The sequence below is a fragment of the Ctenocephalides felis genome, unplaced genomic scaffold (genome assembly GCF_003426905.1).
Source record: "Ctenocephalides felis isolate EL2017-DRISC unplaced genomic scaffold, ASM342690v1 CF-g0.4_SCAFFOLD_00845, whole genome shotgun sequence".
In the NCBI taxonomy this organism is placed as follows: domain Eukaryota; kingdom Metazoa; phylum Arthropoda; class Insecta; order Siphonaptera; family Pulicidae; genus Ctenocephalides; species Ctenocephalides felis.
The window spans coordinates 39,153,436-39,297,614 of record NW_020536999.1 but is presented as its reverse complement, the minus strand read 5'-3'; the positions used below and the strand labels follow the sequence as shown (position 1 = coordinate 39,297,614).

At 28.0% G+C, this 144,179-nt stretch overlaps 9 protein-coding genes across 9 annotated transcripts; 4 read left to right on the top strand and 5 right to left on the bottom strand.

Annotated features, from left to right (window-relative positions):
* Positions 1–34,589: 34,589 nt before the first annotated feature.
* LOC113383125 (carbohydrate sulfotransferase 12-like) lies at positions 34,590–35,129 on the bottom strand. Its single transcript, XM_026621379.1, has one exon. It carries the CDS (start codon positions 35,127–35,129, stop codon positions 34,590–34,592), a length of 540 nt encoding a protein of 179 aa, XP_026477164.1.
* A 3,414-nt stretch (positions 35,130–38,543) lies between these two features.
* On the top strand, positions 38,544–40,287 carry LOC113363553 (the record flags this gene model as incomplete). Its single annotated transcript, XM_026606044.1, has 1 exon — positions 38,544–40,287. A coding segment is annotated over one exon (1,686 nt), but the record flags the coding sequence as incomplete, so codon positions are not given.
* A 1,128-nt stretch (positions 40,288–41,415) lies between these two features.
* On the bottom strand, positions 41,416–44,088 carry LOC113363374 (solute carrier family 2, facilitated glucose transporter member 10-like). Its single transcript, XM_026605868.1, has 9 exons — positions 43,722–44,088; positions 43,387–43,524; positions 43,108–43,263; positions 42,915–43,029; positions 42,678–42,843; positions 42,000–42,612; positions 41,830–41,941; positions 41,607–41,751; positions 41,416–41,515 (listed from the first exon to the last, which is right to left on the bottom strand). The coding sequence occupies exons 1-8, from the start codon at positions 44,005–44,007 to the stop codon at positions 41,652–41,654; spliced, it is 1,686 nt and encodes a 561-aa protein (XP_026461653.1). The 5' UTR covers positions 44,008–44,088; the 3' UTR covers positions 41,416–41,515; positions 41,607–41,651.
* Positions 44,089–44,667: 579 nt separating this feature from the next.
* LOC113373880 (ubiquitin-conjugating enzyme E2 R2) lies at positions 44,668–118,203 on the top strand. Its single transcript, XM_026614148.1, has 5 exons — positions 44,668–45,122; positions 65,239–65,325; positions 115,907–116,139; positions 117,654–117,768; positions 117,838–118,203. The coding sequence occupies exons 1-5, from the start codon at positions 44,946–44,948 to the stop codon at positions 117,949–117,951; spliced, it is 726 nt and encodes a 241-aa protein (XP_026469933.1). The 5' UTR covers positions 44,668–44,945; the 3' UTR covers positions 117,952–118,203.
* Positions 118,204–121,102: 2,899 nt separating this feature from the next.
* LOC113363350 (maspardin-like) lies at positions 121,103–124,490 on the top strand. The gene is made up of 5 exons (XM_026605842.1): positions 121,103–121,352; positions 123,274–123,514; positions 123,594–123,823; positions 123,969–124,217; positions 124,304–124,490. The coding sequence occupies exons 1-5, from the start codon at positions 121,245–121,247 to the stop codon at positions 124,391–124,393; spliced, it is 918 nt and encodes a 305-aa protein (XP_026461627.1). The 5' UTR covers positions 121,103–121,244; the 3' UTR covers positions 124,394–124,490.
* Positions 124,491–124,702: 212 nt separating this feature from the next.
* On the bottom strand, positions 124,703–126,523 carry LOC113383114 (stomatin-like protein 2, mitochondrial). Its single transcript, XM_026621369.1, has 8 exons — positions 126,389–126,523; positions 126,212–126,322; positions 125,930–126,137; positions 125,630–125,818; positions 125,379–125,534; positions 125,196–125,311; positions 124,994–125,122; positions 124,703–124,933 (listed from the first exon to the last, which is right to left on the bottom strand). Exons 1-8 carry the CDS (start codon positions 126,434–126,436, stop codon positions 124,703–124,705), a joined length of 1,188 nt encoding a protein of 395 aa, XP_026477154.1. The 5' UTR covers positions 126,437–126,523.
* A 73-nt stretch (positions 126,524–126,596) lies between these two features.
* On the top strand, positions 126,597–129,061 carry LOC113375673 (U6 snRNA-associated Sm-like protein LSm6). The gene is made up of 3 exons (XM_026615612.1): positions 126,597–126,728; positions 128,667–128,781; positions 128,861–129,061. The coding sequence occupies exons 2-3, from the start codon at positions 128,691–128,693 to the stop codon at positions 129,007–129,009; spliced, it is 240 nt and encodes a 79-aa protein (XP_026471397.1). The 5' UTR covers positions 126,597–126,728; positions 128,667–128,690; the 3' UTR covers positions 129,010–129,061.
* A 134-nt stretch (positions 129,062–129,195) lies between these two features.
* Positions 129,196–129,884, bottom strand: LOC113383103. The gene is made up of 2 exons (XM_026621359.1): positions 129,823–129,884; positions 129,196–129,377 (listed from the first exon to the last, which is right to left on the bottom strand). The coding sequence occupies exons 1-2, from the start codon at positions 129,882–129,884 to the stop codon at positions 129,260–129,262; spliced, it is 180 nt and encodes a 59-aa protein (XP_026477144.1). The 3' UTR covers positions 129,196–129,259.
* A 3,758-nt stretch (positions 129,885–133,642) lies between these two features.
* Positions 133,643–141,701, bottom strand: LOC113383092. The gene is given in 3 exon segments (XM_026621348.1): positions 133,643–133,742; positions 133,817–133,964; positions 141,572–141,701. Coding segments are annotated over 3 exon segments (300 nt in total). The 5' UTR covers positions 141,624–141,701.
* Positions 141,702–144,179: the final 2,478 nt, after the last annotated feature.

Below are 144,179 nucleotides of genomic sequence, written 5' to 3'. Positions count from 1 at the left end.
CAGATATCATGTTTTAATAAGCAAAATATCTTATATGTGGTTAAAAAAAATTATTTTCTGAAAAACTAGAGTTTCAAATAATGCAATTTTGAGTTAATTTAAATTGAATACATACAGCGTTCAATTTTTTTCCATCAATATTATATTGCTATTCTAATTATTATTTTTATATCAATATTATATTGCTATTTCTAATTATTCAGCATTTTATCAAAACTTTGCTGGATGATTGTGTCAACTCATACTTTAGTTCAACATCAAATTTATTTCACGGTTTTAAATGCAATATCAAATAAATTATCCATTCCATAAATGAAGGGCAATATAATATGCAATAATTTTGTTAAAATTCTAGTAGTAATGCAGTTCTTCTTTGGCGCGCCTTTTTGCATACTTTCTGTATTTTATAGAGTAGTAAAACAAAAGACAATGTATGTATTTCACAATAAACATTATCACATAAAACTTAATCATTTTTCAAAAACATCTTAATCATTTTCTTCTATATCGTAAGCATCTCAAAAGTATCTTTAACGTCTTTGAAGTTTCGTTCACAGATAATAGAAGTAAAACGCGTCCTTTGAACCTGAAAGCATTGGGATCGTATATTGGCGTACGTCTGGTCCGTGTTATGGCGACATTCAGGACGTTCGTAAATGAGAAACTATTTTTATCCTTATTTTCTCTCGCCTTATACATTACACTTAGGGTTATTGGAAATATTCTATCGCACTTCCCACGGGCATTGAAACACAAGAAAGGCGACAAAAAGCAGCTGTGGTTCAATGAAATGTTCGGAAAATTTTAAATCTTAGATATATTAGATATTTTCGTTTAATCAGTAGAACATTTTGATAATGATTAATTAACGTTTTTTAAAATGTTTCTTAACTCATTATTAGCAAAATTATTAGTCATGTAACAGCGCCAATATTTGAATGTAATATATATTGAGTATCTTTTGATAAATACTTTCTAATTTAAATTTCTTTATATACAATTTTTGTGATAAGTAAATATTATAACCATAGATACTTTTGCGTATAAAATAGAAAGTCATGATATCGAAAAATTTAATAAATTAATTTCTCAAATGCGGTTATTACCTATAAATTTTAAATTTAGTGAACTTTATCCGTTAGTTGCATATCATGATCGCAATAAATACATTTTATGGAATTACACATCTGCATACGTTTTATTACTTTTATACTGCAGAATATTTATCCATGTTACTGGTACTATTTTACGGCGTCAGCTGGAACAGGGGTAGTACACCCTTATGAAAGTGGAAAATTACGGTTTAATTTAATGTAAAAAAAATATTATCTGTTGATATTGATATATTTTTTTAAATAAATTTGGGAATCAGACAATATATTAAAAATTAAAATATTATAACATATGTGAAAAAACTCATGAAGTATATGAGTTGTTCATTGAAAACATACATTTTCAACACAAAGTAAAATAAATTAACCTAACGACAACTGTGCAGTATTTAACTCTTAGAATTTCAAATTATTTTAAACAATAAATTTTATTAATAAGATGAGCGTGTTTAAAAACAATAATTATCCTATTATTAACTGAATAAAATTTTATTAAAATTTGAATGTTTTATACATCTGATTCAAAAAACTGTTGGAGGAATAAATATTTTATGGTTGAGCATTACGGTGGAGACACCGCGTACGTTTTCGTCTACGATCGACAAAGTTTTTTTCCTCTATATGTTCCATAGGCACGCATGCAGACATTTCAATATAAGTTATCGAACAGAAAACGAAAAAACTTATTTTCTTCAATTCCAATCTAAATATCTCCAACAATGGAAACGCTTCCAAACTCAAATTATATAGACATTTCATGATTTGTTTTTTTCAATGCTCTGGAATGGAAATGTTTTAAAATTATACCATGAATAAGGATAAATCGAAGGGGGATAGTAAAAAATCTATTGCCTAAAAAATCATTTTATCACATTAAATAGATAAATATATTGAATCAAATCACTACGTCATTCTTTCACCGTTAATGAAATTGCCTAGTACTCTTTCTTGATACATTTCAAAAATATGTACAATAATCAAATAAACTGTTCGCAAAGTATAAACTAAATCAAAATATATACTAAAAGTATTTTTATTACCCCGAAAATAATTCATCATTTTATCTCAAACAATTTACATATAAGCACAGATATGAAAAAGCAGAATTCGAATAAATTATTAATACAAGAAGGGGTGATACGACATGCAGAGCAACCAGTTTCGAATAGATTTAACATCCATCAAAGTCGCTCCAATTTATCGATATACACGTTTAGGCTTTCAGGTAAACCGTAATGCTGCGCAAAACTTGATATGATTCCTTTTGACGACGAAATATGTGATAGATAGATGATTTATTCACATCCTTATACCACCCGGTAGTAATATGAACCACGTAGGATTATTTAATAATAGAAATGATTTATATTACTCATACATGAGAATATTAACATTGTTAGTAAAATAAAATCGTACTGGTTTTAATCATCTGTTAATAAATAATATGATTAAATGAAGTACATTTAATTTGAAAAGTAATAACGTATAAAATTATACAAATTTATATCACTAACTAGATTTTAAGTTTTGTTTTTCCTCATAACCCCTATAAGTATATTGTAATTAGTGTGTAAGCTTAGAAAACATTTATTTTGCCTAATTGTCTATATCATTAACATTTGACATGTAAAGTCAAGGGTGTTTTAACGTTAAGGGAAGTCGTAAACACGACTAAATTGTTTTTGTTATTCACACGGTCACCGATTTAGATTATATAGCAATTCAGTTTATTTAAGGGTATTAGTATTTCTAAGTAAATAGTATCTAGTGATACTATTGGTTTAGAATGTACTCAACTTAGAATTATATATTTATATTTTTATGTTTTGAATATGTAATTTAAAACTTATTTGGACATATAAAAATAATAAAATGATGAGTACGTTGATGTTTCTACTCGAAAATAATTTAGTGATTTAAATACTCAAGTTCTGGCTATGTCACAAACTTATTTATAGATTACAAAAAATTTTGAGTTAGATTTATTCCGTATTTACAATTGTTTTATATTTTTAACTTATAAAAGGAGAAATTATGCATTCAACCAGCTTTTTAAATTTTAAAGTTTTTCTCGTGATTTTTAGGTCCCTATTTATTGATATTCTTTCAACAATTTCAAATAAAATCTATAAGCTTATATCATTTTGATCAATTTTATTGCTTGGTAGAATTTTGATTAATTAACTTCTCGAAGAGTAAGTTATTGTAAACGTCCAAAAATCGAAATTGAAAATTTTTGCATATCTTCACGTTTTGAATGTTTCTGAACATTTTGGCATACCTTATTGTTAGAGAAAATGCATGTGTGTGTGATTCCTATTGATAGAGAGATGTGCTGATTAGTTTTTGAAAAAGGCAGGTCCAGCTGTTCCAGTGATATGGAAAATAGAAATCGTGTTTTTGAGAGAACGGAAATCCAATTTGAATAATCCAAAACTATTCAATTCATAATGATGGGGAGTAATAGTGATGAGATTTTGGCAAAGGCAGGTCTAGGAGATACGGAGCTAAATATGCAAAAAAGACAGTTTTTGAAAAAAATAAGCATCCTATTTGATTGATTCAAAAAACTTTCCGCTTGTGTTGACGAAACGATTGCTTTGGGAAAAAAATTTTTTTTAATTTTTTTTTAGTTCCCAAAAAAAATCATTTTTACTAAATTTTATTCTTCGAATATTTCATTATGGTTCGGGAAATTCTAGCAATTAGCTTTCAGGTACGATTCCATACCACTAGTTATTTAGTTTTGTTCTATTTCGGACAAAATGACATACTCATAAAATGGACAAAATAATGTAGTACTATTTCGCAACAGTTACAGGGCCAAGAAAAAAATAAAATCTATTGAACGTAATTTGCTTTTACATGTATTTAAAGTGTGTAAGAAGAAAAATTTCTAAAAATAGACCAGTAAAAAGAAAAGACTTGCTTTTGTTGCAAAACCTTTATTTTCTGTTCTGAGTATGTGCAAAATTTTATAATATCGTTTGTAGATGGAAAAGTTTATTATTATGCAATTTGACAAATAACAATTACTGCATAATGTGGTCTGGCTCTTCCATTATTTATATTATCTTGTTAAGTTCGGCACAGGAATCCACCTGTGGCCGCCGACTGCGACGATGGCGCTCGACTCGAGTGATATATGAACCGAAAACGAAGTCTTTGCCAAGTCGGAATGTTTTATGCGATCAGGAAGCACGGTGCGTTACGACAGGATGTACGGTCGTATCTAATCTAGACCGAACTGACCAATTCGTCTTTTGAAATTCATTCAATATTAAATGAAGTTAAAATTACATCCAGGAATGAAGTAATCTCAATCGTATAACGGAATTTTTTTATTAAGCTTAAAGTCGCTTGAGTTTTATAGTAGTGTTGTTTTTTTACTGGAATGTATCTAATTATCGTGAAATTCAAGTATCCGCATTAATAAAGTCATAAAAATTTTAAAAATATACAAATATAATTATACTCTCTTATAAGGGGGCTTCCATTAACCACGTGAGGTTTTTAGGGGAAGGGGGGGTTTGACAAAAAATTACAAAATATCACGTGGGGGAGAGAGGGGTATAGTAAGATATCACGTGTATTTAATTTTCAACTGATTTTAAAAAAAATCAAACATTTTCAAAAAAAATTCAAAATTTTACAGTTTTATCACGTAACTAAAAATACACGTGATGTTTGGTGAGGGAGGGGGGGTAATTTTGAATATTACCATGTATCACCAAGAGGAAGGGGGGTCCAAAAATCCTTAAAAACTCGCTCACGTGATTAATGGACGCCCCCTAAGTTATCAATGACTTTTTTTAGAACTAGCAATTATTAGGTGTACAGAGTTTTTCTCTTTATCAAGCTAATTTTTTATTCATACATATTTTACTATACATATTATACTAGATATTTATTTTCCTCTAGAACGTTTGGCAAACTAGGGGCTATCTGTAACAGGGGTAACTAGTAATAAGCGTTTTTTAATAGAATATTTATCAGTATTACAATATTGTTTTGTCTTGATTGGACATGAAAAATGCCCTACATAATATTGTCATAGCTACTGTCCTGCAGATCGACGCAATAAACAGAACTGTGCAGGCCGTCATTTACTGCAGGCAATATAAAGTCGATCTATCATAAAATTTCTGTTTGCGTTATTATTATCGACCAATTTAAAATGTTATATTTTTTATCTCCTTTCAAATTTATCAATCTTTGATGATATGCAACAATTTTGTGATGCAAGTAAAAAATTACTCCTGGGGTTAGTTGAAACAATATCTTGGGGATAATTGTTCAAATAAAGAAGATTGAATGTAATATATAGTTTGTAAGATGTGATCACATGTAAATTGTGTTACAGAAGATATTATTTCTTTTATTTGTATTATGATGTTAATTGTAGTTTACGTTGATTTATGATAAAAATTTATTACTGGAGGCATCATATTTTATTTGTAATAATTATAGTTTGCGTTGATATATGAAAAGAATTACTTAGAAGCAAGTCAGTTTTCTTAAAATTTAGTATGGAATGAATTATCAGTAGCATTAATGTAGATGTTACAACTAGTCTAAAACACAAAGTTGTAACGCTGCATTTTGTCTAGAAATTGATTAATTGTGAAATAATGAACAGCATTTGTGAATATATTTTTACTTGATTTGGTAGAGTAATAGTTAGAGCAACTATTCATTTTTATTTCGTAGAAGTATAATCAGTGAATTTTAAGATATATTAATTTAAAATAAAAATTGTTACAATAAGCCCTTAGCTCGACTATTATATGTATTTAACCAAAATATTTTTGATAACTTACCCAATACTTATATGGAAAGCAGTATAAAATAAATTTTTTATCACATATCGACTAGAAATAACGCCCATGAATACTAGGCAAATTTAAATACATGCAAATATTTTATAGCTCAATAAACATATATAAGAGGTCCAGTGTAAAAAATGGTGTGTAGGCGTACGAGTTTTTCGATTCTGAACGAATGGTTTCCCATGTATAATAAAAATCCACTTGATATAAGAACTACCTACATATGTTTTTGTATCGAGAAAGATGTATTGCAAAAATATTCACGAAACCCATTCAGCCGACGCATTTGAACCTACGGCTTAAATCTCACCTTTAACTCAAGGACAGTTATCACTTTGAAACATAACTATTTGAAATATAATAGATAATTAGGTCGTAATACTTGAATTTTTTTAGCGTTTGTTAATAAACATAATTTATACATTATATCGTTCATGTATAATAGATAGCGATTAATGCAATATATACGATATATTAAAAAGATAGAATTGTGTATAACATAATATAACAATTAGTTTATTTTATAGTTATAGTTAGTTATTATTTATATAATTTATGTATAATAGATAGTGATTAATGCGATATATACGATATATTAAAACGTTAGAATTGAGTATATAATAATATAACAATTCTAAGAATTTTATAAAAAAAATTCATAAACTTACTGATTAGATATTCGTATAAAAATTGATTATAGCATCTATTCTTTTATTTTAATACTTTGCTATATTGTGTGAACAAGAAATAAATTATTAACTAAGGTGACCATACGTTCCGGATTAGCCGGGACAGTCCCGGATTTTCACCTTGTGTCCCGGGTATTTCTGAAAGCACATTTTGTCCCGGATTTAGATGTTCTGTCCCATATTATAGTATAGGCATAATCCAAGTACTTGATAATAAAATTACAACAAACCATAAAAAATTTGATAATGATAAGTTATAAATGAGAAAATTGCCGAATGCAAAATTCCAAAAGCCGATTAAAATAGCCCTAATTTTGTACTTTCATTTGCAATTTTACAGAAATGATGAAAAAAAATTTTTTGGACGCCTTGCACAAGTGCTAGTTTTTACTAAAGTTAGTTATGAAGAAAAAGATATGATATAATATTGCATATAATAGAATAATGAAGTTCTACTAAAAGTCATTCGTAGGGTAAGTTATAGTAATCGCAAAAAAATCGAAAATGAAAATTTTTATATATCTTTACGTTTCAGAGGTTTCTGAACATTTTGGCATACCTTAGAAAAAATGGATGTATGTGTGTGTGTGTGTGTGTGTGTGTGTGTGTGTGTGGGTGTGTGTGTGTGCGTGTGTGTATGTATGTGCGGATACAAATTTTCGTCGACGATTTCGGGAACACGGATCAACCGATTTGAATAATTCAAAAAACATTCGATTCGTATTGATAAGGAGACGTGCTGATTAGTTTTTGGCGAAGGCAGGTCTAGCCGTTCCGGAGATACGGGGCAAAAAGTGCCGAAAACGGTAACTCAGTTTTTAAGAGAACGGAGCGTCCGATTTTAATAATTCAAAATACATTTTACTTGTATTGACAAGGTAAAGAATTGATCAAATTTTCATAAAGGCAGGTCTAGCGGTTTCGGAGATCTAACGAAAAAAGTAAAAAAAAATGCCATTTGGCGGTCAAAAATGATCATTAGACATATGCACATCAAATTTTCAGATATTTTATAGAGATTTTACCAATAAGTATAAATTTTGTTTATTTTCCTATGGGTTCCGTATCAATGTTTACCCGTTAGACAGCGACGCCGCGCTTACGCGCTTTATATTTTGTCTCTATGCAGTTAAAGCAGTACGATTGCTTTGAAAAACAAGTTCAGATTTTCCCAAATATGTCAAAATAAAGAAAACATTTTTTTTTTCAAAAAAAAAATTAAAAAAAAATTTTTTTTTTAAAAAAATTAAAAAATTTTTTTTTTTTTTAAAAAAAAATTTTTTTTCAAAAAAAAGTAATTTTTTGTCCAATTTATAGTTTTTCAAAAATCTTATTTTTTTCGAAGTAAATTTTTTTCGAAGTAAATTTTTTTCAAAAATGTTAATCGTTTTTAAAAAAAATAATTGTTGGTACGGGAAGTTCCAGCAATTTGCCTTAAGGCACGATGCCCTAATTGCCTTAAGACAGATGTCCACTTACAGCTAGTTCTGATTAAAATAAAACATGGTCAGTAAAAAACTGAAGCACAATGCGCCCTTTCCGGGTTAGCAAAACTTTGTTACCATACTGGTTTTGACTTAAAAAAATATGGTCACCTTATTGTTAACTGATTATGTAAGATTAAATAATACACAAATAAAGTCGCAAAATCTAAATACTATTATTGTATTCGATTTGAAATATAGAACCGTGTTAATTTATTCATTTATAAATTATATTCATTATGATTTTTTACTGATAAAGCACTCTTTTAAAGCGGTATTAATTAATTGTGTTAGACTTATAATTTATACAAAAAAAAGTTTCGAAATCTAAATATTATTATTAAATATAATATTTAAATATAATGAAAATTATATTTTTAGAATCTATAATCAAATCGATTAAGTGTGGCTAATTCAATCGTCTGATTTGAAGATCTATTGTACTTCTTTTGCTTTTAAAGTACTTAGTACCATACTAAGCAGTATTAAAAGTTGACCACAGACATGTCGAAAACAAAACTACTCTGATATGGTAATAAATCGCATTACTAACCTAACTTCGAAACATAAAACAAGTCTTGTTATCAAGATACATCTATATCCTATGTAATTTCAGTTGAAATTAATCTTGTAGTTCTTTTCTGTCTGGAAGTTTATAACAACAACAACAACAAGGGAACCTTTCCGACTTTTCGGCCTTCTACTTTTGTATATAAATGGGCCTAGTGCACACATTTTCGTATATTCTTACTGGCGGGGATTTGGCTATGCTGATATTTATTGCTTCGACTCCCCGCGAAGCGCGGCCGCCTGGGGGCCCTACGTAACGTTACGCTGTTGGCTTGTCTCCGTTTCGGGTTGGACGGACAACTCGGACGGCCGTAAAATAGAGAAGGAAAAATTAAAGTTGATCCTTTTAAAATGACTTTCATTGGTGTATTGCAGTGTGCCTATGTGTAAAATGTTGAAACTTCAAAATCAAATTTTTGCGAGTTTAATCCTTGAAATCCACATAAAATTTATACATATATCGATCGAGAGCAAATTAAGCATAAGAAATAAACAGAGGAGCTAGGGGCTATTTGTAACAAGGGTAACTAGTACATATGTTTTTCAATAGGATCTTAAACGGTATTAAAATTTTTTTTTCTTCATTCGACTTGTAACCCGTCCTACATAATAATGTCTTAGCTACTGTCTAATAAACAGAACTGTGCAGGTTCGTCATTTTTGAAAGGTAATATATAAATCTATCTATATAATTTCGGTTTGTGCTATTGCTATCGACGAATTTTAATTTCTATATGCCTTATTTTGTTTCAAATTTAACAATCTTTAATCATTTTTGTTAACTCAGTTTTATTTAGCAATCATAAATACATAAAGATTCCTATGAGCTAAATTGACACTATTTAAGAACGATGCCTAAGAAGAACTCCAATGAGATTTTCTCAGTTTAACAGTTAATATGATAATATTATATTAGACCTAATCTAAGGCTAAGTCTCAAGGCCATTGTCGTTTTAATCTCCTTATGCCAAAAGGTTGAGTAATGTCAAGTATTGATGGGTCAGAATGTGAGTCCAGTTTGCGTTTGTATTTTTCCTTGAATTCTTTGAACGTTAATTAATCTCGTGTAACAATTTTCGCTCAATTATTTAAATAGTTATCTTGCTTAATGTAAAAATATTACACCAGGTGTTAGTTGAAACATAACCCTGACGCTAGTTGTAACCTATAAAAATTATTTTGAGTGATATTATTGGATGAAATGTATAGTTTGCAAGATGCTAATTTGCGTCGATGTATGAGAAGAATTACACAGAAACAACTTAATTTTCTTAAAAATTAGTAAAAAAATAAATAATCAAAGGAGTAATTGTAGCTTATTATTCTTACACTAATAAGTGCTCCGGTAGTTGTTATAACATCCCACTTTTTATATAAATTGGTTAATTGTGAAATAATGAACAACAGATATAAATGTGACAGTAATATAATGAATAACAATTATTTTTACTTGAATCGGTAGAGAAGTAGTTACAGCAACTATACATCTTTATTTTGTAGAAATTTAATCAGTAGATCTAAACCTTTTGAAGTTTAAAGTAAGTCCTTTGGGCGCATAATTCATTAGGATTTACAGTATCCCCTTACAAAAATATTTTTGCAAAAAGTAATATCCAAGTACTGTTTGTAAAATATTTTAGATAAAAGAAATATTGTATTTGTAGAATTTTATTGTTAAAAGTCCCTGACAACTTTAAATAAATAATGAAAGAATATTTACAGTGCAGAATTTTTTATATAAATGAAATATATTTATATTTATTCATCAGTGCTTTATTTAATTCTGTAAATTATTGAAAACGGCTTAAAATCTTATTGTATTTGTGAAATTGTATAATCTAAAATATTTTCTATACAAAAAATGCAATTTAAACAAAAACCAGTTATATCGATAAAATATTTTCCAATTTCCACAGGTTTAAATCCGCTAACCGTATTCATTTCTATACGTATAGTATTTTTGCATCCCTGGTGCAAGCGTATCATTTAAAATATTTTTTTGAATTAATCCCTAAAACAAATAACATGTATAAATACTTTATTCAATACGAATCCAGCGAAGCACCAAATATTTAGTTTGCTAGAATATATGGTGCCATAAAAATTCATTGCACCCTTAATCAGGTAACGTACAAATTGTGTTTCAGGCGGAAAATACTATGGGCGCTATGTTCTTTGTTAGTAGACCGTTAGCAATAAGAGCTGACTTAAATCTGTATCATAATAAACGAGATTCATATCGTTCAAGCTTGTACATAGGGAGTAAAATCTGGACAACCCAGACTACATTTTTTGCTTGAATTCAGTATATCCAACAAACTTCACTAAAACACACAGTATAAATATATTTATTCAAACATTATTTTGATAGGTTATTTAATTTGATATTGATATTATATTTATTCATTTATTTCTATTAAATAGCATAAGAACGAATCCCTTTCAGAGCACACAAAATTTACAACAGTTTATATAAAGATATATGCGTAAATAATCGAATTAATCAAGAAGATATCAGTATTTGCGGGTTTTAGAATTGTGACTATATATAATTTGAAAATTGTAGTGTTTTTTTGTAGTGTTTTTTTTTCAAACTTCAAACTATTTTTATTGTTAACCCACTTTTTGTTAATCCATAATATATAAGGATGTTTGATAATTATTAATATAAGTTAATTATAAAATATAAGGATGTTTGATTTCATTATCAAATGAAGTTTCATCAAAATTATCATAAAACTTTTGTGAACAATTGATTAAGAAGAAACGACCTGACCAATCTTTACCAAAAAGATTCAGCACTATTTTAAAAAAATATCATTCGAATGGTTTTTAAAAACAGTCCAAGATTTTTTGCTAAAACAAGAATGATTTTTTTGCATTTATTTGCTAATTGTAAAGAAAGAGCTCCAATGATCATTTCAAAAAACTGGTCAACCCGGTCAAAATGCTGGCCTTTTCAAGTTATATCAAATGGCTTTTAAAAATTAAAATCAGTGAAGCCACTTTTGTAAAAACCTCAACGAGGGTCAAATTTGGCTCACATATACATACAGATGATACAGATACAGTCAGATGTTCTGGAGTGAAAGCTTTTCTTTCGGCAAGTTAATAAATCTAAATTATACAGTCATGCTTTATCATTATAAAATTTATAAATACTCTTTAATGAAAATAATTAAGACACTCAGACAAGTTAATAAATCTAAATTATACAATCATGCTTTATCATTATAAAATTTATAACTACTCTACAATGAAAATAATTAAGACACTCGTATATAGACATAATTCTAATACTTTGAAAACCTAAATCAAACTTAAATATCTATATTAAGATTTTGTAATTAATTAATTTAAAAATCTTAATATTATTGTGAATATTATTTAATCACTCATTCATTTACTCACCATTATTTCATAATTATAACTATATATTATTTTATATCATTACAATTTATTTTGTAAAAAAATATGAATTTATAGAACACTAATTCAAATTCTGAAAATAAAATTGAACATGATTCATTTATTTTCGCTGAATTTTATAAATCATACAATTTATCCCTATTAGTATGTATTTTCCATGAGGCATTGCATTAAGGTATGTATATATTTATACATATATATTTGTTCAACGGTCGTATTTCGGCGTTTAGTATTAACAAAGGCCAGTGCTGGTCCGTTCAAAGCGGCCTACGGTCATTACTTTGTGTTAATCCGACGCGGGTTCTTGTTGAATATTATCAATCTGTAGCTCTCGGGGAGGGTACTTCGGTCAGAGTGATCCTTTCGTGAATTAAGGGTCATTTCGTATTTCAAAGACGCCCTCGATGAGATCGTTTCGGCACTAGTGATGCATACATATCCAAATCAAAAGCTCACAACTTTACCAAATTACTTCATTAGTGAATGACTACTGCGAAACCTGAATGTTATGGGATCTATTCTATGTTCTATTTATAACCGCTAAAAGTTTGATCCTTTTGTAACAATATTATGTGGTAATGATATATATTATATAGTAAGATACTATTTTTATCATTTCAAGCTGATAATCTGGGTTCAACCTTTGATGATAGAATAGTTAAATTCTATAACTTATACGGTTTTTCTATACTAACAGGTTGACCAAAACAACATTGTACGGTTTTATTAATATTATTATATTAAAGCAATTCTTAACTTTTCATAGGAAAAGTTATAGTAATCGCAAACAAATACATGTTCACCAGTAAATATATTTTTTTTATTCGTTTATTAGAGACAATCAAAAATACAAATTTCTATAAGCTTATGTGATCCATTAAATATGCCATTCAGAGGTTTCTTCCACTGACGAGCTTCCCATGTAGATAGTAATCTATATTTGTAGAAAAAACAGTGCTGAAATTAGGTTAGTATAGGTCTATTGGCCATTGCAAAAAAATCGAAAATGAATTCTCTTGCATATCTACGTTTCAAAGGTTTCTGAAAATTTTAGCATAAGTTAGAAAAAATGAATGTATATGTGTGTTTGTATGTTTGAATACAATTTTTTGTCCATGATTTCGGGCGCACGGGTCAACTGATTTGAATTAAAACATTCTAATTTGAACCATTCGTTTTCTATTTTTGAGAAAACATGTTGATTAGTTTTTTGCGAAGGCAATTCCAGCTGCTTCGAAGATACAAGGCAAAAAGTGCAAAAAATGGCAATTTTGAGAGAATAGAACATCCGATTTGAATAATTTAAAAATCATATCACTTGTATTGTCAAAGTAAAATATTAAAAGCTAAATTTTGGGAGATGTACCTAAGTCTAGCGATTTCGAAAAAAAGAGAGAAAAATAAAAGAAATTACCATTTTGCTGGCATGTTATTGGACACATGCATATCAAATTATCAGATATTTCATAGAGATTTCAACTATGCAGCGCAATCGCTTGAAAAAAAATCAATGTTTTCAAAATTTTCAAAAAATTACAAAATTTTCAAAAAAAGTGTTTGTCAGAAAATTTTAAAGTTTTTAATAATTTTAAATTATGATACATAAAGTTGCTCTCAGGAGCTCAAATGGTTTCAAATTGATAAAAAAAACCTCTCTATAAGTTTTTGTTCTTAATATTGTCTTTTAGATAGTGCGCGATTCAATCAAAGCTTTGTATGGAAATATCATAGGGAAATTTTAAAAAATTTTACGAATGCTTTTTAGATATAACTTAGCAAACAAATGAACGAGTTTCATTCGAAATTCGGCGCTCTACAAAAAAACTGTTTTGCTGAGCGTCGAATTTTCAATACAAGATGACCCGAATTGTCACTTTTAATTTATTTGTCGCGAAATTATACCTAAAAACATTTTTAAAAGTTTCGAGTTTTTTTTATGCTATTTCCATACGAAGCTTTGATTGAATTGCGCACTATCTAAAAGTTAATATTAAGAACTAAAACTTTCAGAATTTTTTTTATCAATTTAGAAGCATTAAGCCCCTGGAAGCAAAATTCTAAAATGTCCATATTAAGGACCACCCTAATATATATATATATATATATATATATATATATATATATATATATATATGTACGATTATCTAGAATACTTGTACATAGTCCTTCATAACCCTGATACTACCACATTCTAAAACTAATCAAATTTTGTGACATTACAACCAAAGTCTTACACGAATTTCTCTAAGCAATCTAAAGATTTCGCCATGGGATCAACTCTAAGCCGCATCACAAAGCCTTTTGCCACATACCCACATTGAAGTGATGTCGGGTGCAGATAACCCGAAACGCAACGGAAAAAAGAGCCCCCGAACGGGGACAATAATCAGACACGAGAAAATTGCTATCACACAAAACGACTATTGGAGATAAATTCACACTTGGTAATAAAATAACATTTGCGAAACATTCAGCTGAAGTTCAAATTATAATTGTAGGATAAAAAAATTATAGAAATCATAGTTATTAAAATCATTAGGGATGACTAGCTACGGTTGTGCCAGGGTACGGTAGGGACAGTTGCCATAACAGCTAACCTAAAGTGTTTTAGACATAGGGTCCAAAGGGCGAAAAATGGAGTATGTTTGTTCGAACATGTTTCCATTATTCCAATCATTACTTTACATTAACATGATCTGCAGACCGCATTGCTTTTAAACAGTTTCTTATATACAGATTGATTACATTTTTGTTATTTTGCTGTAAGTTGACCATTAGTCGTTTATTATCAGCAATTAGTTTTTGTTATCACAATCAGTCAAAATGATAATTTGTTTTCAAAAGTGTGCGTTGGGTACGGTGGTAACACGTGGCTGTGGGTCTCATCCTTTTTGATTGAAGATTATATAAAATGGATTTGGATGAAGTTATATAAAATCTAACTTAACTAAGACAAAATACGAAATAGAAAGAAAAAACTAAATTCATTACTAAAAAAGATTTCATAAATATTTGTTGTAAACTTTCTTTAAAAAAATAGGTTTTGTTTTATATTGTTATATTATATTCATAAGCTTCATTTAAATGATAATGATGTGTTGTGTTACATATTTCGGCCAAGTCGTTATAAACCTACCTACCTACAATTAAACCTTTATATCTACAAAATTAATCACAATACCGAAAAATGGTATCAGCTTCACCAAAGCTCCATGCTGCACTTAAAAGCTCAATCTACATGAAATTAAAAACTATGATAATTACGATCAATACTATCACCCCGTTTCGGCTTGACGTTAAATTCTAGGATACCCTGTATATATATATATATATATATATATATATATATATATATATATATATATATATATATATATATTAGGGTGGTTCTTCATATGGGCATATTCGAATTTCCTTGCTCCGAAGGGCTCAAATGGTTCCAAATTGATAAAAAATTCTCTGAAAGTTTCAGCTTTTAATGTTCAAACTTCGTATGAAAATATCATGGAAAAAATTTTGAAAATTAAAAAAAAAATTTGGGTATAACTTAGCGACAAATGAATTAAAAGTGAAAATTTGTGTCATTTTTTATTGAAAATTCGACGCTCTGCAAAATTTTTGAAAATTTTTTCATGCTATTTCCATACAAAACTTTGATTGAATTGCGCTCTATCTAAAAGACAATATTAAGAGCTAAAACTTTCAGAGAATTGTTTAAATCAATTTGGAACCATTTGAGCCCTTGGGAGCAAGGAAATTCGAAAATGTCCATATTAAGGACCACCCTAATACATATATACCTAATAGTGTTTTTATTACTTTTTGTTGATTTTTTAAATAATTTAATAATGATAATAATTAATAGTGATAAAAACCCGTTAATGTATCTGTGATTATTCACGCTATTTTTAGGTCTGCTTCTTTAGGTCTGCGGTTAGCTTCTAAATGACACTAATTTATTCATAATATGTCTATATGGCGATGGCGCAATACCTATTAGCGGTTCATGATTGACGCTAGAATTATTTTGGCAATCAAAACAATTGTTGACGCAATTAAAACATAAATGCCACTATAATAGAAAACAAAAATATTCAAAATCATTAATAAATAGTTTATGACAATTAATTTATTGCAATGATCATCACGCTTATACATGTATTGTGCTTTTTTGTATTAGAAATTGGTTGCAATTGGTTGTTTGGATGCAAAGATATATGTGTTGTAGTTTGTTTTATTTACTCTCAAAAAAATACTACAATATATAATCACATTCTTAATTTCAATTAATAACCTGTAACAAAACTATTACAGGTGTTAATAGAAATATAGTTCATACGTGATTATAAAACTCATGCAATCTAAAGCGCTTTATCCATTTTCTATCATAAAATTGATGCGGAAATATTTCGATAATAAATATGATTGGATATTTTCGATCACGTAAGCATTTACAATGATTTTTACAACATAATTGTATCATAAAATTGTCCAATAAACTGAGAAATGAAATCACATCTCTCTCGCATCAAGTCAGAACGAATATGTCGTATTAAGAACGTTTCGTGCGTTTCGTAGGATCTTCTTCTTCTTAATGGTATCATTTGCTTTCAGAATAGACAGAAGCAGGGGTAACCAACCTAGAATATCGTAAACTTTATTGGATAAAGTTACTTATTGGAAATTTTTGTAGGAAAAATTAATTTATCTATAATGATTCATTTATCACAATATCAACTTTATTTGTTAGTAGTAATGAATCTAATAATCAAACCTTTGGTGTTGTCAACTGCATGATTTCTTTGAATAACTTCTAACAACTATCATAACAGTTCAGCAACATTTTTTGGGAAAAAATTTACTACCAAAATGTATTACCGCACTAGTTTGAAATCTGCTGCAAAAATATGGACGAAATATTTTTATAGGAATTACATATCTTTTATTTTACATCATTTTTTAATAATACTCAATTAAACCTTTATTATTTGAGGTTTTCAATAACTAGATTTATTGCTTAAAAATGCATTATGTACGACTATGGCTTTTATTTAAATATAATGCTTTAAATTATATGTATAAATGCTTTAAAATATATATGCTTTTATTTAAATATTGAACCTATATGGAAATGTATCCTTATCAGTAACCAAATAGAGATAGTATATTAGCATTATGTATTAATTTTTCTCGTAACTATCTATTATTGCACTTATAACTTAAATCTAAAAGTATCGAGATTTTTTTATTTTTTCCTTCATAGAAGATTTTTTTTATTTTGTTGACATGTTTCAATCATAATTGCTATTTAAAATGTTATGTAATTTTTTTAATATATTTTATTTTATTTTGGTTGTTGGTTATCCCTGCACTAGACGAAGCCTTGTCATTGGCCATCCGGTTACGACATAAATACCATCAGCATTATTACTGAAGTCCCGAGAGTAATGGTAAAAGATGGTAAATGATCTCAGTATTTCTCTACTGGACAATGGTAAAAGATTCGATATCACGTATATAGAGCAACTTCGAGTGCGGATCTTTATGAGCCTTGGAACTCTGTTCAGCGTTTTGATCACATTTTATAGTTTTTTTGTGTCCAACAGTCGACTTCTTATGTTACAAAACACAAAGCTCCATACTGAAAAGTTTGCAAAAATTGTTTTATTTTCTCTACATGGTTTAAACAAAATGCAGTATGAAACTGTATGTTTACTAAGTGAACAAATAAACAAAGTGCAGTGGTTTGTATGAAAATTGTGAAATTCAAAAACCGATTTTCATAGAAAATATCAGTTTTCAATGTATGAATGTAAATGACTACGATTCGAGGAACAGAGATGCTAGTATTGTGTATTTTAAATGAACACGCTATTCTGAATCGATTCCAAATTAATATATTAATTGGTTCTCAAGATAAAGAATTGCACTAAATCTACAAATTTAAGAATTTATTTTCATCTTAAAACAGCTCAAGGAGTTACTTAGTATTTTCTGTAAATATTAATGCGATTTTACATTCTGAAACTATACAACCTGGTATTTTGATTGGTACTCGAGACATTCAAAAGAAGTAAAGCAGAAAGAATCGCACTTTATCTGCAAATTTAAGAATTTATTTTCATCTCAAAAACGGATTATTAGGGATTATTTCTAGTGTCGCCTATTATAAATATTGATGCCATTTTACATTCTGAAATAATTATAACTTGATACCTTGATTGGTTCTCGAGATATTCAAAAAAAAAAGAAGAGAATCCTATTTTATCTGCAATTTTAAGAATTGATCTTCATTTCAAAAACGGCTTAGGGAGTATTGCTAGTATTTTCTATTTTAATTATTGATGCAATTATACATTCTGAAATAATTACAATTCGATATTTTAAGTCAAGTGGTTCTCGAAATATTAAAAAATCAGGATTAGAATCGCACTTCATCTGACGAATTCAACTTTATCTCAAAAACGGCTTAAAGAATTGTGTTATTAGTGTTGACTATTATGAATATTAAAGCAATTTTAAATTTTGAAATATTCTCAAATAATATCCTGAGTGATGATCGAGTTATTCAAAAAAGAGGAACATAAATGCACTTTATCTGCAAGTTTAATAATTTACCTTAATTTTAAAAACGGCTTAGGGAATTGTGTTGCTTTTTATTAAATGTAAAATAATAATCTGTAAAACTTGAACATCCTAAAAAGTAATATAACAAAAAAATATGTTTGTATCTAGGGTTATTTTCAATTTTTAGTTATACAATTTTTATAACTAACAAGGGCGTAACTGCTTCGTGAATTGTATTGATCTTCTATGAAACACAAATTTAGAAAACTCAAATTGATCAATTTTATTCAAATTCAGTTATCCAATTAAATATAATATATTCCATTATCTGGATAGAAAAAAGATGTACTAAAAATTTTATTTACTATAATAATGTTGTTGGAAAAAAATATCGTAACAATGTCTCGTAACAATTTAGTTATCCAATTAAATATTGTGTATTCTATTATTTTGTTAGAAAAAGAAAACACTAAAAGGTCTATTTTGTTTACTAGAAAAATGTATGAAAGAAAATCTCGTAACATTGGGTCTAAGGATCGAATCTGTGCGGCATAATAGGCGTGGACGTCGCAATATGTCCTCGGGCAACTGTTGCATGACCGTGCTCGTGCTCGTAAAAGCTTCTCTAGTTTTTTATATATAAAAAAATCTGGTATCGAGACAAAAACTGACTTTTTGATAAAGTCTTAAAAACATATTACTCACATATACACAAAACAAAATACAATACCGGAATTTAAACTTTCTTCGTCCACGCCTAGAAATGCTTATGTACATAATCAATATATGACAGGACAATTATACAGGAGGTATTACAACCATCAAAACACTATACTAGATTCAAAAGGAAAAACAGGGAAAAAGAAGTATATTTTGAGTTAATTCTTTTGTTCTGTTCTCAAATGAACCTCGTGCTGTAACTTAATGTTAACACGTTAATAGCCACGATAGTATTCTTAAAAAAATTACCTAGGCCCGGTACCTTTATTTGATCAGTTGAAATTGTTAGAAATGTATGAAGGAAACTTGTATCAAATTGAAGAAAAAAATAATTTTTGTCAAAATTCATGAAAAAATTAAGAAAAAAAATTGTCATGAAAATTCACACGGCCATGGTAACAATATAAGATAAGCTGAAATTGTTAAAAATGTATCAAGAAATTTTAATGTATCAAATCAAAGAAAAAATGTTTTTTGTCAAAATTCCTAATTAAACAAAAAACACTAATTATATATCACACAGTCAAAACACTAATTTTTTGTCACACATATATGACTGACGTGGTCCAATATTAAGACGTTGTTTTTTTTTTTTTGTCAATCGCATATGGTTGATAAGACTAGTAACATGCTGTTTTTAATATTAATAAATAAAAAAAATTATTTTTCAAAGAAAATAAGAATGTGTATAAAGAAAGATTGTCAATATGATTGGTGTGTATTTATATACTGAATTTTTCCTTAACTTTTTCTTCATCGCCATCTTATTTCCATTGCGACTTAACATTCCGGCTAATAAATTTTCCTGTTTGTCATTTTATCCTCAATATTTGTAGGCAGATTTTAATGCGACAAAATAAGAGGATTTCTTTCCATGCCCTTTAATATTTCCGTTACCTGAGGCGATTAGTGTTATTTCAAATCTTTTTGCGTAGGCGAATATTAATCAACGTTGTATGTTACATTTATTTAGATTCGGTTATTGTTGGTTTTATTTGCTTTTTTGATACTTGTTCCTGCGGCATGCACCGACATTCAAACAATTGCGCTCGTACCTTTGTTAAATGATCTCTAGTGTATTTGTTCAGCTAAAGTTCAAAGTTGAGTTAATGTTTGAAGTAGAACAATTTCTAAAAGGAAATAAAAATGATGTATAATGATATTGTTATATGAATATTTTAATATTATTGGCAAATCGGTGTTCAAAATATTCATAGTTCAGCAGCAAAAACTTCTTAAATAAATTAATCGAGCGACGTTTAGGAGTATATGTATAAAAAAATCGAACTTTGGAGTACTTTTTATATATTGGATGAATGCTAATAATGACTTAGTCGAACTGCTTAAATCTTTTACCGCAACAGATGGCGTTGGTACCCTTTTGCAACACTCAAGATTTTGTTAAATGACAAAAATGTTTATTTTTATTACAATAAATAATGTTGATTAAGTTGATTAATAATAATTTTTTTAGAATAATAATAAAGTCATTAAACCTGGTGCCCCCTGACCATCATGATTTAGATGGGGGGTTTACTGAACATAGTCAGATAGTTATTTGTATGATATGTGTTATTTGTTGTAATTTAGTTGCTTAGGTTTTCACAATATAATTGCTCAAAATCAAATTGGACCTTTTTGTCCTGCTCTATCCTATACACATATATATATATATATATATATATATATTCATTTATTTATTTATTTGTGTGTGTGATAAGTTTTATTATATGTTATTATAACACTCCCTTCTAGACGGGCAAAGATTGTAATTTGTAATAAATGTCCAAATTATTGGAATTCAAAATGCAGAATTATTTATAATTTGGAGAATGCAATATTATATAGAAGTTATGAGTTTATTCTTTGTAAGTTATTTAGAGATATCATTTCAATTGCATGCAGAATATTAGTTTATAGATTTGTATCACGCACATTTCAAATAATAGAACAAAATGTATAATTGGATAACAACCCTAACATTTTATCGGTTTGTAATGAAATAAACGTTACGGTGGCTTTATATAATAAAAATTATTTTTTTCACTTCAATATATAGAATTGAGATATAGTTTAAATGAGGAGTAGAAATTTAATTTATATGAAGCTGTAGGATTTTCTCTGAATTTAAAAAAATATCCATGCCTTATCTACATCCCATCAGTTTAAAGCAAAATTGAATCTACGTAGATTACCCGATGATCAAATGCGAAAATGTGAGTGAAAGTAAATACAACATGAAGCTGACTGTGTAAATGATTTTTCGTTATACAATTTCGTAATTTGCTTCGAGTTTGTCATTCAGTTCGCTTCGTGCCGCGAAATTTTTATAACACTGTTTGAAAATGCATAATTCGATATGTCAACTTTTTAATGCTTGTCAATTGAACATTGGGAAGTGAGTTTTCCAAAAATACGAAGAAAAAAAAAGCATACTTGTGCTTATTGATTTATAAAGTGCTTCAAAATTCAAAAAATCATTTAGTATTCAAAGAACGGCTTTAACTTTCAAAAAATCATTTAGTATTGTTAGAAAAACATTTTTTCTAGTTTGATGAAACCTGAAAAACAAAACATTACACAGGTATATAAGATTGAATGGGGCTTGAAGGTCCGGGGGTGAAAAGGTCTATCACCGATATCTCAAAATATGTAGAGTTAAGAATTTTTTAACAATAATATTTGAAAGTAGAGGGGAAAGATGTTTAGCCAGTTATCACCTTGATTTTTACAACTTTTGTAAACGGCAATGTTCCAATGTTCGAAAATCCATAACAAAAGTTTAATGATAATATATTAAGTTAAGAATACAATTTTAATAAAGACATGCTAAATAAATAGTTATTTTACATTTGCTGAAGATTATTTCTGACGAAATATCAGATCAAGGTTATGGGGTGAAAAGGAACAGGCGACAAATAATTTAGTTTTGTTTGTAAATCAAATTTCAAATTTCTAAAATATCATGTAATACAATCAAAGATAGTATTATTATTATTAGTAGTCAGTTTATTCGTAGATTACTATTATTTTGTAAACGCGATTTTTTCGGCGGAATTATTGCGGAAATTGACAAAATATAATATTAATCGTGCCAAATTTTTATTTTACATTTTTCGAATACTTTTACATATTTAGAATATTTTCTATTTTTCAATCAATATTTTTTAAAACCTGCTTGTTTAATTTAATTTTCTAATATAGCTAGCAAAATTTCTCAAGTTTTAACAAAATGCCTGCTTGAATTGAATCTATATTTATATCAATTTTTTTGGAGCTGCTATATATCAAATTGAACTACAAAATTAATGTTCTTAAATGTTAGATGAAATATATATTAATGATCCTGCTATGAATTGCGAAAAAAGTTACTTCAACAATATATTTCTACGCGAAATTCGAATTACAGACTGTTTTTGTTTATCTGTCATAAACAAATTTTATACAAAGCACGTAAAAGTAATAAATACCCGTTAATTAAGAAGACTTGTTTAATATTAAACGTGAAAGTTAAATAATTCCGTATTATCATCAAATGAGATGATTTTCTTACATAAGACTCTGATCATAATTAAATGGAAAATTATTATCCGCATTTGCTTTGGTACTCTAGACATTTGATAACGTATCAAAGTCTATTTTAATTTATATTCAATATACGCGGGTAATTTTAATTAATTTTCTTCGAAATGTAGATACGATGTCTGATAAAACAAATACGTTATGTTACATGTTATTCGATCGTTACCTGCGAAAGTACGCAGACAGAAATATTACCATCTGGATGTATATTGCGAAGTAAAATACAATTCAGGCTAATGGTGTGAGGAAAAGAAAAATTATCTCACAGTTGTTTGTTTCTAAGCAAATCATTAAATATGATATTTTTGTGTTACTTAGTCATTGCAATTTAAAAAATCGTATCCTTTGAATAAAATGGACCATTCCACAGTACATAACGATTTACCTGACTCAGAAACTCATTCTGGTGTAATATGTTTGCCTACATTAAAGAATTGTATGTTCCTTGAAAAAAACTTTTTATAAATCTGGACTCCGACTTGTAAATAATTTTAGTACAACGACTAGTACTAATTTTACCAAAACCTCTTTTAATATCGAAGGACTTAGAAATCTCGCCTATCAAATAAATTGTCTAGATTGTAATGTAATTTACATAGGACAAACAAGCCAGAACTTAAATAAACGTTTGCAACAACATAAAGACAATTTAAAAAATCCGAGACAATTTAAAACTATGATTGTGGAGCAAATTTATACTTTAAAACACAATATGGACTTTTCTAACTCGACTGTACTACAATTCAAACAAAATTTATTTAAAAGAAAAATTATAGAATTATATCCTTTCTATTAAATCCAGTCATGATGTAAGTTTTTCATTTTTTCATATTCGGGCAATTTTTACCAGTATCATGTAATGTATTATGCAAACTATTAATGCATAACAATTAACTATGTTGTGAAAAATTTGTTTGGTTTCATCATATTTTTTCTGACAAAACTAAACATTTTATTATTGTTTTGTAATCTTTCTTATATAAATGTGATGGAAAACAAATAATAAATGAATGAAGGATTGCAAGATAACTTAATGAAGACCTTACAATTATCAATAGACTGTCCTAAAAAATCTTTGATTGCGAAAAAGGTTAGAAGATCGTCTCAATCACGAGTGGTCAAAAAATAACAAGGAAAAAATATTTAAGAATTTTCTCTTAATATCGTGGTAAATATTTCCTCTATATTTTCTTTCTAATCCTTCAGTTGCGAGTGAAATAAATCATATCTACCTACGCGGTATTGACAATTCATTGGACGTGCCCACGCAGAAATTCGCTTCGTAGCAAAAATGATCTATCATCGTCTTCTAATAGGACGCGGCACGCGACACTAATTTTAATTAACAATTTCTGTCTTGTCTCATATTTTCCTGAGCTTCTTGTTCTGCTAATATTAAGTAATAAGATAAAAGACGCTTGTTACGTGAGATAGAAATTTTATGGAGTGCAGCACTTTACTTGTTACGTCCTGAAATTTAGACTTACTTAAACGTATACCTATTAGTTTAAATATTTAACCATTTATACATTTTTTTAAATCATCAATAAGTAGGATCATCAAGCCGTTAGATTAAAAACTATAACTTTAAAAATACAAAATTCTCTGATCATTGTCAGTAACAATTTTTGTCTCTACCAAAATCTAGCATTTTTATAGTTAAGCCAATATTTATTTTGATTTTCTTTATTTATTCTTTATTTATTTTTTTCCGTTTTATAATCTCATATTAAATGGATCTATTTATTAGAATATCATAAATAATTGGAATAAATTATATAAATTATGCATAGAAAAAAACAAAATTGAATTACCAATGCTCCTGTTACTAATTGTAACATAAATTCTCAACCAACCATTTATAGATAAAAAATGAAAAAAACATGAAATGAATTTTCATATCCTTTAAATAAAACTAACAATATAAATATAATATTAATATCATTTCTAGATCAAATATCAGCACATAAATAATTCAACAATCCATGCATTAACGCAAATTCAACATTATGAAAAAACCAAAGTACTACCGACTTAGTTTTTGAGAACGAAAACAGATTTTTATTGTTAATGTTGAGTCTATATTTACATAAAATAAAGAACTTGGATGTAGTTTTACGTCTGTTTTGTTCATTTGTACTATATTTCAATTTTTTTTTTCATTTTAAATGTTTAAAAATATGAGCAGGAAACAATATCTTATAAAAATATGTTTATGTGTGAAGATTTGAAAATAAAAATCAACAGCTATCTATATTCAATGGAAACCTTATAACGTACTAATCCAATGATACACGTTCATAATATCAAATATGTGGGAAATATAGAGTATAGATATAACGAGCATTCGTAATTTAATTTTGTTCTTTTATGTGCATAATTTATATAATTTATTCACATTATTTATGGTATTCCATTGAATAAAGCTATTCAATAATTTTATTATTGAATTTCCTTTACAAAAAGGAAAAAAAGTATAATAAATAAATATTGGCTTAACTTGTAAAAATGCTAGATTCTGGTAAAGACAATAATTTTGGTTATTATAGTTATATGATTTATTTATTTATTTATTTGACGATGATAACGTATATTTAAATTATTATCTAGTAACTTGTCTCATTTTTTTGTCGTATTCAAAGGTAGCTTAATTAAACTAGAAATAAATTATTGTATTTATTCATGATCAATATAAAAAATTCTGTGTTTTATTCGATTTCATTTTATAATTTTCAACCTCGATTATCATTAAATGCATAAAATAACTTCATAAATATATTCATACATATTCATATATTTCAATTAGTTTATTTGTATGGAATAAATTAATATGCATTAAAATTATTTATACATTCATAAAAATATAGAAATCAATATATTAATTGCTACTGCAACGGTAATTTTTGATAAATATTTTTGATGGCAAATAAAAATATTCATCCAACAAACTAATTGTTCCAAGTTTTAAATATTTTTTTATTTTTTATATTTATTTTTTCAGTCAGTATATGTTATTATTATACGATTTTTTTATAAACTTTATATTTGTATGAGTTATGTGTACAATGGAATAATTAAATAATAATTTCTGTAAATAATTATTATATGCAATAGGCATTAGATATATTTAATGTAATGATCGGACATGAAAATAATAAATTATTCATATCGATCATTTCAATTTTAATTTTTATATTTACTCATATATTATAGTCAGTCAACAATCTTACATATAAAATTCTTAAAAATCAATTAGCATCGTTAACATAGAATGTTTAATGTTTTATACTCTTAATTGCTTAGCATTATGAAGTGTGTTTTCATATATATATAGTTCTATACATTGTTCCATTAATATAAATCCTGGAACAAATTCTGTACCAACGATTTGTCTAATATCGTAGGCCGTAGACCCCCGGCTTTACACATCAATCATGTTTACTCACAGAAATATTATCATGCAGCACGTGACAGAAAGCGGTGCCACGAGAAATGCTTTAAAATCTTTTTCGGGTAAAAATAGAAACATAAATTTTATTTGAATTATAAATGAAAAGTGATAGGTATTTCCGATGTAATCAGAATACCCGTATAATTGCCAAAAAATAAAATTGTCATGTGTGCTCTAAAAGGGTACTTAACGACCTTTAATGTTATTGTACAGTAATTTACTGTATGTAGCAAAACCCTTGTAATATGGAGCTTTAAAAGTATGCAAACCTCAATGTAAATATAAATAATAATTGTAAGAAAATAACTGGTTTAATTTTAAGTTTTATAGATAAAACAACTTCAAATTAGCAAATTTTTAGTTAAATTAGTTTGTTGGATAAAGTTTATTATATAGATCTTTATTCACAACTGCCTAATCACCTTCAAAAACGTGGAGTAAAAATTCCCGCGTAATTTCGCATGTAGTTGTGTATATCTGACGCCAATATGGTGAAATTGCTGCAATTCCATGTTAAACCAAAATATTTGATTTGATCAAAACAATTTCATATTGATAATGATTTTAATAAAATAATGCACAGCCCAGATATAAAAATAAAAGGAAATTTATAAAAAAAAATCTTCAAAAAATAAATCTTTTAAAAAACGATTTGTCAAACAATAATTTTTATTTAGCAAAGCGAAAACGATGTATTTTGTAGTATACAGTAGTTTTTATTGTAAATTTGCAGAATCAGTTACTATTGTTCTGTTGTTTTCAATTTTTGTGACAACCTTAGCAAATAGTTTTAAGCTTAGCTTTCTTATGCAATAGAAGCATAAAATGTATGCAAAACCCATGTAGTATGGAGCTTTAAAAGCTTGCAAACCTCAATGTAAATATAAATAATAATTAGAAGAAAATAACAGATTTAATTTTAAGTTTTGGTAGATAAAACAACATCGACTTAGCCATTTTTAGTTGAATAAGTTTATTGAATAAAGTTTATGATATAGATCTTTATTCACTAGTGCCTAATCACCTTCAGAAACGTAGAGTAAAAATTCCCGCGTAATTTTGCGTGTAGTTTTGTATATGTGACAGCAATGTGGTAAAATTACTGCAATTCCATGTTAAACCAAAATATTTGATTTAATCAAAACAAATACATATTGCTTATAGTTTTAGTAAACTAGTGCATAGTCCAGATATAAACATAAAAGGAAATTTATAATATGGATGAAGATAAAAAATTAAATATTTTCAAAAACAATTTGTTAAACAGTAATTTTTATTTATCAGGGCGAAAACGATGTATTTTGTAGAGTACAGTAGTTTTTATTATAAATCTGCAGAATCAGTTACCACTGTCCTGTTTTAAATTTTTTGACAACTTTAGCAAATGGTTTTAGTTTTTGGCTTAGCTTTCTTATGCAATTGAAGCGATTATATAAACTAAGACTAGTATTCAGAATAATACATGTAGTTTACTGCTAGACACTTTATTACTATTAAAACTTACATTATAAGCAATTTCGCTCTATATGTCCAGTGCGTCCTAGTAGGTCAATTAACCATTCAATCGATTTCGATCATTTTCGATCAAAAGTGAACCTTTTCACTCGATTTGTTTATTAATGATATCACTGACACTTTGCACTGAAGGGCACACACAGACCGCTACGCTATTTAAATTTGGGCCGAGACCGCGCTCGTCCTCTCGGTTGGGGCTCTACGGCGTGGACTGGCGCATCGGCCGGGACGCCTCACCGCCGCGTACATGACGGCGGCCTTGCGTGGCCTCCGCGCGAGTGGGGATAGATAAAATTTATAGAGAAAGGTCCTGTATACATTATATTCATCGTTTTGCACTTTTACAGGATTAATGATGTACAAATTAAGACGTAAAAATTTTTACGAGAAACTGGTATTAATTTTTTAACTGCAAATTTTACTTCTTTTTTTTTAATATAATTTAAATTTTAATCTAATTTATATTTTCTTATTTGAATTCTGAGATTTTAACGATTTGGCATGAGTGATAAAATTACATAGGTGCACATAATAAGAAATAGTTTTTTGTATTGAATGTGCGGTATATGTTTTCCAATGTATTTCTTGACACTGAACACAAATCTAAAGTCAAAATTCAGGGTTAAACTGCAAAACGAAAGAATTAAAAATAACACACAGAATCTTTGATCTAGTAGTAATTATTCTATTTAATGATTAAAAGCTTATAATTAATGTCGTTTTTCTGATCTTCTCTCTTTAAATAGCATGGAAAACAGATTTTTACTTTTTTTCTTCAACTCTATAGAGTTTCTTTTTGTAGAATCCAGCAAGAAACTTCAAATATATTGATTCCGTATTGTTACTGGGTAATCTGCAAATATATTTGCAGTTATTTGCAAATATGTTTGCTGGATTATATAAAAGTAACTCAATAAATATGAAAAAAGAATTGTACTAATCAGTTTCCCAGGTAATTTAATGAAAAAAAGACAAGAAAACGGCAAAAATTCATGCATCACGTAGAAGAATTACTTGGTCGGAGATTTTGTAGTTTTTTATTTTTCTCACATTTTGCAGTTTGACCCCCAATTTTGACTTTAGATTCGTGTTCAGCGTTAAATTGTCGCACGCTCAATATAGACATTTTTTTTATTTTGTGGACCTGTGTTATTAATGTAAAATCGTGGGGGTGACATCTAGAAAAAAATAACATATTATCAATAAATGATTTCAATAAATACACTTCAAAGTAACTTTGTAGCAATACTATTGGCTTTAAATTTGCTATTAATTTATTTTACACTGAGTACATCTGTAGAACTTTGTTAAATAGTAATTGATGTTCACTTATTTCACATTCATATTTTTTTTAAACTGCAGAATATAGAAACTAATAATAATGGGTTTGCTGTCTTAACTACTACTCTAAATTAAGGAAGTTTAGTGTGAGAGATTTTTGCATTAAAATATACGTGTAATTTGTAATTGAAACCATATTTCCAACTTATATTTTTAAGTGAAAAAGAACATAATGACTGCATTTTATCAAGTTAATAAGTATTAACTCAGGGCCGGTCCTACCTTGAATGCATGCATGCAAAAAATGTGGGCGCACGCCTTAGGGGGCACCAAAACGAGATTCGGAACTAAAATTTATTATATATGTATTTTTAAATATTAAATCAAGAATACTTAATAGATTATAAAAGCATATTTTGTTTACAATGCGATATCAGTAGAAACAATTAACCGATTAATAACTCCGCAAATTAATAATTTATTATTCTGCTTATTGACGTGGAATCAAAAAAGAAATCATCTAGTGTTCAATTATATCTATTTTTTATATACTAAATCTAAAGTGATCAGAAATAATTAAAGAATTTACGTAAATATTTTCATAATTTTAGTGATAAACTGTTAAAACAATTAAAATTATTGGTGGGGGGCGCTAGAAAAAAAATTGCATGCGGGCGCTGAGAACCCCAGGACCTGCCCTGAATATACTTATTAATTACTGCTTATACATAATCCATCTCATCAACGACAATTCAGTAATAACGAAAAAGCTAACTTGAAAGAGATTTAATAAGATATAATTGTAATAGTATGAAGATATAAGTGATTATTAAATTAAAATTATTCTGCTTTATGCGAGGATGATTTATAAGATAATAATAAACCCATAATTTATAACATATGAAAATTTTTTTGAAGCATTCACATAATAACGGTGTAGGATTTCATATGCTTTTATATATAATTATGAACATAAAAAATTTACGGCTAAATTTTTATCTTTTCTCTATTACCCGAACATAAATATTTTGTCATGCGCATACCTAATGTGGATTAAATCATATATCAGTATTTATTTCACCATAATCCTATGTAATAAGTTTTGTCGATATAATACTATAAGTTGAGTAATTTTTTCTTCGGTGCTACGTCTGATAGAGAGAACGTAGATTACTGAAGGCAGCGCGTGAAATGGCCCACAACCTCCGAGGCCGTGAAAATATCAACGGGTCGATAGGAAACGACGATCGAAATTTAAAACAATGCTTTCGAAAATATTTTATTAATATTATGACATATTGAAATAACATATTCAAATCCAAGACTGCGGTGCAATTTTAGTATGTCACACACATCATGATAAAATTGTATGTATTTCATACGCTTAGCTTGGCTTGGTCATCCGCTTAAAACTTATGTAGTAATTCTTCCAATACTTATAATATTCTTAAGAGATTATGGCATTTTTGAAAAAAAACATTAAGGATTGAATTTAGTTTAATTATGCAATTTTATTTATGTTGCTTCAAAACGTTACTGTCCTTCAGTCTATATAAAAATATATATTTATACATATATATATATACATATATATATATATATATATATATAACTGCACAAGCTATAAATATTTCTATAATTGTATAAATATTTTTAACTATCGTTACATAAGAAAATCAACAGAAACTCGTCCTTTTATTTTTATACTGATATTACAAAATTTATTTGCTAAAGTCAAAAATATTCTCTAATTTCGCTTATATTTGTTGTCATTATGATATAAAAAATTCCTTCAACATATACAATGGTTCTAGAGAAATATTGTGAACCAACTCTCGCTATCTATTTTTTACATATATTTCTGGGTAAAGTGGTGTTTATCTTACGATATTGGTTATTGTATGTAACAAATCATAATAACATTATACAATATAACTTTGTAGTAGGTTGATATCTGTATTTTCATGTACGCATGCACCGTCCCGACCTATACGATCAATAGGTAAACCGCGCAACAGAATCGGAATTCGCTACGTCAACAGAGTAGTACTCATATTTGATACTAATTTTTGATAGAAATTAATAGCATTTGTATTATATTCCTTTATTCATACAAAATACCTTTGGGTTTTCCCAAAAAATGTAGTTAGATTAATTCTGTCACAATTATTTTCTTTACGTACATATATTCAAAGTACATACTAATTACTATTGCCTAATTAAAGAAATTTTCTTTTATTTTTTTATCAATAACAATCAAAACATTTAATACATTCTATAAGTTAATTTTATTCACATTAATTAAATATAATTATAGACAGTAGCTACTTTAGTGGGTAATCACTATTAGATACAATTTATTGGATCTAATTAATAGGTCATAATTTTAAAGTTTTCTTAGTTCTGGTGTTAGGAGCAATACAATGAGTAAATTTTGGTATTTTCTAATTTGTGATGATGCTTGATGGATTTTATTTTTATAAAGTTTTTAATATATAGCACATTCAGAGATTAATTGAATTAATTGAAGAAATGACTGCATTTTTGTATTTGTGATAATTTTATTACAATACATTTGAAACTTGAATTTATAATCATTTTTTCAATATATATTTTTACTAATAGTAAAATTGAAATATATTCTATGTATAGATCACATTCATAGTATACTTACATTCATTTATACTTGGTTATCTCTGGTATAGACATTTTTTATCATTTCTCATACCAGATACATAACTGAATGATTGTGAGATATACAAAATATATATTATAACTAGTGGTGCATCATGGCATCGCAACTTCTTGTACTATAAATTAAAAATTTTAAAAACTCAGAAAAGAAAAATTATATTTTTGAAAAATTTGAAAAAATTAGAATATTGAAAAAAATGCCTGTTCTAAAAATACTGATTTTTTTTGGAATTTTTTTGGAAACTTAAAATTTTTTTGAAAACTTTTTTTTTTCTTTTTTTCACGAAATTCTGAAATTTCTTTAAAGTTTTTGATAACCATTCATTCGGCTGATTCAAATTACAAATTAATTGTCATTTTCGATTTTTGGACGATTACTATAACTTACCCTACAAAAAATTAATTAATAAATAACATGCTGTTATAATCGTTTGTAATTTTTACTCTTATCTTATTGAAGCTTATATATTTCCACTATCTAGTCATTTAAAATCTTATGCATTACATTTGTTATTTTTTCTGCAATTGATATTTTTATATGCATAAACATATGCATACATGTATAAGAATTTTTATTAGTATTCTCATATACTAGTTCGTATTCATATTCATATTCGTATTTCTATGTCTATTCGGATTTGGATTTGTATTTATATTGTAGGCGAATGGCAACGTCAAAATTTATATCTGTAGTTTTACATATATTTATACGTGAATATACTTTAATACCTGTACTATTCGCACCTATGCCGACTTACGACTGACACTTTTCATTTTTATGATACACATACTCTAAACAAATGATTCATTTTTCATTATATATTTGTGATTTAGTGAAACGTGCTTCAATTAGTGGCGCCCCTATGAATTGCGGAAACAATTGAAATTGTGGGAATGCCAAAGCGGCCGTTTGCGATCTAAATATATTTGTTTATCTATGGTGTTGCTCTTACATTCATTATGGGAAGTTGATGAATTTAAGTGTATTTGAAATTTAAGAATTGTACTACAGTAGAACTTCGATTAACCGGACTAATTGTCGTCGATAGGCATTCGGATAATCGAAAATCCGTATAATCAAATGTATGGAGAATATTGTTGTGTATTTATTAAAAATAACATCAACGAAAATAATGTTTATTAAAAAATTGAAACTTTCTTATGTATGTACATGTAGGTTTTCTAAGATTACATTACATACATATACTAAACTGCATCATTAATCATGTAAAAATTCAAATTGTAGGTATATACATACATATAAATTAATTGCGGTTGCTAGTCCGGATAATCGCAAAATTGTATAACTGAGGTCCGGATAAACAAGGTACTACTGTATTACTTTAATTGTACTTTTTTCTTCACAATATTATGTGAGGATAATAAAAAACTATCACAGTGTATTTTTAAATTACAATACATTTTTATTTGCAGTGAAAATTATTTTTAATTAGTATATTATTCGTGTATTTTTATTTAAAAAAAAATAGAAATTTTATATAAATTAAAAGTAAAGAAGTTTATACGTAAAGAACACTAACGCTTCTATTTATTTTTTATATTTAGCGCGTTACGTGCTGCCCTCACTTCATACTACTACTACTAACATGCATCAAACAAATGTGAGTCCAATCCGCGTATTATTGATATTTTTATCTATGGATGTCAGCAGTCAGTTGTCAGTTTTGTTTATTTATGCTAAACAAACATGCTTGGAAGTTAAAATTTAAATCATTCTTGTTAAAATAATGAATGAAAACAAATAAAAGTTTAGATGAATCGTAGATATTTCAGTTTGGAACTCAGAGATTTATGTTCCGCCTAATGAAAATGCTTCAATTAATTGCATTTTCGAATATAAGCGTACCGTTCCTCAAATACTCCAACCTGCCAAAAAGCACAAGAAAAAAAGAAAACAATACTTCGAAGTGATTTACTATACAAACCATTAAAAATGGCCGGAATAAATAAAAGTATTAATATTTGTTGCAATAAGAGTAGATCCAATAATTCAAATGAAATATATAATAGTTCAAATAACAAAAGATTTGATATTGTTGGTATTGTTATATCATTGAGCATACTTTCAGCTGATTTAGTTATAGGTATATATTTTGATATAAATATGTTTTTAATTTTAATGTATTTTTAATTAATTTTATATGAATATTTTTAGATGGTGTTTTGATATTAGAGTACTACAAACTATTTAAGAATGAAATAATTTTCTTGTTATTATTTCATATTGTGTTATTAATTATCTTTCAAATTCTGTCTATGAAATGGTATTTATCAAAACATATTAATGATAAAATCCAATGGATATCACATTGTTGTCTTTTTGGTATAACTTATAGGTAATTATAAACAGAACATTGAAGATTTACATGTACACTTACTTATTTACAATTTTAATTAAAAATAATATATAATTACAGGTATATTTCACTGCTACAAACTTATATTCATAATATCGATATAAAGACTGAAATCACTTCTGTCATTTATCAAAGCAGATATGAAGTGTATAAATTACACTTATTATATCTTTTAGTGAAATCAGTTCCACAAAGTATTTTCAATACTTGCATTATAATTAATGAGAAAATTTGGATACCTAACATAGGTATGTATCGAACTCATTTATTTTAAATATGTGGATTGATTCATTTTATACTCAAGTCGTAGTACCAATTCGGTGAATACCCAAAAATTAAAAAATCTTTTTCATAAAGTTTATAAATATCTCGTAACAAATGTTCTTTAACCTTACTAAAATATTGTTTAGATATATACTGATCTGTACGGCCATTTGGATTAATGTTATCAACATCCCTATTATTTTTAATAGTTCTTGATATATTCAAAACTTTGAATAAGTACTTTTCCTCAATGTGTAAATTATCCATCTTCAGTATATAATCATATTCTATGCCACAAGGATCGCATTCGATGTAATAAGGTCTCCAATGCTCATCAAAGTTTTTCTCACTTATGATAAATTTTAGAAATTGACTAAATGTTGGCTGCTTTACTGAATTTATTCCTGTTCGTTCATTTTGATAGCTTGAAATAATGTGATTGCCATACTTTCTGTAGTAATAACTTCTGTTAGGTCTTTCAAACTTGTCCCGATATGCTGATAATAGTCTTTCGAAAGGATGGCGTGTAGATATTACTTTTATTGATTTCTGTATTGCCTGCATGATTAATAATTGATTTTTATATATATATATATATATATATATATATATATATATATATTAAAAGAAATTGCATCAAATAAATATACTTTATATTTATCTTCGAGCGATAATCCAGTCTCATAAAGTTGCCTTGTGTAAGATGATATATGAATTTTATTCTTTAAAAATTCCCAAATGGTCCGGTCAAATTTTTGTGATGTACTTGCCATTGTCCATAACCAATGAGTCGAGCCACCTTTATAAACAGGACACCAGGAAAAATTATGTTCCCTAATTTCCGGATAAATAAATAAATAAATTTCATAAAAAAGTAGAAATCATGATAAAAATGTTATATCAGTCAAAGAAAAATAATCATAAATATTTATATAATTAATATTATCTATGTAAAGATTGTGGGTGTTTTGTATTCAACTAAATCGAAAAAAATATAAGTGATTTTAAAATATAACATGCAAAAAAATGCACTTACTTATCTAATATGATATTTTTTATAGCCAATGAGTTCTTTAATGATGTTCTTTTGTATTCAGAACATTGTGTTTTCAATGTTTCACGACGATTTATCATAATTGATTTAAATAGTTTCTGAAAAATAATATTATTTTATTTGGTATATTATTTTTTTAGAGTTTTTACATTAACTGACCTCGTTGGCAATTGTTTCCATTTTTGCAATTTTAATGCAGATTGATATTAATATAAATGCATATAAAATTTTATTTGCTTGCTGCATTGTGGACGTTTTTCAAAATCCTACTCACTAATCACTAGTCACTAATTTATATTTGAATTAAACTCATTACTAATTATAAACTCTATTTGTAACACTATTTTTATTAATTAAAAATTCTTCTTAGTACACTATTTGTGCTAATAAATCGCACCATTGATTATTAATTGATATATAATTTTTATTTACTGGTTGTTCACTGGAACTTTATTATGGATGTTGATATTTCTACATACATATTTTTAAGCGAACTATGTCGACACAATTTGATCAGTACCGTTCAAGTTCAAATATCACATTGTTTATTGTCAGTCTCGAACTGTTTCTGATAACAACTATCATATTTCCGGTTATCATTGCAGCCCTAAATTGAGAGGAAACCAATTGCAGTTTGAAATCAGTTTATCTCAAACATAAATACTTTAATCGCAAAGCGATCACATATTATTTCCGATCTATTTTTTGGGAAAAGATTTAAGTAGTCACTTAATTATGAAGACCGTTTAAGATATTTATTTGTAACCCGAAGAAGCTTGTTTCCGTCAGAAAATCCGACTTGCTAATTTTGTTTTCTTGACGTTTCGAATCATTCTGAATCACAAAATTCGATGTGTGTATGTGGATGTGGGCCAATTTTCGGCTTTTAGTCGATGTTTTTTCAAAAAACGCGGCGAATCGATGTCAAAAATTTAAAAGAAGCCTATCAATGAAACTCGATAAGGAAGGACTTGCGCTAATTATTAATTTTTCGTAATGGGCCAAAAATCGAAAATAAAAATTTTTGCATATCTTTACGTCTTAAAGCTTTCTGAACATTTTGGCATACCTCAGAAAAAATGGATGTGTATGTGTGTCCGCATTTTTTCGTCCACGTTTTTAGGCGCACGGATCAACCGATTTGAATGGTTCCTATTCGAATCCTATTGATAGGGAGATGTACTGATTAGTTTTTGGAAACGGCAGATCCAGCCGTTACGGAGATACGGAGCAAAGAGTTCAGAAACTAGAAATCGAGTTTTTGACAGAACGGAGCATCCGATTTGAATGAACTAAAAAAAATTCAATTTGTAATGTAATTTGTAAAGTATTTATAATAATCTATTTGAAAACATTTAATATTCGTCGAACATTTCGTAACGGTATGGGAAGTTCCAGCAATTTGCGTTAAGGCACGATGCCATACACCGCTAGTTTTACTGTGACGATAGGCCGAGCCGTTTTTCAGGAAAAACTGTTCGTCTAATTTTCAGACAAAAATTCTGAATCGTTTTTGAAAATCCAGAAACTGATCGAGAGATAAGTTGCGAATCTTGGTGATTAGTTTTTGTTTTTGATAATCATCGGCCGTGTTGTTTCTTCGTTAAATTATTATTTTTGGCATTTTTAATGATAGTTCATATGGAAATGATAGTTCATATGGAAATGATAAGTTCATGGTCTCGAGTTCAGATCTAAACAAACATCCTAAAATATTATAACCCTACGAAATGTGTTTGAATTATAGAAATTACACTATGATCGATAAAATAACGATATGTTCTAAGTCAGTTTGAAAGATATGGAAATCGCACTGATTAGATTCTAGTGAAATCAAAAACTTTATTTCGGAAATAAACCGTTGGAAATTTTATCTAAATAGCTAAATCTCAATTCCTATTCATCAAATTATAAGTCATTAAATCGATTTCTACACATATCAAAAAATTCGTGAAACTTTCACTAATTTTAAGACAAAATGCCTTTTGCGAAAAGAAATTTAAGAATCTACAAAGGATGTAGTGAAAATCTAGGAAAAATCTTAACGGTCAAATAAGCACCTTGTTCAAATCAATCTTATGATAAACTAGTACGGACCTATTAGAATTCTTTTATTATTTATGTTTGAGTATGTCCTTATTAGATCGCTCAAAAACTAGAATTTGAGCTTTACGATGCTTAGAGCTTTTACGATGTGTAACATAGAAAATGCTATTATGCTATATTATTCATATTATAATACTATTTGCAGCTTCTTCTATGTTTCTGATGTCGGTGTCGATAGTATGGATTTTAATTCAATATTTGAGATCCCGCCCGATCGCTAAAGAAACTCTGGCATGCGGTGTGAAATCGCAATTTATTTTCTATTTGTTTTCGAATATCTTCATGTTAACTGGACGAATTGCTTTATTTATACTTCTAATAATGTGCTTCCAATTTTGGACTTTAGTTTTAATTGGTAAGAGTAATATTATTAACTTGTTTTATGGGTACTTTAGTAAAGAAGATTATATTCTTTCACACTTTTACTACAGTACTTTTCATCAATCAGTCATAATCTTTCAATAAAAAAAATTTTAGGTTTGCATTGGACTTCTAGCACTGTGTGGATTTTTAGCAAGTCTGAATCAAATGGTTTATCGATTGCCAATATTCTATACAATATTGTTATTGGATTATCGAATTGCTTTGTTTTGATAGATTTTAATAACAATTTGGAAATTCTTCAGATATTGCTATATTATCTAATTGTTATAATCGAAAACATATGTTGTATTACTCTAGGTTTTATACTAAAAACCGATACTCTTCATAAACTTTTAATAATTTTGACTTCATTAATGATGAGTAGTACAATTATGAGTGCGGGCACAATTTTTCTGTACCATAAATATTTTTATAATATAAATGGTAAAATAAAATTCAAGAAAAAATTAGCGTTTGACATAGAAAATGTCGAAAACAATGTGGCAAATTCAGAAAATGAAAAAAATAGCAGAAAATCAGTGAAGCGAAGTAACTGTCCTAATGATAAATCGGAAAGCGGATCTAAAGATATTTCAGATGCGGAAATTACTGATAGAAAGTTACTTTTAGAAAACCTGGTTGCCAGATCTGGTACGCCAACTTTTATATGTACTCCAATACTTGATGAAAACACATCAAATGATATTTTATTTCATTCGATTATTAATGATTCCGGTCTGAATGAAGAAATGAGCAATGATGAATCTATAACTAATTTAAAGAATAAGTTAAAACGTCGTGGAATTTGTTCAGTGAGTGATCTCGGTCTAAAACCAGTTGATTCTGATGAAAATGATATCTTTATTGAAGATATTGACAAAATTTGTGATCTATCTGTGAGCAAAAGACGAGGTATATGTTCGTCTGTAGAATTAGAACTGTATAACAAAATACAATTAGACAATAATATTAATAAAGTAGATACCGCAGTAGATTTACAGAAAAAGAGAAAGCCTATTTATGTTACGTTTGATAATAATGATATAGAAATAATATCAATTAACAATGTGCCTTTAGACAGTAGGTTTGAATTCGTTGATGAAAACTGTGAAGTGGAAAGTAAAATATCAGATGATAGTAAATATACATTAATTTTAAGTGCACCTAGTGAAATTATGTCTGCGCACGATTATGAAAATGTTTGCGCTGTGAATATAGCCAGAGAATTTTGGGGTTTACGATCTTGGCGAGGATATTCAGATATTGAAACTTGGTTACATGATGATAGCATTGTAAGAGATCAAGACAATATAACGAGTACTGTAGCAACAAGTACGTCTTCTGAAATTAGTTCAAATGACGCATTTGAAAATATTTCTATGAACACAGAAAATATGTGTGTTCTTTTAGATAACAGTAAACCAATTGATATGAGTAAAATTAATCATAAGCGTTTTAAGAGTTCTGACTGTAAGGAAGATTTATTCAACATTAAACCTTATATAATTGATCAAAATGGTGGTTTTCTACCAGCAGCTACGTTGTCGCCTATAAAAGAAGAATTAGAAGAAAGTCCAGAGAAAAATGAGAGCGGTAGTACTCTTGTTACGACCATAGACGTTATTCGCAAGAACACCGATATCAATTCTCCAAGATATATTTATCATAGGACTGAAAATATTCTTGAATCTCCTACCAGCAATAAATCTATCTATAAACCAAGATCTCTTTGGCCTACCGACAACATTACAAATTCGTTGCCGAAATCCACTAAACCTATTTATGAAAATAATTCCATTGTTAGAAACAAATTAATCACCAATTCAAAAATATTAATGAACCTCTGTGATAACGAGCTGAAAAACTGTGATAACTTCACAAATATTATGTATCTAGATAAACCAATTATATCATCTTCACTACAGTCTCTTGTATCAAGTTCTTCCAGTGAGGATATATTATCTATATCAGAAATTGCTAGATGTTTTCCTTTAGTAAAGAAACATACGGGTAGACCAAGAAGGAAATTCTCTTTAATAAGAGATAGATTTGAAATGTCCCTGAGAAAACAAGTTGATTTTCATAATGATTTGAAAAAGTCAAAATATGGGGAAAATGATATTAATGTGCCTAATATGTAAATAAATTTGTTAGAGACTCATATTTGTATACAAATAAAATTGAATATAAGTTTTAAATAAAGACACCATTATATTTATAATGTAATGTATTCATTTTATTTCACTTGACTTGATGTGCATTATATATATTTTAAATAAGTACATATGTTAAACATATAATGTATTAAGGCATTCTTATTCATGATTTTTATAAATAACTACTAGTCTTACTTATAAATTACATAGTATATTTGAAAAATCAAATTGATTCTTCAAACTTCGTTGAAGTTGCAAATTTTTACATACACAAAAATTCAATATACCATTTAATATTAAATGTTAACCGGCGTAAAATTAAACACATTTTTTTAAACTTCTTAATATTAATGGAATTAAATCTAAAAAATAATAAAAAATACTTGTCAATTATAATCTATCATTATTTTTTTGTATTCTTTGCACTTCTTTCTACTTTAAAAATTTAAACTTCTGTTTTTAAATTCAAGCATATTTGTGAGTCATCAAAGAATATTTATGATAATAAATATCATATAATTTGATATTACGTCATGGACCATATATGACTACAATCATTCTTAGCAAAAAAGAATGATAAAATACTCTTTAAAATGCAATATAATTTATTTAATTGTGGTATCTAAAAAGTGCATTAAAATTACATCTTTAACAGTATATAATAACAGGTAATGAAAGATAAAAAAATAAGTACATATATCATATTAAAACTAAATAAGTTTAATTGTGCCTTATGTACTTATTTTCAGATTTTCTACTACCAATATTTTTACATTCATAATATCTTGAGTTAGTTCATCATATTCACTTATAAAAATAGTATAGGTAATGAGTTATTATTTAGTTTATATATTCAGTAAAATAATTTCTCATCTCTTCATTAAAATATAAAAATCATAATTATCAAGAAAAGGAATGTTTTAAATTTGTACATTTTGGTGTCTTAAATTTGAAGAGAACTAACAAAAACAATTTATAAAACTTGTATTTGATTTAAAATTCAATCCAAATTAATAATATCACATAATTTATGACTAGTATTTTTTTCAGATAAGCTTACAAGTTTATAACTGTGTAAGTTAAGTGGAATGTGATTTTATAAATTAGGGCTTTGCAAAAACACTTGGTAAATTATCTATGCTTAGTTTATAAGTATCAAAGCTCTTACCTTTTTATAAATTCCGCATATATATGCATAGATATATTTTTATGTGTATGTCTTTGTTCTATGTGTGAATATGCATAGGTAAAATATCATGAATTCTTGAAGCCTGGAATGCGCAATGATGTTTCAAAGTTATAGTAGTTTTTTGATTTAGTATGAACTGCTTTATATTCAAATATAAACCTAAACTTTGATACCAAAATTGCATAAAATGCTCTTGTCCTTTAAGTAGATGATATTTGTTATATTGCAGTGGATTGAGGCGCTTGTATGTTAGCAACTCTAGAACTTCGAAATCTTGTTAAATGTCTCAAGTTATTTAACATTGAATGCATGTAAAATCTATAAAAATAATATTAATATTACTTACATATTACATATTTATGAATGTATGTATGTAAGGGATTATGAAGAACTCACTTTTTGTTGTTTAATAATGCATCATCTTCAGGAATAAAAAGAAAAGATACAAATAGACCTATCAAACATGCCACACAATGAAGGAAAAATATTCCAGATATTGAAAATGTATCTGAAACATAAAAAAAAATTAATACAAAAATATTTCAAATGTTTAATAAATATCATACCTATGAAATTTGGAAACATGTTTTGTAAAATTAGTGTACTGAGCCAATGTATTCCAATCATTATTCCAATAAGAGTTCCTTTTATATTGTTTGGTGCGATTTCAGATAATGTAATCCAGTATATAAAATTAGAAGCAAGTGCATTTCCAGATTCATATAAGAATATTAATATTAATTTAGCTGCTTTAGATGGCACAGAATCATCCGACCATGGACCATTATTATGATTGCAATCAAACAAAAAGTCGATAGTATTAGCTGTTTGAGTTTCAGCCGTCATTGCTAGCGGAGTTGGCAAAAATGGATAAGGAGTTTTATCTTCCATTAATGACAAATGAGTTAACTTTTTCTGTTTATGTGTAATAAATTCAGGCTCAATTACATAGCTCATGTCCATACCAATAAGTACTCTATGGCAATTTTGTAATGTATTTTCATTCATCCAAGAATTTTCCCTGAATTCTTGTAAATTTATTGAGTTGTCATATGAGTCATTAAATGATAAAATACCTAGTAATGGCAAAGTGATGGCCATTATTGCTGTCCCAAGTATTAAAGAAGAACGTCTACCTATTTTATCTATCGTGAACATTAAAATTGCAGTTGTTACAGCCTAAAATAAATTAATCAATCAAATACAAATAATTATTTTAAATAAACAATGGTCACATAAAATACCCTCAAGTGATTTAATATTATCACTGCCATATTTTGTTGATATTTTGAGCACACCCCAAACATTCCCAGTATTATGGTAGAATAGTATCTTATAGTCGCATGGCCCATCATTTCACATAAAACAACTAATGAAATTCCAAGAATAATTGTTTGTATAGTCTTAGAGCTATAAAACATATGATGGTTTAATAATAATTAGCTTATAAACAAATTTGTGATAATTTGATTTATACAGACCTATATTTCGAAGGTGTGAGATTTGCAGTTTGTTGTCCATTTTTCAAATTATAATTTGTTCTTGGAAGCAATAGTAATAGCACAAAAGTTACAACAGATACAACAGATGTCAATCCTTGAAACATATCAGTATTAGAATAATTTAGCATCTGTATTACATTCGAATTTTTAAAAATTTTAGTATAATATTTACCAAACTCAGATCTCCATGATATTCGAGAAAAGCTCATATAAGTAAGAACTATGTAGCTAATGGTTGAAAATAAAGACATCAGCAGCATTAGTTGATATTTTTTCTGATTATATGAACTAGTTATGTTGATATATTGTGTGATAAACAAGAGCGATCCTGAAAATAGTAAATATGTACATTATAGGTATGAAATTGAATAATTCTAGGTTTGCAAAATATGTTGGAAAAAATTGCTAGGTAAGAATAAAGCAAATAAATAAATAATATAGTAACACTTACCAGCAAATCCAGCAAGAATTCTTGAGCTCAAAAATATTATAAATGATTCCGTTAGAGAGCTCATAAGTGAACAAGAAAACAATAACGAAGAACAGAATGAAAGTACAGCTCTTGCACCAAATTTATTGACCAATGATCCTAATATAAAAATTTGTTGTTAGAACAAATTTGGTAAAATATGAGTACAACAATTGAATATCATACTGCATGCATTTGTAAATTGATGATCTTGGTGGTGTTGACTAATTCCTTAGTTTAACTATAAACTTTTTAGTTAAAACAATAAATATTGAAATCATAACAGCACTATGAACCAATTATTTATAAATATATACCTCCGATGAAAGATGAAAACAGAGCCCCTATAATCCAAGATGTTATTACGGCATTTTCTTCAGTACAATCAAGGGTGATAGTGTATCTTAATTTCACTAAATTATCTACCCCTAATCCTGCTTCATAACCAAATAAAAAACCTATCAAACTACTTAAAATAGCCATATGTATGTATTGTAAAGCACTCATTTTTGATTGCTGTTTGGCTTGGCGTTGTAAAGAATCATTGTGATTATTTGCTGTTTTATCAGGTAATAAATCTCTCATATCTTCTTCATCAGACATCGTAATATTATATTTTTATTGTTTATTTATGGTATTCTGCAAATACTATAAATCTTAGTTGACAATTGCACTGTCTACGTTCATTTTGTATGTAAACTAATATGAACTCAGCTGTCTGTGAAATAGATAGGGCGCGCTTTTCAATTTGCAGAATATACAAAACTTGAAACTTATAATAAAAATTGTTTTATAAGACTTTTATCTTAAATTCAACAATTCTGTTATATTTCACAAACGTTTTCTCTCTGATTTGACAATATTGTTACATTTATTGTATTTAATTGGACAATATCTGTCAAATTTTGACAGCTGTCAAACTGGAGAAGCTCTTTTTGCAAAATTCGTAAATCGAATGTTTACTTGCCATCCTGGAATATACATAATCTAGAGAATAATGCTTGCTAATGTTTATTTAAGATTAATTATTTAGAAATATAATATTTTGAAATATAAAATTTATCTTGTCAAATAACTCGATCCGTTAGTTTGTATTAATATGTATAGAGCCCGCCACCATCGCACAGAAAACTCGCATTCGTTCCGAGTCGCTGGTCTGGAGTCTGTCTGCTCGCATCTCGCTCTTCGTTCGCATTCGATACTTACAGAACAGCTGTTTCGAGTTTCGACACAGACTAATAATAACTTTTCTACCTGCAACATTTACGCTTGTAAAAATTTGTTCTGTTATTTCTTAAGCTAAATATTAAGTGTTAAAATAGTGATAAGTGACACAAAATCATCGAAGGATTGTGTTCTCAAAACTACAATTAATATATCCCCCTTTACGGGTGTGTATTTTTCAATGAAAACGCACAGCGTCTAGTGCGTATGATGTCTACTTGACTGTATCAAATTATTTTCAAAATCGAATCGTAGATATTTTATTATAGTGAAGTGTTTTTGTCAAATTTGCAAATAAGCTATTAAAAACAATAAGAATGTCGATTGTACCTAATAGTTCAGCACTTAGGGCATTAGCTCTAGAATACAAAAGTCTACAAGAGGAACCAGTGGAGGGTTTTAGGGTAAAATTAGTGGGTGAAGAAAATTTATTTGAATGGGAAGTTGCGATATTTGGACCCCCTGATACTTTGTACCAAGGAGGATATTTTAAGGTTTGTCTTTAATATTTATAAAACATAACCTATTTAACTAAAATTTTTGCTTTATTTTAATAAACAAATAACTAGTTTGTGTGATATTTTTATTTGAAAATTTACACCATTTCACTTTTTTAATATCTCAAATTAATCACTAAATCTGAATTAAAAATTTTAGCTGCAATTTTAATGTCACGTGCTTCTGTTTATATAAACTTTATATTTATATTTATAATTTGACACGTTAATCGCCACGATAGAAACATTTTCATAAATGTCATTGTTTAGAAAATTTAGTTGTATCAAAGAAAACATTTTTTTAGCATAATTGCTGGAATGACACTATTTTTTATGTCTCACATATATGACTGACATGGCTCTATATTAAAATTTTGTTTTTTAAGCTACCAAATTGTGCATGTCTGACATATATGTCTGACATGGCTTCATAGACCTTATACAATTTCATGGACTGCTAATCCCCATACATTTCTCAAGTAAAAAAGTGTCAAAAGATGTTCTATGGTATGAGGGCAAACGAGGGTAGTTTTGCGGCCGAGATATGTCAAACTCGATCACTTGAACGTCAAATGAAAGTCCTTGTGTTCGAAATTGTTGGGAAAATATTATATAATATACAATTTATGTTAAACTAATGAATGTAATGAATTATTTATGTATTTATTTATTTATTTTAGTTATACAAAGTGTTTAAGAAAAATAAAAAAAAATTAAAAAAATATTTTACGTATTATAAAATTCACTGAAAATAAGAACAGTTGGCTAGAGCTATTATGGGAAATTAGAAAGCAATAATGAAATATTTGTTTAAATGCGATATATTTGTTATTGATGTTTAAAAAGCACAATTTTTGTGTGAAAGTGGCGTACATATTTATCAACTTTGCTTTTTTTATGTTCTTCATGGTGCATTCTAATTGTTAAATACATTTTTGCGACAAAGTTGATAAGGTCATGATAGTGCTGGACAAATTGCTGGAAATGGCTTGATCTAAAAAAATGTGCAAGTCCCAAGTCATTCAACTTTCGGAGAATCGTGCTTTCATATGAACTTTTGTACATTAAATTTAAAGAATTTCGAATTTGGGTTTCTATATATAAACATAATTTAAACATTGCATTGGAAGGATATGAAAGATATCCTCGATTTTTTATATCGATGAATGTCGAATTTCCCGGAATACTTGCGAAGCATTCAGAACAGGTTTTACTGCAATCAGGAACTTTACCACAGACCAAACACATTTTAGAAGACATTTTACTTTTAACAATTTTATAACAGGTATATTTTTATCCTCTTTTAGTTTAAAAACCCGAGCGATCAAACATCACGTGAACCCAAGTAACTGTAAAATTTAAGCGATCAAGTGCATTCGAATAATCTCGGTAAAGCTCGTGTTCGTATTTGACATATCTCGGCCGCAAAATTACCCTCGTATGCCCTCATACCATAGAACATCTTTTGACACTTTTTATGCGCTCAACTAGCAGTCCATGTATTGTATAAGGTCTATGCATGGCTTATATAAATTTTTTTAGCGTCAAAACACATGACTGACATGTCAATTAACGTGTTAATTTTTTTAAATATTTATATTTGAATATATTTAGACCAAAATTCTTAAACTTCGAGTGTTTTGACGACCCCAGACAAATATAAAAGAACAAAAAATTAATATGATTTATTATGATGATGTATTTATTAGGTAACAAATACATATATACATACGCATATGAAATTATAGCTTTACAGTTCATTTTTTAACATACAAAAAGCTAAAATTAAAAATTGCACAAAAAATTATGAAATTTTATTTATTATAATTTTATAGATTATAATCTCTAATATATTTAAGTAGTTGCGTTAGATATTTGTCATTAAAATCTTTCACGACCGTAAAATTTTGCTACGAGACCCTACTTCGGGTCGCGACCCATAGTTTAAGAATCCCTGACATGTAGGAATTGCCATTTTTTCTAAACAAATACGAGTTTGCTGCTTAGGGAGCGTTCATTAATCACGTGATCGGAAGGATTTTTGGACCCCCTCCCTTTGGTGATACGTGGTGATATTCAAAACTACCCCCATCCCCACAAAACCTCACGTGTATTTTTAGTTACGAAAAAAATTGTAAATTGAAAATGTTGGATATTTTTAAAAATATTCAGGTAAAAAATAAATACACGTGATTTCTTACTATACCCCTCCCTCCACCACGTGATATTTCGTGATTTTTTGTTACCCCCCCCTACCACAAAAAACCTCACGTGATTAATAGACGCCCCCCTATATAAAATATTCTAAATGTATATTAAATGTTCTGCGATTTATTGTATCATATTATTTATTTTGTGAAGGATTTTTGGATCTCCTCCCCCTTGGTGATACGTGGTGATATACCTATACGTGGTGATAACCCCCCGCCCCCACCAAACCTCACGTGTATTTTTACGAGAAAAAATTGTAAATTATTAAAAAATATATATATATACCCTTCCCTCCCCCACGTGATATTTTGTGATTTTTTATCAACCTCCCCTGTCCCAAAAAACCTCACGTGATTAATAGACGCCCCCTATATACAATATTCTTAATGTATGTTAAATATTCTGAACTTTATTGTATCATTATTTATTTTGTAAATTGTGACAATATTTACAATATTGATGCTTAAGAAGCTTTTTAATTTTTTTTTTTTTACAATAACTCTGTCAAAAATTAAACCAAGGCTAAATTCATTTAAAAACCCAAATGAAACGCAATTTTGTAAAAATTAATTAAATACATAAAAAAGAATTTATTGTCTGCTAAATACAATTGAAGGCAGTCGGCAATGTATGTTAATGAGAGTTGTGTGAATTAGACTGTCAGGCAACTGGGTTAATGCATTTCTGTGTGTAGCAAGAGCACTTTTTGTTCGACGTCGAAACAATACTAAAAGCATATAATATAAATCGTAAATCCTTTTGTCTCTATGCTAATCGTTGCTTACAGTTTCATTCACTAGTAAGTTGCAAAATCTCAAATAATGCAATATTCATGTCGACTTTATGCACTATAGACATGGATCTTTGTTAATAATTTATTGATACTTCATACGTCAGTGTTTCCAGACTTTTATATACTATATATTTCATTCTGAGAGTATTTTACATATTTATGATAATAATTTTATTAATCGTACATTAAATCATCCTGGTCTGTAGACCAATCAGAATCATATTAGATCTCCTGCGTGGTAAGGCGTTGATTGTAGTTCTTGGTTTATTGTCTTCATGTTTATTTTCTTTGCCATAAGTTTTCATCAATTATGAACTTAATTATTTACTACAAATTTATCATTAAATAATTAAATTCAAGATTTTATAAACGCACATTTCATACCATTTGTCCCTAAAAAGCAAATTTGGTTAATATTTTTGTTTACTGTATTTTTTGTTATAGTTATAGAGACTTTCTCTAAAATTTGTATTTTGTATAGTGTTATGTATACTTGCCTTCATGAAAAAGGTATTTTTTTGGATTGGCAGGTAGAAACTTTTGTAGTACAAGTACTTACAATAGACGTTAAAAACTCTTCTTACTTGGAAAATGTCTTTTATATATATACATATATATATATATATATCTATATATATATATATGTGTGTGTGTGTGTAAAAATAATAATTATTTTTTATTCACCACTATATTTACAACTGCCCAGTTAAGGACATTTAGTAAATTTGTGGAATTTGCAATTGTCAGCCGTAATAGAGACATTGTATATTATAGTGGCATGTAGGAGAAACAACTCAATAGTTGAGAGAATATTTTACACATATTTTTAATACATAATTTTCATTAAATGTATAATTATTCATCCCGAGTTGTAGACCAATCAGAATCATATTAGATCACTTGGTTGGTGAGGTGTAACCTGTAGTTCTAGGTTCTAAAACAGCATTTTATTTGGATCATTTCAATATAACTTTTTCGGATCTAATTTCTTCACTTATTATTTTGTTATTTAATGTTTGCAATTATTCAATAAATTTCAGTAATTAGTAAAAAAAACTGTCTTACATTTTGCATCAAGTAATTCATGAGCACGATCGAAAATTTTAAGATGCATTGTGAACGTATTAATAAAGTAATAAAATAAATAAGCAAAAAATACCACGAAAAATTACCAGGTCACCCAGACAAATATTCAAAAGAAGTAAGTGAGGAACCTCCTACTTGAAAAATGAAAAATAAATGGCCATACGATCTTGAATGAAATGTCCAAAATAAAAAAAGAGATGTCTCATAGGAGATAAACTCTTTAAATGCATATTGTCTTAAAAAATTATATTATTTTGATCGGCACTAAATCTATGCATAAAAAAAAAACATTTTGCATGTTTTTATGTCTCTTGTTTCGAGATTTCAATAAGACGAACTTAAGTTAGTACCGATATTTCAGAATATATTATTTGACTAGGGATCAGGACTTAAGGTTTTATTATTAAAGTTAAATTATGTAATGATTATTACTCTTACAATTTCTGTAATAGTTATGAATTATTTATTGATGTACCAATCCATGGCAAGGGCCCTATTACGAGGAAACATATTGCTATCTATATTTTCAAGTAATAACTGATGTTACTACTGCTTGACATCAAACTGCCCGAGGTGTGTATTGAACCTAGACCCTCTGATTGGCAACCCTTAGCTCCAATGATTACTAATTATAGAAGTAATCCATAGTGACGCTCTTCTGTGTATTTGAATTACTTCTCGTTTCGGCATATAAACTCCTTTTACGGTTCACATAGAAAAAAATTATTTATTCAATTTCATAAATGCCGTTCGTTGATTTTATTCAAACATTGCGTGTTCTGCTAAGGCCATCGAAGTTTTCGGATGTGTATAAAATTAGATATTATTTACCTTTACTATTGATCACCTTGCTTTGTTGCGGGGTTAGTTCAAGGTCTGCATGAACTTGCCATAAGTCGTTTGTAAAATTTGAAGGAAATGCTAAGAAACAGCTTGAAATTAAACATAGATTGCGAATTTGAACAACCGGTTAATAAACATACGCAGAATTGTTGATATATAATTTCAATGAAATCCTTCATTTTAATGTCATTAATATATTTCAATGATGCATTTTTCCAATTAGAATTTCCATACATATTCTTGATTGATGGGCAAGCTATATTGTTTTTATACTAAAACTGATGCTGTGGGCGATGCACATTTGTGGTATTAGCTATCTTTGTCATTACACTAAAATGATATTTTACAAAAAACATTTTTGATAATTTTATAAAATACTAGCAAACCCAACGAACTCCGTTTCGCCACCAGATGGTTTCGCGAGAAAGATGAAGAAATTTTTTGTTTGTTTTATATTTGAAAAGGAAAAATTTGATATTATTATACAACAGTAACGAATTTATTTCGATTACAAAAATGAAGTGTTTTTTAGTTGAACTTCTCAAAGTAAATGAAAGTGAATCCGCAAATTATCCGTTTTATTGAAGTGTTCTTTGGTAAACCACATTTTTTGTTTTTTGGTCTGACGTTAACACAAACAAAGCGGATGGTTTTCCAACTCGTGAACAGGCAACGTATAACTGCCCATGTGAAAAACAATGATTTTCTAAATAATCTATTTGAAATTTATACTGCAAACACTAAGCGATTGGCCTTGCGACTTGTTATTGCGAACGCAAGGCGAACTGGAAATTGCAATCGTTTGAAGTCAAACGGAAGATCAGTCGGAATCATTGGTATGTCACCAAATTGCCAGCAATTTTTGATTGAATGAAATTGAGATTGAGATTGAATTGATTGAAATTCATTGCGTGTACATCATTATTCTTTGCGGCAAGAATTGCTCGTTGACTTAACCAAGCATAATTCTGATAATTCTCACTAATGTCATTACTCGAATTTTTAATTACGGTGCGTGAAGTTCCAGCAGCTTGCATTAAGGCACGATGCCATGCACAACTAATTTTCTTAGCTATAAACCTTGCGGAGCTCGAGGCCTTTCCAACGAATGCAAAATTGTCGAAATAGGTTTGTGCATTCTGGAGTTATATCGTCAGGAAAGAAAACCCGACTTATTTTTATATATATGTAGTAATTAATTAAAATCGCAAAGAATCGAAAATGAAAATTTTTGTATATCTTTACGTTCTGAACATTTTGACATACCTTGGAAAAAATGGATGTATGTGTAGTGTGTGAGTGTAGCGTGTTTGTATGCCTTTGATACAATTTTTCGTACACGAGTTCGAGAACATGGATCAACCGATTTGAATTATTCAAAAAACATTCGTTTCCTATTTATAAGGAGACTAGAAAAATGGTACTAATTCAGTTTTTTTGGGAGAACAAAGCGACCGATTTGAATGATTCAAAAAACTTTTTACTTGTATTGACGAAATGAAGAAGTGTTAAAATTTTTGGGAAGGCCGATCCAGCGGTTTCAGGAAATACTATTTCGCGGTCATAACTGATCATTAGAATATACGCGTCAAATTATCAGATATTTTATAGAGATTTTGATATCAAGTTCAAAATTCTCAAAAACCTATTTTTTTAATGCTTTTTAAAGCTTTAAAAAAAATTAAATTGCGATACGGGATATTCAAATTAGTTTAATGATGTTTGTGCAAGATTTATACGAGCTTCTCCATTCATCTGGAACAAAACTATAATTACCAAATCTTCTGCATTCAATGATCATCCAATTTGGGTACTTCAATTTCAATTAACTACATTTTACTATAGGTGTCCTATTTTGATTCGATTTTCGACTAGGGTTAAATTACCTTTTCCATGGTCAGTGGAAATTTCATGCAAACTTCGGAACACGTGCATAGTTGTATCAGCTTTATTCTGTTATATCGAGAAAGTTCTTCGCATACAAACGCAAAACTGATGTAACCATTACAAAACTACCATGCGCCGAATGGCCAAGCCAGAGCTTGCTTGGTGTGAGGAAACACGTGGATGCACTAGCTTTTAGATGGAGAGTTGATGAATGATTCCGTGAATTATTTTCACGGGTGGAAATATTCCGGTGTATGTGAAAATATGTGCAGAACAGGGATGCTCAACATAACAAAGGATTTTTTTTTTTGTAAAGTAAAATTCTTAGTACTTCATTTGCCATAAGCTTTCATCAATTTAGTACTGCTTTATTTACTTAAAATTTATCATTAAACAATAACAGTTTAAGATTTTATAAACCAACATTTCGATTAATATTTACATTTATTTTATTTTATACTTTCCATAAGAATGTGTTTTTGAAAAAAATCCGATTTGCTGATTTTATGTTTTCTCGACGTTTCAAATCATTCTAACTCGAATGAGACCAAATTTAGAAAAATTGTTTGTGTATAAGTATGTGAGCCGATTTTTTACCTTTCGTCGACGTTTTCCCAAAAATGGCTGCACCGAATTTGATATATTTTTCGTAAAGTAAAATGCTTAGTAGTTCATTCTTTACTTTATTTCCAATAAGCTCTCATCAATTGTGAACTTGTGAACAAATTGTGAACTGTTTTACTTACTTAAAATTCATCAAAAAATAACAGTTTCAGTTTTTATTAATGGACATAAATTCGATCAACATTTTCATTCACTTTATTTTATACTTTCCATAAGAATGTGTTTTTGCAAAAAAATCCGATTTGCTGATTTTATGTTTTTTCTACGTTTCAAGTCATTCTAGATCGAATGAGACCGAATTTGGAAAAAGTATCTGTGTATAAGTATGTGAGCCGAATTTTTTACCTTTCGTCGAGGTTTTCCTAAAAACGGCTAAACCGATTTCAAAAATTCAAAAGCCATTCGATGTAATTCGATACCGACTAGCGTTTGTCAGTTTTGCGCGATCGGCCAAGACATTTCTTCATAATTAGCTGAAAAGTGTAATTTTTTTGTCCGCCTTTTAGCCCACAATTTTTAATCAATTTTAAAAATTCAAAAGATATTGGTTGGGAATCGCTTGGATTAGTTATTGGTAAAGATCGCCTGGGCCGTTTCTTCTTAATTAAATGCTGATAAAATATTTTTGACGATTTTGATGAAAGTATGGCAATAGATTTTATAGTCTGAAATAACATAATAAAAATTATAGGCCTACGATAAGCAGTTGAATTATAGAAAGTTTGGAATTTCGTCGCGCGCTTCAGCGATTCTAATCAGAATTCATGCTTTTTGTGCGTATGCTGTTTCTGTGTTTTCTAGTTAGCTACTAATTACAGTTGACATCACACTTCAATAAAGTATATTTTTATAATCCAAAATAGCTGAAATGAAATTTGTTAAGCAAATTAATTTTATTTATATAATTAGATATATTATAAGCATGTTTGAAAGGCTTCATATGGAAAACGCATTGATTGTATTTTTAGCTAAAGCAAAAATTTAATGGTTTATTTTTCGCAATTAACTGTTGAGCAGTTTACCTAAATAGCTAAATCTCAATTTTTATTGATTAAGTTTAATTATGTATATGAATCGGGAAGTTTAATTATGGATCGGGAAGTTAATACAACTTGCCTTAAGGCAAAATACTACTTACAACTAATTCAAAATTTTCATTAATTTTTTTGTGTTTTGTCTATGGAAACTTGCCGATGAATTTGTTTCGTGTAGGGCTATGGAAACTTGCCAGCACACTAAAGGTAATTTATTTATTTTTTCTTGGCTCGACAGGTAGAAACTTGTATAGTACCACCTAGTACTTGCACATTTCTTGCAATAGACGTAAAAATATTTCAAGAAAATGCCAATAATGACTTCGAAATAGCATTTTTAACGAATAAATTGAAAATTAATTACTGCTTTTAACAAGATTTTTTGTGGCGGACGTAGCTCAGAGGTAGCATGTCCGACTCACATGCCGGAGATCGATGGTTCGACTCCTGGCGCTTCCAAATAATTGTTAATTTGTAGAATACGAGAAAAAATAGAAGTAAATAGGAAAAAAGAAGTTTAGAAGATGAGAAGAACATATTGAGAAACAAGAAGAAGAATGAAAATTGGATGGAAGATTAGGATATAAGAAGAGATAGTATATATATGATGAATGTATAAGAAATATATATGTAAGAATTGTATAGAATATGATGAAGAATAAAATGAATAATGTATGTGGCTAAAAATGCTGTAAAGCGGAGGCCAATAAAAATTTAAAAAAAAAAAAAAAAAAAAAAAAAACAAGATTTTCATTATTGAGTACATACATTTAATTTGATTGAATTACAAATTATTGATGTAATTAAATTATTATTAATAAATAAAATATTGTGAATTTTATATCGAATGGAAAAACAACTACTCAGTTGTTTTTTCCAACATGCCATTGTAGTATACAATGTCCCTTCTCGGCCGACTATTGTAAATTCATCAAATTTATTGAATGTCCTTTACTGAACAGTTGTAAATAAAAGAGATAATAAAAAAAAAGCAACTATTTAATTTCTATTTATTGTAATCGCATATCGTTAAAAATTTACATATGTATTTTATTTTCAAGTTAAATATGTCCATCAATTAGATCGACCAATGTTTTGAGTATCAAAATTTTATGTTTCACACTATTTCTTATTTGGAAAATGGCCTTTTTACAACACTCTCATTATTGAAAACAAATTTAATTGAATTGCAGATTATTGATGTAATTTGTGTAAATTAAATCGTCCCGAGTCGAATTAGAATTTGGGCATCAATGTCAATAAAAAGTGTTAATAGTGAGTGAAAGTTGTGTTTGCAATTATTATTGGTTGGGAAGCGTGCTGATTAGTTTTTGGTAGAGATCTGACGGGCCGTTTTCTTGTAATAGGGTGTTAAAAAAATTTTTTCGTCGATTTTTATTATTATTTTTTTGACGATAGATACCATAGTCTTCTAGATCATACTAAAATATAACGGCTCTACGACAATTGGTTTAACTTTGAAAACTCGTCAAAGTTTGCAAAAATTAGTATGGTCTTTTTGGCATTTGTCAAAATTAGAACTTTCATCAACTTTTGCTCAAAAACGCCTGAAATTTCAGAAATTTAAAAACTATTTGACTTATCTCGATGAGGATTATTGTTTCTCAGTTTTGTGCGATGATCGGCTGAGTCGTTTCTTTGTAATTTGGGAAGAAGTGTTAAACATTTCGTCCACATTTAAGCTCATACTACCGAATCGATTTTAAAAAATCAAAAACTGTTCGAAAGATATTAGTTGGGAATGATGATTATTATTGATTCTTTATCATCACATATTGATACATTTATTTTCAAATCAAATATTTCCATCAATTACATCGAACAATTTCATTCAGTATCAGAAACTCTTATATTCATACGCAATTTATGTTAGGAATATTTCTTCGCCCACAGATTCCGTTTCGAAAACATTTTTGTTATTTATATTATATGCATGACAATTGTACAAGTTCGGCGAGATTATTGTATACCTTTAGGTATTTGCTAGATACATAGAAAGGCAGAACACATAATTCTTTGCGTTGTAGCTGTAGGTACTCCAGCGATTCGTATACCTTTTTGCGTGTCGAGCAGTGGTTCACAAAATGATATTGAAATTGGATATTGTAACATTTATAAATAGTGTCATTATCAGATGGTAGATAAACTGATAAGTATTGAAACTTTATTGACTTAATGTAATTGAAACAAATTTTCATTCAAAATATAAAGCAAATTGCGTTTGTAGCGTATAGCATTTGGTATAGATTGCTATGATCTTTCATACCAGAATAATTGTCTGTATGAAATACAGTATTCATAAATTATATTAAATGAATTTTTTTTTAAATTACAGATTTCAAGTACGCATATAATGTAGTGTGTACAGGTACATTACATTATCTCTATCTTTTTGTATTTATGTTATTACTCAAAAAAGTATCGACTAATATTAGTACCAAATTAATGTTGTAATCTAGTATAGACTAGTATAGCCTTAGGTTAATTATCTAGGGAGCAACATCAAGATATTTACTTATTTGTAAAAATATACATGTGTTATTAAATTTCCCAATCTTATATTATTGATCTGGTAAATTCTCCCGAATTTGTATTATTTTCGATGTTGCCTGTACTCATGTAAATAGTTTGAGAACGCAAAATAGCATCCCTCCTGTTTCTATAGAAGGGACGGTAGTATCGATCTCATGCTTACGAACGCTTCTAAACATTATGACCATAATTTTTCAACGATTCTAAAACTTTGTACAGTGATACCCCGACATACGAGTTTAATTTGTTTTGTAACCACTCTCGTTTGTTGAATCGCTCGTATTTAAAAAAAATTATATAAATGCTTTGAAATGCTATTAATTCATTCCAGCACTATAGTTTTTGTTAAGTTTTTTTTTTATTTTTTGATTATTGAGCAAATAAACTCACTATTTATTTATTAATTTATTTTTTTATTTATTTTTTCTTTTTTTTGCGTATATCAAATTTGTAAATAAGGCATTATAGTCTTGATTAACAAAAATAAATTATAACAAAAAAAATCTATTTATTTATTGTTTTTTCCTGTCCATTCATGATTTGGCGGAAATTCTGTTTAAACATGTCTATTGTGTGTTCCTCATATTTTTCAATAATTTCACGCTTTAATTCAAGACACATGACTTTTTTCTTTGGACTCATGGTTATAAAAGTAAATATTTTGAAAATGTACAAAAAGCAAAAAATACAATCTCAACATACCTAACTGTGCAATAAACTATTAATATATAGTTAAAATCTCATACGTTAAAATAATCCTCGATATAAGCGCATGGGTAAATCGTTATTACCCAATTAATTAATATATAATTGAAATGACGTGCTGATTAGTTTTTTGCGAAGACAGGTCCAGCCGTTTCGAAGATACGGGGTGAAAAGTGCCACAAACGGTAATTAAGTTTCTGAAAGAACAGAGCGCCCGATTTGAATGATTCAAAAATGAAAAATTGATTAAAATTTGTTCAAAAGGCAGGTCCAGTGGTTTCAGAGATACAGAGGAAAAAGTAAAAATTAAATCATATTTCGCGGTCAAAAATGATTATGATTTATTTGTTCATCAAATTATTAGATATTTTATAGAAATTTTAAAAATGAGTACTAATTTTGTTACAAATATTTTTTGAGTTTCGTACCAAAATTTTTAATTTTTAAAGTTCACTTGTACGGTTGAAGCAAATATCAAAAGTTTCCGACAATACATTTTTTCAAAATTTTCAAAAATATAATAATAAGTCTGAAGTTTGCAATTCAGTTTAAATATAGTAATAAAAAAGTATATATTTCATATGAGTTATTCTAATCATAAGAAATATATCCTCAGATAGATTCATTCGGCATCTCTTGTTACAATGTAAACAATCTCAAGTGTTGTATGCGATAAGATCGTCGCTATATAATATATGAATGATAAAATATATAGTATTTATAATTATCTATTTGAAAATATTTAAAACAATTGTTATGAATCATTGATCAATAGTTATTGATTACTGATTTTTTTTCTCGAATATTTAATTCTGGTACGGAAACTTCAAGCAATTTGCCTTAAGGCACGATGCCATGCACCACTAGTTCATATTTTCATTTTGCCATCAACTTTTTTCTATGAAACTCTTACTTGCTCACATCTCGTATCATAAATATTGCTTGTATCTTGAAGCAAACGAGCCGTTCCTTTGGTCGCTCGTAAGTCGAGGTACTACTGTATATCCAAAATATTTCTCTTCCGTTAGTGTTGAGTAAAATTTAACTCTATTTCGTCATTAGAATCGATAATAAATCATACATTTGTAATTGAAAATTGTGTATTTCTTAATGAGAAACATCACTATCATTACATGTTTAATATGTATACTTCACAAAACGTCATCAAATAGTAATTACTTTAGCATACGAAAGAGACATTTATAATTACTATTTGAAATCTTATTTTCAGCCAAGTTTAATGAAACTTATATGTATATATATATATATATATATATATATATATATATATATATATATATGCATTTTAATTACTGTGTATATAATATTTTTAATTAAGCGTGAACTTAATTTTATTTTCTCTCAAATGGTTTTACTAATAGCTTTCAGCAGGAATATAAAAACACATTAATTCTTTCCTAATATCATGTTTCAATTTCGAAAAGTGAAAGCTTAATTTAAAGTAATAGTTTTATGCACGGATGATTTTTTTGTTGGCTAAATAATGACCATTTAGTTTACCTAATAACATTGCTTTCTAGTTTGGTTTTATGTAATATACAATTGATTTGGATTCAATTGTTATATATTTTATTTCAGTCGACAAATTTTGCAATCGATACAAAAAAATGTTTATTGAATTTGTTTCAAACATTTTATGAACATTGATACTGTACTGATACTGTACGTTTTGCGTTATACATCGAAAACCTATTGCGATATATGTATTTGCTTTTACCTATATGTAATCTTTATTTAGTTTTACGGTGACATATTAATAATTCGGATATATCTGATGATAATTAGAGGTAATTTTAATTACTCTTGAACATTCGATAGCTTGAATAGTAATCCTCTTTCCCTTTTAATAATATATGAATGTTCATGAACTAGCATTGTGGCACGTATATATAAATATAAATATATATATATATATATATATATAATTTTAGGTATACGTTATTTAATTGTTTTATAAAATTTACTGTTGTTTTTAAGTTAGATTTAACAGTTTTTTCATATAGCCTTCATAAAAGCTTACGAGTGGGTGGGGTAAAAATATCTAACTTATCCTTAACCCTACAAGGTGTAAAAAATAAAAAAAAGTGAATGAAAAAGTAAATTATGTTAAATAAGCAATTTTACAAGATATAAATAAGTAGTTATTTCAACTAGATCAAGATAATATTCAGTGTTATCTTTGTAAAAAAACGCACCTTTAAAATTTATATTTTGCATTTGTTGAATAAAGTAGCTATTAATTCGTAAACATAAAATGAGACATTTAATATGTTTGCTCCCAGCTATCCCATTGTACGCTGTCTCTGGGGTAAAAAGGGACAAATGACAAATTTTAGAAAAATAGAATTAAAAATTATATAATTAGCGTTTTAATTATACAATTTAATAATATAATTTGGTTTAGACAGAATAATCACTTAAAGTCAAAACGGACCTTTGTACTTTGTGTATTGTTTTTATAATAAAACGTGATAAAAAATAATTTGTTTCTAATTTTTATTAAAGCAGTCCTAATTTTTCTAAAATTTTATGTCGAAGCATAAACTATCAAGTAAAATGTAATCAAAATTTCGCATTGTATAAGATCAATACTATCGGACTAAAACAATGGTATAATCAATTCCATGATAAATCGCGTGGCTATATTGAATTTCTATAATTCTTTAGGCACGCTTATTAAACACCATTGTTTTTTGGTATTTTGTAAATACTGATAACATTTCTACCCGTATATTGTAGCTCATAATTTCAGTAGATAAAAACAAATATTCATTTGCGTGTACACTTTAATTTCCGCTCCTTAGTAAAGCTTTTATGTTGCTTTTGCTTAGTTGGGGAAAAATAATAATGTTATATAAAGTTTACGATATTTTTTATTTAAATAATTAAATATACAAATCCTCTCAAATATGCATTTATCTTGTCTGTAATATGGTAATATAATTTATTGATTCTTTTATACAACATATTAGAAAACGAGAGTAGAGTTGATCCCTTATTTGTCCTATGATATCATTAGCTGGTCAATCTACCTTTTGCCAAACAATCTAATACAAATATTATATATAAAATTATTTAATCTTTATATTTCATTTAGGCATGCCGATATACAGTGTACAATGTATCATAGAAAATTTGAAGTACTTCAAAAGAGTACTTAAAAACTTAGACATTTGAAGAGGTTTATAATTGACTATACAACTGTGACTTTTGTTCAAATCAAAAATGTAACATTAATTTTTACTATAAATGTAATACATAAAATTAATATTACATGTAATGCAAAGAATATATAACATCAAGAAAAAATCGTAGGAAGAATTAGTATATATATTTTATAATTGTCTAATCTTTGTTCTAAGGTGCTAACAAACCTTGAATTTCAATTTAAATTTAAGTCAAACCTATTTTCCTCCTCTTTTTTATGGATATACTAGATTTTTTTAGTCCATGTTGTTTATTCAGATGGGTACTATATTACATTAGAAATGTAATCTATTAATAATATTCATTATTTATTTTGTCGCACGTACTTTCTCTTTCATTGTAACTTTATTTATTGCGTATCGTGCGGGCCATATAGCCTCAATATTATTAATTTATGCTAATCAGAATTTGTACCGCGACACTTTCAACATTGAGTCATAGATAAAAAAAATGATAAAATACTGAGCTTCATGCAAATGAAAGCAGATAAATAAATTCGTCGATATCGATAAATTTGTATATGAAAATGTAAAAGTAAAAAATACATATTTAAAATCCGACTGGTCGCCGGATATAATAAGAACCGATAAGAAAATATTTTTATACATTGGCTGGAACAAACTTTAAACTAGAATTCGTGCTCGACGGAATTAGTAGTAGGTAATGTTGTTGCTCTCCAAAACTAATAGAGAAGGTATTTCCAAATATTGTCATGTAAAATGAAAAGTGGAAAGTTTCTAAAGCTGTTATCTTTATTGAAATTTATAAGAAAAGTACTATGTTGGATCATATGAATCATTTGAACAGAAGAGAAAATTATATAGAAGATACAATATTATTTTACTAGGTTTATAAAAAGTTCCTTATTTGTAGTCGAATTTTATTACAATAATATAGTGGTATATTTACACATGGTTACTCATAAAGTTTGAAACAAAGAATTTCAAAAAAAACCTTTTCACAGTTTTTTCTTCTTTTTTTATTTTATTTCTCATAGCTATCTACAATACGTACATTTAGCTACAATTGTAGACAATTTAGGAATATGGCGTTTCACAGTTTTCTGATATTACTTTTTTACCGATTTATGTAGAGTATGAAAATTTCTTAATTAAAATGTTATAATCGTAATTTAAGGGACACAACTAGCGTGAAATTTTCAAAAAATCGAATTTTTAATTTTTCCATATTTCGATAATTTATACCTTTAAAAATAACATACCAAAATTTAAAATCGATATCTTAAATTGATATCTTGAATTTTTGAGTCACAGCCATTTAAAGAGTATATATATATAGAGTATATAGATCTATATACTCGAGTATATAGTATAGAGTAGTAGAGTATATAGAGTATATAGTATAGTATATATATAGAGTATAGAGTATAACGATCATTTTATTTTTAAACGCGTTTTTCTCGAAACAGCATTTTCCGTATTTGCTGCAGCGATTACTCAAAAACAAATGATCCGATCACTATCAATTTTTTTTTACATGTTCTATATATATAGTTTTCCGTAAAATGAACCATCGATTTTTTGATCGGATCAAAAATCGAATTTTGGCAGCCCAAAAACGACCCTAATTTTAGATAAAATTAGACTTTTTTTTAAAAAAAAAAAACGCCGTCATTTGGTCAATTTTTGATTTTTTTCTTTATCGTAGTTCATTTTACAGACGATATTATCTAGTTTAATGAGAATTTTTTTTTTCAAATTTCATCCACGTAGAAGGCCGGAATCACAGCAGCAGTGTAGGGCCTTTTTTTGTCGCGCCGTTGGAGATCGACGATAACTTAAAAAATATTTAATTTTTTTCTTCAAAAATTTTACTATGTATTCTTGAAACATGTATAAATATATTCCTAAAATTTTGAAATGATTGATAAAGTAGTTTTTTTAATATAAATTCCCAAAAATCATCTTTTTTTAGGCGGTTACACTAGTTGTGCCCCTTAATGTTGTACATATTATTTGATGTTTGAGTTTTTTTTAATAAAAGTTTCTATGTAATTATTCTTTAGCAATGATTTTCATAAACAATTTGGTTGTTACATATAGATTTAATAATACACTTGACTATTGTTTACGGTGAGATTATATAATGTTTAGTACTTTTTTGTAGCTACGTAACCGTGTCATTGTTATTTGATTGTATATCATCAAATTTCTTTTCGTGTTCTGGCTCTCACTTTTTTGCGTAAGTAATTAATGATTTTTCCGTCCATTTCTTGCAAGCCTATATGAAATTTGATAAGTACAGAGTAATGAACATCGCAAAAGTCTGGCGATACGAAATGAAATGAGATTTTTGTGATTAATGATGATATTATGTTTTTCTGAAATTATTTTTCATGGCTAAAGACTTTTTCTATGATATTGTCAGTTAAGTTACTAATATATGCATATACATTTTGTTTGTACATGGTTTCGAGGAGTTTGTAATGTTCATGATACAAATAGTTTAATATATATGTACTTTATGTTACGTAGTTATAGAATTTATTAAAACCCTCCTTTGATAATTCAGGTTGTCGGGTTATAATTTAACCCTTGGAGCTGTGGACTGTATTAAACACTGATTTGTTTGTATATCATGTATTTGTTGCAGTTCTAAATACAATCACTGATTTGTTACTAAGTTATAATGAAAGAAGATAGATTTATTTTTATTGGATATTCACATGTTGTTAAGCGGACTTTACTTTTTGAAGTGAACAACTAGTTCCATTAAAACACTCCACTATACCCTCTACCAGGGGTAGCAACCATTCCGTGCAAAGCTTAATTCCCTGAAGTTTGTCACCTTCATGGCCCATATAATAAAACGAAAAGACGTTCGAACAATCTATTTAAATGATTCGTGTTAGTTTCATTTTGATTGCAGTTAATAATTCTTTCTTTGCTTATTTTTCTTAAAACAATATATTTGTCATTCAACTACACTATACATAAATATAATTTATTTTTGTTTATAATACAACTATGACTGTTCCATGGTACAATGGTTAAGCGCACGGTCTCGTGTGTTCGAACCCCCCATCGTGCAGTAGCGATGTCCATTTTCGAAAATAGCCTATTTTGGGGACTGTGGTGTAAAATGACAATGGAAAATCTCTCACACTTTCCTTCCCTGAACCGAATTCGAGTTTAACTCAGCTCATGACCTGACCTAGGGCAGTACTTCCCATTATATTATTTATAATTCCAATAATTCGAATAAAACACAAAGAGCTGAAATGAGTAGTGTCAAAATCTCCAATTACAGTTTAGCTTTATTAATTGTATGTCTAGATTGTTTTTGAAATACAATATGTGCAACTAATTTATCTTCTTGCTATGTTTTTTATATCACATTTATAATTACGTTATGTCATTTGATACTACTGTTGCTTCTCTTATCGACAATTCAGGCACGTGCTTAAATTAACCTGAATCAATGTCATGAAATAGTAATGTTTCTTGTAACTCGTGTTTCGGGAATTATATGCGAGTTGCTAATGATCATGAATAACGTTGGAAAGATTGATAAAGTGGCAAATATCTGTAATTGACAATTAGTTTTTTTTTTGGCATACTTCAGAAAAAAATGGATGTGTGTGTATGTGTGGAGACAATTTTTTGTCGACGATTTAGGATGTATAGATGAACCGATTTGAAAAATTCAAAAAGCTATTGATAAGGGAGATGTGCTGATTAGTTTTTGGTAAAGTCAGGTCCATCCGTCCCGAAGATACTAGGCAAAAAGTGTCAAAAATAGCAGTTTTTGAGAGAACTAATTATAAGTATAATTAATTTTTAGTTCATATACTAATTTCTTTTTAATATTTTTTTTGTTGCCAGTTTTTGTGAAAATTAGCAAAAGATAGATTAGATTTAAATAATATTGAATTAAAATAAGTTCATAATTTTTGAAGGTAGTAAACAAAATCAAAATTGAAATACAATGAAAGAATGCTTAAAAAATTTAATGTCTTGATATGAGACGAGATATTACATCTTCATTTAGAGCATCTCCGAAAGAAGGCCTGTATATCGATTGGTTCGCAGAATTTCTTAAGAAATGTAAGAAAAAAATATTTTATAAATAATATTTGGTTACCGAAAATATCTATATTAATAAGACATCACAAGTAATTCATGAAAAAATCTTGATTGTGGAGGTGATAGTATTTCTTGCAATCAGAATTTAAGTATTTAGAGATGTCATAAAAACTGTTGACTTTTAATAATTTAATCAAAACTTAATGATTGATTAGTTGTCAGATTTGAAAGAGTAATAAATTGAAAAGTTGAATACTAGTTCCATCAATTGAATTATAAGAGATTTTAAGCTTAAAAGTTGGTCCTTTGATAGTTTTATTCTTTGTAATGTAGTGTGAATTAGACATGGTAAATAAATTAAAGTACTGAAGAATATTTTTTTAAAAATTGGATGTGTAATAAGTAGGAATACGTTTGGAACTTTCAGAATGTTCTATTTCTGAAAGATATCTTCATCTTGCCACTGAGTTTAGAGAGAACATGATTGTTAGTGCTATTTTTTTTAAGTAGTAGAGTAGAAGTTGGAGTAATAGATTGCAAGCTTTTTTTCCTTTTATTAATATACATCAGAATATAAAAAAATCTATAAATTATTTTAATTTACATTATTTACATATTACTATTAATAATTACTATTTGTTACAACTCATTGGATCAAATTAGAGATTGCAAGTAGATTGCAAGAAGACAATTTAAACTATCTTCAGATTCAAAAACTCCTAATTTCTCTTCCAGTTCTATATTGTTTTTCTAATTCTATTCATTGATTTTCTAACATGTTAATTTTTATACATTTTTAATATCTCAGTTTTCAAGTATTATACTGGTAATTGCAATGTTCAATGATAAGTTTAATATCTTTAAATATGTTTGTATTTTTATTTTATGAAATGAGATTATAATTTAAGAAAAGTAATATTCTTTCAAGAGTCTCAAGTCAAGTTTTTCAAAAGCCAATTACAATACTTCAATTATTTAAGCTGCTAATATGTCACGCATAATTTCATTAAAATTCAAAGATGAATATGAATAATGTAGCTTTATGTAGTATTGTTACTATGCACTATTGTATTATCTTTAATTGTTTATATGTTTTGTTCCAGGCACATATGAAATTTCCGCCAGACTATCCATATTCACCTCCGTCCATCCGGTTCTTAACAAAAGTTTGGCATCCAAATGTATATGAGGTATGTGTAAAAATTTCTTTGTTGAAAAATTCTTTTAAAATACGCTTTCAGGATAAACAATATTTACATTTGACAGAGGATAGATATCTAACTACTTATAACAATTTTAGTTACAAAACATTTATAACGTTGCCAGTTGAGTTCAATGTTGCATTGAACTAGAAACTTCTATAAGGTTATTAGTTTTCTTATTTCTCTATTTTTTTAAGTAAATTTTATATAATTTAGTCTTTAATATTGCAAGAAATTTCTAAATTGTTGCGGTATGAAAATATGTCACGAACAGAATACTGCTCATTAAAACTATGCTTGCGGTTATTATGAAATTACTGCAATATAATAAGACGTGTTCTAAAGATCATACATTATATGTAATGTGCGGAAGTAAAATTAAAAACAAATAAAAAACCTTTATAAGTAACTGACTTTTTAATAATTATAAACTAAAGCTCACGTTGACAAGGTAATGAATCATTGAGTTTGCACATTTTGCGGTTTATGTTTAAGTGGAGTGAGTTTTTTATTTTGAAAACAACGGTAAAACACGTGAGTTGAGAAATATGAAAATAGTTGCTATGTGTAGAAAAAGGCAGTGATTGTTTATTATATATACTCTATGATGTTTGATTAATTTTTTTTTCAATTTATCGAGGAAGTGAATTTTAATGTTTTAAATATACTTTAATGATTTGAAAACAATTATTATTTACATTAATTATAGCAATTGAATCTAGATATTTCTGCAATTCCATTGTTCTGGAATGAATTAAGAATGGCTGTTGTAATAAACTAAGTACGATAAAGATTTTGTCTAATGATAGTAGTTAAATTTAATGGTCGAGTGATGGCACAATGACCTATTGACAGTTCTGATTACATTGTATGATCGTAGCTAAATATGTCATAATTTTTTTTATCATCAATCGTTTTATAGCAGATAAAGAAAATTGACAGAGTGTGTAATAAGCTCGCATGTCATTAATAGAAAATGACAATCTTTTTAAAAAAATATTATTGAATTTATTCGTTTTGGCTAAATGTCTAGCCATTGTTTATTGGAAAATTAGCTTATCTCAATATTAAAAATAGAAAAAATAATCTAAATAATGTTAATAATCTAAATAATATATTTTGCTAAGAGAAGGTAAACTGAAGTTACTTTTATTCAAATTATTAATTTATAGCCTTAAACGTATATTCTATGGCATACTTATGTACATCATTGAAAAGCTAAATAAGTTTCTAACCGAATAAAATCTACATCTAAAATAAGAATTTCTTTATATTGTTCATTTACATTCGCAAATAACTATATATAGATATTTTGCGTATCACGAGAAAATGCAGTTGTCGCAAGTCAAAAATATCCTAAATGACGTACGTCCACCACAAAAAAATGTTTTAAAAAATCATGAATTCTATTTTTAAACTTTTCCACTACGCTATAACCCAGTTATTAAAGTTGGTTATTTATTTAGACTTTACATTTACTATACAACGAAATCACAAAGAGCCATACAATTTTCATACTTAATTCTTTTGCAAATATTTTTGGAGTGCGTTTTTTATTTTATCTGATTATTTTTATCATCACAATGACAAAAAATTGTTATTATTTATGATTTTAATAACAAAAATAATTTTTCCAATAATATTTAGTAAACCCAAAAAAATCTCTTACTTCAATCATTTTTTCTCTCATTTCTGGATGACAATAAATGTGCTTTTCGAAGAAAAGCTTTTGTACTCTGCAAGTAATACTTTGAATTATGTATTTTTAAACTTTTTTAGTGTTTATTAAACTCAGTTATTAAAGTTGGTTATTTATTTAGACTTTACATTTACTATACGACGAAATCGCAAAGAGCTCTACTATTTTCACACTTAATTCTTTTGTAAATATTTTTGAAGTGCGTTTTTTATTTTATCTAATTATTTTTGTTATCACATAATTATAACAAAAATATTATATTGTTCATGATCCTAATAATGAAAATAATTTTTGGATTAATATTTAGTAAACACAAAAAAATATCTTCAATCACTTTTTTCTCATTTCTGAATGACAATTTAATTTTCAAAGAAAAGCTCTTGTGCTTTGTAAATAATACTTTGAATTATATTTTTTTTAAACTTTTTTTCAGTGTTTATTCATATATGCAAATTATAATAAGACATAAATCAAACAAACCCGAAAATTCAAGCTATTCATTGTCGACCCCGATTTTTATAGTCGGCTGACCGTAACCTTTATTCCTAAATCAAATTTACATTTTAAGTTTGCAGCACGAACCTCTTATCAAAAATGTTTTTGATGTCATTTTCTAGGAATATTATGTTCTTATTATAGATGCTGATGAAATGAAATCGTTCTGTATGTTTTTGAATAAATCGAGGCTTTGAATTTTGTTCAATTACGTTTTATACTAATTTAAAAAAATAACTAAAGAATATAATATATAGGAGCTTTGGCCATTTACATTCAAATTTACATTTGGCCATTTCATTTGAAAAATTTTAGGTGCATTGCTATTTATTTGCATTGTAGAAATATATCCTCATAGAATTTTTATATCATCCAAGAATATATGCATAAATCATTAATTTATTTTCTATATTCTAATTTAGAATTTTTCAAAATTTTGCTGTTTTTTTTTAAGTTTAACTATTCAAGAATATGTATACAAAAGTGAATTCAATTTTTTTTTTAATTAAATTTAAATTATATTTTCAAAATTTAAATCATTTTTGGATATATAGCGTTTTGACCATGATAATCTTCCTCAGTGTCTTTCATTTACGAAACTTTAAATGCGTATTCCTCGAAACCGTCTTTTTCGATACAATTTCTTCACTTCTATTGGATCGATTTTCTCAAAAATTTTGCAGAGCAACCTCTCTTCAGTATGAACTACGAGTATGAATTCAGATATCAACTATTTTTAACAAAATCGAGAATATCAAAAAAAGTTGTAACAAAAATACATTTTTTCAGACAGTCGGTATTTTGTGATAATTTTTTTTAACTTGTCCATAGTTCATACGAATGCGACATTATTCTAGTGTTAGACTAGTTCTAGTTTTCTCCAAATTATTTGGAGAACTGAAATTACGGGTATGGCCAAGAGACAATTATTTGAAATACCCTTCTCATCACTTTTTAGAATTAGAACCTTATGACTATTTTTAATTTTTAATTATTGTCTAAATCTCAAAACATTAATAACTTGTAGAAAAAGTTTAGCAAAAACATTTTTTGCCTTTATTGTGTCCTTTCAAAAATCGCATAAAACTACAACAAAGTCTCTAGACCAGAATCCACCCTAGCAACCTTCCGTCGAAGCTACGTTTGCTACATGGCGTGCAATTATCCGATGCGTTCAGCCTCAGTTGATGTATCATTTGCTTTTCGTAAACGTTTATTAGCAATATAAAAAAACGAAATATATTTAGTGAAATCTTTCCATTTAATTCATGTGTCATCGATTTTATGTAGAAACGATACAAAATTTGAAGCGTGTACGCGTCTGCCAACATCGATCGGACCGACTACTACGAATATACCAGTCGAGTTGTTCGCGCGGTGTGGTTGACCCCAACGCTCGTAGCAAGGTCAGACGATGCCGGGAGACGAGCTTACTTTATTATAATAAAAAACAGACTTGCACAGATTCGGTATAAAACGCTTAGAATAACGCGAATCTACCCTCTGAGGTAGTCTTGAGAAGTCTTTGTTTACTTTTTTATTGAAGACGAAAGGGTTCCGAATATATTAAAATTTTCAATAAGTAATAGGGTGGAGCGGGGCTTAAAGGTTTGCGTGTAAAAAGATCCGCCACCGATATCTCAAACAAAAAATAAAGTTAAGATTTTTTTAACAACAATATTTGAAAGTAGAGGAGAAAAGAATGTATAACCAGCTATCACTTTGAATCTTATAATGTTTGAAAATCTATAACAAAAGTAATTTCTTTTGTTGTTTTTTTGGTTGTGAGCACAGTTGTTTAGTTTACAAGATCTTAATATAACTTACAAGTATACATTATTTAATTCTTTTATAGGTTGTAATCTTATTTTTTAGTTGATTCAACCGTTTTTTTGTACAACCTTTACGGAAGCTTACATGTGGGTGGAGTAAATAGGACCAACTTAACCTTTATCTTGGCAAAGGTGTAAATAATAAAAACTAGTAAATAAAAAAGTACATTAGTTTAAAAAAGCAATTTTACAAGAAAAAAATTAAATTAATTGTTATTCCAAGTCAATATTTCTGATAAAGTACCAGATCTATTTTATATATAGTGTTATCTTTGTAAAAAATGTGTCTATAAAAATAAAATATATATTTTGCATTGGTTGAATAATGTAGCAATTATTTAGTACAATATTTTTATATCACAAAGTAAATCGTTGAATGCGTTTGCCTCCTGGCCATCCCATTTTACCTATGGGGTGAAAAGAACCAGGTGACAAATTTTTGGGAAACAGCATATTCCAACAATAATGATTTAGCTGGAAATTTTACTTTACATAGTCAGATAGTTGTTTGTTTCGTTTCTGATATAATTGGATTGATTTCCACAATATAATTGCAAAAAGTCAAATTGGACTTATGTGCTCTGCCCCACCCTATTTATTTTTTACAACCCCCAAGTTCTGGAAAAAAATGTATTCTTAAGTTTTTAGGTGTAGAAATGTATTCAGAAAAAAAATGGTTAAGTCGTCAATCTAATGTTCATTCCGGTGCAAAAACTATTAATACCAGTCATTTCTTTTATTGGTGTAATAGTAAGGTTTTATAAAAATATCGGTTCTAAGCTGTTACAATCACAAATAATAATACTATTGTTATTATTAAAATAAATAATGCAGGAAATAAAAATACCAATAGAATAATTCATTAATATTAATATTAACAGTATTGATTTATAAAGTACTCGCTTTTTTGCAATGTTTCAAAAAGGAGCACTTTGTCTCTAAAGCTTCTCTCGGTAAAGATTTTCTCTCGTGAATTTTGGCGCGTCCCCTTGTTTTACATATTGTAAGCAAATTTCAATGCATTATATTGATTAGTTTAGAAAATAGAGAAAGATCGTAGTAAACGTTAAGCTAGCTTGTGTTGGAAAGATTTTAATAAATTGCAATGTGATATTTGGGGTTGGTAATAGAAATAAAAAAAAAATCAGTAAAAACAACTTCAGGGTGAACTGAAGTTTTTCTCTTATCTAATAAGTAATATTTTGAATGTATACAATATTTGTTCATTAAATAATGATTACGATTTTAGAATTTGTATTATATTACAAAACAATTGAAGAACTTTTGTCATGCAAAGAAGAACATGAAGAATGATTAAAGAGATACAATAAGGTGTATTCTCTGAACTTTGAAAAGGTTACTATGGAATTTATACAACAATTTATCAAGACAGCTAAATTATCTTTACAATTTAAAAACAGTTTTTAATGCTATGAAAAATATATCTGTACGAGCACATTATTCTATATATATATAATGAGAAATGAAATGCTTGATCTCGCTTGAATATAAAAGTTCTATACAAAGCATACTTTCTTCGTCATTTCTCTTTCTACTTTTTTATAAGCCTAGTTTTATTGTATATAAACAATATCAATTTAATAAACTTCTGTTTTGGTTAATATTGTGGTTGAATGTCTAATAAATGTCTGCAATTTTTCATCTATTTCTGTATCTATATTTTAACATGTACATATCACCGCAATTGCGTACATACCATTTGTGAACGACCAGGCAGATAACTGTCTGTAAGAAACCTGTTTTCTTACCGTAGACTAATCGTATTTAATTTATATGATTGCATATACATTTATGTATAGATAATTTTATTTAAACATTGTTATTATTCAATATTTTGTTTTCTGATTATTCTTATCCTTTAGTTATGATTATATGATCAAATTGGATATGAACTTTTTATTTAATGAAAAAATCATCATTATATGAAATATTTTATTTAATTATGTGGATCTCTTTTCTAATGTGAAAAATAAATTTATTATATGAAAAAATCTTGTTTATGCAATATATACATTTATTTATTTATTTATTTATTTATTTAAATATATAGCCCACAGATTTCTCCAAGAGGACTCAAAAATACAATTATTTGACATAATGAATAACAATTAAAATATATACAAAATTACAATATATAGTTAGTAACATAAAATGCTAAGATAAAATTTCATATAATGCAGAATGTAACAATAATATTTATAAACAGAAAATAATGAGATATTTGAAAGAAAATAAAAAGATTAACTTGTGCAGATGGAGATTATTTGATTAGGTGAAGTGTATTTAAATTTAAAATCAATTAATCTAAAAATTAGGTACTAGAAATCCAAAATAAAAAGGTGAGATTAGGTTAAAAATTGTAAACACTCGAAAAAGAATCCGAACGACGTATCGACTGACAATATTGTGTGTTTTGTGTTGAAAACAACTTGTAAAATATATAGAGTTATTCTTTTTATATTAAAATAAAACCCCTAAGGATGTAAATAGCACTTACATAAAATAGATTTGGAAATTATCACTCTTAAGCTGAGCATTGGAGGTTATTATCTAAAATACCATCTTATTGTAAAAATAATTATTATTATAAACAATTTCTTATTTTGGATTAAGTATTAAAAAAATTGTGATATGTTTAGGTAAAAGCAACCCATCAATATTATGATTCAGATCAAATCCCCTTATAGAGAGCTTCCAAAAGCTCTCCCATAGGAAAACATGGAAACCTCTCGTTTTGGCGCAAAATACAATAATCATCTTTCAAGTCATTATAGTTGAACACTTTTTCTATCTTTTTTTAATAATAGTAATAATGAAAATAATAACTGTGTGGAAATAAAATATCGAACACTGTACATAGTAATAACGAGCTTTGGTTTTACCGCGCTATACTATTTTCCCAAAGCGATGAATCATTGAAAGGTAATATCTAAAATATCATCTTATTTTAAAAATAATTATTATTATAAACAATTTCTTATTCTGGATTAAGTATTAAAAATAATTTGATATGCTTAGGTAAAAGCTGCTCATAAATATTATGATCCAGATCAAATCCCCATATAAAAAGCTTCCAAATGCTCTCACATAAGAAAACCTGAAAAGCTCTCGTTTTGGCGCAAAATACAATAATCATCTTTCAAGTCATTATTGTTGAACACTTTTTCTATCTTTTTATAATAATAGTAATAATGAAAATAATAACTGTGTGGAAATAAAATATCAAACACTGTACATGGTAATAACGAGCTTTGGTTTTACCGCGCTATACTATTTTCCCAAAGCGATGAATCATTGCATGATTGTTAAGAGACGTGAAAGTTGAATGGCTTTGATGAATAAAAAAAATGTATGAAACATAGACTGACGTCATAGTTTCTAGAATTTCACATGATTTCATCTAGTTCAGTTTTCTTATAAAATGATTCTATCTCGTTTATATATTTCACAATTAATTTATACTTTTATATATGAATAAAAACGATCAAAATTTTGTCTTAATGGTATTAAGTATTTTATTAATATTTTCTAAATTTTGTAAACTTTCTCTCTCATTTATGCATCTGAAACATTATTAACTTAATAATATTATATATAAATAAATAATATACAATGATTACTGTCAATAATTTATTATTCTAATAGTTTGTATATAATTAAACAAAATTATTGAAAATAACATCTTGTACAACTCTAATAAAAATCTTTCTCATAAAATAAAAACTATGATGTTTTATCATGTTTTTAGTGTACATTTACTAGATGTGTACTACTGTAGATAAGTGATATAAGACAATTATATTTCTTATAATACTTTTACTCAGGTAATCAATATCATATTTTTCTACAGTTTATCTCAAAGGCAGTTGTATGTTATTATAATTTGTTTCATATCAAATAACACGCAATAAAATTGAATAATATTTTTGATTAATGTATGCTGATTATAAATCTATCAGCATTTACAGTAAACTTTGCTTGCTTGACAAATTAGAACTTCGCGTGATTTTAATTTGTTCAGTCATATTGATTCTGATTCATAATCTTTTTGTTTCTAAATGCTTTTGCAAGTAAATGAAATTTTGAATAGCTTTAATATAAATTATCATTAAGTAATTTATAGGTATTTAAATTTATATGATTTTTATAATTTTGTTATTTTAATCGACGTATTAGCTTTATCATAAGATTTAATCTTTATATCTAATTCCCTCATATCTGAAACGTGCACTCTTTTTGTTTATATAACGTTATCATTAGTATTAATATGGCGTTGAGATTTTTGATGCAAAAATTTTCTTAAAATATTCTTATTCTTTCTGAATTTCAAAAAAATAACATCAGAACAATTTTTTATGATATCTCTTTATTTTCTTAGAATAAAATAATATAATTTAATTATATTATTGTGTAATTTAATTTCATCTAATTATTAATAAATACATTAAGTTTTATAGTACATTGTTATATAATTTTTTTCTATTTTCCATCGTTGATACGAGCGTATTACGATCATTACATTAACAAGTCGATTAATAAATTGCAAGCAATTAAAGCGTATTTAATGATTTATAGAGTTACGATATCTTTGCACTTATCAATGCCAATTGCGACATCAAATGTTATTAGGTGAAAGTTTATATATTTTTTAAAATCTTGTTAGAAAACAGTATTCGAAACGAGAAAAGCGAAAGCTGATTGATATATTAATGCCAAATTTAAATGATTAGGTATAATTAATAGATAGTAAGTCACCTAAATTGATATAGGCGTCTCAAAATGCGTTTGAAAATCGCAAGCTCCACATGCAGTTTCACTGTTTTCAAAGCCACTTTAATTTTTAAATGTATAATTGTATATATTTTATATGTATATATAAGTATATATTTTCAAGAAAATTATTTTTACTGCAATTTGTTTTGCGCAAGGTTTTTGTTATTGGCTTGAGCGTGGTCCCAGTAGTTTGCGTTGTAGAGAAACCGAGGTCACAAATCACCCAGCTCAGCTATCTTACAAAGTTTCGTAATAATGATAACTAACTACCATGTAAAATTAGTCATACATACATATTTATTTCTATATTTTTTCAATCAACCTAAAAACCAGTTATGATTAATGATTTAAAGGATATTAATAACATAAACACACTTTAGGTTTTGTTTTTAATCGTAGTATGAATTGATTCAAATTGCGTTAATATATTTATTGAACATCATTGTAAATTTGAATGTGAAAGATTATGAAGTAAATAGCAATATTTGCAATATGTAGTGTCGTTTTATATATATATATATATAGTATTAAAATTTTCCATTATTTATAATCTGCCAGCGTTGGCCTTACTACTTAATTAATGAAAAAAAATCCAAATATCATTGAACCGCCTTGATCAATGTGCGCTGATCGATACACATAGATATATACCTTATAGTATGCTGAATCAGGAGCAAATTAAGCGATTTTATCAAGCATTATTTAGTTGATGGTAAATTGGCTTAATTTGCATCATAAATCAGTACCCAAGTTTCAATGGATAGCAAATGCCAAAAGTAAATAGTCGTATGCACCTTGAAACATTCGAAACTGGTCAATTGAATTATATTAGCCGTTCCAACTATTCTGACTGATTCATCTTATCTAGGCCAATGCATAAATGCACGTTTTCGCTGTTGCTTTTGCGTGTTGGCATTCTTGGTTGCCTACAGAAGTTTAAAATTATTTGAAATTGATATATCAGCTTTTGTAATTGTTTTTATAAAATTATCACTAACCATAAAATGAAATTGATTACTCATCAAACGATGTCCATTTTTGCGTTCTATTTACCATAAAACAAAAAAAATTATTTACGGTGGAGTAACTAATACTTTGTTTTATGTTTCTCGCTTATATATTTTTGTTTGTATTTTAAAAATGTCATATGTTTATGAGAAGTAATTTTATCCATCTGCTAAGAGATAAAACCATCAAGTCTGCTAGTCATTCGTGCGTTGACCTTTGCATCCCCTATTGCTTTAATACAAAACTACTTTCGAGATACATGTAGGGGGTGTCATTGTACTCAAGTTCACGAAGCATTGATAGAAATTAAGTTTGTAATATTTCAGTTTTTGTTTAGATGTATATATTTAATGCAAACAATTTTATTTTGTATATTTCAGAATTATTAATGTCTTAATAATATTAATTTTTGGTAACAATTTCTCACTTTTTTCAACTTTAATTTTATTTCGAATAATTTTCAAATCGATTAGTATGAGTGCTATGTGAGCAATAACTGTATTCTACTGAAAATGAGCCAAAATTGCAAAACTGCCAGGGTCTGTTCATTATGAATAAATATCACATGGGTTTGTTATATATTCGATGGTTGTGTGCAAATCTGAATTTAATTGCTTACTAAGCGTGATGCCAATTCTACATGATATAAGAAGCATATTTAAATGATATATAAAGCAAATAATTTTAAAACTCTATAAAAAATAAAAAAAATCTGCTTAAAGATAGCATTTGTCAAAAAAATACTTCAATAACTCTGAATTTTTTGGTAGAGAAACTACGAAAATTATGAGTCATGGTAGAGAAACTTTTCTTTGCTGTATATCTAACGATCTTAGTTTTGGTTGCTATTGTGTAGCCTGTAATAAAATCTAAGCATTCGGTCCACAATTGTTGACAGACCATTACACATTGTCAATGTCCGTAGTCAATATAGGTGTAGACATCGCGGAGACTGAAATCGTAAAGTGCGAACGATATTAAAATTGATGTTTGTTGACAAATGTTTGTTTAGGTAGGTACATTATTTCTTTGACATACCTCTTCATACTAATCGTGTTTAGGCAAGCGCAAACAGTTCAATGAACTCACAAAAGATACCAACAGTCTGCTGAGTAAGTTTGTGGATGGTAAATTGTATCAAAATTGGCAGTATAATTAGATAAATTTTATTTTTATATTGTGATACATAAAAATATGTATCATCAAGATTTTAGTTTAAGAGTGGCATTAATTATATTAATTTAATTACTATAATTCGGATTAGATATTTGCAAAATATGGCAATTCCATTAACGTTTATCTGTAAGAGCAATTCAATTCTCATATCATAACTTATTTTAACAGCTATATTTTGGTATGATCATTGACATAAGCTTCAACGCAGTATTTCTTCAGTTTATTCCAACTACGGTCCCAAAGCAATTTATTTGATTGCTTGCGAGCATATATACATTTTTATCGTGGGATGTTTCCCAAAAGCCTTAAAATACCAGCAGGGTGAAAATATATAAATAACGTCCTGAATTGAATGATATAATAGAATTATAACTTTCGCCATGTTGCTTGTTCTCATTGCACGGTTTTATTATATGGAATTAATAAGTTCTGTCGAGATTAGAAATCAATGTTACCAATTTTACTTTTGTGAAAGATTGAGACAAAATTCACTTAGGTCTTTTAAAAAAATGGGATTGAAAAGTAGGATTTTTTTATATTGATATATAATATTGATTGTGTAGTAATGACTTACCTACGCAATTATATCGAGGATTATTTAACGTTTGAAATTTTAGCAACGTACGTTAATTGTGTATTAATGTATGTAATTGTCTGATTATATATGTTGAGTTTGCGTTTTTTGTTTTTTATACATTTACAAAATATTATTTACATTTGTGTTTAAAGAAAGGGAATCAAATCGAAAATGAAAATTTTTATATATCTTTACGTTTCAAAGGTTTCTGAACATTTTGGCATACCTTAGAAAAAATTGATGTATGTGTGTGTGTGTATGCGTGTGTGTGTGTATTCGGATACAAATTTTCGTGGACGATTTCGGGAACACCGATCAACCGATTTTAAATAATTCAAAAAACATTCAATTCATATTGATAAGGTGACGTGCTGATAGTTTTTGGCGATGGCAGGTCTAGCCGTTTCAAAGATACGGGGCAAGAAGTGCCAAAAATGGTAGCTCAATTTTAATGATTCATAAAATATTTTACTAAAGAACTGATCAAATTTTCATAAAGGCATGTCTAGCGCTTTCGGAGATCTAATGAAAAAAGTAAAAAAAATGCCATTTGGCGGTCAAAAATGATCATTAGACATATGCACATCAAATTATCAGATATTTTATAGAGCTTTTAACAATAAGTATAAATTTTGTTTGCATTCCTATGGGTTCAGTACCAATGTTTATTCGTTAGACGGCGACGCGGCGCTTACGCGATTTGACATTTTGTCTCTGTGCAGTTAAAACAGTACGATTGCTTTGAAAAAAAGTCAAAATATGTCAAAATCCAAAATATGTCAAAATAAAAAAAACATTTTTTTTCATAAAAAGTAATTTTTTTTTTCAAAAAAAGTATTTTTTTGTTAAATTCCTAGTTTCTCAAAAATCTAATTTTTTAGAAGTAATTTTTTTTCAAAAATGTTAATCGTTTTTAAAAAAATAATAATATTTGGTACGGGAAGTTCCAGCAATTTGCCTTAAGGCTAGATGCCATGCGCCCCACTAGTTTTGTTTTTCATATTCATATAATTTAACAAAATCCTCAGTGCTGGAACGAATGAATGGCATTTCAATGTATTTATATGGAAAAAATTTCTTACGAAATGAATTATACACGGGGTACCTCTCTATATTATAATATATCGATATATATTTTAGGTATCTTATAACACTAATTCCAGTTCAATAACTGACCTACGTGATGTTCGCCTTCTTGAATGATTTCATTTGACGTCCTCGTCCTTACTATATATTGCGTCGGTGTTTCGCCTACGTATATATTCGTCTACGCTGATACAACCCGTAGCTCAAGTGACGCCTACGGCTCGTAGAAATGTAGACAAAGAATCTCCTTTAAACGACCTTAGGGTATACAGCTACGTAGTGGGATAAACTGAACTTGGTTATGATAAGTAATATTAGAAAAGATGAAGATAATGGTTGGGTAATGTCATCTCATGTGTAACCGTAGGTCTGAGTAATTTTTGTCAAGCTTGAAAGCTATGTATATTTTATAATTTACGTTTTTGAATTTAGATTTTGAGCATAATCCTAAAATGTATTGAAAATTTACGTATGGCTTGATAACTAGTGATAATAAATGCTTTAAATGGTCAATAATATCCTGTAGCTAATGCTTGCGATTCTAAATAATTTATATAAATAAATGATTTTGATTATACATACACTTATATACAGAGTGCCCCAGAATTCAACGTTTATTCTTTTATTATGAAACTTAAGTATTTTACCTTTTCACAATCTTCATAAAATGTGCCAACTTCTGGTGAAACTTGCAAAAACAATTTAAGTGCATTTTTTTAAAAGAAATTAAAAAAAAAAAAAAAAAAAAAAAAAAAAAAAAAAAAAAAAAAAAAAAAAATCACAGTTCAACAAAAAATCTTAATCCTTAATAACTTTGGGCAATTGTGTCATTATTTTTTCAGTGGGCTTAGAAATGTTATTTACGACTTGAATCCAAAGCTTAAATGACCAGAATTAACAAAAATTAACTACAATAACCAAATAGTCACTTTTTTACCACTTGAAAGTTCGTAATTTTCAAACTATGTGAAATATTTTTTTTAATATTTTTTTATGATACTACCACTCCATATCGGCTTGACATTGAGTTTGGAGACACCCTGTATATAATATATACATATATAGTATATATTCAATGCATATACATATATAGTATATATAATGTGTCTTTTTATTTAATATTACTACAACCGCCTCTTCAATTCACAAAAGTCATTGAAATTTCAATTAATTTTCCAAAAAACAGCATCTTGTAACATTTTGTTCTGACAGATTTAATTATATTTTAATGAAAGATTCATCTGAAAAAATGTGATTCTATTTATCTTAGTCAGATATAGAAGGTTACACAATAATTGTAAATAACAAAGAATTTGTGCGGTAGTCATGATGTTACTCTTAAATAGCGATAAATAAAATTTAATGTTCATTCAACGTCGAGCGGTCGACGAGTACACATCTAGTTGCGTAAAATACCTGATATAAATAATAGATCAACAACAAAGTGTGGTGAGTCACAGGCAACTCGGGCCTGATGACGTTCCGTTATCGGTTTATAGAAATAATACAGTGAGTACAGAGGTCGAGACAGGTATAAAAATTAGTAATGCAGTGCATCTAATTAATAATAGTGATTGTATGGAATATGAAAGTGACGATGGAAGTGATTATAGTGATAGTAGTTTAATAAGTGAAAATAATGATGGTAAAAAAGTTAATTTGAATACTGTAAATAGTGTTAAAAATACTGATATAAGATGTGGTAATAAAAGTGTTAAGATTAGTACTAATAAATTAGATACAAGAAAAGAATACAAAAAAATGGATAAGGTAAATAGATCAAAAATGAGTCCGAAGAAAAGTAACATTAATGAAGGAGTAATTAAAAAAATGGTTCTGGGAATAAAAGATGATCAGGCAAAGGAAACAAAAAATATCAATGAAAATAATTTAAGAAATAATAGTAAGGAACCTCAGCGGAATTGGAATGATATGGTAATAGAAGAAGAATTAAGTAGTAGTTCTAACAATATAGAAGTTTTAAAAGAAACTAATAAGAAGAAAAATGATATGGAAATTGAAGAAGAAAATAGTAGTAATCAGGATGTTATAGAAGCGGAAAAAGGAAATGGAAGGAATGACAACCAGATGGTTGTTGAGGAAAATTCTAACAAGAGTCAGAGTGAATTAAAATTAAATATTGAGAAAAATTACTATAGTGCATTAGATGAAGGCCCATATGTAGTCTATGCTGAATCAATGAATCAAAATTTGGGTAATTATCATAATGTGGCACTGGGTAGAATAATATATAAAATTTCCCCAGTAATAAGTAGAAATATTGACAATTTTACAAAAATAGGCAAAAATAAAATTAAAATAGTTTTCAAAAATTATGAATATGCGAATAAAATAATTAGGGAAGACCTTTTGAACAAGAATAATATAAAAGTATATATCCCTAGACATAAATTATTTAGGGCGGGGATAATTTTCAATGTGGATGAAGACATGGATGAGTCAGAAATTAAGGAAGTAATAAAATCAGATATAGAAATAATTGATGTAGTTTGTATTAAAAAAAGAAACAAAGATACAAATAGTCTGAAATCTCAAATGGTTAAAATTTTATTCAAAGGAAATTACTTGCCTGAAAAAGTATCAATATATTCAGTAAAACTTCAAGTGAGTCCATTTGTACAGAAAGTCATACAGTGCCACAATTGTTGGCGTTATGGTCATATTCGCCTGCAATGTAAGGCCAAAAAAAGATGCCGAAAATGCTCTAGAGAACACAATGCTGAATTATGTCACATAGAAAAAGATTTTGAATGCGCTGGATGTCACAAAAATCACGAAGCAAATGATAAAAATTGTGAAGTTTACCAATTTAATAAAAATGTAAAAGAGCTAATGGCTTTTCAGAATATTTCGTACTCGGAGGCCAAATTTATTCTTCGGAAACAAAATTATGCAGAAGTAACAAAAATAAATCACTTCAATCCAGACTTCAAAAAGACATTTCCTAGAATTAACGAAGCAGTTAATTATGGAACAAACATGATAAATAAAAATAGGTATGAAGCACTGAGTAACCTTCAAGAACAAGAAATAAATATTGATCAAAGTAGGTTAATGCTGATGAATAAACCTAGAAGAATTATGGAAAGAAGACAAACTGAAAATGGCAGATATATACAAATGAATAACAGGAATTTAAAACAAACAAGTGGAGAGAGAAATTCACAAAGGCGCGAATATTGCGGCAAAAATATAGAAATAGAAGAAATTAGGAAAATACAAATAATCCATGAGGAGCTAGTTAAAAAACTGAGAGAAAAAATAAGGAACAAAGAGTGTGATGATCTAGAGGAAGTTGTGGTAAAATTTAAAAAGGATATGGATATAATTTACGAGAAGTATAATAGTGTGGAAGTTAGAAATATTAGTGAACAACAAAATAAAGTTGGTTTTGATAATAATAACATAAGTTGAAATTATTAGAAGTAAAAGAAAATTGATAAACGTTTAAACAGTTAAATACAAATTAAAACCAAATCTATAAATTTCATTATGCATTTATTACAGTGGAACATTAGATCGTTTAATTCTAACAAAGAAAGTTTGGAAATCTTTTTATATCAAAATAAAACTGATGTTATATTTTTATCAGAATCCTGGTTCAAATGGAACCGACGGTACTATTTAAAAAATTACAATATAATCAGAACTGACAGATATGACGGGAAAGGTGGAGCGGCAATATTTATTAACGAAAGAATTAACTATCAGATTGTAAATATAGATATTGGAGAAATAGATATAAACAAAGTCCAATTATGTGCAATATCAATAATATTAGGAGATAAAAAAATATATTTGGTATCAATATATATATCGCCAGGTACACACATTACGAAACAACAATGGAATTATTTATTTGAGAATATTCCTAGACCGTTCATTATAGCTGGAGATGTAAATGCGCATCACCATTCCTGGGGATGTAACTATAATGATAATTACGGAAGGAATTTAATGGAATCAATTGAAGAGTGTAATTTATTCGTATTAAATAATGGTTCCCCAACACTTGTATTTAAAAACACTAAAACTGTAGTTGATGTTACAGTGTGCTCTTCTGAAATATTTCATTTAATAACATGGAAAGTAATAGAGGAAAACTTAGGCTCTGATCATTATCCTATTTATTTTTATTTGGATATAGTGAGAAGTAACAGGATATTGATTCCCAATAGAAAATGGAATTGTGGTAAAGCTGATTGGCAAAAATATAAAATAATGATTGAACATGAAATCTTATCATTGGGCAATCATTTAGATAGTAACATTTATGAAAAATTCACAAATATTATAAATCAAACTGCGGAAAAATGTATACCAATAAATAAAATGTTAACAACATCTCAAATGAGGAAACCAGTGTGGTGGGATGAAGAATGTTTTAAACTGGTAGAAGAACGAAGAAAAGCAGAAAAGAACTTTAGAAGAAATTCGAGTTTAGAAAATTTTCTTCAGTGTAATAAAATTAAAGCTAAAGTTCGGAAAGAACTAAAAATAAAGAAAAGAGAAAGTTGGTGTAAATTTGTCAACAATCTAAATCCTAATACCCCATCTAAAATTATTTTTAAAATGGTTAAATCAATGAACAATTATATTTCACAGAATGAGAAGAATTCAGAATTGATTAATGATAAAGTAGTGGAAGAAGTAGTTGATAATATTGCGCCCTTTGGAGTGGGTGATGATATTTGTAAATATCTTAAAGGAATAGAGTAACAGGTTCGGTAGAAAAGTCATTAATTAGACCATTTTCATTATGGGAATTAGAAAAATCTTGGAGCAAAATTAAAGATACTGCTCCAGGATTAGACAACATTCATTATTCTATGTTAAAAAACCTTCCACAGTCCGGAAAAGAAATTCTACTCAAAATTATTAATAAGTATTGGCTGTCACCGAATGAAATTCCTGATTGGAATAAATTTAGAGTTATTTTAATTAAAAAGAAGAGCAATAATTCTGATGATAGCAATGCATATAGACCAATTACTTTGGCGTCATGTATTGCTAAAATAAAAGATAGGATGATAAAAAGAAGAGTCGAGTGGTGGATTGAAAATAAACAGTTACTGCCCAAAAGCCAATTTGGCTTTAGAAAAGGATTAAGCACACAAGATAGTCTAAGTATATTTTCCACAGACATACATCTAGCCTTTTCAAGAAACACTTATGTCGTTGCACTGTTTTGCGATATAAGGGGTGCATACGATAATGTGGTGCCGGGAAAATTAGCAGAAAGTCTTGTACATGCTGGCTTACCAGAAAAATTGATCAAAGCTATCGTATATACTACCTTTAATAGAGAAATAGAAGTTAAAATAAATGAAAATGCAAGGATTGGAAGAGTTCTTCGACAGGGTCTACCTCAAGGAGCTATCCTTAGTCCTTTATTATATGCTCTATATGTACGGGATATAGAAGGTATATGGTTGGAAGGTACAAAAATTCTACAATATGCAGATGATTTATTGATCTATATTGAAAAAGATAATTTGAAAGAGGCCATCGATATGATGTCTATGAATATGGAATTACTGCATATTTGGTTGAATGAGAAAGGTCTGGAACTATCAGATGATAAAAGCTCCATAGGAATATTTACGAGGCATTCCAACAAAAAGTTCCCAGCTTGTATTTCAAGTCCATATAATAAAATTAAAATTCATTGCAACAATAAATTCCTAGGTATATATTTTGATCAAAAAATGACTTTTAAATATCATATGAATTATATTAAAAAAAGAATTGAAAAAAAGACCAGTTTAATGAGACTGATAAACAGTACTTGGTGGGGTTCACACCCTATCACATCTATTAATTTATATAAAACCATAATTAGATCAATACTGGAATATGGTAGCATAATTTTTGGACATTCGAATATGGTAAATGAGCTTGAAAAAATTCAATACAAATGTTTAAGATTTTGCGCAGGTATGATGAGATCGACACCAACAAATGTACTGTTATTAGAAACTGGTGTTATGCCACTAAAAGTCAGATATGAATGGTTGAGTGACAAATATATGTTGAAAAAAATTAATTTTAATTCATCTGAAATATATGACAGAATTAATGATTTAAATAATGAATGCGAACGTAATATTTATTGGCTGAATAAAAAAATACCTATTATTATTCAGAGTTTTAGAGAAGTAATTAAATATCAAGAAAGTATGTATTCATTCAGAATTCATCCTTATTATAATAAAATATATTTTGACAGTTGTATATTTGATAATATTATAAATATCGATTTATTAAAATCTGATAATAATAATCAAGATGCAGAAGTTATATTTACGGATGGATCGAAGGATATGGACAATGTAGGTTTTGCTATATATAAAGAAACCGATCAAACAAGTGAATGTTACAAGTTACCAGGGTGTGTTTCTGTCTATACAGCGGAGTTATTTGCAATTAAGGAGGCCATAAGAAAAGCTAAAGAACAGAATTATAATAAAACAATTATAATTACGGACAGCATGAGCTGTATCAATAAATTACAAGTGTTTTTTAGAGATCTAAATTTAGAAGAAAAAATTTATTTTGATATCTTGCAAGATTTGGAGAAAATTAAAGAAAATGGAAAGGATATAAGAATAGGATGGGTAAAAGGTCACTCCGGAATTTCAGGAAACGAAAAAGCTGATGAATTAGCCAAATACGCTTGCTTAAAGGGAATGGAATATAACCAAGTATTAAATAAAGATATAATAAAAGTTATGAAAAATAAAGCAGTTAATAAATGGAAAACGGATTGGCAAATAACATCAAGATATAAAGGAAAATATTATAAAGGGGTTAACGACTTTGTTAAAAAGGTACCTTGGTTTTATCAATTCAAAAATGAAGATAGATACTTTATAAGTACAATGAACAGAATAAGGTGTAACCATGGACATTTTCCAGAACACCTGTTCAAAATAAAGATGAGAGAGTCAGCTATTTGTGACTGTGGGAAGGATGTTGGATCTTTGGAACATATAATTTTAACTTGCAGCAGATATCAAGAAAATAGGGATTATTTATTATATGAATTATATAGAATTAAAAATTTAGTTAAACCATTTAATTTATTTAGTTTACTGTCAAATATTGATTATTATAAAATTATATATAATTTTTTAGTTAAATGTAAAATTAGAATATAAATGTAGGAAACTCTGTATATGGCTAGTTTGTAAATAAGAGGCCAAATAAAATAAAAAAAAAAAAAAAAAAAAATTTAATGTTAGAAGAACGTACGTTGTACGCCAATTTTAATTTCTTTTATTTTTTTTATTTAATTGATTTGGATTTTCTATATATATACAAAATACATTCACAATTTCAAGTGGAATCGACTATCTGAAAATGCTTACAATTTATGTAAAATTAAGACTTTTATCTGTTCTTGTTCTCAAGTATTCTGAAGTGGCAATTTTAATATATTTATATGCAATTATATAAAAAAGTCATAAATAAACTTGAAATATAGATATAAATATAAATAAAGAATATATATTATATATGTATAATAAATTTTATGATAACTTTTAGAACATAATAAATTGTGTATGAGAAGTATGTATATTTTACAAGCGTACCCGCATTTTACGTACTTTTTAGTATAAAAAACGTACTTTGTTAGTTTGTTGAACTTCTGAATCTTCCAGGGGGCCTTCAAGCGTCGACTTCGGCACGGCTCCCCTGCCTTGAAATATGTCATCGCACTCAAGCTTAAATGCCTTACTCTTTCGTGTACTTCTAAATTTTTAAAGATCAACTGGGCATCATAGATTTATCAATACATGCATTTTATTTGTATTAAAATATGTTCACCTTTTAATTTTCAAAATAAAATTATCGGTGTCGGTAAATACATTGTTTCTAAATTTACTTCGATAATATGATTTTTTAGATGAAATATCATAGCGTACGTGTGTGTGACAGCTTGTTAATATGCAAATTAAAATAACGAGATAATAATTTTTTAAAGTACCGTTCTATGACAGAATTGTACGTGGTTGTTCATTCATTGCGTGGGTTAAATAAATATGGATAATGAATGTGGGTGGCGAGGAGATAACGCTTTTTACAATTTGTTAGATACGATATTTTTTAATGTGTTTTTAGTATTTGTATTATTTTTAATACATACTCAAACTTTCTGCGTTTTTACACTATTTTTTGAATTATGTACATACTTTCAAATTTTTGTGGTTGATATTTTGTGCCCAGAGCCATTCTTCTTAAATTTGCATGTTCTAGTATTTCTTTTTGTTCATTGAATTACTTAATACCTAGTTTTAAATATCTTCATTAATAAATTTTATTAAATACTTGATATAAGAATTTTATTTCACTTTAGTTCGTTAGCATAAAATTGTTATCTGTTAATCTTTTAAGTACATTAATAATACATCACTCATATACATTTTAGAGCATGCGTGCATTAGCAGTTCCGTTGCAACATTGTAACATTAATAATGTACCTATCTTCCACATGCATATTACGCATTCTATAATTATTTAGTGAATTCCACGAAACAAATCATTTTCGAAGCTTTGCATAGATATAATACAAGCATGTCATGCCATTTTCATATGAAAACTGAATGACAACTGAAAATGTTGACAACAAATATTTGTTTCCTGTCTTTACGTTTTTCCATTATTTATGTATATTTTTGGATTATGGAAAAACGTCAAATTGAAAATATATTTTTGTTGTAAACATTTAGTATTTTTAAAACGAGCTGTATGGCTTTGCTGTTACTTTCACTACTTATTCGCTTTTAAATTATTTGCAGTCGGTCTGTTTGTTTAAAGAGTATATAATGATGTAGTATAAATAAATATGTACAATATACACACATGAATCATTTCTGGTTTTGCTCGGATTGTTATCGATTGTTATATGAACATCCATATGTTCTCTTCACAACACGTGCTCGGTCTAACTCAATTTGCAGAGGGTGGTAGAGATTTGCCACGTGCATTTGACTATAGTAATATGGCTTATATCCAGGTTTTGCAAATTTTCATTTCACACATGTACAAGTAATTTCAAGATCCATCTATTATATATATGTTTTTAAAGATTTTATCAGACCTTCACCGTATGGTATCGCACGAGTGGAAGAATGTATCAACTTATCATATCGAAGAAAATAAAATTCGTCGCGTGACTGAAGAACTTACATCGAAATTTCTTTTTAATTACACTACCGCATACATCACAGATGACTGCATAGCAATACATAGTTTCGCGAAACCGTAATGAGCTGAATTTTTATTAGCATCCAGATAACTTTTGTTACTTTTTTGGGTAAAGCAAGAATTCAAGGCTTCTTCATTGTTCTTATAAGAATATATATTTTAAACGTATATATGCGCTTGACCTGCGTTGGCCGTGAGCCGCGAGTGCCTTGCACAATTAACTTTACTGAAAAGCGTTAATCGAACACGTGGAGAGTAATAAAACGATCAAAAATAGCTAAAGATTCTTTATACTTTATTTGGGTATAACTTGCCTAATTGAAATATTTTCAAATGAATGATTTTTTGTAAGATTTTTTTCACCTATTGGAAGCAGAATAAATTTCCGTCTAAAATTGTTGCAACTTGTGAAATACAACTTTGAATATTCTTCACTATGAATATATATATATATATAATATATTAATATATATATATATATATATATATATATATATATATATAAAATTTATAAAACCCATGCACGATATTCCCGTGGTAAGATTGTAATCAACCTTGAGTAAACCGAATAGATCCGTTTCGTTTAGCTTTCGATCTAGAATATTCAATAATTCTATATACGATGATGCTCTTCGTTCGGAACTTCGTGTACAATAGTAGACAAAGCAAACATGAAATGCTCAGGAATAATTTATTTTATGCAGTACATTGTTAGAAAAGGGTATTGATAAGTCACTTGTTCGAAAAATTTAACTAATATTACTATATTAAAATTTCAATCAACCCAATTATACTTTCACTTCAATAAGTTTTCAATTTCTCATATAATTCTTTACATTCTGAACAAAATGGAGGTAAAAGAAATAAAATATTTTTATTTTAATTGCTATCGTCGCTTTATATTTCAAGACTTTTAATCTAGGACAAAGAATACTTACAAAAATTAATAACCCTTATTTACATTTTTTTCATTTATAATAAAAACAATTTATTAATTATTTTGTGATTTAGCACAATATTCGTCTGTTTTCGATCTCGTAGTTAAGTGGCAGCTGTTTGATGTCGTAACGCCTAATTTTGTGTTTCCGAAAATAAGTAGTGTTTAAATATGTAAGACATATTTAACTTAAAATCTTATTTAATAAGTGATATTTTATACACATTTTTGATAGAAAAATAAATTGCGAATGTTACTAAATTAAATTGTAGTAGCAACAATATTTAAAATTAAGACTAATAATGAAACTTAATAATTTGTAAATGACTAATAAAACTTAATAATTTATTTACTTCGCAATAATAAAAAATGTGAGATATAACAAAAATAAATTTAAAATGGCAACTATTGTACGCGATAAAACTTTTAAAACAATATGGTAAATGTATCTATAATCATTCTCACTCAAACTATTCCTCTCATCCAAAGATCAAATCAGCCTTTACATCTCTTTTGCAAGAATGGCCAGGGTGGGTCTTTGCTCACTTTGGCGCGAAAATTTTGTCGCACTGCGCAACTCGCCAAATCTTGCGGGATGATGTGTAGCACAGATGAAACAAACCGCGAAAATTAATCCGGTTTTATGTTGTTGGGCTACTTTGTCCCAATTTTGGGGTCACATAGGTATATTACCTTTTCTACCTCAATTTATCGAATAGGTTTTGGTTAAAAAATTCTAGTAGAAAATGACCAATTTATCATACTCCTGTCAATGAGTGATGTCCCTGATGCTTAGATTTGTCTAATCTAATTGCTTTCTTGTCTTTATAAAGTGAAAGATATTTTTGCATTGGAAAACGACGGAAATATTTTTATAAGGTGTCTTGAGTTATTCTACTTCTGTATCGTTTTTGTTAGAATCCTGAGATCTATACAATGCGATATGAAATATTTTATAAATGATTCAGAAGCATAGTGTGTCATGAATTGTTGTTTGTTTCTTTTTATTGTTTAATGTGATCAATTAGATCCTTGAGAAGAATTTTTCGAGTAGGTTAGCCTTTGGTAATAAAAGTTTTTTGCCTTATTTTATTACACCACGTGGCCGTTTTTTATTTATTCTTTTATTTCATAATTGGATTGGGGTGTTTTTCATTTGTGAGATTTGAGCTCGAATTTTGCATTGCATACATTTTCTTATTGCAAATAATATCATATATTTCCTTTTGCAAATAATTTCATATATTTATAACTTATATTTTTACATCATTTAATTTAGTGTTTTTTATCAAATCCATCTGTATATTATTTTATGAATTTCTTAGTTTATTATCATATTTTTTAACGGTATAGTTTTTGCATTATTGAGTGCTTCATATCGTTTCCTTTGTTATAGAAAATATTATAAAAAGAAAATATTAGTGAATAATTACAGTAAAGAAAATTTTCTACTTCGTTCTTTTTTTATAATTTATACCGCAAAAACATTTGATCGAATCATAATATTGTAGTAAATGAAATCAAAAGATTTTTTCGTTGTGTTTTACCTGTGTGATATACACTGATTGGCATTTTTATTTATATCAAAATTATACAATTTTCATGCAAATGTTATCTCTGTTCATATGGTTAAAATATAATTCCCACGTCTTTGAAATCTTAAAATATGTATAAACGTATTATTTCAATGATTAAACAATATGAAATCTTGACTAATCTATATTGTTTTAATTGATTACTATTTATAATTACAGTTCTTGCGTAATATTGTGTTCGATAGATTGTTATTATAAATATCACACATATATTTTGTAAATAACATTTCTACGACGTTGCTAATATAATCATGATTAAACATAGATAAGTGTATGAAATTCACCATGTTGTGATTTACTATTGTTTGTTTAAGATGACTGATCAATAAAACATTATCTGATGTTTTTAAAACTAATGTAGCTATTTATTTAATTCAATAGCTGTTTATTAAATAAATTTTACTAAACAAAAAGTCTGGGATTATCATGACCATTGATTTATACTTGATGTAATTTTATATCAATAACAATAATTCATGAATTATGAATGAATATTTGTAAACACTTTCGACTCTTGGAGAAAATATTTAAATATTTACATAAACGAAAGTAAGACTTTGGTCGGTGTTGACATTGTTTACTTTGCAGTTTTATTATATTGATTACGATGCAAAGAGTAATTAATACGATTTCATTTTCAAAATCGAAACATTGACACAAATGCATATTGTTTTGAACCACATACCAAATAGATAGAGAGTTGAATGGGGAATTTTGTGATATTTTCTGAATGATCATTATCAATTAGTTTAATGGATAGAATAATCAATATGTTAGCTATCATACAATTGTTTCCTATATTCCTTGTGATAAGTTTTAGAAAAACTATCTAGGTTTTGCTTTTTAAATGTAGTAACCATCTCGTACTTAAAAGTTCAGCATATAAATGTGAATTATAAATTTAAATTCTTTCCTTTGCCAAAAATTAATATAATCCAATCCTATAGTTTACGACTTTAATAGGAAAACTTTCTCTACTTGCCACCATAAAATTAGCCACCAGATCCGCCACCAAATCGGAGGCGCGTGCCCATGTTGTATTTACATACGAAGAGTAAATTTATTCTGTTCGCGCTATAATAATATTGTCTGAGAGCTAGCTAACTGCGTAAAATAATACGATTTGCGTAGTACACGACATTGTTCTTGAATATTAATAAAACGAACAAAGCTGGCAAGGATATTGCATTTTGTCCTAGTATATTTTTCCTTGACGGATAATGATTTGTTTTAGATTAAGCTTGCTCAAGGATTATGACTTCGTAGGTTATTAACGATGTACAAATGCTGTTTCAATTAAGTACGATGATGTAGTTGATGTTTGGATCGTAGTTGGATAAAGAAAAGCTTAGCTTTTATTTAGACTTTTATTTCATTTAAAATTTATTTTTATCGTTTATCTGCCATTTATATTGATTATTAAATTCCCGTAGGGTAAGTTATTGTAATGGGCCGAAAATCGAAATTGAAAATTTTTACATTTCTCGAAGTTTTGAAGGTTTCTGAACATTTTGGCATACCTCAGAAAAAATGGATGTGTGTGTATGTATGTATGTATGGATACAAATTTCCAATCACGTTTTCGGGCGCACGAATCAACCGATTTGAATGGTTCAAAAAATATTCGATTCCTATTAATAGGGAGATGTGCTGATTAGTTTTTGGCAAAGGCAGGTCCAGCAGTTGCGGAAATGAAGACCAAAGAGTGCAGAAAATAGAAATCGACTTTTTGAGAGATCGAAGCATCCGATTTGAATGATCTACAAAATATTCAATTAGTACATTGGGAGAAGTGTTTTGTTAGTTTTTGGCAAAGGTAGGCCCAGCCATTTCGAAGATACGGAGCTAAATGTGTGAAAAATGGCAGTTTTTGAGAGAATGAAGCGTCCGATTCAAATGATTCAAAGAACTTTGTGCTTGTCTACAATATTAATAATAATCTAGTTGAAAACAATCAGTATTCCTCGAACATTTCGTTACGGTACGGGAAGTTCCAGCAATTTGCCACTTGATACACTTGAAAAATATTGTCTATACACAGAGATGAACTGTAATTATTTATACAATAAAGTGGGTGGACTATTGGCTAATTGCCAAGAACTAGTTCGGTGCATCGTATTTTGGTTTAATAGATAACGAGTTGATAAATGACTATTTGCAATCATTGCAGTTTAATTCTAGCTTAGAATCTTTTCAGGAAACTTAATAATTTGTGGTTAGAAAATATACATTACATTCATGATGTGCATTCATATACCTTTTAATATCTTATGGTATTATACCATCGAATATCTACATCTAATAGATGGTACAGAAATATTCGTCATGGTCAAAAGTATGGGTCTACGGAAATGTTCTGACCATTTGTGAAATAAAATGAAACTAGCTGTAAGTGGAATTCTGTCTTAAGGCAATTAGGGCATCGTGCCTTAAGGCAAATTGCTGGAACTTCCCGTACCAAAATTATTATTTTTTTAAAAACGTTCAACATTTTTGAAAAAAAATTACTTTGAAAAAAATAAGATTTTTGAGAAACTATAAATTGGACAAAAAATTACTTTTTTTGAAAAAAAAAATTTTTTTTTTAGAATAATTTTTTTTTTAATTTTTTTTTGTTGAAAAAAATTTTTTTTTCTTTATTTTGACATATTGTGGAAGATCTGAACTTTCTTTTCAAAGCAATCGTACTGCTTTAACTGCATAGGGACAAAATATAAAGCGCGTAAGTCCCGCGTCGCTGTTTAACGCATAAGCATTGGTACGGAACCCATAGGAATGTTAACAAAATGTATACTTATTGTTAAAATCTCTATAAAATATCTGATAATTTGATGTGCATATGTCTAATGATCATTTTTGACCGCCAAATGGCTCATTTTTTTACTTTTTCCTCCATATCTCCGAAACCGCTAGACCTACCTTCATGAAAATTTTATCGATTCTTCATCTTGTCAATACAAGTGAAATGTTTTTTGAATTATTCAAATCGGACCCTCCGTTCTCTTAAAAACTGAGTTACCGTTTTCGGCACTTTTTGCCCCGTATCTTCGGAACGGCTAGACCTGCCTTCGCCAAAAACTAATCAGCACGTCTCCTTATCAATACGAATCGAATGTTTTTTGAATTATTCAAATCGGTTGATCCGTGTTCCCGAAATCGTCGACGAAAATTTGTATCCGCACATACATACACACACATACATACATACATACATACATACATACATACATACACACACACACACACACACACACACACACACATACATCCATTTTTTCTAAGGTATGCCAAAATGTTCAGAAACCTCTGAAACGCAAAGATATATAAAAATTTTCATTTTTGATTTTTTTGCGATTACTATAACTTGCCCTACGGGAAGTTAAAAAAAAAACAAAATAGTTCAATTTTTCTGCAATCTCCGTTGTTATCAGGAAAGAATCTTGTTACGGACAGAACTTTCAGGTTGGCCTAATATACTCTATTCTAAAATAACCACAAAATATTATGTTTTCTGAAATATATTGGCATTATTAACACAATATATTTTTTACTTCCTTCAAATCCAATACATACTTTTCAAATTTCTCCTTAGGTATCCTTCCTGTCATTGCATAGAAACGTTTGAACTCATGAATAAATTTCTCATGACACTAATTTGGTGGAGGTCAATAGATAGAAATTATAGACACAACATGATTGATTTTGATAGCATAGTCGTAGTCGAACATGTTTCTGGTATTCTCTATGTGTTTATTCATTTTTGCGATCAAGGACGACAACGACAATATTGTCGGACTAGTTGTCATTATTGGCTTTCCGCGTTATGACGTCGGACGGTGTTTGGCTGACGCCAGCTGATCACTTGTTATCAGATTTGCGACGAAGTAGAATCGACTTTTCCGTTTGGATAGAATATTTGTGAATACATATTTTGATTTTTAAATGCACAGTGCAGATAGGTCTAAGGAACTATTGAAACTATTTCATAAATTTGCGAAGAAGAAATCATATAAAGAATCATACTGCTCAAATACTCACATAATCATATTAATAAATATGTATTTTATGCTTATCAACATTACTTCATCATAAAATTATTATACAATTTAATTAAAATTACTCTATAATTTTATCCGTAATTCACTTGCGCCGAAGATCAGAATTTTATTTCCAAGAGTAACGTTAATATCGTTAGAGGAAAACGCTCGCGTTCTTGATTACTTAATGTTCAGCTGCACATTTAATCTTTAATATTTAAGGTACACAAACTGCAAGAACTAAAAGATATTCGAGAACGACGTCAACGTTAGGACGGTATTTTCCTGATGGTAAAGTTATATTTCTGGTAAACTAAATGGTAAAGTTATATTTCTGGTATAGTTTTTGCCGGAACCGGAATTATGGATTTCAAAAGGAAGTCATAGCTTATCATTCCGATTATTTTCTAGTTGAATATTTCATCATTGAATTACTTACTACATATGCAAGAAAAGAGTTACAAGGCTTTACTATAGATAAAATCTATGCTACTGTATTATTTTCCAGGAAACCTATCATGCATTCCAAACAGGTAGCACAGAATAGTAGATAATAAATGCTTTCAGTTATATGTATAATATAATAACAATAAAATATTAAAGAAATATCGGCTAAATGCATACGTCTGGTTAATACAAAATAAAATGACTTGCTAGATCAATACATCAAAAACTCGATACATCAAATTACTTGTATAGACGTCGAGACGTTATTTAAAATTGAACTTCAAAGAGTTTTTTGCTAGAAGCTGTATTATCAAGGTTCTTTTTCATTTAATTCAATTTTATTATCTTGCCGAAATAAGAAATAATATTTGCAGCAATTAAATGAGGGTAGAAGAAATTTATTTATAATTTGCATTTTTTGCAAATAAAATACTGTGCTATTTTGCAAATTACAACTGTCAATGCAGTCATTCCATATTGAATGGTGGTTATATTAATTATGGCGGTTCATGATAAATTATAATCTGAAGAGATATTAATTCTTGGATCCTAATGTACAAAAACAAACACTTTTTTAGATTTATATATTTTATTTTAAATTACTTACAAAATCAAGTGCTGATATTTTAATGTATGCTCGTTTGCGGTTTCATCATAACTAACTTAAATACTCTATATTTTACCCTTTCTTACCTGATTTACTCTCATTATAAGAACATGGCTCGATTTATAAGAAATTTTATAGGATTTATAGGATCTGATATACTTAACATATTGTTTGTTATATATAGTTCTCAACAAATTTATACTTACAACTATATGTTATAATATAACAATAAACCCTAATGCTCGTCTTAAATTATATCTACATATAGTTATGTCATAGACATAATGTCTTTACGTTGATTCAAACTCATATTAATTTAAATTTTAACATGTTTTCTATAACAAAATTTTTTCTTCCAAAACTAGCCAAGAATATATTCCTAAGACTTCAGAAACAAATTCAAAATATTTTCGAAGTTACAGAAGAAATAGTGAGCAAGCATGTATGCGAGCGGAACGAAAACTTCGACGCGCGATTTCTCGGTTTTTCATTTTTTCGATTTTATCTAATTGGCGGGAAAATAGCAAAAAAACTATATGTCTATCGAAACGAGACAACATTGATTTTATTCAGGATTAAATTCTCTTACAGTTGAACCTAAAAAATCTTAAAAAACGTTATAACTAACCTACTTTTTAAAAAATTTAAGGTGAAATTTTTAGATAAAAAACTATATTTTTTTAAGTTGCCAAAAATTGTTGAATTTCTCACTTTTTTCTGGATTTTTTAGGTTTAACTAGAATCTGTACTCTATACTATTGAAGATATAATTTTGTTTTGTTTTTTTTTTGTTCACGCTGGAAATTATGACGCTCATCTTTGCCACACTTTGCTACACTATATTATGACATATATTTTAATGAAAAAAATTGAGATGAATATTGTAATATGTATATAAAAACTGAAGTTTTGTTTCAATTAAATATTTATATCCTGCCCTAGAAATTCTACAAAAAAGGGATTTATTGAAGCCTCTAGAGCAGGCTCCCCCCTTAATTAATGATATTACTTAGAATCTACCTTGTTTCCATATTACCTGCCCGCTTTTACCTTTACTCCAGGGGCGGCTTTGAGATCAATGAACGTTCGCGTAGTGTACTTGCATCCTCCTGCCGTCTTGAAAGCGCAAGACCGTTAACTCGACGCTTTTATAGCTGATCTTAAATTTGAGATGATTAAAAACACGTGGGCCTCTCTTTCAATAGTGCTTTATAGCTTCTGATTTATATAGTTCACGCAATAAAATATTTTTATTTTATATCAGCTGTGCAACCAGACTTTCACTATTCATTTGGAGCGATTACTCGAATAATCAAAAAAGATTTTGTTTTGAAAGCAAATTCACTTTATTGTGCTTGTTTTCAATGCAAATAAATAGAGTGCCAAATTAAAGAAATCAATTAGAACGTTTACGCTGAAACTGTGTAATTCTGTTTTAGGATCTACGTAAGCAGACATAAAATACATTAAATGCTTTCGCCCATTAAATATCTTTGTCTTCATTTCGATACATATTATATTTATATATCCATTACGTTCTTATTTTGTACGCAGTTTATTATATTTCTTTGAATCATTTATTATCAATTTTTTATTTTTCTTTCTTAAATATTTTGTTATTTGCTTATATTGTTTGCTTCTATATAATTTTCCATTATATTCCATTTTGCCTGTAATTTATTAACATATTATTAATAATTAGCATTTAATTATTTTGCATTAGTATTTATGTTGTATACAGATGCACAATTAGTATCATAATATAATTTAAATCACGTTCATATTCTATTTATTATTATCTATCATTTCCTGATTAATAAACGCGAACTAAATTTCTCTATTAATATCTATAAAAGCGCATTTGCAATTACATCGTGATACTCGGCAATAACAATGAAGCAAATGAATTCAACCATTTGAAATCTTACTTACATAATCAATGTGTTAATTAAAGTAAATAATTAAATCCGATTAAATTTTACAATTAATGTGCTCAGCGTATTAGAAAATCTGTGGTTATTTGGAATGCTTATGAAACAGAAGTAACAAATTTTTTTAATTTGGAAAATATGCAAATCAGTCTTATTTTAAGATAATTTAAATGAATTTTTGGGAAAAATGGAAAGCTTTTGCTTTCACAGCTTGTTTATATTTAGAATTTTAACTTAACAAAGAATTGGCAAACAATGGATCTGTTTTATAGTAATTTACGATGAATCATATCTACTTATAGACTTAAATTTTGTTCACGTGTATTACTTATTACAAATGCGATCACCAACTGAAGTCGATTGCCATGATTTTATTTAGGTGGTCTTACTATTAATATTTGTTAATATATTTAATATTTTCCTTGAAAAATTTACAATGTTCGATACGAATTTTAAGGTATATATCTGAAAATGCCAACTACGAAATATTGCGTTGGCGGAAACTGATCTTTACTAATGGAAGTTGTTCTAAATCTGTCAGCTTAGAATCACTTTTTAGATTTGTTATCTAAATATATTTTAGAAAGTCGTAATTTTAAATTTAACTAGTGGGGTGGGTGGCATCGTGCCTTAAGGCAAATTGCTGGAACTTCCCGTACCGTAACGAAATGTTCGAGGAATACTGAATGTTTTAAAATGGATTATTATTAATATTGTAACATTGTCTAATATTTATAAGAATCATATAAACTGAATTGCCGAGTTGAAATTATTTGTTTAAAGTATATTACAACTTTAGTCAGAATTAAAAATAAAATCTGAATTATTTTCGATATACAAAAAATTAAAAAAAAAAAAAAAAAAAAAATAATTGTACAAAATTTTTTTTTACCAAAATCAATTATTTTGTTAAGACAAGCAGAAAGTTCTTTGAATCAATTGAATCGGACGCTTAGTTCCCTCAAAAACTGCCATTTTTTGTATATTTAGCACTGTATCTCCGTAATGGCTGGGCCTGCCTTTGCGAAAAACTAATAACCCCTTCTCCCAATCATTACTAATTGAATGTTTTTTAGATCATTCAAATCGGATGCTCCGTTCTCTCAAAAACTCGATTTTTATTTTCTGCACTCTTTGCTCCTTATCTCCGTAACTGCTGGACCTGTCTTTGCCAAAAACTAATCAGCTCTTCTCCTTATTAATAGGAATCGAATGTTTTTTAAACCATTCAAATCGGTTGATCCGTACGCCCGAAAACGTGGGCGAAAATTTGTATCCATACATACATACACACACACACACACACACACACACACACACACACACACACACATCCATTTTTTCTGAGGTATGCCAAAACGTTCAGAAACCTTCAAAACGTCGAGAAATGTAAAAATTTTCAATTCCGATTTTCGGCCCATTACAATAACTTACCCTACGGGAAGTTAATAAATATCAGAGCTTAGTTCTTATGATTTATGAAACATCGGTAAGTCATCTAGGTCATCATATTTTTTCTCTCTCATTAGATCATTCACGTTTTATGGAAAACCCTGTATACGTGTATATAGTATGACACAAAACGCATGTCATTGAGAAATAACTGATCTTGCACTTATTCTTTTTGCGCATCATCGGATTTTACAAGTAACAAATTTTACCTCTTATTCTTTGTTTCGGTTAAGCTACGACGTTTTTCTTATATTAAATCGCATCAACATCATATGTTTTGGTAAAATTAGTACTGCGTCTATGTATATTTATGAGCTAAATCCCACGTATAAAGATTCATGTATGTGTTATTTAAATTTACTTTGTAGCATACAATCTACATATCAGCCAACGTCTATATTTAGCGTTATGGTTCCTGACCTCGGCTAAAGCACATGGACGAATATAAACAGCGGACAAGTCAAAAATATTGATTTTTTGGAAAAAAAAATTTTTTGATACTATATTGTACATTTAGCTTTATAGTATCTGATAGAAAGTATGAAAGAAATTCAAGTTTAATTTCAATCCCTTTAATCGAACTTAAACAAAATACATACTTACAAAGATTTATTTATTGAGTTTTACCTTGTTTCTCTTATAAACTAATAATAGTTTGGTAATTATTTGTACACTACGTTGATTTCTGAGGAGGAATTATGAATACAAAAGTCTACAGGTCGCTAATTTGTTATTTCTAATAATTATAATTTTATTGTCGCCAGTGATTGAGCAATTATGTGACTATAAATTCAAATGAATTAATTCAGTTTAAAGAGATAATACACCATCTATGAGAATTAATAATAGAATTTATGGTACGAACAAATTCTCAACCTTAAGAATGTTTGGTATGTGTTATCTGCGTCGCATTGTCTGTGAACAATATATTTATTAACCAGAATTCCCACTAATGCGTACGACTTTAATCTTATATGGTGTGAAAATATACCGTATTTTAAATTCGTATTTATTGCTTTTATTGAATAGATAAAATACAATTAAAGTCTGGGTTTATGCAGCTAGCGAGCCAGCCGGATTTAGGAAAATGGGTCAGATAGGTGTGCGAAGTGAGTTTATAACTGAACGTAGTTTAGCGGACCAAAAAATATTTGTAATGTATTATCTTCTTGATAGATTTATTTGAAACACATTTATTTTAACGGGCACATACATTTTCCTTTTTTATAAGAATCAAATTCCATAGCACATGTTATTGTAACGCATCAATTTTAAGCTGGTTAGAAATATTTTCACTGAGAAGAGCTTTTCTAGATTTATCGGTTATAACAAGATACATTTCTTTATCAGTAGACAATTATTGTAAATTCTTATGCTTATATCAACTAATTTGAAAATACATCCTTATCATCTTCATATGCTCAGAAATCTTCTGTCATAAATGCTGTCAATCCAGTATGATTGTCATTATTTCGCGGGACGGTTATTAGTTTTGAGCTGCATAACAAACTATAAATCAATACTTAAGGCGAACCCTTTTGTCTTGCTGATATACATGATAATACCAGATAATTTGAATGACAGATATTACACTGAATAGATAGAATAGAATTCTCTAATCAGAGTCTTAACCAATCATATCATATCATAATTAGGATGTAATAAACAGCGTATTGTCCAAGATTCATTGTGATTGACGTTACGAATATTATCAACAGTTAAGCAGAGTGAAAAATAAACGAATGCTTTGAATATCAGTAGTAAACAACTTAAAATATTTTATTCATTCATAAATAATATTTTTATTAAATTCCCGTAGGGCAAGTTATAGTAATCGCAAAAAAATCGAAAATGAAAATTTTTATATATCTTTACGTTTCAAAACTTTCTGAACATTCTGGCATACCTTAGAAAAAATGAATGTGTATGTATGTGTATATGTTCGGATTCAAATTTTCGTCGACGATTTCGAGAACACGGATCAAGGGATTTGAATAATTCAAAAAACATTCGATTCGTATTGATAAGGAGACGTGCTGATTAGTTTTTGGCAAAGGCAGGTCTAGCCGTTCCGAAGATATGGGGCAAAAAGTGCCTAAAAACGGTAACACAGTTTTTAAGAGAACGGAGCGTCCGATTTGAGTAATTCAAAAAACATTTTACTTGTAGTAACAAGATGAACAACTGATGAATTTTCATGAAGGCAGGTCCAGCGGTTTCGGAGATCTAATAAAAAAAGTAAAAAAAAATATCATTTGGCGGTCAAAAATGATCATTAGACATATGCACATCAAATTATCAGATATTTTATAGAGATTTTAATAATAAGTATAAATTTTGTTTACATTCCTATGAGTTCCGTACCAATGTTTATCCGTTAGACGGCGACGCGGCGCTTACGCGCTTCTATATTTCGTCTCTATGCTGTTAAAGTAGTAAAGTAGTTTCTGAAAAAAAGTTCAGAATTTCCAAAATATTTCAAAATAAATTTTTCTTCAAAAAGTCTTTTTTTTCAAAAAAAGTAAGTTTTTGTCAAAAATTTATAGTTTCTCAAAAATCTAATTTTTTCAGAGTAATTTTTTTTCAAAAATGTTAATCTTTTTAAAAAAAATAATTTTTGGTACGGGAAGTCCCAGAAGTTTGCCTTAAGGCACGTAGTCATGTGCCCCACTAGTTATTTTTATTATTAGTTCATTCATAATTAATTTGGTTCATAAATAACTAAACAATGTCAAATATATTTGTTATTGTTATTGCAGACAAATTAGTGCTAATAAACATTTTTGTCGTTTACAGTCATTGATAATTTTGTTGAAAATGCATAATTTGATAAAACCCTACTCGTTAATATCTTCCCTACATTTTAAAATAGTTAATACTTACTTATGCCTAAAGTTCTGACTTTTAAGCTCAGAAATCCTCGACCCGCTAGGTATATAGGTCGCTCCAGGTCACAGCTCTGACATCTGAGCCCGGGCCATGGAGGGGTTTACTATGAAATTGGGTCAATGTCTCGGGTTTGTCAGAGCGTTTGAACATCTTTTCGAATTCAAACGATATAGTTTCAGTTATAAGGGATCGGAATTTTGGGTTTTCCTGTGGGATTACATATGCATAGCAAAATCTTCTGGAAAATTCCATAACTTTTGCCATTGGTTTTTAAAACAATCTTGAACAACCGCTTGAATTGTTTAAAAACTATTTTTTTATTAGCACTTATGTAAGTATAAATATATGAAAATGCTAAATACAATAGATATTTACTAAAAAATCAACTCATATTTATTACAATATTTGATATTAAACTACTATACTACTATTGGTCCTTTATTTACATATATAAATCGCATATGTATTCAATCAATATCTTCCTGTTCCTCTGTATAATCTACATTTCATAATCATAACACTAAATTTCAAGATTGTAGAATCCCCTCATGGAATCAGGTCAATGTCTCTGATGACGTATGCGCTATATAAATGGTTTATTTTTATTTTTATGAAATTGAACTGATATTCATTTCAAGTTCACGCCAGTAAATAAGCTTTGAAAATGGTTATCTATAATACATACCCTTAGCATAGGTTGCCTTGAAGGGAAAAAAGAAATTGGGTCAATGTCGCACATATGACATTCTATGAATATACTGGTAAATTACCTCGCGGGTGAAAGACGAGAAGAAAGTTCAAGTATAATTTGCATATACATGGTCTAAGATAATTACTAATAATTACTTGATTGGTAATTGGTTAATATGATTTTTTGATGTTTATAATTGGTATATGTGCAGAGGATATACTCTACAAGTGCTATTGCTTACTACAAGAATAATACAAAAGAAAATATGTCTATATGTCTATGTATGTATGTTTTCTTGATAAAAACAAAATATTAAATAAAAATCTACATATCCATTGTTTGATATGGAAACAAATCTGTGGAATTGAGATTAGTAAAATCATTATAAAATTATTTATGAAATCTAACTAACCTTATTATTCGATATTTAAATATAAACATTAAATATAAACACATAAAGTATTTCATTTTTACATGTGCTTGATTCAAAACACGTTTTCTTTATAAATAATAATGATGTTAATAAATATTGTTACTTCATTAACTAAACATTTAAGATTTATTTGTTGAAATATAATTTTGAATAATTTTGTGAAATTTAACCACTTATTCCTCATAAGAAAATTCGAAATATCGTAAAAAAACTCTAACAATCATATTTTTATTATGTGTGCGTGTCATGCATATGATTTTATGTAATGTTAGTTAAAAATCTTTATGTTTCATTTCTGTCAAATATATTTTTTTAAATTAAATTAATTCTGCAATCTGTTAAAAACAGATAAAACAATGAGAAGATTGTAAATAATATAGAAAAGGAATCGTCCAATCAATCAAATCAAAATTACAAAGAAACGGCTCGGCCGATCGTGGCACAAAACTGAGAAACGATAGTAGTCATCGAAATACATCGAATGGCTGTCGAATTTTTCAAATCAGCTCAGTCATTTTTGAAAAAACGTTGATTAAAGGTCTAATTTTGACAAACGCCAAGAAATGTTACTAATTTTAGTTTAGTTTTGATGAATTTTCAAAATTAAATGGCTTGTCGTGGGGCCATAATATTTTAGTATGTTTTAGAAGAACCTGATATCATAATCAACAGCAAGTTTGCACATATGTTAAGACTTCTTTTGGAATCTTTTATAATTATTCGTATTAAAATTTTGTCTTTAATGTTTTATGATAATTATATTATGTACTTTTAAGTAGACACAGTATATACGTGCATATTATAAATTTTTATAATATCTTAAGTAAATCCATTAATCTTTTTAAATTATCTTTGTATCTGTGCGCTCAAAATTGTGAACGAAAAATTCTACCCACACAAATCACATACTACAAAAACACACACACTTCCATTTTTTCTGAGGTATGCCAATATGTTCAGGAGGCTTTAAAACATAAAGATATGCAAAAATTATGACTTTCGATTTTTGGCTATTACTATACTCTACGGGAAGTTAAAAACAATACAAAATTAAATAAAAAAATATAAACGTTATTAAATGAGATCAGTGGACAATTTTTGCTTCGTCTGGTGAGCTGGTCTTCTGAGTACTCTAGGCTGGCTAAATCGTTTCGGTGGACGTCGATTGTTTCCATTAAATGGCTGTATTTTTTTTAACTACATTAAGAATATCTATGTAAGTTTGCAATTGTTTTGTTAGAATTCGACACAATATGCAGTTACGATCTTACTGTATTTACAGCGAGAAGTTGAGTTGTTCAGACCCATATATGGCGCTGTGCACATACGTAATCAGTGAACGAGTTGCATAAGCGGAAGTCCCATATAATCTGATACCGCTGCGTGCGCCTGCTTTCACTTCTCAAGTCGCCTGGTGTGCATTTTGTGAACCTTCCTTCCGGTCTTGTATTGTAGTTTTATAGAAAGAATAGAGTCGTTATGTCTGAAAATTCGTATTTTTTCTACGAAAGCTAGCTAGCTACACATGTTTGCAATTTGTAATTACTATTCTCAATTTTGACCTAATTATATTTTCATTAATAATATAATTTATTTAGCAGAGACTGGGTATGGTCGTGCCACTTTTCTCATGAATCAGCAATAATTTTGTTAATTTACCAATTATCAGGGAGAAAAGTACATTAAATGATAATTTGAACATTTGTCTACGAGGAAATGTCCACGCCCGAAGAACGGTTGTGACAGGCATAAAAATAAAGTAAAAAAACTATAGCTACCAAATTGGTTTATAGCGGCATTATCAGAAATATGTGATACAACACAGCATAATCATTCAAACACAGTTAAGGGGTTTCACGGTTTCAAAAAATCAAAAAAAATTTTTTTGTCTTATTAAATTCTATAACATCTCTAGAATATTGTCCTAATTTTTTAAGTTGATCCGACTAATAGTTTCGGAGATACAGCCTTGAAAAGGTGGACACTAAAGGTCCATATTTATTGTTTCTTAAAACTTTAACCGCGTTTTTTCTCAAAACTATGTTTTCAAAGACAGTTGTCAAGATTTCTTAGGAACTACTCAACTGATCTTGATGAAATTTTACACAGGTCTTTGAGATATCGTTTACAAGGTATTGAACGAAAAAATTTCTTTTTGTTTAATTACAACTATTTTAAAAAAAAAGAATGTCGAGAAATTTTAATCGAAACTTGCATTTTTTTTATAAAAACGTCTGCCAAAAATCCAATTTTTCTTTTTTTCTTTTTTCCTTTGTCCAATACCTAGTTTATTGTCTTTATTAAAACACGTATTTTTTATTTCGGATGATCCTGAAAGAAGTTCTGCTGACAACGCGGAGGCACCTTTTTTCCGAGGGACTGCCGGAAATGGCGTCGTAATGACCGCGATTTTGATATTTTTTTTGAAAATTTTACAAAATGTTTATTATATATGTATCTTTTAAATAAAAAAAATCATTAAAATATTTCATTTTTTATATGTAAAAAACATAATTGAAAAAATGACGTTTTTTGCCCGAGGAAACCCCTTAATGAATATAATATAACAAAAAATCATTTCTTGAACAAGAAATCTTTGTAAAATCTTTTGTTTTCTTGTATTGAAATTTCGTTTTCTTTTTTCTTCTCTTTCATATTTTGCCTTTTAGTCAAGTTAGATTTTATCTTTATCTATTTAAATTTCACCCTAACATACAAGAAATACATGTCACAAAAAACAAAACTAATTGCTGATAATTAACTACTGTGGAAGCCTAAAGCTCTAACCACCAAGCCACGGGAAGTTTTTTTGGCATAGATTTTGAAACACAAATGAATATTCGTAAAGATAAAACTACGAGTGCATAAATTTATGTATAAAACACATACACCCTCATACAATTTGTTTCATTTGGTCTTATTCATATGAACTTTTTTATATGGCATAGTTTATTCTCATTTTTAAGTAGATTATTTTGTAAATGATCGAAAAAATTATAATTATAAAAACTAAATTTTTCAGATGTAAATTTTCCAATTCAGTATTGCTATTTTCCTAAGGTACAATTAAGCAAGAAATCTAAAATGTTGCAGCGTTTAGAATACCCCCCAGAAGTGAATTTTCAGTTACACTGTTCTCTGTTTAACTTTGCTAAGGACTTCTGCTGAAGCCCCGTTCCATATAATTAATCTGATGCTTAAATGTCACTTAATGCTCCGGGAGAATTACAGCTCTGCAGTATTAATGTCGTTATCCGACTATTTCCCAGGAAACGCTTCAATTTACCTGCGCACGAAACATCAGACACGTTTACGAACAGATAAAATGTCAAAATAAAAGTTAAATTAATTGTGCATTTATTTAAAATGGTATACATTCCCACGTGGTATAGTGTGAGCACGAAAATTGTTATTCATATTATAAGTTTGAATTTGGTTTCCAGGATAATTTATTTGGTATACTGCTAAGGAGATATTGCAATTTTTCTTCAACTCAAATGTTTTGTTGTTATCTGATGTGTTTCTACATTTTCCCGTAGGGTAGAGCTTGGCTGAAAGATCTGCGAGTATCTGATATGTTTCCCAATTTCCTATAGGGTAAGAGCTTTTGGCTTAAATATCTGCGAGTAATTGTCTCAAAAACAAGTAAAGTACGGAATTTTTTAATTATTTTAAAGTTAAGGCAAAAGATTTGTAACCAGCCATCACCCTAATTTTTATGTCGTTGCTATCAAGATATAAACGGAAATGTATCAAAATTTATACCACAAGTTTCTTTATTATGGTGAGGTTCACTATGATTAATTAGATATAAAGCGGACTGTAAATAAAAAATATTCCATCACCATAAGAAATGTGAATAAAACCACTATTTAGTTTATGATATATATTGATCTTCACTCTACAACCTTCTCCCTTGTTACTTTTGCTTGTTTCACTTATTATTAGAAATTACAGGTTTTTATACTCATACAAATGTATCCTCTAACCAGGGTCCCGGATTAAACAGAAAATGCCCTGGTCAAATCTTGACTATAGTTTTTTTTAAACTTTTGCAAACAGTTTATGATACCGGCAACCTATATTTAGGTATACCTTGTTTAATTGTTTGTACGATTTATTGCTTTAAGTTAGATAGTTTTTTTTATATAACCTCTATAAAAGCTTACATATGGGTGGGGTAAACAGGACCAACTAATCCCTTTCATTGGCAAAGGTGTAAATAATAAGATAAAGTAAATAAAAAGTAAATTATGTTAAAAAATGTAATTTTACAAGAGACAAGTTAATTTAATTGGACCCCTGCTCATGAATATTCTTATCAAAATACCAGATCAAGGTTATATATAAATGTACTTTGAAATCTTTGTTAAAAATGCACCCTTAAAATTTGTATTTTACATTAAATAAATAACGTATCCTTCTAAAATTAAGAAAAAGCCATTGGATCTGTTTGTCTCCTGGCTGTCCCTTTTTACCGCGTTCACGGGAAAAATAGTAAAATGACAATTTTCAGAAAAATAGTAAAAAAGTTATTTCTGTAATTTAGAGGCAACTAAAAATTTTTTCTGAACATTGATCGATAGTTGTTTGTTTGATACATGTTATGCCTTGTCACGTACATAGTTCATTTAGTTTAGACAGTATAATTACTGAAAATCAAGTAGGACCTTTGTCCTCCGCCCGACCCTACTTTAGACCAACAGATATAATAAAAATCATGAATATTCTTGTTTTTTCCTCAAACATTTGGCTATCACCTTTAAAATTGTTCACCAATTCTCATAATATAGTAATTCTTATAATATAGTCATATATACCACATAAATATTATTGTTTTCGGAAATTGCTCAATACTAACTCTTCATCTAAAAGTTAACATTAAGATATCTACGCAAGATTTTATTATTATTCTATACTATTTTTTTCATTTGATGTTGTTGGAAACTATACTTGTAGATTCTGAGTCACATAGGTAACTACGTATATAGCATAGATATTTTTACTTCTCTGTGCTGAATAGACGGTACGGTTGGTACGACCTTTATCTCTTTTAATGCCTTTAGCTTCCATAACAGGTTTCAGCTCACATACACCAGCCGAGCTGATGTATTTTTACTTATATATTATTACTTACGTCGCAATGATTCTCTATATAGAGCTAAGGCATCGTGAAAATCCACAGCAATTTCTTCGAACTCATTGCCAAAAATTGCCATTAAAAATAATTAAAAGATATCATATTTTAGAAGCTGTTTTCGTGTGTCATTTTACTTATTTTTTTAACTTCCCAAGAAAATATTAGGTTCTAAGAATAAGTTCATAGCAAAAATTTAAATTTAAATTTAAATTATTTAATTATTTATAAAAATATTGCATTTATCGCAAACAAGAATTCCATTAAAATGGAAAACATTCCCAACTAACTTGTATATCGAAATTGATCCAGTTTCATTTTTCTGCCCAAAAATGTACCACTTGCACATTTTTATTACTTCTATCTTGTAAATATATATTATTCGTAATATCAGAATGTTTGTTAGTCATAAATGGAAGCATGTCACTTCCTGAATATTCTGTTTGTTTTTGAATGTGAATGCTCTATCAACCACTTGACATTAAAATAATATTACGATATTTTTATTGAAAACATGAATATATTTATTTTTGCTGTGCGGTAAAGTAGAGAAGCTGTTGATTATAAGTTTGCTTGTTGAATTATTAAATAGCGAAATTGAAAAACCGTGAAATTTATTATGTTACTGTGTCACCTTCAAGTTTAATTCAGGGCTACTGAAACTCAAAAAAATGGAATAAATATTTCTATTTATAATAATTTAATAGCTTAGGAATTGAGGAATATGTTTATTATTCAACTTTTCACAATCAAGTCTGTTGCTTAAATGAGGTCTACAGCTCAAAAACAAATAATTAAGAATAACAATCATCAAAACATACCATTATTTTCATCTCAACTGCGTATTTTTTAATAATACCCAGTCTGACGCCTCTTTCTATACAAACGAATTTTCTATTAAAGCCAACAAGCGTTAATAATATTAAATATAATCGAAGTCTGGAGGTATATAATTGTTGACAAAGAACGTTGCCAGAATATTTAATTTTAGCGAATTTAACAAAGATTGCGTACAAACAAGTCTGTGAATGTCTGGTCTATAATTTGAAACGCATTTTGTAGAACGTAGAAGGTGAACATTTTTGGTAGTATACATTTTGTAGATTTTTTGTTGTTTTGGGTATTTAAAATTAAAACTCATTGTGAGTTCTATCGCATCGGAATGAATTATTTTCATTTTATATCTTATATTTAGTGTGTTCAATTTTGTCTTGTTAGCTTTGTTTTCTATTAAATTAATGGTTTTCTATCATTTTTGTAAAGTAATACAATGGGTTATTTTTAGTCCAAATATACTTATCATCTTTACTTACATAATTTCAGAATTTTTTACTTTATTTGCTCTTTGTAGCATTTCTTTATATATAGAGAGTTATAAATTTTGATAAATAATTTTCTTTCATGTTTCTATTTCAAAAAGTAATTCATTTATTTTTAGTGCATACCATTTACCACTAATATCATTTTAATGAAGTATTCTGTGTATTAGTAATTGTAATATTCTAAACATATTTGGCTTCGGGCCATTTCTATGGTGTTATCTTAAACACAGTTGATCGCCTTTCTTCCAACTTAATATACCATACTTTTATATCCATGAAGTGAGTATAATTATTAATAGTAATATTTCAATTCATTTTGATTTATCATTCAAAGCACTTTGAAAAAATGTTGTCGAACTCTAGATCCATAACTGTATGCAAAATGTTTTTGTTGAGAGTTCACCGTTTGACAATAATTACAAAGATGTTTTTTTAGCCTGCTTCGTGGTCAACGACCATTGTGATTTGTATGTTTTTGGTTTCTAGTGGCATTGCCAAAAAAGTGAATTATGAATTAATTTGCAATATATTAATAAAAGATAAATAAAGTCCCAGAGTCTCTGTATGATTGTAAATGTAGAGATCTACAGAAACGTGTTGAAGACTTATAAACTAATCAAGATTACAGATAACGCAAAGGTAAACAATGAGATTATAACAAGATTTATGAGAGATTTATACGGTTTTATTCGAAATCTTTCTGCGAATAAAATATAATTAAAATTCGCTTAAAACTAAGGCTGAATTTGCATTAAAGCACTAGACTAGTCTGCACTAAATTGTTTGACTTGTCAATATGCATATTTGATTATCTGTTGAGCCTAAATTAAGTATTTAGAAAATATTTTCCTTTATTATTATTGCTTATTTTAAAATTTATAAACGATTGTTACTACGAATGGAAATTTTACGCTTTCTTCATTGCATGCAATTATTGAAGTTAATTTCACTTTAATTAGTATAAATAAGGTAGTTCCAGGAAATTAATAAATGGTTTTCTATTTGCATAAGAATCGTATCAGTTCATAGTTGATACGACTTATAATTATTCATATACTTACTTATAATTATTTAAATATAACTAGTATATATTGAGTATTTTAGAAAAACATATAATAATATTTTTGTATTTGTATGTTCCAATCGACGATACTAGAATGAACGTTTTTACAAGATTTAGTAAAATTCATTGTTTTTTTAAATATGTTTAAGTGTGGTCTAAGCTTTTACCGCAATATAATTTGTATTCTCAACAAATTCGAATTTGTATTCTGCAACAGTATGTTCACATTTATATCGTTCTTTATGAAATAAAAAACAAAATAACCGTTGCTCTCGTATGTTTGGCCGAGCATCATGTGCAAAGAGGGGCAATGATCTTTTTGTTCTTTTGGAAACCGTTCCGCTTCTCTTAAGGCTCCAACACTTACGAAACTGGTTTACCAGGACGGCGATTTTTTTTATCTTTTTATCCACAACAGATTTTAGTACAAATTTATATTGGACAATGCCTTCCTTCTCAGACCTAGTCAAAAAGATCAACATATTAATTGATTTTATTGAACTTCATTGTGAGCTCACACATTCAGTTACTTGATGGACTTTTTTCCAAACTAAATTTTGCTTAGAAATATTTGATTTTAAAGAAGATACACATGTTATAAATGTGTTTTGATAGAATGAATAATAATCAAATATGAGGATCAAACTATCTTACCTTTAATGAGAATTGTGAGATTTTCAATCACTCTATTCTTTATGTCCCAAGAAATGCTTGGCCTTAATAAAAATGAAATGCAAATTTTTATTGCCTTACTTGATCTTATAATCACTTATATGGATATAATTTTTATTACTTTTGTTATATATTTTATCTAGTAAAAATCGATTCAAAGAGTCTTAACCAACTTAAATTTTACGACTAAGATGTCTTAAAACAATTATAATATTATTTGTTTGCAAGAGAAAACCTGGCTGCAATTTAATACATTCATTAAATGATTTCGCTATATTTAATATGATTATCATTTTGTTCTTTGGATTTTTTTGCGCTTTTTGGTGGAAATACAAATATTGACCAACTATTTTTTCTACTAAGTGGTATTCAATATTTGGAACAATGTTCTGTTTAACAGGTCAGAAAAGACATGATTCTTATGCGGGCTGTGTTTACCCTTTTTAGCAGGTGGAAAAAAGTGTGCATGCACCACATGTTTTTTTCAACTGTTAACATAACGTATTTTCTCAAAAATATCGATTGCTCTCGATAAATTTAAGTAATTATTTACAAATATTGTAATTTTTAGTTTTTAAAAGCTTCACTGAAAAATAACTTTTTTATAAATTTTAAGGTATTAAAAGTTTTAATTTCTAAAGAGATTAAAAAAATATAGTAAAGCAACATATACGTGAGTGACCATAAATATGAGTATAATAATGAGTATAATAGTAATAATAATTATCCATAATAGTATATTTTATCGGAATTTGTCCAATGTTAGAAAAGTGTAACAGTATTTCAAAATCGCATTTTACTTTTTATATCATAAAAATATATATTATTGCCACCCGTTGCATGTATTCTCTACTTGTGAACATATTTATCTAATTAACTTAACAAAAATATCCAAATTTCAAATTAATTGCAGAAATAACTTGAACAAATATAGAGTTTCGCCTTATTGTTAGTAAACATCTGAATCGGCTGATTTGTTATTTAATTATTGAAATGACGAAGGGTAATCATAATGTTTACAAATTAGATCTATGATTGCAAGTAATTTTCATGCAGTATGTATTCCTTAGTACAGCAGAATTTGTTTTTACAAGGCTTAGCTTATTTTCTGGACTAAGCAAGGGAAAATATTCCCTCTATCAGGGGGCGTCCATTAATCACGTGAGCGAGTTTTTAAGGATTTTTGGACCCCCCCTCCCCCTTGGTGATACATGGTGATATTCAAAAGTAACCACCCTCCTCCACCAATCATCACGTGTATTTTTAGGTACGTGCAAAAACTGTAAAATCTTAGAATTTTTTTTTGAAAATGTTTGAACTTTTTTAATAAAATTAGTTAAAAATAAACGCCCCCTTACAGTAATAATGATTCATCACACCAATGTGGGACAACTGTTAGGGTTGCCATCCATAGAACAGACTAGTATTAAGTCAAATCAGCTTATAGGACTCTCAAATTCTGATTGCTGTTCAAAATAATATATAAAAAATTGGACTATTGAAGGCTACGTGCATCAGAACGTACTCTTAGTATTGCTACATAGGCTATTGTTCGGAATCATTGTTGTTCAGTTTAGCTTGCAATCAACAAACAAGTGCGGGCCTAGTTCTCATGCCCTCAGCACTCGACTAACGGTCAACCTGCGAGAGACTTTATTCACGCAAGGTGTAAATGCGCCGATGATCACTTTTTTTCATTTCGTATTCTTTACGCTCGTTAAACATCAAAAGTTATTGTTGTTAAGCAAGAAAGTATTACTGAAAATGACATAACACAAAATTCAAGAAGACGGCAGAATGATTTAGTGCCTTTATAAAGCAAATTTTTTAAAAAAAGTTAACTCTAAGGTATAATAGATCATTTGCAAGACAACGATTGAATGCCTACAGTATGCCGATTAAGTTTTCTAAATCATTATAATGTTGAAAATCTTATTCAGAATTAACACAGAATGGTGAAATGTGTTGAAATTAGGCTAAGAAATGCGTCACGATGCATTTGGCTATCCAGGAGACTCGCATCTTTAATTAGAACGTGATGACGGTGTTAAAAATAACTATATGGCTTGAATGAGGGTAATAAATCTTTCTTTCTATAAATATATAAAAGAATATTATAAACAACATAAACAATTTTTGTAAATAAATAAGAGAGTATTATAATGATAATTGAAATTATTAGATTAAAACAATGTATGAATGATAAATATAGGTAGGATACAAAAATCGAATAAATGATACGAAAATTGGCCATAATATAAATAAAATAATGATATGTTAATAAATATATACTAGGTTTGAATATTTTGTGTTATTTCTCATACCACACCTACATAGATATATAAAATTTATATTACAATAGAAAATAAAAAATGGCTTGGTAAATGAATTTAAAATACATTATATATATTTATATTTATATTTTGTTTATATATTTATATTTATATTTATACAACACAATTATATAATTATAGATATTAATGGTACATAACTTAAATTATATATATGTGTGTGTGTGTGTGTATGTATGTGTGTGTGTTTGAAGTGTTGAAATTATTATTTGAGCTCACAACCACACATAAAAAATTCAATCACATATATAAAAATTTTATTTTAACATTCTACTGATAATACTGATATAAGCTACCTCAAAAGTTCTCAAAGTTTCTTTTCGTTTTTTTAATACTAACTAAATAAAATCTAAAGTAAGTCATTAGCTAAGAATATTCCAAGATTGAAATTTTAAAATTAAAACTTAAAATTTGGAATAATATTCAGTTAATATAACATTATAGATGAAGAATCATAATACATTCTGATGGTTTGCTTTGGTAAAATGTATACAATTTTACATCAATACTGTTGTTCTAAAATCTCTGAATTTTGTTTCTTAATTTTCGCAATACATTTTCTTCCATGAGCGATTTAAGATTTATTAACTATTTCATTTCATTTTTTCCTGATGCTCTGCACTTGTTTCACACAAAAACCAATAAAGTAAGTCAATTATATTCCAAAGTAGAATTAACAACAAAATTGACTTGCAACTGACAATTCAAAGTTCATATCGGATTAGGAATTCCTTGAAGCAATCCCGTAAGTTCGGAATTTACACCATTTTTATATAATGGTTATATAAAAGAATCGATCTTAACTTTAAATAGTGGGTGTTGTTTGTATTTAAATATAATATTTAATAAGTAATATTTGGCGGGATAGCGAAGATTTTTCTTTAATTAATTGTAAAAGAATAAAGAAATTCTTAACGTGAGCATAAATATATGAGTAACGTAAACATAAGTAAAAATAATCATTTATAATATTATATTTTATCGAAATTTGTCCAATTGTTCTTTTTAATTATATAAAACAATCGATCTTAATCCAAATAGTTGTTTGTGTAACAAATAATTCTTTAGAGGCAGTATAATGAAGAATTTCTCTTTATTAGTTGTAATAGAATATTGTTATTTTTAATTTTTAAAAGCTTCACTGAAATTCCGTAGCTTTTGTATAACTTTCTAACGAGGTAAACACATTATAAAGTAAAACGTAGTACTTACGTAAAGTAACGTTTACGTAAGTAAAGTAACGTAAGCGTAACGTGAACATAAATATATGAGTAACGTAAACATTAGTAATAATAATTATCCTTAATATTATATTTCATCGGAATTTCTCCAATTTTTACTTTGAATTATATAAAAGAATCGATCTTAAGTCCAAATAGCAGTAGGTGTTGTTTGTATTACAAATAATTCTTGGCAGTATAATGAAGAATTAATTAATTGTTTTAAAAACTTCACTGAAATTCAGTAGCTTTTATATATCTTTCTAACGAGGTAAACATAAAGTAAAACGCAGTACTTACGTAAAGTAACGTTTACGTAAGTAAAGGAACGTAAGCGTAACGTGAACATAAATATATGAGTAACGTAAACATTAGTAATAATAATTATCCTTAATATTATATTTCATCGGAATTTCTCCAATTTTTACTTTGAATTATATAAAAGAATCGATCTTAAGTCCAAATAGCAGTAGGTGTTGTTTGTATTACAAATAATTCTTGGCAGTATAATGAAGAATTAATTAATTGTTTTAAAAACTTCACTGAAATTCAGTAGCTTTTATATATCTTTCTAACGAGGTAAACATAAAGTAAAACGCAGTACTTACGTAAAGTAACGTTTACGTAAGTAAAGGAACGTAAGCGTAACGTGAACATAAATATATGAGTAACGTAAACATTAGTAATAATAATTATTCTTAATATTATATTTCATCGGAATTTGTCCAATTTTTACTTTGAATTATATAAAAGAATCGATCTTAAGTCCAAATAGCAGTAGGTGTTGTTTGTATTACAAATAATTCTTGGCAGTATAATGAAGAATTAATTAATTGTAATAGAATAATTTTATTTTTAACTTTTAAAGCTTCACTGAAATTCAGTAGCTTTTGTATAACTTTCTAACGAGGTAAAAACGTAATAAAGTAAAGTAACGTAAACGTAGATAAAGTAACCGAACATAAATATATGAGTAACGTAAACTTAAGTCAAAATAATTATTCATAATATTATATTTTATCGAAATTTGTCCAATTGTTCTTTTGAATTATATAAAACAATCGATTTTAATCCAAATAGTTGTTTGTGTCACAAATAATTCTTGGCAGTATAATGAAGAATTTTTCTTAATTAGTTGTAATAGAATATTGTTATTTTTAATTTTTAAAAGCTTCACTGAAATTCAGTAGCTTTTGTATAACTTTCTAACGAGGTAGAAACGTAATAAAGTAAAGTAACGTAAACATAACCTGAACATAATAAATACATGAGTAACGTAAACATAAGTAATAATAATAATCCGTAATATTATATTTTATCGGAATTTGTCCAATTTATTTAGTTGTAATAGAATAATGTTATTTTTAAATGCTTCACGGAAATTCAGATGCTTTTGTATAACTTTCTAACGAGGTAAAAACGTAATTAAAGTAACGTAACCTGAACATAAATATATGAATAACTTAGACATAAGTAATAATAATTATTCATAACATTATATTTTATCGGAGTTTGTCCAATTTTTCTTTTAAATTATACAAAACAATCAATCTTATATCCAAATAGCAGTCGGTGTTGTTTGTGTTACAAATAAATTTTGGCAGTTTATAGAAGAATTGTAATAGAATAATGTGATTGTAATTTTTAATTTTTAAAAGCTTCACTATAATTAGGTAGCATTGTTAACTTTATTGATAACTTCCTAACGAGGTAAAAACGTAGTAAAGTAAAGTAACGTAAACGTAAGTAAAGTAACGTAAACGTAACGTGAATATAAATATATGAGTAACGTAAATCTAACTAATGAAACGTAACGTAAATTTTAGTAAATATATATGTAATTATTTTATTAAACCGTTAAAATATATAAGTTTATCTATTTTCCAGAATGGTGACCTCTGCATTTCAATTCTGCATCCCCCAGTTGACGATCCCCAAAGTGGCGAGTTGCCCTGCGAACGCTGGAACCCAACGCAGAATGTGCGTACAATTCTGCTTAGTGTCATCTCACTACTGAACGAGCCCAATACCTTCAGTCCAGCAAATGTAGATGCTAGCGTTATGTATAGACGTTGGCGTGATTCCAAAGGGAAAGACAAGGAATATGAAAATATAATCAGGTAAATATACTCTCAATCAATTTATGTTGCATAACAGACGATTTATTTGCAACGCTTCACTTTCTATATGAATTGGTATACTGTGTGCACATCCAATAAAATTGATTTATGATACCTTTCAGTACTGACGGTAATTAATTTACGGATATGCTATCCTGATACCAGTATATATCAGAAAATATGATCTTTGAGAATATGAAGACACATTTTCTTTTATTATCACATTACACTACACTATTTTATTGAATGATTGTAAGGATACAAACGATTTGAGACTAAATATAAATATAAAATGAGATCTGAATATGAAATCGTCAAACATAATATTACCATCAAATGGAAGGACTAAACTGCATGAGATATTGTTTAAAGATTTATTGACCATATTAAATTAAACTTATTCATTTAGAATGATGAGACCTACATATTCTCAATACGTTTGTACCTACTTTAACAACATAATTAATTTACATATATTAACACAGGGGTTATGCTAAATGCATAAACATCGTTGTAATTTAATATTCTCAAATTTCGTATAGATAGTTAAAAATATTATTGTTTTTAGTTCAAGTATTCAGTATTTGTAATTTTTGTTTTAAGGGGGTCTTCCTATATGACGGCCTGTTTTTTAGGGATATTTTAGGATTTTTTTTTCTACGACCAGTAAATATTTAGAGCTTCAAGTTTTTTATCATTTATTAACACATATTTGGACAGTATAAATATAAAATTTCAGCTAAAAATATTCAGTCAAACTAGAGTTACAGCGCTCTGAACACCCCCGCCTCGAAAAAAAGAGCTCCCACTTCCTCCACTATTCCGGCTGATCGGCTTATCTGAAAAAAAAAAATAAACGGCGTTTTAATTTGTAGGCTTAAAAGCACGGGATGACCTATAATCAAATGAATATAAAAAAAAGGATTTTTGATAGACATTTGAAATAAAAGTTGCAAATGAGGCGTTTTTTTTTTGTTTTTTGCTATAAAAAAATCGAAGTTTTGAAAATTGATAATAGTTCATTCCATGCGATTGATTGATAATAGTTCATTCCATGCGTTTAAATATATTGAGTGTGCCCTGTAAATTTCAAGTAATTCGGTCCAGCCGTTTCTGAGATACAATGGAGGAAAGTTTGAAAAACACAGTTTTGAGAAACACGCGTTTAAAGTTTCTAACTGCCAACTCAGCGCTCCGAACCGCTCTTTCTTTTACAGCTGTATCTTTAAAACGACTTCGAATTTTCTAAAATCGCTTTACTACCGTATTCCAGACATGTTAAGGGAGCAATTTATGAAAAAAAAATAGATTTTTTCAACCCATCACATAGGAAGACCCCCTTAAAAGAATTAGATCCAGCTTCTGACTAGTAATATTCAGTATTCTTCTTAGGAACCTCAAGTTGAATTAAGTTCTGATAGGTATTATAGTTAGCTTATTGATACTAAGTAGTTAGTAATTTAAAAATACTACCATTTTTATTATAACTATATAAAATATACATATTCATTTAGGAAACAAGCACAAGCTGCAAAAGTTGAAGCGGAAAAAGAAGGCATTGTAGTTCCTCTAACAAGGGAAGACTATTGTATTAAAACAAAAGTTAAACCACCTCCACAAGAACCACAGGTACCATATCACTTTACTTTCATATAAATATTAAATTTATCCATAATCTTTTATTATTGTGCTTTCCAGTTGGATATGACAGACTTTTATGATGATGATTATGATCTGGATACAGAAGATGACCAGCTCTCTGATGAAAGTGATTATGCAGATGGTGATGATAGTGGAAATGGTGAATCGTGAATAAGTGTATTTAAATACAATTATTTTTTCATGAACATAATCAACAAACAAACTGTTCAGTTGTCATGAAACATTTCACTAAAGCTCAGAATGCGAAATGAGTAGAATATTTTACGATGTACATAGTGATAGAATTGAGTAAGAAACAAAGTATATAAAAAGTATTTGTTCTGCGTTCATATTAAGCACAAAATTTCCGAAGTTTCCGAATTTTGAACATTTAATCTTAATGTGATTTTTGGCAGCTTAGATCAGGATTACTCGATGAATTTTATTTATAGTTGTTTTTTTATAAATATTAAGAATATTATATATATATATTTTAAATAAACATTTTATTTATGTGGTTGAATTTTTTATTTGTGATTTTCTAAACAATTTGTAATAATCTAAATGCTATGACTAGATTTATGATTAAAACATTCACAAAATTAAAACGTCATGAATGAGCATTGCAAAGTAATTTGTTACTTTGAAAACTTTACTTCCATTTGTTGTTATGTGCATATAAATATAATAATTCTACGCGCACTAAGTAAAGCGTTTCTAATTCAATCTTGTAAAAGATGATATGTTTCTGCTGAGCAAAACCTAAGTAGATCAACAATAATTTATCTAATTGTATGTTGAATATCCAGAAATTATAATTTCATATTTATTTCTGAACTATTGGTATTGTGATAAATTAATTCTAATTTAGTTAATTAACTTGCTTTGTAAATGACTCAAAGTGTTACCATATATTAATTGCTTTTATTGTTGCAAATCCATATAAATTTTTACTCGAATTGCATTATTGAATAATTGAAGTTATTGAGAGTATGTATACAATAATAATCGCTAATCAATTAAATATTTGTACATCTTTTTCTAATAAAAATCAAGAATAATCTAAGATCATTGATAAAGTGTTTTATTTTCAAGGTTCATTAGTTGCTTGTAAACCATAATGTTGAGTCTTACCATACTTATGATGGTCTTGTATAAAATTTAAGATTTTCTCAATGCAAAGGGGTAAGAATTAAATTGTATATATTATGAATATTGTACGTAATATGCATTATTGCCTAATTTAAATTATGATACAATTTTAAAGGTGTTTTGTCAACAGAATAACTTTTTTTAGTGTGCTTAATTAAACCCAGAACACCTATTATCAAATGTATAGTTAATTATAATATAAATTAATTTATCTTACTTAATCATAAATGATTCTAGATTTATTTTAAAAATATTAGGTTGCATTAGACACAATATGATTAGTATATTGTGTCTATGAATGGATTTTAACCTTTTTTTATTGTATCTCAAATTTATAATTGTCACCTATCATGGATAAAAATATCATGGAATATAATAATTTTGTAATTTCTTGTATATGCCATTTATTGATTCTATTATGTTTTATATGCAGATGTTTTATCAATTGCTATGACATACACATCAAAAGTATCTCGTAGAATATCTAGACTTAAATTAATTTAATGCTTAGTTAATTTTTCTATGAACATCGATCAATGATTATATAATACAATTATTAATGTAATGGGTTGTAGTTATGATATATCTTTTAAACTATTTAATGACATTATTTACTATATAATCTAGATGTAAAATTAAATAAATTATGCATAATTATTAGATATTGTAAATATTCACATAATACTATGTATTATTTTTTGTGGTATATTGTAGTACTCCAAATTTATATTTTCACATATTATTTAGTACATGTAATAAAATATAATTATATGAATTGATTTTTATTTATTTGAGTAACAAATAACCAGATCTAATAAGCACATTATTCTTTTGCCTTTAGATAATAAATTTGGTACAACTAGAAAATGACATTTACTACTGATATGTAATTTATCTATAAAGTACCAATTATCATTTATAGAAGTTGAAATATAATTTAATAATCCATTTATTATATTTGAATAACCTACTATAAATCTGATAAATTTGTATATAAATGGGAAGAACTTGTGAAAAATGTTCACACCTTTTTAGATTTTTTGAATAAGATGAAAGGTTTGAAAAACTCATAAACTCGTAAAAAAAATATTTATTTTTCAGTGGTTTTGACATGATCAAAATGTAATTTTATTCAAACTTTATACAGTAGTAATAGACGAAATAATAAAACGATTTTAGATACAAATAGGATTATTGGTGATTAAAATTGTTTTTATAAGACATGGAGAATGTAATTATTTCCAATTATTTGAATAATAAGAGGAAGCCTAAATGATTTTTTTAGTTTCATCGATTGATTAATATACATAATATATCCTATTTTATATGTGCCTACAGGCAATAAATTAGATTTATTGTGGATTGCTATTATATTAATGTTATAATTTTATTTACATTATTTAATTATCTAACAGCAAACATGAAACGGTTTTTATGTAAAGTAAATTTATATAATGTAATAATTAGCATATTGAATCCTACAAATTACTTAATTAAGTTTTTTATTATTTAAAAAAGAACGGTTGCACAATACGCATTTCCAAAAATTGGTTATATATAATTATATATATATATAATTATATATAACCAATTTTTGGAAATGCATATCGTGTATATATATATATATATATATATATATATATATATATATATATTGAGAATTTTGTGATATGAGTTGAACGAATCCTTGTCCCTTCATCTTCAACACTTAAAATCAAATTCAAATGTTTCTGTATATATTCACATGTTTAGTACTGTGTCCAGCATTGTAAGAGATAGTTGGTATTTTTTATTTTTCAAAAATTAAATATAATTTAAATAAAATATTAGCATATAATTTTTACTGTTTTGAAATTATACAGAAGATGAGGCATACCATGGTCTCGAAACGTCTGTAATTATTAAACAAAGTGTGTGTTAAAAGTCTGAGTGTTGTATTGTTCATATTTAACATTTATAATATATATATATATATATATATATATATATATATATATATATAATTATATTATTATTATTATTATTATTAAAATATTATAATAAGTTAACGCGCAGTATTTCAAATTTGAATGAAGCAGATTTTAACCGCCAACCATAAGAATGTAAACAAGAAACAGTCACCTTTTGACCCTTCCATTATTTATCACCTTATGGTTGCAATAATTGCAGATATCGATAATTGTATATAAAAATAAATTGCATTTTAATAAAGTATTCATGGAGATAGGGCATCGTACAATTTCATGATCGCGATCAAATGAAAATTAAAAAAAATATTTTGATTTGACGTTTGCGTAACCTAACATTCCAATATGCCTTACGAATACTACAGGAGTGAAATATCTCATTCACAAGAATATTTGAGTTTTAGGAGTAGTATTCCTTTGAGGAAGATTGTTGTCGACCCAGAAGGGAAAAAGGTAAGACTTAATTTCTTAGTGGGCTTTTTATACTTATTAACAAGAGGTTTTTGTTCAACCTGTAAAAAGTACATATTTACATATTATAAAATATGTTTTGACCAGTGAAAATATCTAATTTACTTCGGCTTACATTTGTTAATGTTAAATGCTTAATCTTTTAATTTTGTTCACATTGTTGGTTTCTACTTTTGACAGTTTTCATGTTGCTTCTGGGTGCTCTTTTAGATTTTTATTTAATTCTCAAGAGTTTGCTCACTGCCTTTTGTATTCTTCTATCAAGAGCTTTAAAAAATACTATTATTATTGATTATGGCTTGCTTAGAATAAATAAATAAATAATTTCGTTTCAAATGCTGTGCTGTGTAAGTATTTATTGGTTTAATGTGAATAATGTGTTACCAAAACATTTTATGAATTATATTATTATTGCATTTAGGTTATTCAAATTGAGATCCTAAATTTCGAATTCATCGAAGGGGACACCATAGACATTTTTGTCTAATCACTTATTGCAAGTTATAATAGACAGCGATATGAATGAGAAAATTGGATTATAACACAGATAGTAATTTGGGAAATCATATTTATAAAAATTCTTATTGGAATTTTTCATATTTGAATTCTGTGCAATTTGTAAAGAATACATATTAGAAAATATGTATTGGTCAATTAAAGAAACAAATATTTAATTTAATTCGGTTTACGTTTGTTAATGTTAAGTGCTTGATTGTTAATTTTGATCATATTGTTGTTTTATCCTGTGGACAAATTGTCAAGTTGCCTTCTAGGTGTTCTAGATTTTTATTGGAATCTTTCTTATTTCTAATTAAACATATGTATACAGTAAAACCCTCTTAAGACAATTTTACAAGGCCTTAAACTTTAGACAAATAGTCATGTTGCCTTCTAGGTGTTCTAGATTCTTATTGAAATCTTTCTTATTTCTAATTAAACATATGTATACAGTAAAACCCTCTTAAGACGATTTGACAGAGACTTACACCTTGGACAAATTTTCATGTTGTTTTCTAGGTTTTCTAGATTCTTATTGGAATCTTTCTTATTTCTAATTAAACATATGTATACAGTAAAACCCTCTTAAGACGATTTTACTGGAACTTCTACTTAGGACAAATTGTCATGTTGCTTTCTAGGTATTCTAGATTCTTATTGGAATCTTTCTTATTTCTAATTAAACACATGTATACAGTAAAACCCTCTTAAGACGATTTTACAAAGACTTACACTTAGGGCAAATTGTCATGTTGCCTTCTAGGTATTCTTGATTCTTATTGGAATCTTTCTTATTTCTAATTAAACACATGTATACAGTAAAACCCTCTTAAGACGATTTTACAGAGACTTACACTTTGGACAAATTGTCATGTTGTTTTCTAGGTTTTCTAGATTCTTATTAAAATCTTTCTTATTTCTAATTAAACATATGTATACAGTAAAACCCTCTTAAGACGATTTTACAGGGACTTATTCTTTGGACAAATCTTTATGTTGCTTTCTAGGTGTTCTAGATTCTTATTGGAATCTTTCTTATTTCTAATTAAACATATGTATACAGTAAAACCCTCTTAAGACGATTTTACTGGAACTTATACTTAGGACAAATTGTCGTGTTGCCTTCTAGGTATTCTTGATTCTTATTGGAATCTTTCTTATTTCTAATTAAACATATGTATACAGTAAAACCCTCTTAAGACGATTTTACAGGGACCTGACCAAAATTCTATATGTATAATTTGTTGTTGGTTAACATATTTTTTTATTATTTTATGTTTATGTATTAATTGTATGGCTATTACCGTCTTTAAAGTATTTATTATATTTATAATACTAAGTAACTGATGATAAATTATACACATAGCAGAATATATCTAATTGTAGTTTATTTCCTTTACCCCAGGCTTGGAAAATATATGATTCGGGACCAAAAAGTGTTCAAACACCTCTAATATGTCTGCCACCAGTATCGGGTACAGCTGACATCTTTTTTAAACAAATTATGGCTATGCAAGCTAGAAGTGTCCGAGTAATATCTGCTGAAGCACCACCGTACTGGACTGTTAGAGATTGGTGTGATGGATTCAAACGTCTTCTTGATCACTTGAATATTCAGAAAGCCCACTTATTTGGAGCTTCTTTAGGTTATTTATTAATTTCACAACTTATGGTATAGAAATAGTTAAATTGTTACTAATTGCACAACATAATTTCTATCTTTAGGAGGATTTTTGGCACAAAAATTTACAGAACAAACTTTAAACTGCCCGCGTGTAGCATCATTAATTTTATGTAATACATTTACTGATACAACAGTATTTAATTACACTGATACTGCAGCACTATTTTGGTTATTGCCATCTATGGTGCTTAAAAAAATGGTGATCGGAAATTTTTCTACTAGCACTTCAGATCCATTAATAGTCAATGCGATAGATTTTATGGTAGAAAGGGTGAATATTTTTAAATTAATCTTTATTATTTCTTACAAATGTTTGAGAAAATGAATTCTATAACATTTGTGGAATTTTTTCATGAATTGATTCAATATTTATTAAAATATAATAAATAATTTTATGATTTATATACTATTTACAGCTGGAGTCCCTTACACAAAGTGACTTAGCATCTAGATTGACTTTAAATTGTGTTCCATGCTGTGTGAATGCTTATAAATTATCTGTGATACCTGTTACAATTATTGATGTTTTTGATGGATATGCTCTTAGCAATCCAGTTCGAGAAGAGCTGTACAAATGCTATCCTGAAGCTAAATTAGCTCATTTGAAAAATGGGGGCAACTTTCCATATCTTAGCAGATGCAATGAAGTCAACTTACACCTTCAGGTAAGATTAGTACAGTAATTTTTTGCTTTTTATAATTTATTATCTACATAATATAGAGTGCATGTAAATATAAGTAATATTTTCAGATACACTTACGACAATTTGAAAACACCTATTTGTCAGCATCTGAAAAGAATCTTATTAACCCGCAACACAATAAATCAGTTGAATATTGAAGTAACTGACAATAAAGTAAGTAAGATTTGATAAATTGTTACTTTCATGTGATTATATTATTGTTATTTATAAATGTTTTATTGTAAATTATTTTATTGGGCATTTTTGTATATATATATAAATGATGTATTAAGCAAACTGTTAATAATCAATCATATTTTATCAAAACAGTTATATTTTTGAATATATTTTTATCAATCGACTAAAAGGTTATTATTTATGAAGATAAATACATTCATCAAATTTTTTACTTTATTTACATTTTTTAAAAAATTATAACAGTAATTACAGTTTTAAGAATATTTTTTTCACAATTTTTTATTTTCTGTACTTGTGTTTGTTGTTTTGGGTACTATGCTTTCATCATCACTATAATATTCTGGATCCTTTGCAACTGATACAGACGGAATTGTTTTATTTACATCTGTTGTACTTTTTGTAACAGATGTTGTAGGTAATATTGAACGAGGATTAGGAATTGATGTTGGCATTATCGGCTCTTGTTTTGGTCTCGTCACTTGTCCATATATTGATAAAGCCTATGTAAAATTTGTTTATTATATGTACATGTTTATGCTTTTATATACAAAATATTTTACCTGTGCCACCATAGATGACACGTCACCAGCATCTGATGGCAGTATTAACGTATTGTTGGTTTTGGCCAATTTGTTAAAAGCTTGCACATATTGTTCTGCAACACTCAAACTTGCTGCATTTTGTCCATCCTAACGAAACACATTGCAAATCACCAATTCATTCAACTTAAACATTCAAATATTATTTAATATAAAATATTACCGCATTCTTTAAAGATTCTGCCACTAATAATAAACCTTTTGCTCTTGCTTCAGCTACAGAAACTAATGCACATGCTTCACCAGAAGCTTTATTAATTTGTTCTTGTTTCTCAGCCTCTGTTGAATTTTATTTATTTTTTTTTTATTAATGTCCATACTTTTTTTTGAATGTATGTAAAGTTACCTGAAGCAAGAATTCTTGATTTACGTTTTCCTTCAGCAACATTGATCTCCGCTTCCCGTGTTCCTTCTGACTCTAAAATTGCTGCACGTTTTTTTCTTTCAGCTTCAACCTGCATTTGCATAGCCTCTTGAACTCGTGCAGGCAATTTTATGTCCCCTAAAAATTGAATATTGATAAACAATTATATTGCTTAGTTATGAATAATTACATATATAATAACATAAATAATTGATTAGTTGCCTTAAACTTACTTATTTCATATCTGAGGCATGTGATACCCCAAGCTTCACTTGCTTTGTTTATTGATTCTACAATGTTAACATTTAAAGATTCACGTTCTCTGAAAACTTTATCTAGTGATATTTTTCCCAATTCACTTCTCATCGTTGTTTGAGCTAATTGGGTGATTGCAAATTCAGGATCTTCAACACCATATGAAGCTAGAAGAAAAATAATGACAATGATCTTTCATGTATGTTAAGTATTGATTGACTGATTTAGAGAAGTTGAATATTAGAGTAGTTGATGAATGCTTTAATATAACATTTTACCAAGATATGCATCATTTATCCTAAGAAACAGCACTCCATCAATATTTAGATTTACATTATCTGAAGTAATTGCACTTTGTTTAGGAACATCGATAGCTATTTCCTTCAAACTTTGTACATATTTAACTCTATCTACAATAGGTATTAATATGTTTAATCCAGGATCTAATATTCTATGAAACTTTCCCATTCTTTCAACTATCCATGCCTTAAATAAACAGAAATCAATTGTAATGAACATTATATGTACTTTATCAATTGCTGTGGTAATTGCTCTTTTACCTCCTGTTGTGGAACAAACATAATTATGGTATTAATAGGAGTAGAGGATTTATATCGTATATTAAATAACTGAATAGAAGGCAGTTCAGGTCGGCGCGCTTGTATTCCATTCTGAAAATATATGGTGATCACAGTATTTACAAAACAAACATCATATTTTTAAAATAAAAATGACACCTTTGTGAATGTTGAATATAGACTACGAATCGAAGAAGGACGAAACATTTTACAACAATATATACACAAATGCACAAATTTTCGTGATTTGAATTATGTGGCCATAACCTCTACTTTGACATTTCGTTTCGTAAAATTTTAGTCCTTTAATGTTGGCATTTCTGTATTGTTTGTTACCGAACAACTTCATTGATAAGCATAACCTCACTTTAGGTTATACACAAACCGAAACAATATATTTGTGCATTGAAAAAACTACTATAAAATTTTGTGCAATAAAACATAATTTGTGACACTAGCGTATTTGTGTTTGCCAATTTACTAGCATTGAATTTGATAGGTATGTTATAATATTTCTTATAATAAGGAATATTGTATATAGTAAAAACACAGCAAAAGCTATTATACTGACATATAGCAAATACATAATCATGATTAGTATTTGATGTTTCTTGGTCATTTAATACTATTTAAATATTCACAAGACAAACTAGTCGAATTAGTCATATTTATCAAGACAAGGCTGCCTTATATGTTGCTTTGTATTTTAGTCATTTATATTGTTTTAAATTGTAGACGAGAGTAACTTATTAACTATTTGAATTTTTTTCCTTCATTCTCTATTTTATTTACATAAGGGCATTTAATAAATTTGTGGAATTTACAGTTGTCAACCGTAAAGGGACATTGTGTACTAAATGGGCATGTTAGAAAAACAACTCAACAGCTGTTTTCCCATTCGTTATAAAATTAACAATATTTTATTGATAATGATATAAATTTAACTATTTACTTATAAATAATGACTAAGTAATTTTAATCTTTATCAGGAAAATTGATGATATAAATTCAGTGGCGCTTTTCTTTTCAACATTTGTCGATAGTTCTGTTATTAAGGAGTTCGCTAGCGAATTTGAGTGACTGATGACCTTGTTCCTATATTTATGTGCTATTTTTGTTATTACATCTTTTATGGTTGGTGTGTTCCTGTCGAGATGACTTATCCAGTTCGGGATATATTTTGGTGCTCCTAAGGCAATTTTCAAAAATTTGTTCCGAAATTTCTGTATTATTTCTATATTGCAATTGTATTCCATTGCACCAAATTGGTTCGAATAAAGTTTTATATAAAAGTAGCTTATTGTATGAGCTTAGTTTATATTTAGTCCCTAATAATCAGTAAAGCTTTTTGGTTTTTATCTCAAGCTGTTGCCTCTTTTTTTATATGAGTTTGCCAATTAAGTTTTCTATCGAGATATATGCTGAGATATTTCACATGGTCTTCTTGAGGTACTTGAACGTTTCCTATTCTCACTGGTGGGCAGGTCTCTCTTCTAAGAGTAAATGTCACGTGTACTGACTTTAAACCATTCATTGACTATTTGATTTCTTATGTAATAACATAAATTTATTTTCATTATAATAGTTCTCACTGATTTTAACAGAGAAGACCTGTACTCTACTTCACTTATTAAAGAATTGCAATAAATAATATCGTAATGTGAACTTCACTGACTAAAAATCCAGTAAGCAATTTTTTCATGCACAACCATAATGTAAAAACTTGTGTTTCCTTGGCCTGATTATCTCAATGTTTTTGTAAATGAGCTGGTTATTAGTTGGTCTTAATCAGTTATTAGTTTGATTCATTTTATCAAGGAATAATTTCATTATATGTGAATTATTGTTTCATATTTTCATTTTAAGACTTTTCACTGATTTTAACAGAGAAGAACTATACTGTACATTAGTTAATTGCTTTTATTATTAAAGAATGGCCATAAAAATATTGTATTGTAATAATTTTACTACAATGATAATGTAAAAACTTGGGTTTCCTTAGTCTGAAGATAATCTGGATGCATTTACCTCAATGTATTTTGTAAATGAGTCGGTTATTAGTTGGCCTTAATCATTTCTTAGTTTGATTCAAATTTATCAAGGCATGAATGTCTTATATGTGATATATTGTTTCATGTGTTATATAAAAAATTATATCTTAATTTATATACAACTCAATTTATATCTTAATTTATATACAACTCGATTTATATCTTAATTTATATACAACTCAATTAAGCCTATTCAGTTTAATAGTTTAATAATATAAATCGAATCGTTTCTCAAATTATGTATTCATTTACTTACTCTGTAATTCTGTGTTTATTTACTGAATATTTGAATTTTCTTGATAAGAGATGTTTTGTGTTCAATTTCCAAACTAAATCATGTTACCTTTCTACTAACTCTAAATTTTTGATTAATTACTTCATTTTAGATTTGAAATTCAAGAGATCTCAAAATGAATCGTAAAGAGGCATTGTCTACATTTATCCAACAGATTCATGGCCGACCTGTTGTTGTGAAATTAAATAGCGGTGTGGATTATAGAGGTAATTGTTGTGGAATTATTATATGGATAAATATTTATAATAATAACAAATATTCATATATCCAAAATTTTAATAACAGGTGTTCTAGCATGTTTGGATGGATATATGAATATTGCATTAGAACAGACTGAGGAGTATGTGAATGGCCAATTAAAAAATAAATATGGGGATGCGTTCATAAGAGGAAATAATGTACTTTATATAAGTACACAAAAACGTAGAATATAGATATTTTAATGTATATTTATGTAAACAAATCAAGGAATTATTTTTTATTTTAAATAATTTATTTTGTGTTTTAAACTATTTTTAATATTGAGTTCATTTCACACTTAACATTTATTTTCTTAAATCTGCATTCACTTAAATTTTACATCATTTCCTCATAGCCTTGCATGTTATTAGTAAAATTTACCCAGTGATACAAATCAGAGTTAAATAAAAAATAAAAATTCTTTATAATAATAAATAACGTTCTTCAATGAATTCCTTCTAATGGTGAATATGATTTATATTGATACAAATCTGGACCTCCATATCCATACAATAGTTTTCCTCTGCCGTTATCATCATAATATGGATACCTATATTTAGGCCTGTAAAAGACGATAAAATATAAATATATTTTTATCATGTACTATAAAAAATAAATCAAGAATATTTATATATTATTTGTACTTTATTTTGGCATTAAAACATTATTTAAATATTTTTATGCAAATGCATATACCAAAATAATTGTAATTTTAAACATTAGATTAAAATGAAAATGTGTCAAGTGTTGTGTAAGGAAATAGATATGGTTTTTAATACACCTAACATATTTATAACTGTTAAACAGCATGCATTTTAACTTTCTTGATAGTGTTGGATATGCAAATAGAGAATATTAACATCACACTTTGCATACATGCTTTCTAAATTTCTTTTAAACAATCTTAATGTTTCACAAATGATATTTGAAATATATGAGCAATAGGAATTTTAAAAAATATACATGATTCAAAATTAAAGTAGTTAAATATATTAGCAGCACTTTACCTTTCAAAATATTGGAAATTTGGTGCTCTTGCACTAATTGTGCCTTCAGCTACAGCTCCCATTACAGTAAGCACAACGCTAAATAGTTGCAGTAACTACATGATAAATACACAAATTAATTAGAATTATTTAAATTAACATATATAAAAAAGCATAATTTACTAAACAAAATGAGTTTAAAATAAGTATACAGTATGAAAAAAACATTTTTTGTTTATTTTTCTAATTCCGCACTAATGAAATTCTAAACATAAGATGTTGGGTGAGTGTATAACTGTAAATTGTTGAAACGGATTGGTACAGAATATTGAGGATATCCGTAATTGAATGTGAGATTTGAGTAAATTTTAAAGTTTTTAAAGTATTCATAAATAAATTTTAATATTATTTGACGTCATTTTTTTAATTGTAATATATTTTAAGACCATTGTTGCAATAATTATTTCAATAGGTATCTTATCTTTTAGTGAAAAATAAAGTATAACTGTAAAATGTTGAAACGGATTGGTACAGAATATTGAGGATATCCGTAATTGAATGTGAGATTTTAGTAAATTTTAAAGTTTTTAAAGTATTCATAAATAAATTTTAATATTATTTGACGTCATTTTTTTAATTGTAATATATTTTAAGACTATTGTTTCAATAATTATTTCAAAAAGTATGTTATCTTTTAGTGAAAAAACAATGGAACACTGGTCTTGTTAAAAAAAATATGCGTCGGAATAAAAAATTATAATTATATTTAAGAGTAAAATTTCACAATATTTTTATTATAAATTTGGTTAAAAATCTTATAAATTAAAATTATTTTTGGGTAATTTTAGTAGCATAACTTATAGTTATGAAATCACAAACTTTTTATAAAGCCCACTTATTAAAACTTGCACAATTATTGACGTTTTTTTACATAACACTTGGAATTAAATATTCTCTTATATTATTTTTTATACACTTTTTTATTTGGGTCACACAAAGAACTAGTATTTGGATGCCAGTCCGGAAAAACTAACCAATAATAGGAAACTTGTCCTGGCCATGGTGCTCCGTGTATCGCTTCTTCGATGTTGTCACGGTTCTGTACGGATGTTTGTTTCCTATCGTTCCACACGGACAATTCTTACGGCGAAAGTGAAAGTTCTTGTAAACGACCGTCATTCAGACCCACACATATGCATTTTCTTATTTGATTTTAGTTGGTATTACGTGTCATGGAAACTTGTAACATATCTTTCCATTGGCGTACTAAATTGAAGTTACGAATGCCCCCGTTTCGATAGAAAATATATTTGATATGCAACAATCTTTGCCGTATGCGATGCAAGAGCTTTAGGACGTTGGATATATTAATTTTACAATTATTTACTGGTTTACTCACGATTAGTTTCATGGAATCTAAAATACTGAAGATTTAATTAAGGGTTTCAGAAAGATACAACAAATCACTGATGTACAGCGCTTTTGTCATGTTCTATGATAAATATTGAATATTTTCTAACAACATATTGGCTTACTTTGGCTTAAACTTTCCGGTGAAGAGAGAAGTTTAGTTAACTAAATAGAAGTTCCGAATGCCCCTATTTCGAAAGAAAATATATTTTATGCAACAATCTTTGCTGTGTGCGATGCAAGAGCTTTAGGACGTTGGATATATTAATTTTACAAATATTTACTGGTTTATTTATGATGAGTCCTTGGAATACAAAATACTGAGGATTTGATTAAGGGTTTCAGAAAGGTAAAACAAATCACTGAAGGACAGCTCTTATATCATATATTGTATGATATTATTGACATTTTCTAACATAATATCTTGGCTTACTTTTGTCATATTTAACTTCCCGGAGGAGAGAGAAATTTATGTTTTTTTTTTTATTATTATTTATTTACATCTTTATTTAATGTCAATCGGCTATATTCGAGTTTTCGGGAAAAATTCCAATTCGCTAATCTTATGTTTTCTTGACGTACCAGTCATTCTGAATCGAATGAGACCAAATTAAGGACCGTACGCTTGATATGAACGTTTCGAGCACAGATAAACAAGTATAAATGGTTTCGAGTTTCGGAGGTAGCTACTGATTACCGATGATGTTTACACTTAAATAAAATACATTTTTAGAACATGAAATAGATGAAATGAAATGTGTTAAATAATTTAATTTTATACAATTACATATATTATAAGTTTGTTTCAAAGACATCATTTGGACGCATTTATTAATTTTAGTGAAAGCTAAATTTTATTTTCCACATAAATAGCTGATCAATTTAACTAAATAGTTGAATCTCAATTCTTATTGACTAAGTTCATTATTTATACATATCAGAAAATTTATGCAACTTGCCTTAAGGCTACTTGCAACTAGATTCTCGAAAGTTCTAAATATTTATTATTGAGAAACCATTAACATTTATATTTGAATAGAGTTAATTTTGAAGTGACAATATAATAAGCTTTTTGACCAGCTGTGTTTTATCTTAGCTTTCATTTAATTTCATAGGTTTTATTATTCAGAAACGTGATCAGCATCACGAACTCATTTTTCATTCCCAATTTCACAAATTTTTGATCCAAGAGCTTTAGATTTAATAATTAATTCATCGTTTTTCTTTCACAAATATCTGTTACTCGCAATTAGTTTACTCCTGATCCGTAGAACCCTAAAAGTTGAGGATTTTATAGTTAGAGGTTTCAGGAAGTTAAAATAAATCATTCAAAGACAGTTATTTTTTATCGTATTCTATTTGAATATGGTACGAAAACTATTGAGATTTTCTGTCTTATTTATATGTTATGAAATCAATTTTTTATAATTATTATGTAATAACATAATATAATTTTCATAAATTTTATTACATAATTTTTATAATTATTTTAAATGTTTTTGAAAATCCAATTCTGATTTAATTTAATTTTTTTTTGTTTATTTTTGCTTTAAATTTTTATGAAATATCGTTTTCTTAATAATCTTAATAATTGTTTTATTTATAATTAAAAACCCAATAATATTTATATTTAAATAAAATTAATTTTGAAGTGATAATAAGCTCTCAGTAACAATATTGTATTTTATTCATGTAACTTTCTTTTAATTTCATATGTTTTATTATTCAGAAACGTGTTCAATATCACGTAATCATTTTTGATTCTCAATAATGTTAGTATGTCAAAAGTAGAGTCCAAACATGGAAGTAGACAATCATAGTGTAGAAATATAAAGCAAAATTTAAAAACTGTTTAATTTTTTTTTTAAATTTTATTTAAAAAAATACTATCTTAAATTAACATTTAGGCAAGAGTAACTATTAACTATTTGACTATTTGATTTCTTAACATAAATGTGTTTTCATTATAAGAGTTCACACTAAATTTAACAGAGAAGAACTACATTGTACAATAGTTAATTGTTTATATTAGTTGTGTTGCAATAAATAACATCGGAATATAAATTTTGCTGAAAAAACCCAGCAAGCAATTATGTCATGTACAACCATAATGTAAAAACTAGTTTTGCCTTGGTCTGGAAGATAATCTTGATGCATTTACCGCAATGTCTTTTGTAAATGAGTCGATTATTAGTTGGCCTTAATAGGTTATTGGTTAATTCAGAGTATTATTAGAATTGTTATTTCAACTAGTGTAATTTATAGTCATTGCTGTATCAAAATTTTAACTCGATATTCTGTTACTGATTGAATATTGGTGTACCATGGGTGTACCGGACCAATTAGAATTTTATATGTCTTATCACAAAATTTGTTAATGATTACACAATTAATTAGAATTTAGATGCAATATATATTTTTTGTCAAATAATTAATCCCGGTAATAATTAAGTCCTCCTAAATGACCTGCATCACGTGCCTGTTGATATGCAAGTCTTTCCTCTTCTTGTCCATCAATTCCTAAACCTAGCCTGGAGATAAAATTATCATCAGTTAGTTCTACTATTTTGTGAATTTAATTTTATATTAACTACTTTTAATTTACCTTTCAATGAGCTTGTCAGCTCTATATCCATGCAATTTATAGAACATATTTCGTCGTTTTTTCGATACTTCTGGATCAAACTTCCATTCAACTTGCTTGTGAATAATAGGATCTCCGGCCACATTTTGTTGAATTAGGTCACGTAGGAAATTTAAAGCTTGGCCTGAGGTTGATTTGAACAACGTTGCCCACACAAAAAGCACAACCGCTATCTAAGGAAAAAATAATTTGATATCTATAAAGAAAATTTAACAGAGAGAACAACTTTACTAATAACTATAAGCTATATGCATCCTCGTTCTGATAATAGATTTGATGAGCACAAGACTTAGTAAATAGGATTTGTTTAATAAATTAGTATTTAATAAACTAACCAGCGCACTGAATTTCATTTTTAAATATATATTCTTCTATATTTTTCAATCAATTGAAGCGTATAACATCTTCGTCAAAATACGACTGTTTGTATGCGATTCGTGAAAGTGTGATTATGCTGCAAAAGATCTCGTAATATTGATGAAGTGTGGTTTCATGAAAGAATTAGACGGGGAAAGAGTAACAAATTAATAGCTAAAATAGTAGCCATATGTTAATTATAAGATATATCTAATTTCTATATTTTGTTTATTTATACTTCCCGAAGCAGGAGTTGGTTTTCTGTTTCTTGGCGTTTTAAGTGATTCTCAATCGTTTGAAATCCAATTAGGAAAAAGTATGTGCTTGTATGTATGACTGTGTGTGAGCAGAACTTTTACCTTTCGTCGATGTTTTCTTAAATTTGGCTGGCTGAACAGATTTCAAAAAAATTAAAACCGTTCGATGTAATTCGATGAGATCGCTCGTTGATAAGTTTTCTTCAGCCATGTTTTAGCCAAAATTTCTGAATCGATTTTAAAATTTGGAACACTGTTTGTGATCGTGCTGAATAGTTTTTGAAGCAAAATTTATTTTGTTGTTATTAATTAGTCGTAGTGAATTCCTAAAATGAAAATACATATATAATATTAGTTCCAAAAGAGGCTAAACACCTCCCTCATCCCAAACACAATCATTATAAAGAAGTGTTGGTTTTTTAAAATAATTTGAATTTGTTTGAAATATTTAAAGTTGTTCAATATAGGACCCGGGCCTAGGGTGGCACAATTTGGGGGGCGGCAAATTTTTCCGATTTTTTTTTTGTCACGGCAATTTATTTTAAGGACTGATCTTGATCTAGATAATTCTCTATGAAATAGAATGTTATTCGTTTTCTAATCAAACTTATTCAAGGGCGCCTCATTAATATTTTTAGTGATGTATCATGTTTAAAATAAAATTTATTAAATTAATAAGCTTTTTTGTCAGAAATAAAATAAAATAAAACTAGTGGGGTGTATGGCATTGTGCCTTAAGGCAAATTGCTGGAAATAAATACTGTAACATTGTCTAATATTTATAAGAATTATATAAACTGAATTGCAAAGTTGAAACTATTTTATAAAATATATGAGTGAGCTTTAAAACTTCAGTCAGAATCAAAAATAAAATCTGAATTATTTTCGATATACAAAAAAAAAATTGTTTTGAAAAAAAAAATTGAAATAGTTTTTTTTTTCGAAAATCAATTATTTTGTTAAAACAAGCAGAAAGTTTTTTTGAATCATTTAAATCGGACGCTGGACGCAAAGGTAGGCCCAGCGGTTTCGGAGATACAGAGCCAAATGTTAAAAAATTGCAGTTTTTAAGAGCGTGCGATTTAAATGATTCAAAGAACTTTCTGCTTGTTTTAACAAAATAATTGATTTTGGAAAAAAAAATCTGTTTCAATTTTTTTTTCAAAACAATTTTTTTTTCATTGTTAACAATTCATTATCATTTACCTTTCAACAGCATTATAGTCAGTCGCACAAAATTCCAGAGAATTAATTACATCAATTACATCTTGATCATTCTCCATATTTAACAAATTTATTTAATTAAATCACAATTATTATTCAAAATAATATTTAACTGTTCGCAAATTATAGAATCCAAGTATATATTTTTTATTGCATTTTTACAAATTGGTTATTATTATAACTTACAGGATAATCGTACACGACTAAATAATATACTTTGTGAGAAATTGCTTTGCAGTATGTTTTAATCTCATATTGTTCACATTTGATAAGGATAATGGTAATATTTTATATCTTATCATATGATTGAAATGGATGTATTTACTATTTATATAAATCACCAGTCGATGTGCAAGGTCATTATCATTAGTGTGATTGGAAGTGCATAATTTTCTATCATATGGCAAAGTGCACTACGCCTGGTCCACAAACGTTTATAACTTTATAAATAATTTGGAATAATATACTTTTTCGCCATTTTACACAATCACTGATCAATGACTATTAATGATTATGACTAATAACAACAAAAATTTAATCGGCTATTTATCATATACACAAATTATAAAAAATACGACGGGTAGAACATGTTAAATATATATCAGGCAAATTAAAAAAAAACTGCATACACCTTCTCTGCTACTGTTCATTTTTGCAACCAGAACTAATAGTTCTGTGAACAATTATGCTGACAACTCCTTATGAATTAACTTGATCCAATAAATTGTGTCTAATAATAATTACCCACAGAGGGCAACTACTATCTATAATTTTATGTAAATAATGTATATCAAAAAAAAATTTTTGAATTTATTTATGTACTGATGATCATTAATGTAAAAGAAAAAAGTCCTCGTGAGACTGTATTCGTGGCTTAATGATTGCCCTTTCTACCTATGATTATTTTATATTATGGCAGCTCAATGGTTGTCTGTTTTTATTAACGGTATATTTTAACTTATTGCACCATTGTATTATTTGACTAAATATTGCGATTTATATATTAAGTAAAAATGAATATTACAATTGCTTGATATCAAACTGCATGTACTAATGCGTGTACAAAACATACTATGTACACTGTATATGTCCTCATAATTACACAATTTCTTCTAAATAATTATGTTAAATATTCTTAATAAAACTAAATACAATATAAAAATTCAAATTTAAAAAAATAATAATTTTCAATTATGGGTATATATGTAATATAAATCCAATTAGTATGTAAAAATTTCTTCAAACATTTCCAATACTATACATTTAAAAACAGTATTTCTATCTTCTAAAGAACTGCTGATTAAAGAATTACAAATATACTTACTGCAGAGTAACTTTAATTTAAATTTATTTTGAGGTAATAAGAATGTTTTACCAAATATAATATAAATAATTAACCAAAATCAATAATTCAAAATTTAAAATAAAAAAAAAATTGCCTGGCATTTATTCGCCTTAAACACTGCATCAAATTTTACATATAAGAATTCATATAGACATTACTGGTTGAATTCTCTGAGTAAGATTTAAAATAATAGAGCTATACATTAATATTTGATTTATTTTCAATAAAACCATACTAATGTATTCACAATTCTTGCAATATTGTACCATCGTAATCAAAAATGTCTCATTTTTCAATTTAATTAAAAATATATTGTGAACTATATCTAATTGAAATAAATAATCATAATATAAAATAATTTGAGTTAAGTATTAAATTAAAATATGTAGGAGTTATATTATATGAAATATAATCATTATGAATTGATCACGTAGGTGTACTTTATCAAAAACTATATTTTATCTTTACAAAGACTAATCTCGTTATTCAGAACTATTTAACTTTTTAGAGATATATTTTTTATAAATCTTTCAAGTTCATTTCCAAACCTATTATTTTGTCACGCAATTTTCCTTACGGTAAAATTTCACTTGCAACTAGTTTATGGTAGTTTATGGCAATAATATTTCCATATATTCAGCCTATTCAGACCTAATTAATAACAATTCAGATTCAGCTTTTGAATAAAATTGTCGGACTGGATCTCCATCAAGGATCCAAAGTTCGATTCCGCTTTGAGCAGCCGGTAAACGTGTCTTATTAATTGTTGTTATTTTTTCTTTGTTTAATAATTGAAGAATATCAATATAAAATTTCATTCTATAACATTGCCGAGGTAATTGCAATCATTCATTTTATAGAAATAATCTGAAATAATTCGTAACTTGTCTTAAGACAAAATGCCACTTGCACCTAATTAACTTGCTGTAGTGATCGCAAAAGAATTGCATATCCTTGCATTTAATAGGTTTCTGAACATGTTGGCATACGTAAAACAAATGGGTGTATGTGTGAGTATATGAGTATCCGATTTGAATGATTCAAAAAAACATTCGATCTTTATTGATGAGGATACGTGCTGATTAATGTTTGGCATAGGCAGGTCCAGTCGAATCGAAGATACAGGGCAAAAAATGCAAAAAATTGCAATTCCGTTTTTGTGAGAACGGAGCGTCCAAATTGAATGATTTTCTTGTATTGACGAAGTAAAGAATTTATCAAATTTTGAGCAAGGCATATCCAGCGGTTTTTGTGATTTAATAAAATAAAGTTAGAAAATGCCACTTAGCCGTCAAAGATATATAATAATATATTTGAAAACCGTTTAAAATTTTTCCAGCAATTTGCTTTAAGGCACGATGCCATACACCACTAATTTTATTTTACAATTATATATAAAAACGCACAAATTAATAAAACGCAAATACAATTAAAAACGTATTTAACACAAATAATACTTCACAATCAAATCAAATATATGAATCAAACAGAACTAGATGCAAATATTAGCAGTAATAATTTCGACCATCTCGCCACGAAGGTTGAATTATGATTGATTGTGAGGTACAATAAACTTTTTGTATTGCACCCTCTATGGTTCCGAACCCGAAACTATTCAATTAGATAACAATTTTTGAATTTTAGTATCATCTGGTAACAATTCACAGTTTTGTCCCTTTCTGACCTCAATAAAAGAGATGCGTAATAACAACTAGAATCATTCTGAATTTGGAGCTCGCTTGGTGGACACTACAGCCAGTGGTAAGTCTTTTGAAAAATATTTATGTATTATGTAATCATTTCGTGCATTCAGTTTCAAATACGTGTCATGGAACTTGTGTTTTGGTTGATTCGATGTAAATAGATTGAAGTAAAAATTCGTCTCTTTAATATTAAACGATTTGCGTTACATTTTCTAATTCAATATATTTGTGCTGAAGTGTCGCCTTAGTGTTTATTGTTGTGAAAATATTTAATTTTAGCCTTTGAGTTAACATAAATAATTTAATGCAATTTTTAGATTATTAAATTTAAAAATAATTAAATAATATTAAATTTTAATATAAATCTTATGTTTCAAATATTTACGATTGACTACATTTGTTTTGTTTCAGATATCATACAGTGTTTTGCGCAGTGATGGATTGCTTTAGGGATTTATTGTGCATGAATTTTTTTTTTATTCAATCACATTGACAATTTTTAATTATTTTTTATAATTTTGTTAAATTATAATTTTGAGTTATTTGCGTCCACATTTTAATTTTTTTTTTGTTCGTGCGAGGACTTATTCGTAATTTTAATATCGTTTAAGACGATTTCCGCGTTTAAATGTGTTCCTGTCGCCTACCCCCCACGGCAGGTTCTAGTAATTCGCGTTTCGTTAATAATTTTTTTTTTCATTCGGTGTATGGGTCCTTGCGATGTTTTTCCCAGAAGCAACGCAACCCCATACACTTTAATTTATGATTAGTATTATTTGTTTAATTTTTAACAATGTTTAATTTTTTGGAATTATTTTATTAGTAGCATGGATGTAAATAACTCGTCTAAAAATCTAAAAACTTTGTTAAATAAATTACTTGTTTTTATTTTGACTGATTTTTCTAATGTAATGCAATGAACATATTTTAATTAAATAATTTAAATTTTTTGTGATTGCACAATAAGTCTCCTAAACGGAGAAATGTTGAAGACGTACTGTTTGAAGTTAAAAAAAAGTATGATGATACAAAACCCTAAATTATGTAAAAAAATAACAAAATTGACATTTATTTTAGTGTAAATGGGCCTCGACTAAAGATACCAGGAGGTTGAGTACTACAACGAACAGGAGTACATATGTTGTACCGATATGATGTACCAGAGCACTGGAATAAATACGAGCAGGCTACCACATAGTATTTATAAGTCATTGTCTATTTCATTTCTTTCAAGTCTTTTTTCATTTCAGGGTTGCAGAATTAATTTCTCATCGCGACGGCAAGCACCAGGACTGCTAGGAGATTGTGGTGGATTAAAAAGGTTGAAGGTACCCTTTTTGGGGTGCGCAATGACTGCTACTTGGTACATCTTAGCATTGCGTTTACCAATATACAGGGTTTACCTTGGCGCCCCAATCTGACTTTTAATAAACACCGGTAGTTATCTGTAGAGTGCATAACTAACTACACGAATGAAACAGAATCTATACTTATTAACTTATTTAATGTTACCTAGTTGTGTTCGTCGTAGGTGCGAAGATATGACTGTATTTTTGTAGTCATGTCTTAAGTCTAAATTCTGATATACTATTGTTTTGGTTGATCAAAAAGCTTGAAATTATAGATGTGTATGATACGGCGTGATGGCAAAGGGGATCGCATACAATCGGAGAACCCTCACTTTTTTTGGATTGTGTGTTCTTCGCCCATGGAACAACACACGCACCACTACACTAACTGCCTCGGGGGCTTGTGTACTTCCGACTCGATTGACTACCTCAGAGGACTGATACTTAAAAAGTGATTGCGTCTTTGTAACGACAGCATGCAATGTTTCCAAAGGGTTGCACAACCTTTAGTGCAAACTACATCCGCCGCCCGCCTATATGGTTCCTGTCGTATGTGGTCCAGAGTCGCGATAAAGACTACATACATCATTTCCAAGGAGTTTCTAAACTAAATCCCCACCTGCCTATAAGGCTCCTATCGTATGAGGTCCGGAGTCGCGATCGTTTTTTAGTATCAGTCTTCTCAGGTGGTCAATCCAATACGGAGGACACAAGTTAGTGCATTAGTGATGGTGGTGATGTTGTGCCAGGGTGAAAGAACACGATCTAGAAAAATCCGATCGAGTTTTCCGATTTTAAGCTTTCCCCTGCGTAATTACGCCGTTCTATACATTTTTAATCATTTCTAGCTTTATCATTAACCCATCGTTAGTACATTCGAATTTAGGCTTAATGCATCACTATACATAAGTGCGGTCAAGCTTTCGGATCTGTAAACATAACTCGGTAACAATCAATAAGTTTGTAAGTAGATTCTGTTTTAATTGTGTAGTTAGTTAAAATCTCCACTGGTAACTGCAGGTTTTGTTGAGCCGAATTAGGGCGCTAAGGTAAACCCTTCATATTGGGGAGTGAGATGCTAAACATACAAAATAGCAATCTTTACACTCTAACAAGAGTACCCTCAACCCTTTCAGTTCACCTCAATATGGATACCTACAGGTTTTCTCGTATTCATAAGTTAATATTAAGTAATTAGACCTTGGTTAGATATAAGTATATAATATTTTTATTTTTGTTACCGGGGCCCCGTTTGTATGTTTGCCCCTATTTTTAGGGGCACTTGTGTTTTTCTGTGTCATTTCAGATGTCTTTCCAAGAAAATTGCTAACCAAGTGAGTACCAAGAACTACTTCCACAACCCATAGAAGAAATTGGTCAGACTAATTGATGTATCAAGACATAAAAAATATTGGCATACTGCTAAGTAATATGTATAAATCTTTTTTTTTTTTATTTCAGGGTTACAGAATTAATTTCTTTTCGCACCACAAAGCACCAGGACTTCTAAATAACTGCCAGGAGGATACGCATATTTAAAGGTTTTTATCCTATTATTGTTAATTTGATCTTATAATTAGTTATGACCATATATTCTTTTATTAATATAACCGGGGCCCCGTTTATTTGTTTGTCCCTATTTTTAGGGGCATTTGTGTTTTTTTTTTTTCATTTCAGATGTCTTTCAAAGAAGACATTGTATTGCATGTCTATATGTTTTACCAAGATATACACGAACCACTAAGAGACCACTACCGAATTAAAGGATATATACAAGTGGGTACCAACAATTACTTCTGCAACCCATACGAATAAATATAATAAAATTATATGTTTACCTCTTTTTAGGTCTTGCACGAGATTTGCCAGAAAATATCATCAACTCAAAACCAACTAGCACCACTACTATCTGAACTACCACCAACAACTGATTTGGATGATATGACATAATCGGAAGGAAAATTAACTGTGAGATAAGACTTACTATTATTATAGTAGTATATAGTTAATAACAGGTTAGGGGACGTTTTGACATTAAAATCTTCGGCCGTACCTTTTTTAGGGTTGTTCGCGTACTTTTATTCAGAGCTCAAAAGGGTGGCGTCATGAAAGAACCTCTCTTATATTTTTCGCGCTCTTCTTTACATTAATTAATTAATTATCATTTGTCCTTAAACTTCATAGGCTGGGAACCTATGAAGTTTTTTTCCAAGTGTTTACATGGTGGATCTGGGGGGTACATCATGTAAATGCTTTTTTTTTATAAATTTACAATCACCGCTAAAATACTAAAGTACACATTTTATATTGATTTTTTTCTTTGCCACGAGAGGTTTTTTCATTTTTAAAAACCGAAATTTTTAGGTACATTAGGTCGTTTCGCGGGGGTTCTTCTATTCGCGATATATTCGGGTCAGTTAAGTATAATTAGTTTGTAAGTTAGTTTAAGTGGATTAGGGCTGCACAAATCGATACTTAGTAGTATTTACACTATATCCATTTCCATCTAAAATGTTAGAAAAGTAAATATGAATAAAAGTATCTATTTATGTGGCGACACCACATTAAAAAAAACGCGCCTGGCAACTTCACCTCATGGGTGGCGTGGAAGAAAGTTGCAACCTAATTAAGTATGTACATATAATTATCAAAATTAAAATATTTAAATAATTATGTTAATTAATAAACATAAATGTGTCAATATATGTGTGAAGGTCACTGATAATTAACTAATATCGAAATATCTTAAAATAAAATTTTTGCAAAATAATCTTTGCTTTTTAATATGTGGTTAATGTTATTTTTAAATTTTTTTTCAGAACTTCATGAAGAATTATTAGATGCTTTCAGAAAGAATATTGACTATAATTATTAATTTTGAATTGATTGAAAAAATACTATAAATACTACAATGCGAAGTTATATGGTTTTTGATAAAATATATTTCATTTATTTATTTATTTATTTATATGCCGAACGGCTTTATACTTTATAAAATATATTTTATTTCTTTGCATTGTAATATTTTTTCAACCTCTAATTCAAAATCAATGACTATTATTCTTTTTAAAAGCATCTAATAATTCTTTAGTATATATACTAAACTCACATATATGTGAGATTTAAAACTTTAGTCAGAATTAAAAATAAAATTTGAAATATTTTCGATATACACAAAAAAAAATTTAAAAATAAAAAATTTGAAAAAAAAAAATTATGAAACAAATTTATTTTTTCAAAATTACTTTTGTTAAAATAAGTAGAAAGTTCTTTGAATCATTCAAATCGGACGCTTAGTTTTTTTGCACATTTAGCTGGGTATCTCCGAAACGGCTGGAGCTGCCTTTGCCAAAATTTAATTACCACTCTTCCCCATCATTACAAATTGAATGTTTTTTAGATCATTAAAATTGGATGCTCTTTTCTCTCAAAAACTCGATTTCTATTTTCTGCACTCTTTGCTTTGTAACTCCGAAATTACTATTTTAAATTACTATAACTTACCCAACACAAAGTTAAAAATTATATCTAAATAATTTAAAATAAATTGTTTAATTAAAAAAGTAAAATTTTGTCTATTAAAAAGGGCGCCTGAACGGATAGGGCCTAGGGCGGCAGGAAGCTTAATCCGCCACTGGTTATACTACTAATACGAATGCATATCAAGATTTAGAAAAAAAGTTTGTGATGTAATCGTGTTTTAATTATTTTTAATAACGGTTATTTTTTTGTTTATTACGGTTTATTGCAATGAATCTAATTAATTGACCTAAACGTAAACTTATTCTTTTCTGGTCAGTTGCGTCTAAAAATGCTATATGACAGTGGTCGGGGAACCGGGGTAAATTACCCCAAATGGGGTAAAAGTGGAATTTTTGGGGGTAAAAAGTATATATTTGCAAAACACTAAATCAGCTTCAGTAAAACCTACTACCGAAATGAATCTCTGCATTAGCAAAAGATGTGAAGTTTTTGCATTAAAACAAACTAAATATTTTGCTATTCAGCTTGAGACAACGGATTTCAGTAGTAATTCACAACTGGTATATGTTTGCTATAAAGGTGCAGATAATTTTGAAAAGAAATTGG

What these genes read in the sequence shown, in the direction of transcription:
- LOC113363374 (XM_026605868.1), bottom strand. Translation starts at nt 44,007, where the DNA reads ATGTCTGATGAAGAAGATATGAGAGATTTATTACCTGATAAAACAGCA. An exon ending in CTCACACCTTCGAAATATAG is followed by an intron (nt 42,844 to 42,914) that starts GTCTGTATAAAT and finishes TATGTTTTATAG; the next exon opens with CTCTAAGACTATACAAACAA. An exon ending in GCATTATTAAACAACAAAAA is followed by an intron (nt 41,752 to 41,829) that starts GTGAGTTCTTCA and finishes TTATTTTTATAG; the next exon opens with ATTTTACATGCATTCAATGT.
- LOC113375673 (XM_026615612.1), top strand. Translation starts at nt 128,691, where the DNA reads ATGAATCGTAAAGAGGCATTGTCTACATTTATCCAACAGATTCATGGC. An exon ending in TAGCGGTGTGGATTATAGAG is followed by an intron (nt 128,782 to 128,860) that starts GTAATTGTTGTG and finishes TTTTAATAACAG; the next exon opens with GTGTTCTAGCATGTTTGGAT.
- LOC113383114 (XM_026621369.1), bottom strand. Translation starts at nt 126,436, where the DNA reads ATGTTTCGTCCTTCTTCGATTCGTAGTCTATATTCAACATTCACAAAG. An exon ending in GATAAATGATGCATATCTTG is followed by an intron (nt 125,819 to 125,929) that starts GTAAAATGTTAT and finishes TTTTTCTTCTAG; the next exon opens with CTTCATATGGTGTTGAAGAT. An exon ending in TGTCATCTATGGTGGCACAG is followed by an intron (nt 124,934 to 124,993) that starts GTAAAATATTTT and finishes AATTTTACATAG; the next exon opens with GCTTTATCAATATATGGACA.
- LOC113373880 (XM_026614148.1), top strand. Translation starts at nt 44,946, where the DNA reads ATGTCGATTGTACCTAATAGTTCAGCACTTAGGGCATTAGCTCTAGAA. An exon ending in ACCAAGGAGGATATTTTAAG is followed by an intron (nt 45,123 to 65,238) that starts GTTTGTCTTTAA and finishes GTTTTGTTCCAG; the next exon opens with GCACATATGAAATTTCCGCC. An exon ending in CACCTCCACAAGAACCACAG is followed by an intron (nt 117,769 to 117,837) that starts GTACCATATCAC and finishes TGTGCTTTCCAG; the next exon opens with TTGGATATGACAGACTTTTA.
- LOC113383125 (XM_026621379.1), bottom strand. Translation starts at nt 35,129, where the DNA reads ATGCAGGCAATACAGAAATCAATAAAAGTAATATCTACACGCCATCCT.
- LOC113383103 (XM_026621359.1), bottom strand. Translation starts at nt 129,884, where the DNA reads ATGGGAGCTGTAGCTGAAGGCACAATTAGTGCAAGAGCACCAAATTTC. An exon ending in AATTTCCAATATTTTGAAAG is followed by an intron (nt 129,378 to 129,822) that starts GTAAAGTGCTGC and finishes CGTCTTTTACAG; the next exon opens with GCCTAAATATAGGTATCCAT.
- LOC113363350 (XM_026605842.1), top strand. Translation starts at nt 121,245, where the DNA reads ATGCCTTACGAATACTACAGGAGTGAAATATCTCATTCACAAGAATAT. An exon ending in CTTATTTGGAGCTTCTTTAG is followed by an intron (nt 123,515 to 123,593) that starts GTTATTTATTAA and finishes TTCTATCTTTAG; the next exon opens with GAGGATTTTTGGCACAAAAA. An exon ending in AAGTCAACTTACACCTTCAG is followed by an intron (nt 124,218 to 124,303) that starts GTAAGATTAGTA and finishes TAATATTTTCAG; the next exon opens with ATACACTTACGACAATTTGA.